General features: G+C 39.2%; 2 protein-coding genes and 1 long non-coding RNA gene across 3 annotated transcripts; all 3 read right to left on the bottom strand.

The window, feature by feature from the left end:
* Nucleotides 1–73,310: 73,310 nt before the first annotated feature.
* On the bottom strand, nt 73,311–110,154 carry LOC117278530 (large ribosomal subunit protein uL13c). The gene is made up of 6 exons (XM_070180180.1): nt 110,128–110,154; nt 109,765–109,934; nt 96,545–96,560; nt 80,108–80,278; nt 79,337–79,382; nt 73,311–73,394 (listed from the first exon to the last, which is right to left on the bottom strand). The coding sequence occupies exons 1-6, from the start codon at nt 110,152–110,154 to the stop codon at nt 73,324–73,326; spliced, it is 501 nt and encodes a 166-aa protein (XP_070036281.1). The 3' UTR covers nt 73,311–73,323.
* Nucleotides 110,155–121,923: 11,769 nt separating this feature from the next.
* LOC104093110 (uncharacterized) lies at nt 121,924–126,867 on the bottom strand. The gene is made up of 3 exons (XR_011409634.1): nt 126,731–126,867; nt 123,446–125,185; nt 121,924–122,158 (listed from the first exon to the last, which is right to left on the bottom strand). It is a non-coding gene; the product is annotated as an uncharacterized lncRNA (long non-coding RNA).
* A 7,598-nt stretch (nt 126,868–134,465) lies between these two features.
* On the bottom strand, nt 134,466–135,847 carry LOC138895490 (mRNA 3'-end-processing protein RNA14-like). Its single transcript, XM_070180179.1, has 2 exons — nt 135,118–135,847; nt 134,466–134,599 (listed from the first exon to the last, which is right to left on the bottom strand). The coding sequence occupies exons 1-2, from the start codon at nt 135,845–135,847 to the stop codon at nt 134,466–134,468; spliced, it is 864 nt and encodes a 287-aa protein (XP_070036280.1).
* Nucleotides 135,848–144,179: the final 8,332 nt, after the last annotated feature.

Raw genomic sequence — 144,179 nt, 5'->3', positions numbered from 1 at the left:
AAATGTTATATAAATTATCAATACATGTTCAAAAGTTCATATTTCAACTATTAGAGTGATTACCCAACCCCAATTGAAGGATCCTAAAATTTACCCCCCGGCCCACGTGCCCGGATTTCGCAAATTTTCGAAGAAAGTTGTTACCAATAACCTCACGAACTCAAATATATGATTTTCACTCAATTCCTAACCATTTTCGTGGTTAAATCCCATTTTCGTCAAAACATAGGATTTTCATCTAAACCCATAATTTCCACAAATTTACATATTAAAATCTACCCATAATCTCTGTATTTAACTTACATTAAATAGAATTTACTTACATCCTAGTTGCTAGGTGAATACCCCTCTCAAGAAGCTCCAAAATTGTCCAAAAGTGAGAGAAATGGGTTTTAAAAGGCTTAAGTCCCGTAATAAATGAAGTTCATTGCCTCCGGGACTTCCGCTTCTGCGGCTCCTTGGTCGCATCTGTGGACAGGGCCTCGCAGATGCTGTCCTCCCCTAAGCTAGCTTCCTCGCTTCTGCGACCAGCGGCTCGCTTCTGCGAGACTGCTTCTGCGGTGAGCATGCCGCACCTGCGCCTGCCCCCTTCTGCAATTCCCAGGCATCCTTTGCTGGGCCGCTTCTGCGGTTGCTGGCTCGCACCTGCGGCTGGCCTTCTGCAAGTGCGATTGCACGAGAAGCTGGATGCTTCATCTATTTCCTCTAAGTCTAAAACTTGGTCCGCGCCTCGTCCGATTAACACCTGAGGCCCCCGGGGCTCCGCCCAAATATACCAATAAGTTTGAAATCATAAAACGGACTCGCTCGCACCCTCGGAACACAGAAAACAATATCAAAACTAAGAATTACACCCAAACTAAATTGAATCAACTTATGAACTTCAAGTTCTTCCAACTTACTTCGAACGCGCCGAAGCACACTTAAACTATTTGAAATGACACTAAATTTTGCGTGCATGTCTTAAATCACCATAGAGAACTATTCCCCTTATTGGAATCACAAACAGACCTCGATAACACCAAAACCTACTCCAAACAAAATTTAAAGAATTTTTAAAACTTCAATAAGCAAACTTTCAACCTTAAGCGCCGAAACACTCCAGGATCATCCAAAAGGCGATCCAAATATACGCCCAAGTCCAAAATCATCATACGAATCTATTGGGACCGTCAAATCCCGGTTCCGAGGTCATTTACATAAAATGTTGGCCAAAGTCAAACTTAGCCTTTTGAAGGCCAACTAAGGAACTAAGCGTTCCGATTTCAACCCGAACTCATCCAAATCCCGAACTAACCATCCTTTCTAGTCATAAAACAATAAAAGCACATACGTGAAGTCTTATATAGGGGGAACGAGGATATAGAAAGCAAAATGACCGGTCGAGTCGTTAAATTCTCCACCTCTTAAACAAACATTCGTCCTCGAACGGGTCTAGAATCATACCTGGAGTTCTAAATAAGTGTGGATATCTGCTCTACATGCCCTCCTCGGTCTCCCAAGTTTCCTCCTCGACTGGTTGACCCCTCTACTGAACCTTTACTACAGAAATCTTCTTGGACCTCAACTGACGAACCTGTCTGTCAATAATGGCAATTGGCTCCTCCTCATAACCCAGGCTCTCATCTAGCTGAACCGTGTTGTAGTCCAACACATGCGACCTATCGGCATGATACCTTCAGAGCATAGACACGTGGAAAACTGGATGAACTCTCGATAGACGGGGAGGCAAACCAAGCTCATAAGCAACCTCCCCAACTCGTCTCAACACCTCAAACAGACCTATAAACCTTGGGCTGAACTTTCCCTTCTTTCCGAACCTCATGATCCCCTTCATCGACGAGACCTTCAAGAGAACTTTCTCGCCTACCATAAAAGATAAATCACGCACCTTCTGATCCGTGTAACTCTTCTGTCTGGACTGTGCTGCGCAAAGTCGCTCCTGAATCAACTTTACCTTTTTCAAGGAATCCTTCACCAAATCAGTACCATATAACCTAGCCTCGCTGGCCTCAAACCACCCGATGGGAGAACGATTTCATCGACCATATAAAGCCTCAAATGGAGCCATCTCGATACTGGACTGTTAATTGTTATTGTAAGCAAACTCGGCCAAAGTCAAGAATCGATCCCACTACCCTCCAAAGTAAATCACACATACTCTCAGCATATCCTCCAAGATCTGAATTATCCGCTCCGAATGCCCGTCGGTCTGCAGATGAAAGGTTGTGCTGAGCTCTACAAGGGTCCCCAACTCACTCTATACTACTCCCCATAAATGCAAAGTAAACTGAGCATCTCTATCTGATATAATGGAAACAGGTACACCATGCAACCGAACAATCTCCTGAATATAAATCTAGGCCAATCTCTTTGAATAGTACATGGTCACAACCGGAATGAAGTGTGCTGACTTGGTCAACCTGTGGACAATGACCCAAATTGTATCAAACTTCCGCAAAGTCCGCGGCAACCCAACTACGAAGTCCATAGTAATGCGCTCACATTTCCACTCAGGTATAGTCATCTGCTGAAGTAAGCCACCTGGCCTCTGATGCTTATACTTGACCTGCTGGCAATTTAGGCACCGTCACATACATAACTATGTCCTTCTTCATCCACTGCCACCAATAATACTGTCTCAGGTCGCGATACATCTTCGTAGAACCTAGATGAATAGAATACTGAGAATTGTGTGCCTCCTCTAGGATCTTCTCTTTCAAGCCATCAACATTAGGAACACATAGCGACCCTGGAGTCGCAAAACACCATCCTCACCGATAGTAACCTCCTTGGCACCACCCTGTAGTACCATCTCTCTGAGAACTAACAAGTGCAGATCATCAAACTGGCGAGCCTTGATCTGCTCGAATAGTGAAGACTGAGCAATGACTCATATAAGAACTCGTCTGGGCTCTGAAATAGCCAACTTCACAAGTCTGTTATCCAAGGACTGAATGTCCTAAGCTAATGGCCTCTCCTATTTTGAAATGAAGGCCAAACTACTCATACTCTCCGCCTTTCTGATCAAGGCATCCGCAACTACATTCGCCTTGCTCGGATGCTAAATAATGATGATATGCCTCTGCTTGAACAAGTGCTGCAAGCTGCAATGATCGGTGTAAACCTCACAGGACACCTTATAAAGATAATGCCTCCAGATCTTAAGAGCATGAACAATCGCGGCCAACTCCAAATCATGTACATGGTAATTCTTCTCATGGGGATTCAAGTGACGTGAAGCATATGCAATAACTCGCCCCTCCTGCATCAACATATAACCTAAACCAACATGTGAAGCGTCACAATACACAGTGTACATCCCTGAACCGAAAGGCAGCACTAACACCGGTGCTGAAGTCAATGCAGTCTTGAGCTTCTGAAAGCTCGCCTCGCAATCATCAGACCATCGAAACGGATCACCCTTCTGGGTCAATCTAGTCAAAGGTGCTTCAATAGATGAGAAGCCCTCCACATACCGATGATAATAACATGCTAACCCCAAGAAGCTCCTGATTTTAGTCGACGTGGTAGGACGAGGACAACTCTGAACTGCCTCGATCAACTTGGGGTCTACCTTAATACCCTCGCCTGATACAACATGCCCTAAGAATGCCACAAAATCCAACCAGAACTCACACTTGGAGAACTTAGCATATAGCTTCTGTTCCCGCAAGGTCTAAAGCACCACTCTCAAATGCTGCTCATGCTCATCCATGCTACATGAGTAGATTAAAATGTCATCAATGAAGACAACGACAAATGAATCAATATAAGGCCTGAACACCCGGTTCATCAAATCCATAAACGCCACCGGGGCGTTAGTCAAGCCAAAAAACATCACTAGAAACTCATAATGGTCATATCTAGTCCGGAAAGAAATCTTCGGAACATTCGAATCCCGAATCTTTAACTGATGGTACCCCGATCTCAAGTCGATTTTAGAGAACACCCTGGCACCCTGCAACTGGTCAAACAAATCATCAATACATGATAACAGGTACTTGTTCTTGATGGTAACCTTGTTTAACTGGCAGTAATCAATGCACATCTACATAGTCCCATATTTCTTCTTCACAAATAACACCGGTGCACCCTAAGGCGATACACTCGGTCTGACAAAACCCTTTGTTAGAAACTTCACAAGTTGTTCCTTTAACTCTTTCGACTCTTTCGGCGCTATACGGTATGGTGCGATAGAGATAGGCTGGGTACCTGGAGCCAAATCAATGCAAAAGTCGATATCAAGATCTGGTGGTATGCTTGGTAGGTCAAAAGGAAACACATCGGAGAACTCCCGGACCACGGGCACTAAATCAATAACCGGTGTTTCTATGGTAGTATCTCGAACATAAGCTAGATAAGCCAAATAACCCATTTCGACCATGTGTCGAGCCTTCAGAAAAGAGATAACCCGGATAGATGCACTGACAGACGAACCCTTCCACTCCAACCTAGGCAACTCTAGCATCGCCAAGGTAATAGTCTTGGCATGGCAATCAAGGGTGGCGTGATATAGAGATAACCAGTCCATGCCTAGAATGACCTCAAAGTCGGTCATATCGAGCAACAGAAGATCCGCTCTAGTCTCATAACCACATAAGGTAACAATACAGGACCGGTAGATACGATCCACAACAATAGAATTGCCCACTGGAGTGGACACATAAACATGAGTACCCAAGGACTCACGAGGAACACCCAGGAAATGAGCAAACAGAGATGAAACATATGAATATGTAGATCCTAGGACAAATAGTACTGAAGCATCCCTACCGCAGACCGAAATAATACTTGTGATCATGACATCTTAGGCCACTACATCTGATCTAGCCGGAAAAAACATAGAACCTAGCTGGAGCGCCACCTAACTGGCTCTACCTCTAGGACGACCCCTACCCACCTGCCCTCCGCCTCTGGGTGGTCGGATGGCTGGTGGGATAGCTGGTGCTATAATCATAAGTTGTTTACCCCCCTTCATTGCCTTGCCCCGAAGCCTGGGGTAGAACCTCTGCACATGACTAAGATCCCCACACTCGAAACAACCTCTCAATACGCTGGACTGCTGACCTGAAGTCTAACCCTGATGGCCTGCATACCCACTGGAGGATCCCTGAATAGTTGACGGGCAATAAGAACTCTCTGGCATGGCACTGAAATAAGGTCTCATTGGAGCACCTCGAGGAGGCGGCACTGGATATGTGGGCTTACTAGACTGACCTATCACAAACTGGCCTCTGCCCTCAGCGGGGGTACCTCTGAACTCTCCATAATACCGAAACTACTTATCCCTCGTAGTCTGCTCCCGGCTACGCTGACGTACACCCTTGATCCTCCGAGCTATCTCTACAACTAGCTCATAAGAAGTCCCCATCTCAAACTCTCGGGCCATGGTGTCCTGAATGCCAGTGTGCAAACCTGCAACGAACCTCCTCACTCTCTCTGTATCGGTGGGAATGATCATAAGTGCATGGCGAGATAACTCAGAGAACCTCGCCTCATAGTCGGTCACTGACATCTAACCCTACTGAAGCTGCTCGAACTAAAATCGTAACTCTTCCCTTTGAGATGGCGGGATATACCAATCCAGGAAAATACGGGTGAACCAGTCCCAAGTCATGGGAGGTGAATCTGCTGGTCTGCCGAGGAGATATGACTACCACTTCCTACGGACCCTGCCCTTTAGCTGGAAATAGAATAATCCACCCTATGGTACTCGAATATTCTCATGTTGTGCAGTTTGTCCCTGTACCGATCAATAAAGTCCTGGGGTCCTCATGTCGCTCACCTCCAAAGACAGAACGATAAAGCCTGGTCCATCTGTCCAATAGCTTCTGTGGATCACCGACCGCAATTGGTTTGCGCCCAGTTATAGTTGCTGCAACTGGCTGAGCTCCGCCTACGGGTAGTATGCCCGAGGTATTATATACAGCAGTTGCATGCCCTGGAGCCTGAGCGGTAGGGGTTTGTGCTCCCCCTCCCGCCTGAGATGTGGCTAGGTCTGCTGGAAATAGACCTACCTGAGTCATAGAATCCATGAACCGCAACATATGGCCCATGACCTCTTGGAATCCCGGTGCGGATATGAAATCCACCAGGGCTGGCTCTGCTGCAGGCATCTCGCCCTGCTGCTCAATAATAAGATCCTGTACTGGATCCACAAGTGGCATAACTGAAGTAACTCTGGGACGTCCTCGTCCCCTACCACGGGCTGGAGCCCTCCCTCTGCCTCTAGAAACAGGGGGAGCAGCTCCTCCGTGGTCTGGAACATCCGCTGCGCGCGTTCTCACTATCTTTGAGAGAATAAGAGAAATATACTTAGTACCACATCAACAACACAATAGGAGATGAAGAAATAGTAGTTTTCTAACACCCTATAGCCTCTTGAAGATATGTACCAACGTCTCTGCACCAATCCGCAAGACTCTATTAGGCCTGCTCATAACTTGCTAGACTTACGATAACCTAGTGCTGTGATGCCATGTTATCATGACCCAATTTCCTTTATAGGCCGTGATGGCACCCAATATCGCCGCTACGCAAGCCAACAGTTAACTAAATAATGTTATTTCTCTTTTAATAAGTTTTTAAAGTAATTAAATTCTATTCAATAATAAATTAAGGAGGGGGAAATTTAATAGCTGAAATGAATACAACTGAATGGCAATCATGACGATATAAGTACTCCAAAACCATAAAGTCTACGTGTATGTGTGCCAAGACCTGGAGTCACAAGTGTATGAGCAACTAGTATAATATACAAAACTCTAACTACTGTCTGAAATAAAGTACACAGAATATAAATACAAAAGAGAGACTCTAGGGGCTACAGAACGGTCAGGAAGCAGCTCACCACTAGGCCTCGGGATATCTGGGATGCACATTGGTAGGACCGCCAGTTGCACCTGCCTCAGATTCTGCATGGTTAGTGCAGAAGTGTAGCGTGAATACATAAACAACATGTACCAAGTAAGTATCTTGTCTAATCTCGAAGAAGTAGTGACGAGGAGTCGACTTCGACACTTAGTAAGGGCTAACAATATGAATACAGAAATTCTAAATAAGCATGAGTTATGTAAATATTTATAGTAACTCATTAACAAGCAGGAGCAAATAATTCTTTCACATTTTAATAAATTTCAAATAAATTCCCCTCATTTAATAAGTGTAACCTCATAAACCACAAAATAATATCAAATATGATTAGGCTCCGAGTATTATTAAGCAAGATTTATGCTGAGGTTGTACGACCCGATCCAGAATAACGTGTACACTGCCGAGGAACGTGCGACACGATCCATAGATGCATCTATCTACTACCGAGGCGTTCGACCCGCTCCACAAGAAGAGAGGATACTTTATAAGCATTTGACTTAAACATTATAACAAGGCTAATACATAATATTATAAATGTTCCATTAACGGTCAAGTAATCCGCTAAAAATTAAAGTGAAATTTGGTCTTTTACAATTCCTTTAACATGTTCTAATGTAATTTAGGCACTTAAATTAACAAGTAGGGTGCAACATTACAAGTAATCCATGATTTGGGTCCTAAACTACCCGGACATAAGCATAAATAGTAGCTACACACGGACTCTCATAACCTCGTGCGTACGTAGGACCCACAATTAGAAGCAAATATTAATTTAAATCACCTATGGGGAAAGTTCCCTCTTACAAGGTTAGAGAAGACACTTACCTCGTCTCAAGGCTCACTTTCAGGTCACAATTTTATTTTAAAGCCTCAACTCGGTGCCGAACAATCTAAAACTAGTCAAATGTTATATAAATTGTCAATATGTTCAAAAGTTTATGTTTCAACTATTAGACTGATTACCCAACCCCAATTGAAGGATTTCTAAAATTATCCCCTAGGCCCACATGCCCGTATTTCGCAAATTTTTGAAGAAAGTTGTTACCCATAACCTCACGAACTCAAATATATGGTTTTCACTCAATTCCATAACCATTTTCGTGGTTTAATCCTATTTTTATCAAAACCTAGGTTTTTCATCTAAACCCATAATTTTCACAAATTTACATGTTAAAATCAATCCATAATCTATGCATTTAACTTACATTAAATAGTATTTACTTACCTCCAAGTTGCTAGGTGAATACCCCTCTCACGATGCTCTAAAATCGCCCAAAAGTGAGAGAAATGGGTTAGAAATGGCTTAAGTCCCGTAATAAATGAAGCTCACTGCCTCCAGGACTTCCGCCTTTGCGTCTCCGCATCTGCGGATAGGGCCTTGCAGATGCGGTCCTCCCCTCAGCTGACTTCCTCGCTTCTGTGACCAGCGGCGCGCTTCTGCAGTGAGCACATCTCACTTATGCCTTCCCCCGCTTCTGCAATTCCTGGGCAGCCTTTGCTGAGCCGCTTCTGCGAGCTCGCACCTGTGGCTTGCCTTCCACAGGTGCAATTCCACCAGAAGTTGGATGCTTTAGCCATTATCTTTAAGTCCAAAACTTGGTCCGCACCTCGTTCGATTAACACCCGAGTCCCCGCCCAAACATACCAACAAGTTTGAAATCATAAAACGGACTCGCTCGCACCCTCGGAATGCAGAAAACAACATCAAAACTAAGAATCATATCCCAAACCAAATTGAATCAACTTATGAACTTTAAGTTCTTCCAACTTACTTCAAATGCGCCGAAGCACACTTAAACTACTCAGAATGACACCAAATTTTGCGTGCAGGTCTTAAATCACGATACGAAACTATTCTCCAGCTCGGAATCCCAAACGGACCTCGATAACACCAAAACCTACTCCAAACCTAATTTCAAGAACTTTTAAACCTTCAATAAGCAAACTTTCAACCTTAAGCACCGAAACGCTCCCGGTTCATCCACAACCCGATCCGAACATACTCTCTCATCCACAACCCGATCCGAATATATGCCCAAGTACAAAATCATCATACGAACCTGTTGGGACCATCAAATCCTGGTTCCAATGTCGTTTACTCAAAATATTGACCAAAGTCAAATTTAGCCTTTTAAAGGCCAACTAAGGAACTAAGCGTTCCGATTTCAAATCGAACTCTTCCAAATCCTGAATTAACCATCCCCGCTAGTCATAAAATAGTAAAAGAACATACGAGGAGTCTTATTTAGGGGGAACAGGGATCTAGAAAGCAAAACGACCGGTCGGGTCATTAAACCATCTTCATAGTAACTCATTCCTCACAGTCACTCCCATCCTCACAGTCACTCAATCCTCCCAATCGCTCAGCACTCACACTCACACTAAGTAGGTACATGCGTTCACTGTGGGTGTGCATACTCCGGAGGGGTAGTTCCAGCCCAAGCGCTAAAATAAGCCAATCATGGCATGAATCAATAAAACGTGATTTGACGTGCAGTCTAATCCCATAAATATCCTCACAATCAGGCCCTCGGCCTCACTCAGTCATCAATCTCGCTAATCTCTCAGGCTCACAAAAATCATGATAATCAACCCAAACAATGATGATATGATGTATCAATAAATGGCAGCAAAGACTGAGATATGGTATGCAAAATAGTAACTGTGGCTTAGTACATAAATGCAAATTAAGTAAATAATTCAACATGTAGCACGACCTCTGTGGGTCCTAATAGTACCAACATGTAGCCTAAGCATGATTTCTAACATGACTTGCCACTCAATTTCTCTAACACATGGAGCATATACGGATAATGAGAAGATTATTCAACTATACAGTTCCACGAAATCGACCAAGTCATAATTCCTATGGTGCACGCACACACGCCCGTCACATAGCATGTGCGTCACCTCAACATCAATCACATAACACGTAATTCGAGGTTGCATACCCTCAGAACTAAGTTTAGAAGTGTTACTTACCTCAAATCGTTCAAATCTCTACTCCAACAACCCCTTGCCTAGCGAATCGGCCTCCGAATGCCTCGAATCTAGCCATAAATAATTCAATACAATCAACACGAGCTAAAGGATCAATTCCATAAGAAAATACTAAGTTCATAATCAAAAGTTAAAAAGTCAACTCAAAAGTCGACCCCCGGGCCCACGTCTCAGAATCCGTTAAAAGTTACATAATCCGAAAGCCCCTTTAACCACAAGTCCAACCATCCAAAATTTACCAAATCTCGACCCCATATCTTCACTCAAATCCCCAAATTTGACTCTCCAAATCCCTAGCCTCAAACTCCCAAAATTCCACCTCAAAAACACACAAACTAGGTGGGAAATTCAATGGGGAAACAATATTATTGAATAAAAATGATCACAAGTCACTTACCTCAAGAAACCCCTCAAAATGCCTCTGAAAAATCGCCTCAATCCGAGCTTGTAAAGTCCAAAAATGATTAAAACCCCGGAACCCTTCGAATTTAAACATTGCCCAGAGATTCCGCTTCTGCGGTCCAAAACTTCATTTCTATGGTACCGCTTTGGCGGTCAAAACTCCGCTTCTGCGGAAAACACTCAACTCACATCCTCGCGCACTTGCATCTAATCTTCCATATCTGCGGGTGCGCTTCTGCGAGATATCGACCGCTTCTGCGGACCTAGCCTTGCCTCCAATAATCCGCATCTGCGGAGACCCTGCCGCATCTGCGGGCTCGCATATGCGGAATATCCTTCGTACCTGTGACCACTGGCCAACCTCTTTAGGACCACACCTGCGATTTCCTTCTTGCTTCTGCGAGCTCGCTGTCACGACCCAAAATTCAACTAGTCATGATGACACCTAACCCAACCCGCTAGGTAAGCCAATTAACTACTAACCAATTCCAATAACAATCAATAAAGCAATTAGGTAAAGAAATTAACTGAGTCTGATACATTTCCCAGGAACTGGTAGTACAAATCATGAGATTCTAAGAATAGAGGTTACAAAGCGGAAATAAAAATAAATACATCGTCTGTTTGAAAAGTACATAAACAGAGTTTTATAGATCTAAGGCTACCACGAACAAGAGGCAGCTACAACCGGGATGCAGGCACATCTTCAAATCCAGCTCCCATCGAACACAACATCAGCAGCCAACATCTGCACGCAAGGTGCAGAAGTGTAGTATGAGTACAACCGACCCCATGTACTCAATAAGTAACAAACCTAACCTTAGGTTGAAAGTAGTGACGAGCTAACAAAAAGGTCGGGTCCAACACCAATATTCCATAACAGTTCATAACAGCATAGTACAAGTAACAAAAGAGTATCTCAGAAATAAAAGGCTCAGTTTGTTCACAGTTCCAGAAAAGTAGGCATTTTTTTTCAAGTATCTCAGTGAAAACCCAAATCTTTTACCGAAAAAGCCAAAATACGAGTAAGTTTGAAAACTGTGATTTTTCCCAAAATCCTTTCAACAATAAGTAAGATGTTTCATTTTCTGATAGCATGAGAAAATTACTTCTCTATGACTACATGTCAAGATACAGGTAAAATCATAAATGTCCCTATAACTGGGTAGCAGAAAGAAATGCACCTTTATGCATATATCACAAGTACGCATGTCAAATGCAATGCATCTCGATGATGAGCTCATGTACTCACACTCTCAGAGTACTCAATCTCACTTTCTCGTATTCTCTCTCACTATGCCCAACACACTCAATCGCTCAGTGTTGTACAATATTCGTTGTGACGTGAAGCCTGATCCATATTTATAGTCGATTGCGCTCACTGGGAGTGTGCAGACTCCGGGGGGGGCTCCTTCAGCCCAAGCGCTATATCACTGCGGCGTGCATCCCGATCCCATAATATATAAATAGCCATAAGGCTCATTACGGCGTGCAACCCAATCCATATACATATACAGTCCTAAGGCTCGTTGCGGCGTGCAACCCGATCCCATAAATGTAATCAATATATCATTGCGGCATACAGCCCGATCCCATAAAATGTAATCAATATAACATGTTGCGGCGTGCATCCCGATCCCAAAATATCACTCTCACTCAGGCCCTCGGCCTCACTCAGTCATTAATCTCTCCAGTCTCACTCACGGGCTCACAATGTCATGAAACTAGCCCGACAACAATGACATGATGTATCAATAAATAACCACAAAGATTGAGATATGATATGCGCATGAATGCATATGACTGAGTATGTAATGTAATGAAAGTAGATTACTCAACAATGGAAATGACCTCAGTGGGTCCCAACAGGATAAGCCCGTATCCTAGACATGGTTTCTAACGTGAATCAAGCTCAATAGCTATAGTATGTAAATTTCATGGTTACAGATATTATCAGGTAGCTACACAGTATCACAGAAATAACGGAATTACCACTTACATGGTGCACGCCCACACGCCCGTCACCTAACATATGCGTCACCTCAATACTAATCACATAACACATATTTCAGGGTTTCATACCCTCACCTCCAAGATTAGAAGAGTTACCTCGAACAAGCCAATTCCAACACCGAGCAAGCCAAGCGATGCTCCACAATGCCATCCCATGCGTTCTGACTTCCGAACGGGTTGAAACTAACCAAAAACAACTCAAATACATCAAATAATGCTAAAGGAACCAATCCCGATCGAAAAAGATCAAATCTTGAACCAAAGCCCAAAATTGTCCAAAAGCCCAACCTAGGCCCGCACCTCGGAACACGACAAAATTTAAGAAATTCAACAACTCATTCAATTACGAGTCCAACCATACTAGTTTCACTTAAGGCTATCCAATGGGATGGGCCGTCCCGTCCCGTCCTGGTCCCATCCCGCGTTCCGTCCCGGTCCCGTCCCACGTCCCGTCCCGTCCCACTTAATTCTAAACGGGACACGGGATGGGACGGGATGGCCATTTCGTCCCGTTTGTTCTGCCTCGTCTCGCCTGTCCCGCGTCCTTTTTTTTTTGAATTCTAGCCGTTGGGCAACGGCCAAAAACGGCTATAATTGTATAACCCCCAAACTTTTAATATAACCCCTAAGTTTATTAAATTATACTTTAGCCCTATTTTCTACTATAAATACCCCCCATCCTTCTTAATTTTTTCTCACAAAAATCAATCATTCTCTCTCAAATCTCTTATATTCTATCTATATTATTCTCTCAATTTTCTCACTATCAAGTGTTAAGTTTCAAGTATTTGGGCAAATATTTGGAGCAACTTTCAAGTTTCAAATTAATTCGTCAAGTATTTGGAGCAATATTTTGGGCAATTTCTTCAAGTTTCAATATTTAATCACGGTGCACTCATTCCATCTCCTAATTTATTATATAATTTTTGCGTATCATTTTAGTCATTAATTTTTGTGTTTATTTTACGTGTTCTATTCTCGTATTTCATTTGTGTGTTTAATTTTTGTGTTAACTTTTTAAATTTAATTTCATATTTAAATTATGGCACCTAAAAATGTATTTGGCTTTAAAATAACTAGTAAAAAAAGTAGTAAAGGTGAAAGTAGTAGTAGTAGTAGTAGTAGTAGTAGTAGTAGTAGTAGTAGTAGTAGTAAACCTAATCCTAGTCCTAATCCTAACCCTTCTCCTAGAATTAAAAAACATATAGATGAAATGACTCATATTGATGAAACTTTATTTTTCCAACCCCCCCGCATGTTATAATATTAATTTCGGAGAACAACTAGATCATGAAACTTTACAAAGATAATTTGACAATGATATTTTTATTGAGGACGGAGAAAATGAGGAAGAATATTTAGATGAAACACTCACTAGTCCCGCAACACAAGCTCCAACTCAGACTGAATCTCGGTCTGGAGCTTTACCCCATGTATCTCCTGTAAGGGGTAAGCCTAAGGGTGAACGTCCCAAAACATCACTTGTATGAAAATATTTTAAACATGATAAAGTCAATCAACGTACTACATGTGGAATATGTAAGCAAAACTTTGCGCACACCAAAAGTGGTGGGACGGGGGGTTTAACTAGGAACTTAGGTGGGGAGCACAAAGCTTTATGGATACAAGCTAAAATAAAAGCTGGACTAATAGCGGATCCTAGCACCGGTACTGGCACTCGTAGTGATCTAGCGGGGGTTCTAATTAATTACAACAACAGCTTAACCATGCTTCTAGTACTATTTTACGCCCCTATAACAAAGATAGAGATCGTGAGAACTTAGCACAAATGGTGGTTGTTTGAGGCTTATCTTTTACTTTTCCTTCTCATCCTGCTTTTGCGCATTATATACAAGAAACTTATAATCCTGCTTTTCAAGGTTTTCCTAAGACCACGGTTAGAAATGATGTTTTTAAATTTTAGACCGAATATCTTCAGTATATTCGTTGTTTATTTTTTCACTTAGATTGTAAAGTATCTATCACATCTGATATAGGTCGTAGTCCTAATGGTTGTGATTATTTAACTATTACATACCATTGGGTTGATCATCACTGGAACATGCAAAAACGTATTATTGGTTATAAATTTGTTGATTCAAAACACACTAGAGCATATATTGCAACTACTGTTCTACATATTGTTGATTTTTATGGACTCATTGATAAAGTTTTAACTATCACCTTAGATAATGCTTCTACTAACACAACTGCAGCAACTAGCTTAAGAACTAGACTTTGTCCAATTAATCCAGTAATTTTTCATGTTAGATGTGCATGCCATATTTTTAACTTGGTTATAAAAGATGGTATTGATTTATTTTCTGATGCTTGTAGTAAAGTACAACATGCTTGCAGCTATATTTTTCGTGCTAATAAAGCGAGTAGAATTCATGAATTTGCTCAACAATGTGCTAGTGCTAACCTTCCATATAGAAAAGTTCCAAAAGATGTTTGTACTAGGTGGAATTTTACTTATGAAATGCTTAAAGTTGCTTATGATTATCGGGTGCCTATACAAAAGGTATTTAATATACATAATGGTATCCCCGCTGATCAAATTGTTGATTCTGATTGGGATCATATCAAAGAGCTTACTAAATTTTTAGAAAACAATTATTATGCTACAAAATAATTTTCTAGTATATATTATCCTACTGTTACACATATCATCAGTAGCATCGGAGAGTGCTTTTAGCGCAACAAGATTTCAAATCAGAGATCATAGACATTCATTAGCGGAGGACAGCCTAGAGATTTCCGTATTATTCAGAGATTGAATTAATTCTGAAAGAAGAAATCTTGGTTTTAAAAAATTAACCACTAGGGAAAAAGAAGAATACAATGAGATACTTAGCACTAGGAGCGATGACGGAATGGAACTCATGGAGTATCAATCAATATTGCCAATTCCAGAACAATGTCCGAGAGAAATTATAGATAAGTTACGACGAAGTTATATAGGAGCATACAAATATTAGTATGATAATTTGTAATTGGCTATTAAGAGGTCTAGTTCAAACAGAACCCTTCCTAGAAGGTGGCTGCGTAGATTAGGTGTTCTTCAAAAGAATTATATTTGTTGTGAGATTTGAAAGTTCTATTAATAAAATAAAAGGCTCTAAGCGTTGGATTCTTTTTATGAATTGTCTTACACTCTTAATTAGTTACTTAATGGCTTGAAATTATACTAAATAAATTATAACTCTATTATAAATTTATAATTACTAGAATATTTCATTACAAGTCTTTTATTTTAATATTTTATAATTCTTTACTTAGTTTCCTAATTTCTGTTTAATTTTTAAGTTTATTAAATAAGTCAAAAAACTAGTTGTTGCAAACTTTAAAAACTTAGTCATTGTCAAAAGAATGGCCGTTGCCAAACTCAATACTTAAATAATTATTTTTTTAAAACGGCACTTAAGGCCCGCGAACCCGTCCCGTCCTGTCCCGTTCCGTCCCATCCCGTTTGTTAGCGAGACGGGATAGACCTACCGTCCGTCCCGTCCCGTTTGTTAGTGGGACGGGATGGGCCTACCATTTCTTCCCATCCCGCCACCGTCCCGGCTAAATGTCATCCCGTTCCATCACGTCCCGTCCCGTTGGACAGCCATAGTTTCACTCAAATCCGACTCCAATTCGATGTTCAAAACTCAAAAATTTATATTATGAAACTTTAGGCCAAAACCCCCAATTTTATCTTTAAAATTCACAATCCAATTACCAAAAACGAAGGTAGATTCATGAAATATAACCAAAACCGAGTAGAGAACATTTATCCCAATCCTTGTGATGAAAATTTCTCCAACAATCGCCTCAATCCGAGTCCCACATCTCAAAATATGAAGAAAGAACCATAAACTCGATTTATAGCTTCTTCCAGCATTTTCGCACCTGCGGCACATTAGCCGCTTCTGCGGCGTTGCTTCTGCGACATAACCTATGCTTCTGCGGAATCAGCTGAGGGCTCGACCCTAGCACCTGTGGACAACATATCCGCTTCTGCGACATCGCAGGTGCGAGCCACTATCCGCACCTGCGAAATATCTCACTCATGCGCTCCATCACCTCGCACCTGCGCATCCGCATATGCGCCCAAATCTCCACTTTTGCGGTCTTCCTCACCTAGCACTATTTCCGCTCCTATAACCCCTTCGTCGCTTCTGCGACTATTGCACCTGCGCAAACCAGCCGCAGGTGCGGTCATACCAGAACCAGCAATAGCAACATGAAGTAAAATGATCTGAACCTCGTCCAAAACTTATCCGAGCCACTCGGGACCCCGTCCGAATAGACCAACAAGTCCAATAACATAACACGTACCTACTCGAGGCCTTAAATCACGCATAACAACATCGAAACGACGAATCGCACCTCAAATCGAAATCTATGAACTTTGAACTTTCAAATTCAATAACTCGTGCCGAAACATAGCAAATCAATCCGGAATGACTTCAAATTTTGCGCACAAGTCCCAAATAACATAACTAAGTTATTCCAATTTCCAGAATCACAATACGAATCCGATATCAAAAGGTCCACTCCCAGTCAAACTTTTTAAAATTTTAACTTTCGCCATTTCGAGCCTAATTCAACCACGAACCTCCAAATCACAATCCGAACGTGCTCCTAAGTCCGAAATTACCCAACTGTGCTAACGGAACCATTAAAATTCCAATTCAAGGTCAAATGCTATAAGTCAAACTTGGTTAACTCTTCCAAATTTAAAGCTCCCTAGTTGAGAATCATTCTTCCAAAGTCCCGAATAACCTGAAAACCAAAACCGATGATTCACACAAGTCAAAATACCTCATACGGAGCTACTCATGCCTGTAAACTACCGAGTGATGTGCAAATGCTCAAAACGACCGGTCGGGTCGTTACAGTCACACCTGCGATCAAAACTTTGCAGGTGCGATCGCACCAGACCTGGTGCTCTTCAGCAATCCTCTTCCAAACTTTGATCTATTAACCATCTGAACTCCACCCGAGGCCCCCGGGACCTCAATCAAACATACTAACAAGTCCTAAAACACGATATGAGCTTACTCGAGGCCTCAAATCACATCAAGAAACATCAAAAACACAAATCACACCTCAATTCAAGCCTAATGAAGACTAGGAAATTCCAACTTCTACAATCAATGCCGAAACCTACCAAATCAAAGCTGATTGACCTCAAATTTTGCACACAAGTCATAAATGATACAACGGACCTACTCCAACTCCGGGAACCAAAATCCGAGCCTGGTAACCACAAAGTCAACTCTCGGTCAAACTTCTCAATTTCCAAAACTTCTAATTTTCCAACTTTCGCCATTTCAAGCCTAAATCAACTATAGACCTCCAAATCACTATCTGGACACACTACTAAGTCCAAAATCACCCAACGGAGCTATTAGAACCATCAAAACTTCATTTCGAAGCTATTTACACATAAGTCAACATCCTGCCAACCTTTTCAACTTAAACTTCCAACCTTGAGACTAAGTATCTCAACTCATTCCGAAATATCCCCGGAACTGAACCAACTACCCCAGCAAGTCTCATAATGACCATTGATCATTAAATAAGCAATAAACAGGGGAACATGGCTACAACACTCAAAACGACCGGCCGAGTCGTTTCAAGTACGGAATCAAAATGTTAGGTTTTTGGACTTAAAGCACCAAAATAGATGAAAAAATAACCGGTGGCCTTTTTATGTATAGCGGATGAAATTCATGCATTGTACCTTAATGGAACGTCTGTCCGTTAGGGTATAGCGTATGTATTATATGTGTTATACATGTTAATTGACTTACCCACAATAATTAGTGGGTATAGCGCATAAATTAAATGCACTGTATATATAGCGCATTTAATAAATGCGCTATACCCACCAATTATTGTACCCCTCGCAAAAATATATACTTATTTAAGGAGATTCATTCCTTCTTTAAAAATTCAGTCCGAAAAATTCAGTCTTCAGCATCCTTTTTATTTTCCTTACTCATTCCGAAATATTTGTTTACTTAACATTTTATGTATTTTGCCATAATATCTGAAGAGAAAATAATTAGGGTTGCATATTGGGAGGGGTGAGGTTGTCGCGGAGAATAACTCACAACTGCCTATAAAGGTAGACTAGAACAGCTCCACCCCAGCTGTATGTAGGTAACTCATCTAGCCACTCCAGATGATGCAAAAATCGCAAGCTAACAAGGTTTCCCGAAGTGTTCAGGAAAAGAATACCACCAAACATCATCAACAACAACAGCCTCGTCTACCGCTCAATAGCCTCTACCAGTGAGTCATCAGTAATCTCCGCGTACAGCGCCACCAGATGCTGCCTAATGGGCGACATCTATAATCTAATAGCACCACTCATAGCAGTCTACTCCGCAAGCTGGAAACCGGTGAGCCTCTGCAACATATGTAGATAGTCCTCTCTCGTATAATCCCTACGAGCCTACGGGTAGCTGATAACCATACCATCAATGGACAACTCGAATAGAACCTCCACATCTTGTAGCGTGATGGTAGCCTCACCGATTGCAGATGAAATGTGTGAGTCTCCGGTCTCCACCCCTCTATCATAGCCGTGATCAGGGGCCAATCGAACTGCAACCGGCCGATCTCTATAATCCGGTAAAACCCCGTTTGCTGAAGGCATATAATTGTACGGGGATGAAGTGGGTGGTCCCTAATAAACTCCCAAAGATCGTCTATATGTCTGGGATGGAAGGTTTGGGACAACAACTGTTCATCCCATATGTGTGAAGACCTATGGCACCCTGGAGCAACAGTAGCGAGGGAATAGCAGGTCCAGGATGCACTGACGGAGGATCCATCGCGATGTTTGTAAATTGAATCATTAATTAAAGTATTTTTATCTTTAATCGTTTAACATCTTTAAATATATTGCGATATTTTTTATATTAATTTTTAATCGATAAATTTTCTATATTATTACTTCGGTTGGTAAATAAAATAGTTATTTATATGTTTGTTTCTTAGATGTTTTGACTAAAACAATACTAAATACTTACTTTCTTTAACTATTTGATGTTATTTTTAAAACTTTACTATTAAGTATTTATTTCATTCATAACGATTTGTTTGTTAACTTTTATATTTTACACAAAAATCTGGAAGTGTCTCTTTTGTACTGCCAACTAATTATTTTATGATTTATATCTAATATTTTATTGTTATCTAATAATACATTTACTATACACTTAATAATTGATTAAAATTTGATCCATAATTGAGTACTCTAACCGGGTTAGTTAATGAGGATACATAGTTTTAATTCTACACTAAAGAATCCTAAAGAGCACTAAAGTCACACTATTCGAAATGGCCATAAACAACATCAACTAATATAAATTAAAATTTATTATCAGTTCAACTATGCTAAAGGGCTCTACATAACACTAAAGAGCACTACACAATACTCAAGGGCACTAAACAACACTAAAGTCACATATTATTGTATGTACAACACTAAAGTCACATATAACACTAATTATTCAACAAATCAACAATATACAGTTTTCATAATTTTTTGCACATAAATAAACTAATACGGATAAAATACATAAAAATAAATATTTCAAAAAATGATCACCAAAAGCATACAATACAGTTAAGATAACTAATTAGTCAATTATATATATATCAGTTATTGTCACGACCCCAAATCTACTAGTCGTGATGGCACCTAACCCAACCCGCTAGGTAAGCCAATTAACCTCTAACCAATTCCAATAACAATTAATAAAGCGATTAAGTAAAGAAATATCCAAATCTTATATATTTTTCAAGAACTGGTAGTACAAATCATGAGCATCTAAGAATAGAGTTTATAAAGCGGAAATGAAATAAATACATAGTCTATATGAATAGTACATAAACAGAGTTTTACAGATCTAAAGCTACTATGAACAAGAGGCAGATACAGCCGGGACACAGGTACATCTTCAATCCAGCACCCATCGAACACAGCAACATCAACAACCAACATCTGCACGCAAGGTGCAGAAGTGTAGTATGAGTACAACCGACCCCATTTACCCAATAAGTAACAAACCTAACCTTAAGTTGAAAGTAGTGACGAACTTGTACCAAGGTCGGGTCCCAACTTCAATAACCAACAATAGTTCATAACAACATAAAAACAAGTAATACCAGAAGTAACTCAACAATCAAATGCTCAACAAAAACATGATTTCTGAAAATAGTTCTGCCTTTCAAGTACTTCAATGAAAACCCAAATCGTTTACCAGAGTTACCAAAAATATGAATAAGTTTGAAAATAATAATTTCCCCAAAATCCTTTCCTAATAAATAAATTATTTCATTTTCATTCCAGATAACTAGTGTAAAACAAATGCATCACTATGCCCATCTATCAACATGTGTGAGAAATCATGAATGATGTGATACCGTACAACATGAGGAAAATATATCCCTATGTCTGTATGTCATGTGTGCATGTCAATGCAATGTATCTTAGAGATGAACTCATGTACTCACACTCTCAGAGTACTCAATTTCACTATCTCGCATTCTCTCTCACTACATTCAAGGCTCAACACACTCAATCACTCAGCGCTGTACAATACATATTGCGGCGTGCATCCCGATCCATATATATATATATAGTCAACTGCGCTCAATGGGGGTGTGCAGACTCCGGAGAGGCTCTTACAGCCCAAGCATTATATTGCTGCGGCGTGCAGCCCGATCCAATATTATTGCGGCGTGCAACCCGATCGAATAATATATATATATATATATATATATATATATATATATATATATATATATAAAAACTGAGACTGAGATATGATATGAATGCATGAATATGACTGAGTACAATATATCAATGAAATCAGTAAGATGACAGCAAGAAACGACCAGTATGGGTCCTAACAATATCAGCATAAAGCCTAAACATGGTATTTAGCATGATTACCAGCTTAACTACTTTATCACATGTTGATAACACATATATCAACAAAATAGGGCCATTATACATTGCCATGGAAACAACGAAATCACAATTCATAAGGTGCACGCCCACACGCCCGTCACCTATCATGTGCGTCACCTCAATACCAATCACATAACACGTATTTCAGGCTTTCATACCCTCAGCGCTAAGATTAGAAGAGTTACTTACCTCGAACAAGCCAATTCCAACATCGAGCAAGCCAAATTATGCTACAAAATGCCATCCCGCGCGTTCCGACCTCGGAACGGCTCAAAAACTAACCAAAAACAACTCAAATACATCAAACAATGCTAAAGGAACCAATCTCGATCGAAAAAGATCAAATCTTGAATCAAAAGCCCAAAATCGGCCAAAATCCCAACCCGGGCCTACAGCTCGAAATCCGACAAAATTTACAAAATTCAATAACCCATTCAAGTACGAGTCCAACCATACTAGTCCAACCTGCGACCTCTGGTGACACCCTCCAACTCCGCACCTGCGCTCGAGCTGCCGCACCTGCGGCCTCGCATATGCGCCCAAATCTCCGCTTCTGCGGTCTTCCTCACCCAGCACTATTCTCGCATCTGTGACGCCTTTCTCACTTCTGCGGCCATCGCACATGCGCAAACCAACCGCAGGCGCGATCATACCAGAACTAGCAGCCTTCGGCTTTGCACATCAAGTGAAAATGATCCGAACCTCGTCCAAAACTCATTCGGGCCACTCCGGACCCCGTCCGAATATACCAACAAGTTCAATAACATAACACAGACAAACTAGAGGCCTCAAATCATTCATAACAATATCGAAATGACGAATCGCACCTCAAATCAAAATCTATGAACTTTGAACTTTCAAATTCAATAACTCGTGCCGAAACATAGCAAATCAATCTGGAATAACTTCAAATTTTGCACACAAGTCCCAAATAAGATAACTAAGCTATTCCAATTTTCGGAATCACAATCTGATTCCGATATCAAAAAGTCCACTCCCGGTCAAACTTTACAAGATTTCAACTTTCACCATTTTAAGCCAAATTCCACTACGGACCTCCAAATCACAATCCGGACGCGCTCATAAGTCCAAAATCACCCAACGGACCTACGGGGACCATCAAATTTCCAATTCAAGGTCAAATGCTAAAAAGTCCAACTTGGTCAACTCTTCCAATTCGATTCTGAATAACTTAAAAATCAAAACCGACGATTCACATAAGTCATTACAACATACAGAGTTACTCATGCCTTCAGACAACCGAGCAAAGTGTAAATGCTCAAAATGACCTCGCGGGTCGTTACATCCCCCCCACTTAAACATACGTTCATCCTCGAACATGTCAAGAGTCATTCTTAAAGCCATCAAACCGCCGTGTAACCTTGCCATGCACATACCCGGAGGTGATCTCACGTCACCCTATCCCATATAGGCCCGACAACACAACATAACTGTAGTTTTTTAATTTAACCTAGCCCATAAACCTTAGAATCCAATTTCCAACATCCACAATTTCTATAAGATCAGAATATCGCATCTACACACTGTATAAGTCTGAACAAGTTGTACCAAGCTGCAACCATAACCCAAGATACAATCGCATGATATATCACATAACTCAAATACTCGAAGTAATAATTTCTAATCACAGCAGCTGCTCAAACAGCCCAGATCCGGTAATGAACCTCATGTCAAATCAAACCTCATCCTAAAACCATCGTACACTGCCGATGATGAAAGAAACACGCGGAAACTCATAACCATTCATCAGACCACAAGTCATGGAGCCCCCTCTCCTTCTACAAGTATTATAGCCAATTTCTAAGCCGACTTCCGATATTATCCTTCCAAATATACCACAATCAAATCCGATAGCATCCATTCTAGGTCCAATGACCTCATCTCATCCAGCACGACCACTCTAGTGACATGACACACCCATACAATCTAAAGCCACAAGCCGCGCAGTCCGTGCACTAATAAGAAACATTCCAAATGTACTCAACCATGGAAAAAAATAACTCAAACGAGAGAACCGTCCCGCAAGCTCATCAAGTACTACCACCACGAAATGCTTAAAACCCATCACACACACCGTAGAACCATAACACACGAATCTTACACAAAGGATCACATTTCCACATAACTCTGCTGCAATGCGCGACCCTATCCAAATACTGGTCCATATGAAATACCTCAATCCACCCTGCTAAAAATCAATAACCATGCGCAATTCGACATCAAGTACTCAAACTGCATTACCATAACCACGGAGAAGCAAATGACACCATGCCCCACAAAACCTGAAAGAACATAAGCAATACGCCATTAACCAAGCAATACCCAATACTCTTCTCGCTCAAATTCCGCTATAAGGCCATAATAGAACCGCACTATGTGTGCATACAGCCAACGAATCACAGCCCTTCGTAGTATAGCAGAGTAACTCACAGAACTTATCAGAACATGAATAAGCTCAACACCAACCGAATGGTACCTCAACAATACCAGTATGGAGCCAACCAATACGGCTCGGTGTAGAATACATATGCTAATTGGGCCTACCAATGGACCCCTAAACCAACTCCGGGCACCCATAATTAGATAAATAAACCTCCGAAAGCCCACAACGACTGAATCATAATACATACAATCATTTGGCTAGCTTCGGCCATGACTTCACAGTCTACAACTATGAAACAATCCGCTCCTGAGAACTCCCAATCACCAAATCAATAGAACACACGAATCACCATATCTTATCCCAACTCCACCGCCAGAATGGGTAACACATTTCTCATACACAATCATCCCACGAGGAATACTTCTAAAATTCTTCGGTGCTACATAGTAAAATTTGAATATCAGCAGTCGATCAATTGGAAGAGTGCCGCAGTACTAGTGAAGTATCCATACATCAAAACACATTGCCCCTTCTGAAATGTATACTCTCATCAGGCCATACCGATTAGTAATATCATTTACCTAGTTATCAGAATCTGTCCATGCTGCCTACGAATTTATGTCCTTCCCTTCAAAATTGAACTGTGACCTTGTACATGTAAATCTCAATCCCACACAATACACCGCGTCTACCATGCCATCCTGTGAAAAGTACCAGAATCTCATAATCAATGAGGATGAAGAAAATGAGGAAGAAGATTTAGATGAAACACCCACTAGTCCCGCAACACAAGCTCCAACTCAGACTGAATCTCGGTCTGGAGTTTTACCCCCTGTACGTCCTGTAAGGGGTAAGTCTAAGGGTGAACGTCCCAAAACATCATTTGTATGGAAAGTTTTTAAACATGATAAAGTCAATCAATGTACTACATGTGGAATATGTAAGCAAAACTTTGCGCACACCAAAAGTGGTAGGACGGGGGGGTTAACTAGGCACTTAGGTAGGGAGCACAAAGCTTTATGGATACAAGCTAAAATAAAAGCCGGACTAATAGCGGATCCTAGCACCGGTACTGACACTCCTAGTGGATCTGGCGGGGGTTCTAATTATTTATAACAACAGCTTGACCATGCCTCTAGTACTATTTTATGCCCCTATAACAAAGATAGAGATCGTTAGAACTTAGCAAAAATGGTGGCTGTTTGTGGCTTACCTTTTACTTTTCCTTCTCACCCTGCTTTTGTGCATTATATATAAGAAACTTATAATCCTGTTTTTCAAGATTTTCCTAAGACCACAGTTAGAAATGATGTTTTTAAATTTCAAACCGAATATTTTCAGTATATTCATTGTGTATTTTTTCACTTAGATTTTAAAGTGTCTATCACATCTGATATAGGTCGTAGTCCTAGTGGTTGTGATTATTTAACTGTTACATATCATTGGGTTGATCATCACTGGAACATGCAAAAACGTATTATTGGTTATAAATTTGTTGATTCAAAATACACTGGAGCATATATTGCAACTAATGTTCTACAAATTGTTGATTTTTATGGACTCATTGATAAAGTTTTAACTATCACCTTAGATAATATTTCTGCTAACACAACTGCAGCAACTAGCTTAAGAACTAGACTTTGTCTAATTAATCTAGTAATTTTTCATGTTAGATGTGCATGCCATATTTTTAACTTGGTTGTAAAAGATGGTATTGATTTATTTTCTGATGCTTGTAGTAAAGTACAACATGCTTGCAGCTATATTTTTCGTGCTAATAAAGCGAGTAGAATTCATGAATTTGCTCAACAATGTGCTAGTGCTAACCTTCCATATAGAAAAGTTCCAAAAGATGTTTGTACTAGGTGGAATTTTACTTATGAAATGCTTAAAGTTGCTTATGATTATCGGGTGCCTATACAAAAGGTATTTAATATACATAATGGTATCCCCGCGAGACTCTACTAGATACTTGCTCATGACTTGTAGAACCTATGAACCTAGAGCTCTGATACCACCTTGTCACGACCCCAAATCCACTAGTCGTGATGGCTCCTAATCCAACCAGCTAGGTTAGCCAATTAACCTCTAGCCAATTTCAATAACAATTAATAAAGCGATTAAGTAAAGAAATATCCGAATCTTAAACATTTTTCAAGAACTGGTAGTATAAATCATGAGCTTCTAAGAATAGAGTTTACAAAGCGTAAATGAAATAAATACCTAGTATGTTTGAATAGTACATAAACAGAGTTTTACAGATCTAAAGCTACCACGAACAAGAGGCACCTACAGCCGGGGCGCAGGTATATCTTCAATCCAACTCCCATCGAACACAACAACATCAGTAACCAACTTCTGCACGCAAGGTGTAGAAGTGTAGTATGATTACAACCGAGCCCATGTACTCAATATGTAACAAACATAACCTTAGGTTGAAAGTAGTGACGAGCTTGTACCAAGGTCGGGTCCCAACTTCAATAACCAACAATAGTTCATAACAATATAAAAACAAGTAATACCAGAAGTAACTCAACAATCAAATGCTCAACAAGAACATGATTTCTGAAAATAGTTCTGCCTTTCAAGTACTTCAATGAAAACCCAAATTGTTTACCAGAGTTACCAAAAATATGAATAAGTTTGAAAATAATAATTTTCCCAAAATACTTTCCATAATAAATAAGACGTTTCATTTTTTTATCAGATAACCAGTGTAAAACAAATTCATCACTATGCCCATCTGTCAATATGTGTGAAAAATCATGAATGATGTGATACCGTACAACATGAGAAAAATACATATCTATGCATGTATGTCATATGTGCATGTCAATGCAATGTATCTCAGAGATAAACTCATGTACTCACACTCTCAGAGTACTCAATCTCATTGTCTCGCATTCTCTCTAACTATGCTCAAGGCTCAGTACACTCAATCACTTAGCGCTGTACAATATCTGCTGCGGCGTGCAGCCCGATCCATATATATATATATATAGTCGACTGCGCTCACTGGGGGTGTGCAGACTCCGGAGGGGCTCCTTCCGCCCAAGCGTTATATTGTTGCGGCGTGCAACCCGATCCAATATTGTTGTGGAGTGCAACCCGATCCAATATTATTGCGGCGTGTAACTCGATCCAATAATATATATATATATATATATATATATATATATATAGCCCGAAGGCTTTTTGCGGCATGCAACCCGATCCATATAAATTCTATTAATATTTACTATTAACAAATAAATTTGGTCCAAAAAATTAATCAATCAATCGATCATTTGACCAAATCCAAATCCGAATCTGAAGCCGTAGCCGAAGTCGAAGCCGAGCGAGCGATGACGATGACGGCGCGAGGCTTGCCTTATTCTTAACTCTTTAAGAGATATAAGAAGTGCAATTGTATATATACCCATCAAAATCTTTTCCTCTTCCAATATGGGACAATATCCTTTTGTCAAGGAGGGAAAATCAAATATTTTCAATTTCCCTCCCTCTCCCATTCACCCTCTTTTAAGCTACATTTAAGCTTAAAAACCCAACAACTCCATCTCCTCGGCTTTGCATTTTTAAAAATCAAACTACTTACGATTCTAGTAAAACTACCCAAGTACTTCTGGATCTCCGGTGATGAATTCAATTTGCAGGTGTGCGCCAGAGAGAGCGAGAGAGAGGAAGAAATTGTCGAAGGATCGAGATAGAAAATGGTGTGACGAAGACGTGACTTTTCAGTATGGGAAGCGACTGTTCAATAGGGAAAAAAACTTTTGATTATTTTTTAAACTACTATACTAAATCTAAATTTTTAAAGGCAAATAAATGAGAAAATAGATAAATAGTCATTCCTGTCTAATAGAATGCCACATCACCTCTCTTATGTCCCTCAATTATATATACATATAGATTCATTATCTTCGTTACAGGGAATAATGCGTAGAGATTTATCTTGTTTCCCATTTTCAAGTCCTCAACAGCAGTGGCGGAGGCAGGATCTCCGCGAAAGTAGCTAGAGATTTTGAACCCCCTTGACCACTAAGCTACACTTTTGGGCTGTGTCAAGTGAGTTCAAAACTTAATATATAGAGGTGAAACACAAATTTTGCCTTACATATATATACAGTGTAATTTTTCGGTGAAGGGGGTTCGGGTGAGCCCCCTTCTGCCCCCTAAATCCGCCCCTGCTCAACAATATTATTTAATAAACAGTAATTAATAGTGTTAGGATTGGGTTACTGGGTAGTGCAAAATTTAGCCAAATAACGTTATAATGACAATAACAAAGACAATGCAAGTTGATAATAACGGCAATTAAAGAAGATAAAGAAGATACAAATTTAACGTGGTTCGGTCAAGGTGACCTACGTCCACAAGCGGAGACGAGCAATTTTAATATACCAACAAGAGTACAAAAAAGAGTACAAAATTAGAGTAAATACTCTAATTAGTAAATACCCCAAGAGAATAACCTCACAAGATTACTCCAAAGAAAGGGTTCACACAAGTGTTTCCTAACACTCACTCTCTTACAAAATACTCTACAATGAAATAAAGGAGGAGAAAGAAAGACAACAGTGAAAAGCTCTTGAATTGGTGTGTTTTTAAATGAGAAGAAGCTCCTCTATTTATAGCAAGAAATCCTTGGCCTAATAGTAGATATTATGTCATGGCAAATGTCATGATCCACAAATTTTGTTATAATGGATATTATGTCATGGCAAATGTCATGAAAATTTGGTCATATTACAAATCTCCACCTTGGCCTAATTTCGGCTTATATATATTAAATTTGCTCCACCTTCTCCGCAAAAACCCCTAATGGGCAAAATCGTTCTTCATAAATGACAATCAAGTTCAGGCAAAGCTTGAACTTGGACACAGGAAGAGGTTTTGTGAACATGTCAGCAAGATTGTCTCTAGTATTGATCTTCTAAACATAGACTTTTCCTTCAGTAATGGTTTCTTGGATGAAATGATAATTTATGTCAATATGCTTCATCCTCTTATGATACATCTGATCTTTAGTTAAGTGAATGGCACTTTGACTATCACATAAAATGGTAAGACCACCTTGGTGTGAACTAAGTTTCGCAAATAGACCCTTCAACCATAAAACTTCTTTGATTGCCTCGGTCACTGCCATATATTCTGCTTCGGTAGTAGATAAAGCTACTACATGTTGTAATGTAGCTTTCCAACTAATAGCGCAACCACTAATGCAAAATACATAGCCTGTCAGTGATTTTCTTTTGTCAAGATCACCTGCATAATCTGAGTTTACAAAACCAACCAAAGTGTTAGTATTTTTCCCAAACTCCAAACGTTTGTTTGAAGTACCTCGCAAGTATCTGAGAATCCATTTCACAGCCTGCCAATGTGCTTTGCCAGGGCAAGCCATATACCGACTTACCATGCTCACTGCTTGTGAAATGTCTGGACGTGTACAAACCATTGCATACATAATACCGCCGACTGCATTGGAATAAGGAACATGTTCCATGTACCTCTCTTCTTCCTCTGACTGCGGGGACTGAGCAGCTGATAACTTAAAATGAGCAGCAAGAGGCGTACTAACTGGATTAGCATCTTTCATGGCAAACCTCTCCAAAACTTTCTCCAAGTACTTCTTCTAGGTCAGGAATAGCCGGTTGGCTTTTCGATCTCTTTTGATCTTCATGCCAAGGATTTTCTTAGCTTCTCCCAAATCTTTCATCTCAAATTCACTTTTCAGCTGACTTTTCAAATTGTGAATTTCAGTTAAATCCTTAGCAGCAATGAGCATGCCATCAACATAAAGTAATAAGTACACAAATGCACCATCATTTAACTTCCGGAAGTAAACACAACTATCACACATGCGAATAACCATGACCCAACATAAAGGAATCAAACCTTTTGTACCATTGTCTTGGAGACTGCTTTAATCCGTACAAGGATTTCTTCAACAAGCAAACATGATCTTCTTTTCCCTCAACTTCAAATACTTCAGGTTGATGCATGTATATTTGTTCCTCAAGTTCTACATGTAAGAAAGTTGTCTTAACATCAAGTTGTTCTAATTCCAAATCATACATGGCAACGAAGGCAAGCAGACACGAATAGAGCTATGTTTAACAACAGGTGAGAAAATATCATTAAAATCAACTCCTTGTACCTGACTATAGCCCTTTGCAACTAATCATGCCTTATACCTCGCATCTTCAACCCCTGGAATGTCATCCTTTTTCTTGAAGACCCATTTGCAACCAACAATTCTTTTTCCTGATGGCGGCTTCACAAGAGATCAAGTACCATTCTTGTGGAGAGACTCAATTTCTTCATTCATTGTAATCAGCCACTTGGCTGAGTCAGCACCAAAAACTGCTTCTGAATATTTTGATGGTTCTCCAATTTCTTCGATTTCCTGTGCAACTGAAAAAGCAAATGCAACATAATCTCCAAACCTTAATGATTGTTTACCTTCTCTTCTTGGTCTATGTTTGGCTATAGAATAATCCTCTTCTTCTGGTTCAACTTCAGGAGTCTCAACTTCAGGAATTTCAGCTTCTGTCTCAACTTCAGGAGTTTTAACTGTATTTTGCTCCAGAGTTGATGAGCTTGGCTCAGAAGGAATGCCAATCTCAATCTCTACCTGGTTCTGTGTACTCTTTCCTTTATTTGTATTACAAGAACTAGAAGACCCTTTTCTAGAATGTAACATAGAGGATTCATCAAAGGTTACATCTCTGCTAATTATAAATTTTGGTGTCATGGGATCAAGATACCATAGTCGGTATCCTTTCACCCCAGATGCATAACCAAGGAAAATGCACTTTTTAGCCCTTGGCTCTAATTTTCCATCATTTACATGCATGTATGCAGGGCAACGAAATAACTTTAAATTAGAATAATTAGCAGGAGTACCTGACAACATTTCCTCTGGAGTCTTAAAGTTCAAAGGTGCGGAAGGAGCTCGGTTGACAATATAACAAGTTGTAGAGATAGCTTCTGCCCAAAAGGCGTTTGTCAACCCAGCATTTGAAATCATGCAACGAGCCCTTTCTAAAAGAGTTCTATTCATCCTTTCTGCCATACCATTTTGCTAAGGTGTCATTCTCATAGTACGATGTCGAGCAATTCCTTCATTCTTGCAAAATTCGTTGAATTCATCATTACAAAATTCCAAGCCATTATCTGTTCTAAGCCGCTTAACATGTTTTCATGTTTGCTTCTCAATGAAAACTTTCCATTGTTTGCAATTTAAGAAAACATCACTTTTATTTTTTAGGAAATAAACCCAAACTTTCCTTGAATAATCATCAATGAAAGTTAACATACACCTGGCACTACCTTTTGATGAGGTACGTGAAGGACCCCAGAGATCTGAATGAATGTAATCTAAAGTACCTTTTGTTCTATAAATCGCTGGAGATTTGATGTCACGACCCAAAATCTAACCATGGTCATGATGGCACGTATCGTGTTACAAGGCAAGCCTACTTCCCAAAATATTACGACTAAACTGATTATAAGAATTTAATTAAACATTTCCAACATTTGAATTTTTCATTAACTAAATCAACTCTAAATATAATTATAGAAATACGGAAACGAGCCCCAAACATCGGGGTGTCACTAAGTCATGAGCGTCTAAAATTATAAACTAAAATATATAAACTGTCTAACTGTCCAAAAGAAGAAATGACAAAAGGAGTAACAAGGTCCTGCAGACGCTAGCAGCTACCTTGCAATCTCCACAGATAGCCAGCCTGAACTCAACGATCGCCGCGCTGTAACTCACCTGGATCTGTACATAAAGTGCAGGGTGTAGTATGAGTACAACTACCTCAGCAAGTAACAGAAATAACTAAGGAACTGAGCAATAGTGACGAGCTAAGTAAAACAGTCAAATTATTCCTTTTCACAATTTAAAAATAAACAGAAATAAACAGGTAAATTCCATAGCTTAGTAAATGCCACAAAGAAGTTTAATAGATAAATGCAGCAACAACACAAATAAATACAACCTCACAGCAATGTCACTCCATCACTCATCACTCTCACTCAACACTCAACACTCTGCGCTTACTGGGGGTGTGTACAGACTCTGGAGAGGCTCCCAAAGCCCAAGCGCTAAGAACAGACAACTCATGTGCCATCATATCAATACCTGGATCCGCACGGTCAACTCATATGCTACGCGGATAACTCACGCGCTATGGTATCAATACCTGGACCCGCACGGTCAACTCACGTGCTACGTGGGCAACTCACGTGCTATGGTATTAATATCGTCACAACCAGGCCCTCGGCCTCACTCAATCATGTACCTCACTAGCCTCACCATCATCAACAATAAGGGAACACAACCCACATCAAGTATTACAGCATATTAGCAAATAATAGAGACCGAGGTAAATATGTACAATAATTTCTATGACTGAGTACAAATAATGTGAGCATGAATAAAGCCTAAGAATGATCTCTAACATGAAGGCAAACAAGTTCAACAACAAATAAGCACATAACCACAAATAATAGCCATTAGGCCTTACAGCCTCACGGGACGGACCAAGTCTCAATCCCTCACGGTGCACACCCACACGCTCGTCACCTAGCGTGGGTATCACTTCCAAACAATCACGTGATGTCAAATCTCCGGGTTTATACCCTCAAAGCCAGAGTTAAAACTGTTACTTACCTTAGTAGCGTAAAACTCCTACTCCGGGATGCCCTCATCTCTGGATTCGGTCTCTAAATGCTCCGAATCTATTTACAATCAGTACAATACCATCAATACGCGCTAATGGAATGCATTTCACAAGAAAAGCTACAAAATTAGACCAAAACCCGAAATTGGCTCAAACCCGGCCCCCGGGCCCACGTCTCAAAATTCAACAAAATTTACAAAACTAGAAAGCCCATTCACTCACGAGTCTAACCATACCAAATTCATCAAAATACGACATCGTTTAGTCCTTCAAATCCTTAAATTACTTCTCCAAAAATCCCAAGCCCTAACCCCTCATTTTCACTAATTACAATGACTAAACAACAAAAAATCACCACATATACAAGTATTAGGGCTCAAGCAACTTACCTCACTGATAGCCCTTGAATCACCCTTCAAATATCACTCCAAAAGATTCACAAACCGACTTGAAAATGGTGGAAATGAACCAAATTCACTAAGGGTTCTATTTATGGTTTCTGCCCAGATTTTCCGCGCCTGCGGAACCGCACCTGCGGTTAAGGCGCCGCATCCGCGAACTCCACTTAATTCTCCAGCTTCCGCACCTGCGCTCCAGGCCTCGCACATGCGGGCTCGCAGGTGTGTGGCCAAATCCTTCATGCCTGCGCTCCAGCCTGGCCTCACATTTTTCCGCATCTGCGCAGAAAATTCTCGCGCCTGCAAAGGTGCACCTGCGCTTTTCCTCCGTTTCTGTGAAGTCTGCCTAGCATCTCCCTTTTTGCATCTGCGCCCCAGGTTGCGCACCTGTGGGCTCGCAGATGCGACCTCCAACTCGCACCTGTGCAACCATCCTAGCCCAGCATTGCTCGCACCTGCGAACTCCCCACGCGCACCAGCGGCCTCGCACCTGCGACTCTTTCTTCCGCAGGTGCGAAAATAGTAGTAGCAGCACCTTCAGCTGTAATTTCCAACTTCGACAAATCCGTTAACCACCCAGAATCACCCCGAGGCCCTCAGGGCCTCAACCAAAAATATGAACAAGTCATATATCAACATACCAACTTTGTCGAACCTTCGAATCACTCAAAACAACATCAAACCATCAAATTACCCTCAGATTCAAGCCTAAGAACTTCTAAATTTTCAAATTCGGCAATCGATGTTGAAACCAACCAAACCACGTCCGAATGACCTCAAATTATGCACACACATCACAAATGACACTGCGAACCTACTCCATCTTCCGAAATTCCATTCCGACCCCGATATCAAATTGTTTCCACTGACGACCGAAATCGCCAAGTTTTCAATTTCGCCAATTCAAGCCTAATTCTACCACGGACCTCCAAATCACATTCCGGACACACTCCTAATTCCAAAATCACCTAACGAAACTAACGGAACCATCAGAATTTAAATCTGAGATTTTTTAAACCTAGGTCAACATCCGGTTGACTTTTCTAACTTAAGTTTCTACTTAAGAGACTAAGTGTTTCAATTCACTCTGAAACCACTCCGGTCCCGAACCAACTAGCCCGATATAACATAATATAGTTGAATAACATAAAAAGAAGTCAAAATGGGAAAAATGGGGCTATAACTCTCGAAACGACCGGCCGGGTCGTTACATCCTCCCCCTCTTAAACATACATTCGTCCGCGAATGAGTCTAACAGAAGACATACCTGAAATCACAGCATCTGAAGTAATAGCATCTGGCCTGGCTGGGAGGGCATAGAAATGGGCCTGACCACCCCCTGATCTACCTTCCCCTCTCTGGCGACCCATAGCTGACTGGGCTCCGCCCCTAGCTGGCTGAACTCCACCCCTAGCTGGATGGGCGGGTGGTGGAGGAACTGGTACTGGTGCCGTTGGCCGAGTACTCCGCTGTGGAGTCACCACCCAACAGCCTAGGGCAATATCTCGCAATGTGAGCAAAATCCCCGCACTCGAAACAACCCCTCATCTGACGAAACTGCTGCTCCGGATGCCCAAAAGAATTCCCGGATGACACCTGAGCGGGCGGGGCATAATGAGAACCCTGCGCTGGCAATGCACTAAATGATGACTGACTCTGCTAAAACTGATCCTGCTGAAACTGTCCTTCTTTAGGAGCACCACTGAAACCACCCTGACCACGAGGCCTCTTAGCCGCCCTCTCAGCCCTCTCCTAACCTCGAACCATCTTAATCTGTCGAGCAATGTCGACAACCTCATCAAAGGTAACCCCAAATACTCTCTCCCTGGTCATAAGCAATCGAAGCTGAAAACCGAGGCCATCTATAAACCTCCTGATCCTCTCTCGGTCTGTGGGAACCAACCATACCGCATAACGAGCTAACTCGGAGAATCGTATCTCATACTATGTAATAGACATCTCACCCTGGCGAAGCTGCTCAAGCTGCCTATGTAGCTCCTCTCTGCGAGACTCAGGTACAAACTACTCTAGAAAGAGAACGGAGAACTGCTGCCAAGTAAGGGGTGCTGCGCCAACAGGCCTACGCCTCTCGTAAGTCTCCCACCATCTGAGTGCGGCCCCATAAAACTGAAAGGTAGTGAATGAGACCCCACAAGTCTCCAGAATACCAGCAGTACGGAGTATCCTCTGACACCTATCCAAGAAGTCCTGAGCGTCCTCTCCCTCTGTGCCACTGAAAGGTGGCGGCTGGAGTCTCCCAAACCTCTCCAACCTACGCTGATCATCCTCAGGCATAACAGGAACCACATAATCATGTCCAGCTGCAACCGGTTGGGCTGGTAGTGCCTCCGGTGTTTGAAATCCCTGAACAACCTGCTCGGGTGTGCGAGCGACGGGAATCTGAGTGCCTCCCCCAGCCTGAGAAGTGGCTGCGGCCGTCGAGATAGAGACTTCCTAAGCAAGCCCGGTACATAATGTCAGATTCTGAGCTAGGGCCTCCTGAAGGCCTGAAATGACAATAGGCATAGGTGGTGCCTGAGCTGGTGCATCAAAAACTGGAACTTGGTCATGATCTGGGACAACTGGTTGATCTGCAGGTACCGCCCCAGCTGTTGTACGGGCTGCACCTCTTCCCCTACCACGGCCTCTACCGCGGCCTCGGTCTCTCGCGACCCGAACTGGTGGTTGTCTCTCTTGACCGGTAGCACGAGTCCTCACTATCTGTGAGAGACTGAAATACAGATGTTTAGTTACTAGAATACACAGAACGCACGATAAGAATCCAAGAATATGAAATTTTCCTAAAGGTTCTACAGCCTCTCGAAGATAAGTACAGACGTCTCCTTACTGATCCGCAAGACTCTACTAAACCCGCTCATGACTCGTGAGACCTATGTAACCTAGGCTCTGATACCAACTTGTCACGACCCAAAATCTAACCATGGTCGTGAAGCTGTATATCGTGTTACAAGGGAAGCCTACTTCCCAAAATATTACTACTAAACCAATTATAAGAATTTAATAAAATATTTTCAACATTTGAATTTTTCATAAACTAAATCAACTCTAAATATTATTATAGAAATACGGAAACGTGCCCCAAACATCAGGGTGTCACTAAGTCATGAGCGTCTAAAATTATAAACTAAGATATATAAACTGTCTAACTGTCCAAAAGAAGAAATGACAAAAGGAGTAACAAGGTCCTGCGGATGCTCGCAGCTACCTTGCAATCTCCACAGATAGTCGGCCTGAACTCAACAATCGACACGCTGTAAATCACTTGGATCTGCACATAAAGTGCAGGGTGTAGTATGAGTACAACTACCTCAGCAAATAACAGAAATAACTAAGGAACTGAGCAATAGTGACGAGCTAAATAAAACAGTCCAATTATTCCTTTTCACAATTTAAAAATAAACAGAAATAAACAGGTAAATTTCATAACTCAGTAAATGCCACAAAGAAGTTTAACAGATAAATGCAGCAACAACACAAATAAATACAACCTCACAGCAGTGTCACTCCATCACTCATCACTCGCGCTCAACACTCAACACTCCAAACACTTAACACTCTACGCTTACTGGTGGTGTGTACAGACTCCGGAGAGGCTCCCAAAGCCCAAGCGCTAAGAACGGACAACTCACGTTCCATCATATTAATACCTGGATCCGCACGGTCAACTCACGTGCTACGCGGACAACTTACGCGCTATGGTATCAATACCTGGACCCGCACGGTCAACTCACGTGCTACGCTGACAACTCACGCGCTATGGTATTAATATCCTCACAACCAGGCCCTCGGCCTCATTCAATCATGTACCTCACTAGCCTCACCATCATCAACAATAAGGGAGCACAACCCACATCAAGTATCACAACATATTAGCAAATAATAGAGACCGAGGTAGACATGTACAATAATTTCTATGACTGAGTACAAATAATGTGAGCATGAATAAAGCCTAAGCATGATCTCTAACATGAAGGCAAACAAGTTCAACAACAAATAAACACATAACCACAGATAATAGCCATTAGGCCTCACGGGACGGATCAAGTCTCAATCCCTCGCGGTGCACACCCACACGCTTGTCACCTAGCATGGGTATCACTTCTAAACAATCACGTGATGTCAAATCTCGGGGTTTATACCCTCAAAGCCAGAGTTAAAACTGTTACTTACCTTAGTAGTGTACAAATCCTACTCCGGGATGCCCTCGTCTCTGGACTCGGCCTCTGCTCCGAATCTATTCACAATCAGTACTATACCATCAATACGCGCTAATGCAATGAATTTCACAAGAAAATCTACAAAATTAGACCAAAACTCGAAATTGGCTCAAATCCGTCCCCTGGGCCCATGTCTCGAAATTCGACAAAATTTACAAAACTAGAAAGCTCATTCACTCACGAGTCTAACCATACCAAATTCATCAAAATCCGACATCGTTTGGTCCTTCAAATCCTTAAACTACTTCTCCAAAACTCCCAAAGCCCTAACCCCTCATTTTCACTAATTACAATGACTAAACAATGGAAAATCACCACATATACAAGTATTAGGGCTCAAGCAACTTACCTCACTGATAGTCCTTGAATCACCCTTCAAAAATCACTCCAAAAGCTCCACAAACCGACTTGAAAATGGTGGAAATGAACCAAATTCGCGAAGGGTTCTATTTATTGTTTCTGACCAGATTTTCCGCATCTGCGGGCTCTTTTTCCGCACATGCGGGACTACACCTACGGTCAAGGCGCTGCATCCGCGAACTCCACTTAATTCTCCAGCTTTCGCACCTGCGCTCCAGGCCTCGCACATGCGGGCTTGCAGGTGCGGACAAATCCTTCGCGCCTGCGCTCCAGCCTGGCCTCACATTTTTCCGCATCTGCGCAGAAAATTCTCGCGCCTGCGAAGGCGCACCTGCGCTTTTCCTCTGCTTCTGTGAATTCTGCCCAACATCTCCCTTTCCGCATCTGTGCCCCAGGTTTCGCACCTGCGGGCTCACAGATGCGACCTCCAACTCGCACCTGCGCAACCTGCCTAGCCCAGCATTGCCTGCCTAGCCCAGCATTGCCTGCACCTGCGAACTCCCCACGCACACCAGCGGCCTCGCACCTGCAACTCTTTCTTCCGCAGGTGCGAAAATAGTAGTAGCAACACCTTCAGCTGCATTTTCCAACTTCGACAAATCCGTTAACCACCTGGAATCACCCCAAAGCCCTCGGGGCCTCAACCAAAAATACCAACAAGTCACATATCAACATACCAACTTAGTCAAACCTTCGAATCACTCAAAACAACATCAAACTATCAAAATACCCTCGGATTCAAGCCTAAGAACTTCTAAATTTCCAAATTCGGCAACCGATGCCGAAACCAACCAAACCACGTCCGAATGACCTCAAATTTTGCACACACATCACAAATGACACTACGAACCTACTCCAACTTCCGAGATTTCATTCCAACCCCGATATAAAATTGTTTCCAGTGCCGACTGAAATCGCCAAATTTTCAATTTCGCTAATTCAAGCCTAATTCTACCACGGACCTCCAAATCACATTCCGGACGCACTCCTAAGTCCAAAATCACCTAACGGAGCTAAGGGAATCATCAGAATTCAAATTCGAGATCGTTTACACATAGGTCAAGATCCGGTTGACTTTTCCAACTTAAGTTTATACTTAAGAGACTAAGTATCTCAATTCACTCTGAAACTACTCCGGTCCTGAACCAACTAACCCGATATAACATAATATAGCTGAATAACATAAAAAAAGTAGAAATAGAGAAAACAGGGCTATAACTCTCGAAACGACCGGCCGGAACGTTACATTTGAAGCTGACTCTTTTCTGCTTCCCGAACACACAATGTTCACAGAACTCTATATTTCCGGTACTTTGGCCACATAAGAGACCTCTTTTGTTGAGGATGGAAAGACCTTTTTCACTCATATGCCCCAATCACATATGCCACAATTTGGTGATGTCAAAATTTGATTTATCTGATATTGTAACTGCAGCAGCACCTGTAGCAGTAGACTTGCTTTCATGATCACAAGAGCACCATGAGAAATTTTCAGAACTCCACCTTCACATGTGTACTTGCACCCAAGAGATTCTAGAGTGCCCAAAGAGATGAGATTTTTCTTCAAGTCAGGAACATGTCTAACATCGGTGAGAGTTCTCACCACACCATCGTGCATTTTGATTCGGACTGTACCTTTTCCAATAACTTTGCAAGCAGCATTGTTGCCCATCAAGACAACTCAACCTCCAATAGATTCATATGTGGTAAATAAATCCCGACTGGGACACATATGATAAGAAAAACCCGAATCTAAAATCTACTCATTATTAGATTTGAAACTATTATTAGTTGCTAAAAAAATAGTTCCCTCAGTCTCATCAGCAGCTACACTTCCTTCGGTAGTGTCAGTATTTTTGTGCTCATTTTTCTTTTCTATATGCTTTTCTTTGTTTTTCAATTTAACGCATTCAGAAATAATGTGACCTTTCTTATGACAATATTTGCACATGACATTTCTGTATCTGGATTTTGACCTTGATTTAGGTTTCTCACTACTTGAATCTTTCTTATTGGATCTACCTCTTATGAATAAGCCTTCCCTTTGGTTCCCACTAGTTTTTCCAGTAATATCTCTATCTATTTGTTCTTTTGATTTCAAAATAGATTTGATATCTTTATAAGAGATATTATCCTTTTCATAAAGTATAGTATCTCTTATATGTTTAAACGACTGGGGTAAGGAAACAAGCAATAACACAGCTTGATCCTCATCTTTAATTTCAGCATCTATGTTACTTAAATTCATAAGAAGAGAATCAAAAGTATCAAGATGTGTAAGTATAGAGGTACCTTCAGCCATACGAAAAGTGTAGAGTTTTTGTTTTAGGTAAAGCCTGTTTTCTACTATTCTTTTCATATATAGGGTTTTAAACTTTTTCCATATGCCTTTGGCTGAGCTTTCTGCTGCAACTTTACGCAAAACCTTATTTAAAAGATTTAAAATAATACCCCTTTGATTTTTGTCTATGACGGCAAACTCCTCGTCCGTCATTTTATCCGACATCTTCTCTTTTCCTTGCAGTGCCAAATCTAAGCCATCCTGAATTAGGATAGCTTCCATATTTAATTGCCACATTCTGAAGTTTGCACTTCGGTCAAATTTCTCAATATAAGACTTTGTTAGAGTCATTTTGGCTATTTAAACTAACCCGGTTAGATCTGGCTCTGATATCAATTTGTTAGGATCGGGTTACCGGGTAGTGCGAAATTTAGCTAAACAACGTTATAATGGCAATAACAAAGACAATGCAAGTTGATAATAACGGCAATTAAAGAAGATAAAGAAGACACAAATTTAGCGTGGTTCGGTCAAGGTAATCTACGTCCACAAGCGGAGAGGAGAGATTTTACTATACCAACAAAAGTACAAAATTAGAGTAAATACTCTAATTAGTCCCAAATACCCCAAGAGAATAACCTCACAAGATCACTCCAAAGAAAGGGTTCATACAAGTATTTTCCAACACTCACTCTCTTACAAATTACTCTATAATAAAATAAAGGAGGAGAAAGAAAGACAAGAGTGAGAAGCTCTTGAATTGGTGTATTTTCAAATGAGGAGAAGCTCCTCTATTTATAGCAAGAAATCCTTGGCCTAATAGTGGATATTATGTCATGACAAATATCATGATCCACAAATTTTGTTATAATGGATATTATGTCATGGCAAATGTCATGAAAATTTGATCATATTACAAATAGTTTAAGATGCGTAAACTATTAGTCCCCATATATCTCGAATAAGGTTAAAGAAGACAAGAAAGAGAGATTAAGATAAGTTATTCTTCTGAGATGAATCCGAAATGTTGAAGACTCTTTTGACATGAGATAATTCAGAGATCTTCCTTCAGATTTGTGTTTGGTAACACTAATTTTGTGGTTTAGAATATTACACTTCCTCCCTTAGTTCTATTTCTTTGGCACAAGAAGATCCATGTCACCCTTTTCTCGAGAAATACTCTACTTTGATCCTTGAATGGGAGAAAATAACTTAGAGACAATAATCGTGTAGGTGCATGTACAAGCAAATTTATTAAATGTAATCGTACAATATTGATTAAGTGAAGTGTTTCTTTTTTAAAATTTCAATTACTCTTTCGTATTTATTTTTCTACTAGCACATGTATAGGAAAGTAAATTGTTTTGTAATACAAGCATAGACCTATATTTTCCTCTCTAAATATAACCAAAAGTTAATACTTAGGCCATAAAGATAAAAATTTCTGGCTAGACTTGGAGGGTCGATAAGTGGTGGTGGCGGTGTTGCTTGAAGCTTGTAGATTATGATTGTTGTTCTCAAACGCACATGCAAGTATACATGGTCGTACAAGTAATATAGGATAAGTTCAAATATCATACCCACAGGGACTTATGATTTACTAAGTTAAACTAAGACAATTAATCTATTCAAGTAATTTTCTAAAGTCTGAATATTTAAATAAAACTAATCTAGAGTAGCAAACTAAGCGATTACGGGAAAACAAGTCGGGAATCTTAAAGACGAATTCAATGGGAGAAACTATTCCAGAGCTATGGGTTAGCTAACAATCTCATTGAGTCTTTCACTTAAATTGTCTAATTAATTTATCTGGTTTATTGATTGACATGGTTAATATTACTCGTAGTATTCTCCCGAAATATTACTCGCCTATTTAAGCTAATCTAGCACCTATATTCCTATGGAATTAGGATCAACAAGAACGCATTAGTAATTTTCCAAGTAAGAGATAGAATCTCACTAATTGGGCGTAGGCCTTTTGGGCCGCTGTGTATCGCGAAAGCGGCAGGCCCTTCGCGAACGCGAAGAAGACCTGATGCCCAGACCTTAAATATTTCCAAACACGGGATTTTACCTATTTTTAACCATCTTTTCATTGGTGCTCGGCCTAGAGGTGATTTGGAAGAGAAAATTCATCATCTTTTCATAGGTTATTTTCTTAACTTATTTTCTTCCATTTCCATCATCACCCACTAATTTCTAGCCTTAATCTCTGTTCTTTCATGATAGAAAATTAGGGATTTGGGAATAATTGGGGATTTTTGTAAATTTCAGATTTAGAACTCAAATTGGGGTCGGATTTTGAAACTAATTATAATCAGGCTCGGTGATGAATGAGTGATTGGGGTTTGGTCCGAATCTCAGGTTTTGACCAAGCGAGTCCGGGGTTGATTTTTGTTGACTTTTTGGGAAAGGTGTAAAGATCTTAACTTTATTTATTGTAATTTAATTTTCTAGCATTATTTGATGTTATTGAGTCTATTTTGGTTAGATTCGATTGGTTTGGAGGCAGATTTTAGAGGAAAGGCCCCGATAGAGCTTTTATTTGCTTGCGGAGCGAGGTAAGTATTGGGTTTAACCTTGATTTGAGGGAATTAGGAACCCTTGAGTTATATGCTATATGAAATTCATGTATAGCAGCGTATATGCGAGGTGACGAGTGTATATACGCCGTCAATATACTTGTTTTCCTGCTTTCCCATATTTCATTAATTATTTCATTCAATGTCTTTAACTGTTACATGCTTAAAATGCTTCCCATGCCTTTATTTGCTACTTGTCATTTATTATTCTCGTATTAAAAATGTTAGATTCTCTCATGCTTCCATGATTAACCGCTACTTGCCTTAATTGACTTACTCATACCCTTCAGTTGTCATTTATTTGACTTGTCTTACTGCTTAGTATTAATTATAGCGAATTCTTAATTTTGGGACGAGATTTCCTTTCTGATTCTGCTTCATATTCATTAATCGTAGAGATTCTTGTGATTTGAGTTGTTAAATTGATTGCACTTATTGATTTATTTATACTGTACGGTGGGATCGGGTTGCACGCTGCAACAGGTGAAATAAGGGAGAATTTATATTGATACAATGGGATCGGGTTACGCGCCGCAAAAAGTAAAATTAGGGTGGATTGATATGGTGAAATAAGGGTGAATTATGATATTGACTCTGATTATATGGTGAGATCGGGTTGCGCGCCGCAACATATATTTACTTATTATTATTGATATTTATATGGTGGAATAAGGAAGGATAGTGTTGTATGGTGGGATCGGATTGTGTGCCGCAATAGTTTATGTGTTTCTCTATTCCTTATTGTATTGTTGGCTTCGGTAGTTTCGTACGAGACTCTAAGGATTGGTATTTCTGGCATTTACTGGTTTTCTTTGTGGATTGAGTTATTTTCATGAGTTAACTGCCTTATTTCGTTTCCGTATTTTTCTTTCCTGTCATTATTTTATATTGCGTACAGGTTATTATAAGTGACATGTCTTAACCTCGTCACTACTTCGTCGAGGTTAGGCTCGGCACTTACAGAGTACATGGGGTCGGTTGTACTCATACTGCACTTCTTGTGCATATTTTGGAATCGGTCCCAGCGGCGATCAGTAGACTTTTATTCAGACCTTTAACTATATTATTCTAGTAGCTCATGAACTTGTGACACCGAATTCAGGGTTGTATTAGATATTTCAGTTGTTATAGTTTTCCGCACTTTACTTCAGATTTATTTCAGCTATTTCGGTTTCTTTATTATTATTTAATCTGAACTATTAAAAAAAGGATAAATTATTCTAACGCTGGCTTGCCTAACAAGTGAAATGTTAGGCGCTATCACGATCACGATGATGGAATTTCCGGGTCGTGACATAGAAACTAACAAAATTATGATACTGTTTCCTGCTAAATGATTTCAAGTGATAAAAGATTAGCTCTAGGATCCTTTGGAGAGGACTTTAATTAAGTATTTTTCATAACAAAAAAAATACTCAAATGTTTAGCTCTCAGACGCGAGCCAGAATTTGAAGTTTATAAATTTTAGGTTCTAATCTTTTTAATTTACAATCTAAATTAATAATTTATACACATCTAACCCTATTTCTGAGCATACTGTTATTGAGTCCGTGCGCTACACGGGTTATCCTTAGTAGTAGTTAGCTAAATAAGATCATTTTTAAAATTTTGCACTTTTTCCAATATTGTTTATTTTACAACTAATAGCATTTTTAAATAATATTTATTAATACTTTATAAATTTATAATAATTAGTATGAGATAGGAATTAGTAATTTCTTAAGATGCGTCATAGGATTAGTAAGGGGGGTTGGAGGGTGTATCAACCATCTTCCGCGCTTTAAAAACTAAATAAATAAAAAACGAGGGGTTGGACAACATTTATTTACGAAAAAACACTTGCACGTGTTTCAATAATTGCATTCTGTTCTTTTATCAACTGTAAATATATTACGTACTCGTAGGTACCCTCCCCCACCGTTGTACTTGACAATAAATGCACCTCAATTTATCCTGACGGGACAAAAAAATTCTGTCATCCTGTGATTGGTACAGACTATAAAGCTTTTCAACACTTCGGTATTGAAAAATTTGCTAAAAGATTGTCGATGTGAAAGCACTTAAGTTGCATCAAATTCAAATAAGGTCAGGTGGAATAGCTTAAAACCTAGTTGTTGTTATAAAAATAATTATAATGTAATTGTCCATTTATTATTTCATTATAGATAATTTTTCTGAAGAAGATTATTTGTTTGGTACTCTATTAAAGTTTATCTACAAGCAACTGATGCAGGCAGATTGCAAGCAACTCAATGAAATGATTTGCAGCAGCTTCTTATTAAACATGCAGGTTGCAAGCAGCTCATGCAGATATCTTACAAGCAGCTCAAGAAAAGCCTCGCAGCTGCTTCATTTCTTCTATAAATAGAGGAGTTTTCAGTTCATTATGTATATCAGTTTGAAATTGAATAAAAATATCAATCTCCCTCTATACTTGTCTTCGATTTATTTACTTTATAGTTTTTATTTTATAACACGTTATCAGCACGAGACTCTGCCAAAAATATTTACTTTCAAAAAAAAAAAAGGATCTAAAGATATGGGGAAAGAAGAAAAAATCCTACTTATCCTCCTTACAAGACATCGGTTCTCACGGTAAGTAGTACTAAGTTATTGCATATATGAAATTTTCACCATTTTTACTGTGGCCGGAAGGAGTGGTATTCCTTTGGTATCAATGCTTCCTTTTCACATCATCAAAGTAAGATGATTTCATGATTGGCTGAAACTAAGCAAAGGAATCGTGAATTCTCAATTTCCTTTTGCACTTTCATCTCTTTGCTAACACTAATTATTTGTTTATTTTGAGTAAACAAAAATTTATAACTACTAATCAGATTATAATGCATCATTAAGAGTCTACACTAAAGTTTAGTATTTTCTTTCTTCATTTTGTCATTTGCTACTAGCTTGATTGACTTCGTTGGGTTTATTTGATCTGAGGAATCTAATTTGTTCATTTGACAATTCATGCTTAGAATTTGTTCCTGAAGAACAAAATTATGAAGAGGCATCAAACTTGCTCCTGCAGAGCATCGCTTGAACTCCAGCAGAATTCATAAGAAACATACAACCGTTAAAAGTGGTTGAATATTTCATATCTCGTTATAACTAAATTTTGTTAACCATCAGAAGTGGTATATACCTATGACCACCAGAAGTGATTATTTAGGCTTTCGATGGTTACAATTAAAGGTAAGCTAAAGAAATATTCTCTATATTACATTCACGCCTCGATTTGCTCCTGAAGTAGTAAATATTTTAAAAGAGATTGAAGCATAAAAATTTATGTGATTAATGCGCGTTCAGATAATTATGTTCGATTTCCTGAAGGATGAGAATTTTTGATAAATATTAACCCATTCCCTGAATTGAATGTGACAATATTAATAAAGCTCGTAAATATGAACGCGCACTTGATGTAAATATATTACAATTGACCTCCAGAAGAGGTGGTAGGATTGAGAGAATATATACTCAATATTTTGTATTTTAAATTTGCTCCTGAGTAGTAAAACAATTGAATTTTTCTCGTGAAGTAGGAAAATATTATGAAACTGTATCTTTCTGTGCTTAAACAAAATAATGAGCTATTCAAAGTTATTTTTGTAGTACATTTTCATTCCCTGGAGTGAATGAAGAAATACCACAACTCGCCTTCTGAAGAGTTAGAATAACAGAAGATATAAATATTATTTTTGTGGCATAAAGATCATTGTCGCACGTACCTGTTGTACGTAAAACATCTTGGATAATTTTATTAATTATCATTCTAAGGCAAAAGTTTTGCATCCTTGTAGAATGCTTTCTACTACAACCACATTAATATATTATGGTTAATTATTGAGTTACCCGTAGGAAATAACAACTCGTGTATCTTTTCTTAAAGGATGCAATGACTATGTGGTTGCCGCATTGATACAAAATATTCAGATGTTAATAGTATTTCTCCTTGAAGGAGACATTTGTCACAAAATTAGTGGTAGGAATATTAAAATTCTTAATTTTCGTCATTTATAAATTTAGAATTGACATTATATTGTTTATTTGATTATGATTTTCTCTCATGACACCAGAAGTGACTGAGCAATATTTGGTAGTACAAAATTTATCAAAAGCTCCCGAAGAGCTAACTGTTTGTCTAAAAGACACATGACACAAATAGTGTCTCAATAATATTTGATTGTGGACAATAAATTGAAGGCTCCCGGAGAGCTTGTTTGTCATTATTGTGGCCAAAACATATGTTATGATAAACCCGAAGTAGATAAATACAAATGACAATCATACTAAGACTACAAATGATTGAAAGATTGAAAATATTCATGTTTCCACAATCATAGGGGGTAAATATGTATGTGAAAAGTTACCCGCCTTATTCTTCAATTTGTACTACATCACGTAGCAGTCACAGTAAACCAGAAATTTTTACTAGACAAAAGTAGCTACAGTAAATCAGAAATTTACTGATACAAAGTAGTCGCAGTAAATAAGAAGTTTACTGATATAAAAGTTTATGCCATAGTAAACCAGAAGTTTATTAAAAGATAGCACATACCATAATAAATTGGAAGTTTTTATTTGCGATCTAGTTTAAATATGATGAGCTAATTTAGAATTCTGATAAGCATATATTGAAGAAATAGAAGATTCTTCAAGAATTCTCTTGTGTTGCTTGTTCTCATAATAATATGATTATACTAGCTAAATTTGGGACTAAGACCCCTAATTCTGAAATATATAAAAGGTGAATATGGGTTCATTCACCTATCATGTGAACCACTTATAGATGCATATATGAGATGGCTACATGTGATATTATTGTCAACCCGCAGTTTGACATTTGAAATTGATTTTCTCAATTAAAAGCATAATTTTCAGATTATGAAATCAAGACAGTTCATCTTGATAACAGTGGTTTATATTAAAGTTGGTTTAGCATCGAATACTTCATATTAATGGCTAAACTATTGCTTATGAGAACAAAGCTTCATGTGTTGGTCTAAGATTTTCTAAATTGCATACAACGGGACTTGTATGTATCAGACCAACAATATAATAAGTCCTCCCCTCAATTGATTTAGGATCAGAAACCAAATATTTTTACTATCTAATAATTTTTGATGTGTGGTATATGATTAATTTCTCTACCACAATGCACAAAGATAGATTTTCCAAAGAAGATTAGGGATATGAGTTAGTTTTTCTAACATTTGGGAGATGAAATAAACAGCTGAAAATATGCTATATGAATCGAATTATCATTAATATGATCCTTACTTAGAATATAATTCAAGTCGATTTCCAAAAGCATTTGCTGATCCAAAATTAAATATCATATTTCAGCTGCGAATGCTCCTATTAAAATTAAAGTCCCTAAAGGATAAAGTTTACTGCACGCATGAAGCGTAGTAAATCAATCGGTTCCAAAGATAACAATCCTTGAAAAGGATAGGAGCATATGATCAAAATGATCATAATGAGGAGGAAATGAGCTCTACAAAATCCCACAGCATAACATTTCATGAAACTCCAGAATAAGTTCAGGTAACTGAGAATAAAAAAAGTGATGAGATATGAACAAGTTATGTCACTTGAGAACCGATACAAAATGATCGTCGACGATATATTTGATACAATAGAGTGCACAATATTGTAAAAGATTGTGAGGATCAGACCTGTAGTCCAGACACCTGAAGATGTCATGCCATTTAGATGCAAGTCATAACCTATATGACTCATTTGATCAAATTTATATAAAGATCCCTAAAAGATTTAAAATGCTTGAAGCATATAATTCAAAGTCTCGAGAAATATACTCAATCAGATTACAAAAATCTTTATATGATTTAAAACAATCAGGGCACATGTGGTATAAATACCTTACTGAATTGATGAATGAATGTTATATAAATGATGGTATTTGTCCATGTATTTTTATAAAGAAAATAGCATCATAGTTTGTTATACTTGTTGTTTATGTTAATGACATAAATCTCATAAAAACTCTAGAAGAGCTCCAAAGGGAAAAACTTTGTCTTAGTCTGCAAATTGAATATTTAGCAGACGAGATCTTTATCCATCAATTCGTCTATACAGAAAATGTCTTAAAACGCTTTTATATGGACAAAGCGCACCTATTAAGTACACCAAATGGGTGTTTGATCACTTGAAGTGAATAAGGATCCGTTCTGACTTTCAGAAGAGGATGAGGAACTCCTTGGTCCTGAAATAGTCTATCTCATTGCAATTGGTATACTTATGTATCTTGCTAATGCTAACAAATGTAGTACATATCATATTGGTTATGCAGATGTAGGTTATTTATCCGATCCCCATTAAGTTCGATCTCAAATCGGGTATGTGTTTACATGTGGAGGTATTGTCATATCATGGCACTTCACAAAGCAATCTATTACTTCTACTTCTTCGAATCATGCTGAGATAAATAGTTATTCATGAAGCAAGTAGGGAATGTGTATGGTTGAGATCAGTGATTCATTTTATTCGAGAAAAATGTGGGTTGGAATGTGATAAAAAAAACCACAATATTATACTAAGACAATGCTGCATGCATAGCCCAATCAAAGGGAGGATTTATAAAAGGAGATAGAACGAAGCACATTTTACCAAACTTATTCTACACACATGATCTTCAGAAAAATGGTGACATCGATGTACAATAAATCTGTTGGAGTGACAATCCAGTAGATTTGTCCACTAAATAATTGCCAACTTCAACTTTTGAGAAGATGTTATACAAGAATGGTATGCGAAGACTCAAATATTTGGAATAAGGTTTTCATCAGGGGGAGTGAAATATGCGTTGTACTCTTTTTTCCTTACTAAGATTTTTTCTATGGGGTTTTTCTTGTTAGATTTTTAATGAGGCGGCTAGAATTGCGTATTACTAAATATGTGTACTATTTTTCCTTCACTAGGATTTTTCTCACTGGGTTTTTCCTAGGAAGGTTTTAATGAGGTACAATATCTTTTAATGAACATCCAAGGGGGAGTGTTATGAAAATAATTATAATATGGATGTCCATTTATTACTCCGCTAATCTTCCTAAAGAAGATTATCCGTTTGATACTCTATTAAAGTTTATCTACAAGCAGCTGATGCAGGCAGGTTGCAAGCAACTCAATTAAATGATTTGCAGTAGCTTCTTATTAAACAGGCAGGTTGCAAGCAGCTCATGCAGACAGCTCAAGAAAAGCCTCGCAGTTGTTTCATTTCTTCTGTAAATAGAGGAGTTTTCAGTTTATTATGTACATGTAACGACCCGGACGGTCGTTTCGAGAGTTATAGCCTCGTTTTCCCAATTTCTACTTCTTTTTATGTTATTCAGCTATATTATGCTATGTCGGGTTAGTTGGTTCGTGACCGGAGTGGTTTCAGAGTGAATTGAGACACTTAGTCTCTTAAGTAGAAACTTAAGTTGGAAATGTCAACCTGATGTTGACCTATGTGTAAACGATCTCGGATTTGAATTCTGATGGTTCTGTTAGCTCTGTTAGGTGATTTTGGACTTAGGAGTGCGTCCGGAATGTGATTTGAAGGTTCGTCATAGAATTAGGCTTAAATTGGCGAAATTGGAAATTTGGCGATTTCGGTAGGCAGTGAAAAATTTGATATCAGGGTTGGAATGGAATTCCAGAAGTTTGGAGTAGGTTCGTAGTGTCATTTGTGATGTGTGTGTAAAATTTGAGGTCATTCGGACGTGGTTTGGTTGGTTTCGGCATCGGTTGCCGAATTTGAAAATTTAGAAGTTCTTAGGCTTGAATCCGAGGGTGGTTTGATGATTGGATGTTGTTTTGAGTTATTCGAAGGTTTGACTAAGTTTGTATGTTGATATATGACTTGTTGGTATTTTTGGTTGAGGTCCCGAGGGCCTCGGGGTGGTTAACAGATTTGTCGAAGTTGGAATTTGCAGTTGGAGCTGCTGCTACTGCTATTTTCACACCTGCAGAAGAAAGCCTCGCAGGTGCGAGGCCGCTGGTGCGCGTGGGGAGTGCGCAGGTACGGGCAACGCTGGGCCAAGGCTGGGAACACAGGTGCGAAGAATTGGCCGCATCTGCGAGCCCGCAGGTGTGAGGCCTTGAGCGCAGATGCGGAGATGAGAATTTTTGGGCTGGTTTCGCAGATGCGCACCAGGGACCGCAGGTGCGAGAAAGGTGTCTGCAGGTGCGGAAGCTGGGGGATTAAGTGAGCTGCACAGGTGCGGATCCTTGGACCGCAGGTGCGGTCGCGCGGGTGCAAGAAAATGGCCGCAATTGCGAAAAACCTGGGCAGAAACCATAAATAGAACCCTTCGCGATTTTGGTGCATTCTTCACTTTTCTATTCGGTCTTTGGAGCTTTTGGGAGATATTTGAAGAGGGAATCAAGGGGGTTTCGTTGAGGTAAGTTACTTAAGCCCTAATACTTGTATATATGGTGATTTTCCGTTATTTAATCATGATAATTAGTGAAAATGAGGGGTTAGGGCTTGGAATATTTGAAAGGTAATTTAAGGATTTGAAGGACCAAACGATGTCGTATTTTGATGAATTTGGTATGGTTAGACTCGTAAGTGAATGAGCTTTCTAGTTTTGTAAATTTTGTCGGATTTCGAGACGTGGACCCGGGGCCGGGTTTGAGCCAATTTCGGATTTTGGTCTAATTTTGAAACTTTTCTTGTGGAATTCACTCCATTAGCATATATTGATGGTATTGTACTGATTGTGAATAGATTTGGAGCATATGGAAGCCAAGTTCAGAGGCAAGAGCATTTCGGGGTAGAGATTTGACCGGTTTGAGGTAAGTAACGATTGTAAATCTAGTCTTGAGGGTATGAAACCCCGGATTTTGTATCATTCTACTATTTTTAGTGACGCACATGCTAGGTGACGGGCGTGTGGGCATGCACTGTTAGGGATTTGTGACTTGGTCCGTCCCGTAGCAACTGTAAAGTTGCATACTTTGTTGAAATCATATGATACTTATATGTTTTAGAAATAATTTTTGTAAATTGGGTTGAATGCCATGTTTGGGCCTTGCGCCAATGCTGTTTGGACCCTTAGGGGCTGTTTCTTACCATCCTCTCATTGTTTTCGATTGAAAATCTATACTAAGGCATGTTTATACTTGTTTACCGCATAACTCAGTTTTATGACTCTATTTTGATGTATATAAATGTTTTGGCATGAATGCCCTGTTTTACTGAAATGCCCGAGTGTCTTGAGAGGTTTATGACTGAGTGAGGCTGAGGGCCTGATTTGTGAGGATGAGTGTGGATCGGGGCTGCCTGCTTGCAGCATACTTTATTATTATGGCATGTGAGTTGTCCGTGCAGATTATAGCACTTGGGCTGAAGGAGCCCCTCTGGAGTCTATACACACCCCCAGTGAGCGCAGGTACCTACTGAGTGCGAGTGCCGAGTGCCGAGTGCTGAGTGACTGGGAGGCATGAGTGATTATGAGGTATGCCCGAGTGGCAAGAGTGATTGTGAGGTATGCCCGAGTGGCACGAGTGACTGTGAGGTTTGCCCGAGAGGTTGTTTATGAGTGATATTTTGCCCGAGGGGCTGTTAATGATTTCATCATTTTTGCTCACCTTTGCATTTTTCCTCTGTCTGAAAACTGTTGAAAAATATCTATAAATGATTTTTACTGGAACTGGGTTAAACGAGATATTTTGATTCAAATCCTGATTTTTAAAAGCATGTGGTATTTTACTGAGATTTTCCGGTATGAATTTTATATGCTTTATTACTCATCACTACTGCTCAGTCTTTATTTATTGTTACGTACTGAATTGGCGTACTCACGTTAATCCTTGCACCTTGTGTGCAGATTCAGGTGTAGCTGGTCACGGTAACGGTTATTGAGTGTTCTGGTTGCAGATTTTCTTGGAGATAGCAAGGTAGCTGTTTGGCGATCGCAGCCCCTGTTCTTCTCCCTCTTATCTTCCTCTACTTGTATTAAGCTATTTTCTAGGTTGAGTTAGCCTTGATATTGTTTGATAGATTGTAGTAGATACTCATGACTAGTGACACTCCGATGTCGGGCTTTTTCTTCCGCACTTTTATTTTAATTGGAACTCCTTTACGAAGGTTTTTATGTTAAATAACCTTGAAATTATCTTTAAAATGAAAATATCGGTTTGTTTTGGAAATGAGTCGGCTTGCCTAGTTCCACGATAGGCGCCATCACGACAGGGGTTAGTTTTGGGTCGTGACAGTACATCAGTTTGAAGTTGAATAAAAATATCAATCTCCCTCTATACTTGTCTTCGATTTATTTACCTTACAGTCTTTATTTTATAACAGTTGTATCTTTTTCATACCGAACACATGATAAACAAATAAAGAGTCTGAAACCTAACTGTGGTATTTTTGGACTCGAGCGACCAAAATAGGTTAAAAAAAGACTGGGCACCATTATATATATAGCGCGGTTATTCACCGCGCTATATCTTAACGGCACATTTGTCCGTTAAGGTATAGCGCGGTGAATAGCTGCGCTATAGGTATAGCGCGCATATATACCACGCTATACATAAATGTTGGGCCCACCAATAATTCTTCTGCACTTAACTGACACACCAATAATTCATAGGGGTATAGTGCTCATATTTAAGGCGCTATACATCAAATAATTGTACCCCCGGACTGATTTTTTCCTTATTTAAGGAGTTTCGGGTTTTTGTAAAAATCCATTAAGGATCCTTCAAGTCTTCCAAAATATTTGTTCGTTAAATATTTGTTCGTTAAATTATTTTGCATTTTGTCATAATGTACGAAGAGCGAAAAATTAGGGTTTCATTATATTGGGAGGTAAAGTTGTGGTGGAAAATAACTCAGTACGATATAGTTGTTCTCCACAATGTCATATTATGTTGCCACTTACAATGGAGTACGATACATTGGTATCGTTGTTATGTAAAAAAAAATGAGTGTGAGCAAACGTTCATTGAATATTAAAGTAACCGGAAGATATCTGTATTCCATTACTCTGCAAGGGATTACTTGCTATACTGAGTTTAACATGAAAGACTATGAAACTATGAAAGATTTATTGAGGACTCCGGATGAACATCGAGAAATTCTTGTGATAAAAATGTTTGAAATGCACGTCAAGGCTGAAAACGTTCGCAATAATGAGGTTTCGCAAAGTAGGGATATCCCTCAATCATCAGGTGGTTATTTTGGAGCAGTTTTAGCCGAACAGTTTCCGAGTGAAAGAGTTTGGCCTGATCTAAACTTATCTTCACGGGTGAATGAGGAGCGAGGAAAACATTTCTCCCTTAGTTTACATAATCCACAAGCTGAATGGTAAACTTTAATTTTTCTTTGTGTTACGATGTTTATTTTTATGTATTGAATTTATATTAACACTCATATATTCCACAGGGGGTACCGGCCAGATATGTATTTTACAAGTTATAAACCAACGACCAGTTGGAATATGCCTAGTTTTGGTGTGTTGGATCATGGTGGTCCATTCGGGAGTCATCATCAACGGGATAATGTGCATCATGGGATATCAACACATTATGATTTATAAGTGAAGTGATAAAGTGTATATGTAAAGTTTGGATGAATTTGAGAAACTCATTATTTTATTAGTTGTGCAGCGAAAACGAGCAACTTGAAGGTCATGTCCTTAGTCAATTGCCCGAAGACGACATATTTAATCGGGATCTGGCAGTTGCGCAGAGTTAGAAAGAGAATAGTGATTATGACAACAATGCTGATGAGTCTGTGGATGATACACCCTTCCTTGATGAGGGTGATGATGATGAGGACGAGAATGTTGAAATTGATTTGATGAGGGAACATGCTCCACCTCCCATTAGACCAAGAGTGTACTAGTCCCATGTGTCGTTTCATTCAAGGGAGATGAATCTAGAGTGAGATGAATCTTGACGAAATTCGAACAGTAATGTGAGATGAATCTAGAGCAACAGTGCTGTCAAAGGGAATGTTTTTTGCTGATAAAGCGCGCCTAAGCAGGGCGGTGCGAATGTACAGCATAAAAAGAGTGTCGTGAGATCGTGGTTCATGAGTCATCTCCGGAATTATACAAGGTTATTTGTCGTAGATGGTTTCAAGGTTATAATTAGATGCTGCATGCGAGGAAGCTAAAAACAAATATGTGGGTTGTGGGTAAATACATTGGCACCCACAATTGTGAAATAGACACATTCAGTGGGAATCGTTTTAACTTGAATATTGACTTGATTTATCTAGTCTTGATTTCACACATTAAAGCATCCATAAGGTATAAGATCAAAGAGTGTATAACATCTGTCCACCAGGTATATGGATGTACCATTACCAAAAGAAAGGCATTTCTCGGGCGCAAACGTGCGTTTGAAATTGTTTATGGTCACTGGGATAAGTCCTTTGCCCCTCTACCCTGGTACATGGCCGCATTGAAATACTTTAACCCCGGGACTGTTATTGAATGGAAGCTTGAGCACAGTCTGAAAATACCATAACACATATTCATATATGTGTTCTAGGCATTTAAACCAGCCATTGATGGTTTTGTGCATTGTCGGCCGGTAATATCCATTTACGATACTCATATCTATGGAAAGTATGATATTAAGTTGTTGATCGTCATTGCAGTAGATGCTAATGGAAGTATATTTCCCCTAGCATTTGCTATTTGTTCCAATGAAAGCCAAGAGACGTGGATATATTTTTGAACCACTTGAAGGAGCACGTTGTTAGACAACGTTCAGGTATTTGTCTAATATCTGATTGGCATGGTGGTATTTTAAGTTCTGTACAGAATTTGCGTGCATGGCAGGAACTATATGCCTACCACCATTACCGTGTGAGGAACCTGAAGGCCAACTTCCAGAGGGCTTATCCGAACAAAGACTTATATGATTTAATGTGGATGGCTGTAATAGATCACCAAAAGTGTAAATTCAGGAGGCGAATGGAATTGATCAGGAAGGAAAACCAAGGAGCCTATAGTTGGTTGATGCGACATGAGCTTGACAAGTAGACTTTGCACGTGGATGGTGGCAGAAGATAGGGAATTCTCACTACAAATATGTCAGAGTCTTTCAACGGGTTATTGAAGTTTGCACGTGGATTGCCTGTCACTTCCATAGTGCATATGTCATTCAAGCAGATGGCGGAGAGGTTTGTTGAAAGATCTAGAGATGCATCATTATTGATGGAAAAGGGTGTTGAATTTATGCCAATACCAATGAAAAGATTTGAGAAATACAGGAAGCGGGCACAATGGCATTCATTTTTGTAGTACCGACCACCAGCGCGATGAACGGGATTCCCGACATGAAGTCGGGTAACACTGCGATACCAGCCCATATACTCGTGCTCGCCATCCGTACGCTCAGGTGTAGGGGGTGGAGGAATCAGGTCATACTTTTGGTCCCAAACCTCAATTTGGGCCTCTAGCCAGTCCAAGTATGTCTGGTCAACCCTGGAACGATCATCCCGCTGGCAATGTGTCCTAAACCAAGCGGGCGGAATAGGTACAAGCTGCGGTCCACCAAACTGGTGAAGGACTCGCTCGGTGGCATGATGCTCGACAATATCGAGACATATCAGTGGGACAGAAGAGCTCCACATAGCTCGACCGCGGGAGCAATAATTGGGCAAACCAGCTATGAGCTCATCGTTGTATGGCCTCCATAAGAACTATTAATCAAACACAGGAATCGTGAGTAAACACAACACATATAAAGACATGCCAAGTAAACTTAAGAATACATGTACCTACGCGCCTTCAAGCTAATCCAACAAATCCCTGTAATAGGGGAGATGATGTCGAGCCTCGACCTCGCGTCCGTATCCTCGCCTATCAATCCACCTCCAAGCTAAAGGGAGAAATGGTGGAGGTGGTGCATCCGGAGCGATGGGTGGTAGAGGTGGCTAGAATTGCAGGAACCGCTCCCAGGACCAAACCTAATATATATTGTGGACGTAAAATTTAAGGTATTCTCACCCTATGTATGTTAAAATCATGAAAAGAATTGACTATGTTCTTACCTGCATCATCGGTAAAAATCCGGCAACGTCTCTCTGGGTGCCCATGGACGCCCGACACATCTTCCTATACAGGTAACCTAGAACAGCTGCACCCCAGCTGTAACAAGGTAAAGTATCTAACCACTCAAGATGATGTAGAAATCTTAAGCTGACTAGGTTTCCTGAAGTGTTCGGGAACAGTACACCACCAAACATCAGCAGAAGCACCAATCTCGTGTGCCGATCGATAACCTCCCGGCGGTGAATCATCCGTAATCTCCGCATCCATCGCCTCCAGATGCTGTCGGACGGGCATCAGCTGCAAGCGAGTGGCTCCACTCAATGTCGTCTCCTCCGCTGGCTGGAATCCGGTAAGCCGCTGCAACATATGCAAGTAATGCAATCCCCTATAGTCTCTGAGAGCACGCGGGTAAGCTACAGGCAACCCATCAACTGGCAGCCCAAAAAGAACCTCCACGTCCTCAAGCGTGATGGTCACCTCGACGATGGGCAGATGAAACATGTGCATCTCCGGTCACCACCGCTCTATCATAGCCGTGATCAACGCCCAGTCGAACTTCAACCGGCCGATCTCTATGATCATGTAGAAACTCGTATCCTGAAAGCGTCTAACTATACGGGGATGGAGTGGGTGAGCCCTAATGAACTCCCACATGTCGTCTATACGTCTGGCGTAGAATGTCTGGGACAAACACTGCCCATCCCATATGTATGAAGACCTATGCTTGGCCTGTAGAAATAGTAGCTCTAGCAATGCAGGTCCGGGATGCACATGCGGAACCTCCATGACGATGACTGTAAATTGAACAATATTAATTAAAATATTTTTCTTTTGCTTAACATCTTTAAATTTATTGCAATATCTTTAATATTAAAATTTATTCGATATTTTTACTATATTGTTACTTAGGTTGATACATTTTCTATATTATAATTTTATATGTTAATTTATTATTTTATATGCTGGTTTATCATTTTATATGTTAGTTTATTATTTTATATGTTACTTTATTATTTTATATGTTTGTTTATTATTTTATATGTTAGTTTCTTATTTTATATTTTTTTTTTCTTATTTTATATGTTAGTTTATTATTATATATGCTTGTTTTCTTAGTCACTTATTTTTTAGTATAATAGAATTAAATAAATAATTTTCATAACTATACATGCTTTAATTATTAAATATTCATATAAAAATACTTAGTTTGGCAAATATTGTTATTTGTTAATGTTATTTTTTAACGTTTGTTGACTAGAATTCGAGAGAGTTTGTGTTTGAACTATCATCTTTTTCAGATATTTTTATGGCTAACAAATAATTAAATAATTAATTTCAATAACTACAAAGATACTATGCAAAAGGGCACTACATTACAGTTACGAGCACTACATTAAAATTACGGGCACAACATAACACTACAGGGAACTAAACAATATTAAAGTCACAAATTAATATATATGTACAATAATAACATCTAAATAAGATTAATTATTCCTAAAATAATAATTTATCTATTTTACTAATCGTTTAACACATAAATAATCTAATTCGGATAAAAAATTTGATTTAATCACAAAACAATCACGAAAATACATATACCACAGTAAAAAATAACTAATTACTATTTTTTATAACAACTAAAAATATTAATTATTCATAAAATAACAATTTCTCTATTTTACTAATTTTTTTAGCACACTAATAATATAATCTGAATAAAAAATAACAAATTGATTAAATCGCAAAACAATCATGAAATAACATAGAACACAGTAAAAAATAACTAATAGGCATTTTTTATACATGAGTTTTAACAAAAAATAAGTCGGAATATCTCGATTTTAATTTTTTTAAAAGTTGAAGATTTGATGATTTGGAGCCGAAACGAGCAACCCACTACGCGATAACGCCTTAGATACGATGTTAGCTTGCTACAATACCGAGAATCTATATTTTTTGTGGGACCGGTGGGCTCCAACTGAGCTTTTTTCGTTAAAAATGGGGAGGGGGGAGGGGGGAGGGGGCTGGAGATAGAAAATTAAGGGGGGGGGGGGGGGGAGCGTCTATGGGGAAGGAAGGAGAAGGCACGCTTTTTTATAAGGTATAGCGTGCATATGTACCGCGCTATAATATATAATGGTGCCCAATCTTTATTTTTACCTATTATGGTCACTTGAGTCCAAAAATACTACAACTATAGTAGAAGTTAGAACCGTGCGGGATGTATGAAATTCTTTTTATTTTCAACCAAATTCGAATTCGAGCTTTGAAAATAGAGTAACATGAAAACATTCCATATAAGTTCTCATTCAATCAAAAGGATATAATAGACACGAAACCTTAGCTTCGGTAACTTTATGCGTCTAACTTTTGCCACGACATTAGTGACTTAGCTCTCTGCGCTTCCGGTAGGCTTGTTTATATAGAGAGAGAAAGAGTAAGGGGCGTGATGCGGAAGATTGGTCCGTTCCTAAAAACCGAGTTTTTCGGTTCGCCCCTATGTAGTCGGCCTTGTTGCCAATATTCTGTGCTTCTTTTTTCTTGATGGAATATATCAATACCCGAACTCCAACTTTGATTATGTTCTTTCACAAACTCTTGATAGAAAGCATTTACACTTTAATGAGCTTTGCACATGGCAGTTCTAATTAGTCGGGCAATTATGTTTGTAATCGTTAAATCTGAAAAAAAGAAAAAGAGGAGCAATAGTAATTTCGATTAACAGAAAGCTTATTACGTTCTTCTTCTTGCTTTCTCCCTTAGGGATGGATCTATGTTTTGAGCAGCAAATACAGGCGAATCTATTGTATATCCATATGGTTATGAATTAAATCAGGCATGGTTACAAATAAGTACTGGATGATTAAATAATATTCCACGTCCGCGACCAATTTGGCATTGAATAACATCATTGTCCCGCCCGTATAAAGTAGTGGTATGCTCGTTCTTTGTGTTTTTTCTTTTTCGCTATTTCGATCTTTCGATCCTATTAAATTCGTAAGCTTCGTTACAGGGAAGAATGCGTAGAGATTTATCTTGTTTTCCATTTTCAAGTCCTCAATTCAAGAAAAAAAAGATCGTAGTTAGTGGAATTGAACCCATGACCTTTCAAAAATTTTGAATCCCCTTGACCACTAAGCTACACTTTTGGGTTGTGTCAAGGGAGTTCAAAACTTCATATATAGAGGTGAAAAAAAAAAATTGCCTTATATATACAGTGTAATTTTTCGGCGAAGGGGGTTCGGGTGAGCCCCCTTCCGCCCCCTAAATCCGCCCCTACTCAACAATATTATTTAATAAACAATAATTAATAGTGTTAGGATCGGATTACCGGGTAGTGTACTATTTAGCCAAACAACGTTATAATGACAATAACAAAGACAATGCAAGTTGATAATAACGGCAATTAAAGAAGATAAAGAAGACACAAATTTAACGTGGTTCGGTCAAGGTGACCTACGTCCACAAGTGAAGACGAACAATTTTAATATACCAACAAGAGTACAAAATTAGAGTAAATACTCTAATTAGTCTTCTAATTACTCTAATTAGTCCCAAATACCCCAAGAGAATAACCTCACAAGATCACTCCAAAGAAAGGGTTCACACAAGTGTTTCCCAACACTCACTCTCTTACAAAATACTCTATAATGAAATAAAGGAGGAGAAAGAAAGACAACAGTAAAAAGCTCTTGAATTGGTGTGTTTTCAAATGAGGAGAAGCTCCTATATTTATAGTAAGAAATCCTTGGCCTAATAGTAGATATTATGTCATGGCAAATGTCATGATCCACAAATTTTATTATAATAGATATTAAATGTTATGATCCATAAATTTTGTTATAATAGATATTATGTCATGGTAAATGTCATGAAAATTTGGCCATATTACAAATCTCCACCTTGGCCTAATTTCGGCTTATATATAGTAAATTTGCTCCACCTTCTCCGCAAAAACCCCCAATGGGCAAAATCATTCTTCATAAATGCCAATCAAGTTCAGGCAAAGCTTGAACTTGGACACTGAAAGAGGTTTTGTGAACATGTCAGCAGGATTGTCTCTAGTGTTGATATTCTAAACAGAGACTTTTCCTTCAGCAATGATTTCTCGGATGAAATGATACTTTATATCTATGTGCTTCGTCCTCTCATGATACATCTAATCTTTAGTCAAGTGAATGGCACTTTGACTATCACAGAAAATAGTAAAACCACCTTGGTGTGAACTGAGTTTCGCAAATAGACCCTTCAACCATAAAGCTTCTTTGATTGCCTCGGTCACTACCATATATTTTGCTTCGGTAGTAGATAAAGCTACTACATGTTGTAATGTAGCTTTCCAACTAATAGCGCAACCACTAATGCAAAATATACATAGCCTGTCAGTGATTTTCTTTTGTCAAGATCACCTGCATAATCTGAGTTTACAAAATCAACCAAAGTGTTAGTATTTTTTCCAAACTCCAAACGTGTGTTTGAAGTACCTCGCAAGTATCTGAGAATCCATTTTACAGCCTGCCAATGTGCTTTGCCAGGGCAAGCCATATACTGACTTACCATGCTCACTGCTTGTGAAATATCTGGACGTGTACAAACCATTACATACATAATACCGCCGACTGCACTGGAATAAGGAACATGTTCCATGTACCTCTCTTCTTCCTCTGACTGCGGGGACTGAGCAGCTGATAACTTAAAATAAGCAGCAAGAGGCGTACTAACTGGTTTAGCATCTTTCATACCAAACCTCTCCAAAACTTTCTCCAAGTACTTCTTCTAGGTCAGGAATAGCCGGTTGGCTTTTCGATCTCTTTTGATCTCCATGCCAAGGATTTTCTTAGCTTCTCCCAAATCTTTCATCTCAAATTCACTTTTCAGCTGACTTTTCAAATTGTGAATTTCAGTTAAATCCTTAGCAGCAATGAGCATGCCATCAACATAAAGTAATAAGTACACAAATGCACCATCATTTAACTTTCGGAAGTAAACACAACTATCATACATGCTCCTCGAATAACCATGACCCAACATAAAGGAATCAAATCTTTTGTACCATTGTTTTGGAGACTGCTTTAATCCGTACAAGGATTTTTTCAACAAGCAAACATGATCTTTTTTTCCTTCAACTTCAAATCCTTCGAGTTGATGCATGTATATTTGTTTCTCAAGTTCGCCATGTAAGAAAGTTGTCTTAATATCAAGTTGTTCTAATTCCAAATCATACATGGCAACGAAGGCAAGCAAGACACGAATAGAGCTATGTTTAACAACAGGTGAGAAAATATCATTAAAATCAACTCCTTGTACCTGATTATAGCCCTTTGCAACTAATCGTGCCTTATACCTCGCATCTTCAACCCCTGGAATGCCATCTCTTTTTCTTGAAGACCTATTTGCAACCAACAATTTTTTTTCCTGATGGCGGCTTCACAAGAGACCAAGTACCATTCTTGTGGAGAGACTTAATTTCTTCATTCATTACAATCAGCCACTTGGCTGAGTCAGCACCAGAAACTGCTTCTAAATATTTGATGGTTCTCCAATTTCTTCGATTTCCTGTGCAACTGAAAAAGCAAATGCAACATAATATCCAAACCTTAATGGTTGTTTACCTTCTCTTCTTAGTCTATGTTTGGCTATAGAATAATCCTCTTCTTCTGGTTCAACTTCAAGAGGCTCAACTTCAAGAAGTTCAGCTTCTGTCTCAACTTCAGGAGTTTCAACTATATTTTGCTCCAAAGTTGATGAGCTTGACTCAGAAGGAATGTCAATCTCAATCTCTATCTGGTTCTGTGTACTCTTTCCTTTATCTGTATTACAAGAACTAGAAGACTGTTTTCTAGAATGTAACATAGAGGATTCATCAAAGGTTATATCTCTGCTAATTATAAATTTTGGTATCGTGGGATCAGGATACCATAGTCAGTATCCTTTCACCCCAGATGCATATCCGAGGAAAATGTACCTTTTAGCCCTTGGCTCTAATTTTCCATCATTTACATGCATGTATGCAGGGCAACCAAATATCTTTAAATCGGAATAATTAGCAGGAGTACCTGACCACATTTCCTCTAGAGTCTTAAAGTTTAAAAGTGTAGAAGGAGATCGGTTGACAATATAACAAGCTGTAGAGATAGCTTCTGCCCAAATGGCGTTTGTCAACCCAGCATTTGAAATCATGCAACGAGCCCTTTCTAAAAGAGTTCTATTCATCCTTTCTGCCATACCATTTTGCTAAGGTATCATTCTCATAGTACGATGTCGAGCAATTCCTTCATTCTTGCAAAATTCATTGAATTCATCATTACAAAATTCCAAACCATTATCTGTTCTAAGCCGCTTAACATGTTTTCATGTTTTCTTCTCAATCAAAACTTTCCATTATTTGCAATTTAAGAAAATATCACTTTTATTTTTCAGGAAATAAACCCAAACTTTCCTTGAATAATCATCAATGAAAGTTAACATATACCTGGCACCACCTTTTGATGGGGTACGTGAAGGGCCACAAAGATCTGAATGAATGTAATTCAAAGTAACTTTTGTTCTATGAATCGCTGGAGATTTGAAACTGACTCTTTTCTGCTTCCTGAACACACAATGTTCACAGAACTCCATATTTCCGGTACTTTGGCCACATAAGAGACCTCTTTTGCTGAGGATGGAAAGATCTTTTTCACTCATATGCCCCAATCGCATATGCCACAATTTGGTGATGTCAGAATCTGATTTATCTGATATTGAAACTGCAAGAGCACCTGTAACAGTAGATCCCAAAAGAGTATACAACATACCAGATCTGCGTGCTTTTATGATCACAATAGCACCATGAGAAATTTTCAGAACTCCACCTTCACTTGTGTACTTGTACCCAAGAGATTCTAGAGTGCACAAAGAGATGAGATTTTTTTTCAAGTCGGGTACATGTCTAACATCAGTGAGAGTTCTCACCATACTATCGTACATTATGATTCGTATTGTACCTTTTTCAATAAATTTGCAGGCAGCATTGTTGCCCATCAAGACAACTCCACCTCCAATAAATTCATATGTGGTAAATAAATTCCGACTGGGACACATATGATAAGAACAACCCGAATCTAAAATTCACTCATTGTTAGATTTGAAACTATTATTAGTTGCTAAAAAAATAGTTCCCTCAGTCTCATCAGCAGCTACACTTGCTTTGGCAGTGTCAGTATTTTTGTGCTCATTTTTATTTTTGTATGTTTTTCTTTATTTTTCAATTTAAAGCATTGAGAAATAATGTGACCTTTCTTATGATAATATTTGTACATGACATTTATGTATCTGGATTTTGACCTTGATTTAGGTTTCTCACTACTTGAATCTTTCTTATTGGATCTACTTTTTATGAATAAGCCTTCCCCTTGGTTCCCACTAGCTTCCCCAGTAATATCTTTATCTATTTGTTCTTTTAATTTCAAAATAGATTTGATATCTTTATAAGAGATATTATCATTTCCATAAAGCATAGTATCTCTTATATGTTTAAACGACTAGGGTAAGGAAACAAGCAATAACACAGCTTGATCCTCATCTTTGATTTTAGTATCTATGTTACTTAAATTCATAAGAAGAGAATCAAAAATATCAAGATGTGTAAGTATAGAGGTACCTTCAGCCATACGAAAAGTGTAGAGTTTTTGCTTTAGGAAAAGCCTCTTTTCTACTGTTCATTTCATATATAGGGTTTTAAGCTTTTCCCATATGCCTTTGGCTGAGCTTTCTGCTACAACTTCACGCAAAACCTCATTTGAAAGATTTAAAATAATACCCTTTTGCCTTTTTGTCTATGACGGCAAACTCCATGTCCGTCATTTTATCCGGCATCTTCTCTTTTTCTTGCAGTGCCAAGTCTAAGTCATCCTGAATTAGGATAACTTTCATCTTTAATTGCCACATTCCGAAGTTTGCACTTCGGTCAAATTTCTCAACATAAGACTTTGTTAGAATCATTTTGGCTATTTAAACTAACCCGGTTAGATCTGGATCTGATATCAATTGTTAGGATCGGGTTACCGGATAGTGCAAAATTTAGCCAAACAACATTATAATGAAAATAATAAAGACAATGCAAGTTGATAACAACGGCAATTAAAAAAGATAAAGAAGACACAAATTTAACGTGGTTCGGTCAAGGTAACCTATGTCCACAAGCGGAGAGGTGCAATTTTACTATACCAACAAGGGTATAAAAGAGAGTACAAAATTAGAGTAAATACTCTAATTAGTCCCAAATACCCCAAGAGAATAACCTCACAAGATAACTCCAAAGAAAGGGTTCACACAAGTGTTTTCCAACACTCACTCTCTTACAAAATACTCTATAATAAAATAAAGGAGGAGAAAGAAAGACAAGAATGAAAAGCTCTTGAATTGGTATGTTTTCAAATGAGGAGAAGCTCCTCTATTTATAGCAAGAAATCCTTGGCCTAATAGTGGATATTATGTCATGGCAAATATCATGATCCACAAATTTTGTTATAACAGATATTATGGCATGGCAAATGTCATGAAAATTTGGCCATATTACAAATAGTTTAAGATGTGTAAACTATTAGTCCCCATATATCTCGAATAAGGATAAAGAAGACAAGAAAGAGAGATTAAGATAAGTTATTCTTCTGAGATGAATCCGAAATGTTGAACACTCTTTTGACATGAGATAATTCAGAGATCTTCCTTCAGATTTGTGTTTGGTAACACTAATTTTGTGGTTTAGAATATTACACTTGCTGACTTGCACCCTTAGTTCTATGTTTTTGGCACAAGAAGATCCATGTCACCCTTTTCTCGAGAAATACTCTACTTTGATCCTTGAATGGAAGAAAATAACTTAGAGACAATAATCGTGTAGGTGCATGTACAAGCAAATTTATTAAATGTAATCGTGCAATATTGATTAAGTGAAGTGTTTCTTTTTTATAATTTCAATTACTCTTTCGTATTTATTTTCTACTAGCACATGTATAGGAAAGTAAATTATTTTGTAATACAAGATAGACCTATATTTTCCTCTCTAAATATAACCAAAAGTTAATACTTAGGCCATAAAGATAAAATTTCTGGCTAGACTTGGAGGGTCGACAAGTGGTGGTGGCGGTGTTGCTTGAAGCTTGTAGATGATGATTGTTGCTCTCAAACGCACACGCAAGTATACTTGATTGTACAAGTAATATAGGATAAGTTCAGATATCATACCCACGGGGACTTGTGATTTACTAAGTTAAACTAAGACAATTAATCTATTCAAGCAATTTTTTAAAATCTAAATATTTAAATAAAACTAATCTAGAATAGCAAACTAAGCGATTACAGAAAACAAGTCGGGAATCTTAAAGACGAATTCAATGGGAGAAAATATTTCAGAGTTATGGGTTAGCTAATAATCCTATTGAGACTTCCACTTAAATTGTCTAATTAATTTATCTGGTTTATTGATTGACAGGGTTAATATTACTCGTAGTATTCTCCCGAAATATTACTCGCCTACTTAAGCTAACCTAGCACCTATATTCCTATGGAATTAGGATTAACAAGAACACATTAGTAATTCCCGTATAGTAACCAAGCAAGGCGATTAGGTATATCCTTGTCCCAATCACAAAATCGTTCCCGATACTCATGTTCAAGATCTCGCTCTACTCAATCTTATATGTAATCTAAAATTTCCTCTCTCATGTTCAATTCTAGATTCGTAGATAGTATTCAATTGGTGATCAAGCAATCAAATAGTTAAGTGTAAGATTGAATAAATAAACCAATATGATAAAATAATAAGAACAATTCAAACTTCAAACTACAATGTTCATGTAGCACCCATAATTCTAGAACTAATAAATTATGAGATTACAAGAAGAAAAGAGAAGAAAAACTAGTTGAAATCCTCCTCCAAGCGTGGTTTGTGTTCTCCCCTCCAAAGTGGCGTGTTCACCTCCCAAAATATGTTCGATCTCCTCTAAGTTAGGTTTAGGACCCTTTTTATACAAGTTCGGGGTGTCTAGGATCAAAAAAGATCTTCTCCTAGTTGAAATAGGATAATTTTCGAGATTGGGTGTCCTGGGATACTGAAAATTTTGAGCTTCTTGATTCTAGCGCCACAGGTAGCGCATAGCTCCAACTCATGTGCATTCAATTCAATTTACTTCAAATTCATTCCTACACATATAAACACTAAAAGTTAGCTCAACTCATTACAACTACACATTAGAACCAACAAGAATAGAGCAAAATGTCAGGCGATTCATATATAAAAATAGATGCTTTTGGCCGAACATCAATAATGCTCACCACTTGCGCCACCACTGCTTCTCCGTACAGAAAGCTTGCATCAGGTAATTGTGTCAGAGATAACTCCTGATAGGAAATAATTTTGGGGTGTCAAAAGTGTGGGTTGGGTCGATTTTAGGCGAGTCAAAATGGGCCGAGTCAATAAATGGATGGGTCAATGATCCACCCAAAAATTACTTAGGCTGATTTGGGTTGGGTCAAGATGGGCTAACATTTGGGTCATAGCCTAATCCGCCCGACTCTTACCAAGCTTAATTAGTATGTGTTGTTTTCTTATGGATTGTATAATTATTAAATGAATTTATTTTCTTTTGTTATAATCATATATAGCATAAAAAAAGTTATTTCTAAGATATTTTAGAAAGTTACTCATGGATCAATTTGGACTAAAATTAATTCAACTTTAGATGGGTTGAGATTGGTTGGGTCAAAATTGGTTGGGTTCAATAAATGGGCAGGTCAATAACCAGTCCAACCATGGACGGGTTGTGCGAGTCATTTGGGCTTGGATTAAATTTGATAGCCCTAGAGAATATTAATGGAAATTTTACATGCGATAGTTAAATAATGCACCCTATTTATTATAAACCAAAATATTTTAATAATATTACTATTATTTATAGCCGTTTTTTTATTTTGTAGCATAGTACAAACATATACAATTGATCTTTTAATTTTTCCCTTAACGATCTCTCTCAACTCTCTCTCCTTTCTCCCTCTCTCTTTGCCCTCGGCAAGGCCGTCGTCCAGCCGGTCATCTTCTCCGGTGGAGCTCCACCAGAGCCCAAACAAACAACCGTCTTTCTCTCTGTCTCTCTCTCTTTCTTCCCTTCTCTCTTCTATACCATCAGATCCAGCCATCTCTCCCTCTCTCTATCTCTCTCTCTCTCTCTCTCTCTCTCTCTCTCTCTCTCTCTCTCTCTCTCTCTCTCTCTTCCCTTCTCTCATCTCCACTATCAGATCCAGATCTGAAAATCACGAAGTCGCAATGGGTCCATTACCGGCAGCGAAAATAATGAAGGAGGAAGATCAGAGGCGTCACCAGATCCGGATCTAACAGAGATGCCGGAGTCCATGGCTTCTTCTCCTTCTTTGTATCTCACATCTAAGATTATTCATCTGACCGGATTTTGGTAGATACAATGTGATAGTGTATTCTCATATCTGGCCAGATTTTTGTTCGTCTCTATTTTGTAGTTTTAATATAATATATATATAGTGTTTTGCTTGGCCGGAAGACGCCATCTCCGACGAACTTTCTTATCTTCTTTGCTATTGAGTCACATACAATGATATAAATACATTGTATTATGCACAAATACACTCAAATTTGACTGTATTCTGTATTTTTCAATAAAATATATTCCGAAGGTTATTTTTTGCGGCAGATCGATGTATTTTTTGAATTTTTGTTGTTTGAATACCGTCAAATTAAATACAGTAAATTAAATACAATGTAAAAATAGCTACGAATGAATACAATAAATTGAATACAACCGAATATAACTGTTTTGTGATTTTTTGTTGTTTAAATATAGTCGAATTGAATACAGTGAAATTGAATACAATATAAAATAGTTAAGAATGAATATAGCCGAATTGAATACAGTATATACAGCCGAATTAAATAGAGCGGTATACACCATATTTCTTGATTTTGTTTTTTGAATACAACTGAATTCAATACAGTAAAATTGAATACAATGTAAAATATATAAGAACGAATACATTCGAATTGAATACAGTGTATACATATTGAATACAGCGACATACATCACATGGCAAGCAATTAGTAGCTACGAAATTTAATTAGCTAAATTATAGCTACGTAATAGTCATTTCTTCTGAAAGTTCCCCAATATTAATTTACTCTTATTGGCTTGCAATTCTATGGCATCAATGCACGTTCATGTTTGAAAATGAGTCAATGTAATATAAAGTATCTAACTTAGATCGGAAGATATTATTCTTTGGAGACTTGTCAAAATGAATTATTCCATGTACCTGCTTGAAAATTTCTAAGATTAAGGGTGTATTGGGAAATGTTTTCTATTTTTTCCACATGTATGGTTGTCAAAATGTTTTAGAACACATTTCCTCTAAGCAATAACCAACGGAAGCCACTGCACACATGCTTCAAGCAGCAGTCCCAAATTCTCCTTACGCCTAAGACAGAAGAGGGAAATGATCGTTCCATTCCATTTTTCTTCTTTTTTATAATTGCGGTGTCCGGACCAACTTGTGCGCACTTTTCTTAATTTCATGGGGTACTGCTATCTCGCACTAGTACATGTATCAGATAACTTTATCCACTAAGGCTTGGACATTTGAAGAAATCACCTACTAGTACTTTTGCTTCTGCTGGAATCTAAACTTGAGACCTCATTTTTTCTCAACGTAACCGACTTCATTGACCATTAGACCACACTCTTGAGTGTCCATTCCATTCTCAAATTCCTTAACCTGGAAAAGCCACCTGCTACATTCTTGTGTCAAGAGGATAGCTCGGGCCTTCAGCAGGAGAAAAAAAAAAGGACAGATCGGGAAGAAAAAGGTGTTAAGGTTGTCCCTTTATATGTTGAAAATCTAAACCCAAATGTTGAAAAATATTAATTAGCAAAAAGAAGAAAATTTAACCATGTTTGGCCATGTGTAATAACAACAGTAAATGAGCTTCAACTATGCTGAGAGGTTAGCTGATGTTATCCTTCTAAAGTTCAACCTGATACTATTGGTGTATTCAAGTACACGTTCTATCTTCAGCTTACTAATGAAGTACAAGATAGTCTCCTTCAGTTGAACTCTGAAGTTATTCAAACATGTGGTATTGTTCTTCATGTGTGAAGAGTGTCCTAACGAGCACAAAAGGCCTGTCTATTTGCTTGATATTAACATTGCTCACTCAACTTATAAAGAAAAGATATCCATCCTAATATGTCTAAGGTGGTGTTGAAACCAACTACCATACGCATCTTTGCTCGATTAAACGGGCTACTGTGCCTGAGCCATGTTGCATGCACCTCCACCAATGCACAAGGTACATGCTACGTCCCACTAGTACAAATACCTGATAACTCTTCCACCAAAGCTTAGCTAGATAAAAAGATCACCTAGTGTTTGTTGGTGTTCTTTTCTTTGAATATATCTTTGTTCCCTCCGGAGCACATAGATTATTGAACCTGACAACAAGGTCGCTAACCCCCGGAGAGTATATTTTAGTATGTTTTTCATGAGCTGAGATTTAGTAATGTCATGACATAATCCAACATAGCACTACTAACATGAAATGCCAAGCAAAGTAAAGGATACATGGGGACTACAATTTATTTATTTTTAAAAAAAAGAAAAGAAAAAGGCAGTGTAGAATTTAGAACCCAAACCTAAAAGACGAATGCTCATTTGCTTAACAAACCTACACAGACAAGAGCTCTGGAGGTAAACAAATTTGTACTGGAAAGCCTCCAGAGTAGAATTAAAAGTGAATGGCGTGTTACAGGTGCAGCAATGGTGTACTATGTTAAACAGAGAAGTTATGCCTGTTAAATAAAAACAGCTGGAAAGGGGAAATGAGAAACTGCTGGGGTGATCTCTGTTATGAATCAACCCAGCCCAATAAAGATACCCACACACAGATAGCTATTGGGCTTAGAAGAGCTATTGGGCTGAGAACAAGCAACGGGGTCAGGCTAATTTGAAATCCGGGTTGAGTAGTGAGCCCAAGAACTATTCTATTAAAAGAGTAGTGGTGATGATTTTTGGGATTATGGGCATTGTTGAGAATTATGTTCGCCTCTCGTCTCCTTCTTCTGGCTTCTTCCTCGAGACTCTCTCTTTCTGTTCTCCCTCGGCTCTCTCTATCCTTCTTCTCCGAATCTCCTTCTTAGTTCTAATTTATGTTATTGTAATGATTGATTCTTTGAGTTTATGAATTAAACCTATCATTTCCCTCGTTTACTTTGTGTTGTGAATTCAGGTACATAACATTGGTGCTTTTATCGATTCGGACTCCAATGACAGCGGTGATACTGGATAAATTCAACAATGGCAACCCAGAGGGATGGGTTTATCAGGCAGAGCGTTACTTCAAATTCCTTGGTTTTTTCGAGGAAGACTGGTTACCTCTTCCATATTTTTACCTTGAAGGTGATGCTCTCGCTTGGTTCGATTGGCTCTTTCGCAACAAACAATTCTATGATTGGAACCATTTCAAGGAGAAAATATTTTTGCGATTTCGGAAACGACCTGCCATAGATTCAAAGAGGAGGCTGGCCGATTCATCCCTGGCTTATCATTGCTACATTAGTCACTCTACTCTGGATTCGTCTGAGGCTCGGGTATATCTTTTGGCTGATTTGCGCCATAATTCCAACTTCTATGAGTTAGAATCTGCATTCAAAGTTGGTAACTCAGAGGCCAAGCATGTGTTCGATGAAATGTCTCCTGGAATTTTCACCAGAACAGTAGAGGAATATTCTTCTGTTTCAACAGCGTGCCAAAGCACAAATACAAATGCTTATGTCTCTCACTTTGTAGCTGATTTGGATGATATTCAGAAACCTAAGGTGTTCGACGCAATGTTACATAGCTGCTGCCCCAATGTATTTGTCGACGCACAATCAGATGCTCCAATCGGCATGCCTGATTTAGAAGCTACAGGTCCTGCAAGTAGCGAAGTCCAACTGTTTGATAAAAGTACTCATCGAGATATGTCAGAGAGGTATGTTACTGTAACTTCTCTTGATCGTGGCACTAGTGAGCAACACATTGAATTTGAGACCTCGGATGACCTATATCTTGCTGACTGTTTCATCGAGCCTGAGACTATTGTGAATCTATCTCTTGATAAATATTTTATAGAGAATGAGGATGGGATTTCACCAGGTGAAATTCCTTCAAATGAAACGATACCTGATGTTGAGCAGGGAAAAGATGAAGGTATTCTAATGGTGGTGAGGGTACCACATATTGCTTTCTCAATGAAATTCGACAACGCTTGTAAAGATTATTCGACCATAGTTGTGGTCGATTTCAAGAAAATCCCTGGGAAATCAGCTTGTGGTACTGATAACACTTTTATTGATCAATGTCTTTTGAATCAATTTTCATTTAATCCTGGCGTAAATCTCCTTATTGTCACTATTCGTGCGACTGCATTGGATATTTGTGCGGGGGATCCAGGAATAAGATTTAAGTCCAAGTCTCGAACGGGTTATATAGTGAATATGGAGCCACTACTATTGATGGGATCTACTCTCATATTTTTCTTCTTTGCATATGCTAACTCTATGACTCAGGTGTAGGATCCCGGATGGCAATGGTTGCATCATCATTATTGCACTTGCTATTTTACTAGGCCAACCACTGACTTCAATGCTGATGCATTAGCCATTGCTCCATATCTTGGTGTTGTTCTCGATGTTGCTGGCAAAATTCACAAAGAAGGAATTGCACAAGTCCTTCAAGGTATCATAGCTGGGCAAACGGGGGTAAGTCTAAAGAACCCCAGTTACTTTTGAAATGCTTGTAGTCTTCGATCCGGGAGGAGGCCCTTTTGATGTACTAATTCTTGAAGATAGAGATGGTGTCCTTGAAGGAACCTTGACTTCCATAGCTACTCTGTTTATATGCAATGCACCTCTCTCTGTTGACAACCTTGATCTTCAAGATCAGAAAGAAACTATTGCTGAATTTACCAAGTTAGAATATGGCTTGTCATGTTTTGGTTTATATTTCCTTATTGAATCACATTCTACATGTAGCATTAGAGTTAATGGTACACTAGGTGAGTTGCGGAGAAAAATAAAAGGGAATAGCAATATTGACTCCACTGCTTGTTTGGGAGCTTCACCCTAAAGTTAATGGCGTCGTTGAGTTTATAGCGGGGCGTTTCAGCACTTTGAGTAGGAGAACAAATGAACAACTAATCACAATGGATCTATGGGTTGAAATACTGGAGAAAAAAGGCTGCCAAGCAAAACTGCCAAGCATTTATTGCTTTGCTACGGGTGCTAGAGGCATAACTTGCCCTTGTTATAGAGGGAGTTCTTGTTCTCCTTTCTATATGTGATAGAGATGAGCTCGCCACAGAAATATGCACACCAAGGTTCTTGTTAGTTATTGATATCGCTTCAGTAAATATCATTTCCCGCACTTGTGTTGCCGGCACACATGGGGTTGTTGGTTACTTTTTGATATGCAAGTGGACTTTCCAACTAGGCCTTATACCTGTGAATGTTTATCTAGCTACACCTAGTTTACCTTTGTCTTTCATTGAAGGATTTCTTGTTTCGAACCTTGAGGACAAGGTTCTTATTGAGGACGGGGGTATTGTAATGAATCAACCCCAGCCTAATAAAAATATCCACACACAGATAGCTATTGGGCTTAGAAGATCTATTGGGCTGAGAACAAGCAACGGGGTCAGGCTAATTTGGGATCCGTGTTGAGTAGTGAGCCCAAGAACTATTCTATTAAAAGAGTAGTGGTCGATGATTTTTGGGATTATGGGCATTATTGAGAATTTTGTTCGCCTCTCGTCTCCTTCTTCTGGCTTCTTCCTCGGGACTCTCTCTTTCTGTTCTCCCTCGGCTCTCTCTATCCTTCTTCTCTGAATCTCCTTCTTAGTTCTAATTTCTGTTATTGTAATGATTGACTCTTTGAGTTTATGAATTAAACCTATCATTTCCCTCGTTTACTTTGTGTTGTGAATTTGAGTACATAACAATCTCTCAATAACTTTTCATGGAAATTTGTAACTACCGCTGCTTCTGTATCCTCTCGTCTCTTATAGGTATCTCGGTTGGTTTCTGTGCGTCGTGAGGATGGTATTAGAGTACAAACAAAACAAAGCTGAAATGGCCTTATTTATTTATATCGGGTATTTGGCCCAATTTTACTTTCTTTGTCTTTTACAATTTTATCCTTGTATATAAAGACAATGCAAAGATTATTTTGGGGTCAGTGAGCATTTTTCCAGTTGCTTCTCTATACGCTCTTCCTTCTCTCTATTATTTTTATTTTCTCTCTCTAGTTTTCGCCGATTCCGCCATAGATTTTGATGAGTTGCTCCAAATTCATCATGGTATCAGAGCGGTGACACTTACACACTGCTTGTTTTTCGTTATTTCTCTTTTCAATCATGTGATTCTGCTCGTTCTTCATAGTCGGAAAAAAAACTAATTTCGTATTTTTGGATTTGTTTCGATTCTCGTCTCAATTATTTCAGAAGTTCCTGAATTTTCTCGTGTGAAAGTATTATTCAGTCAAAAAATCGTTTCAATTTTGTCGAAACACGCAGAGTCGAATTCTTCTTAACAACTTGCAGATCGGGAGAGTTCGTTGTAGAATTGGTGTTCTTCCTTTGGCGTTTTATGGTGCATCTGAAGGTTTAGTTATCAGTTATATTGCTGCTTTGTGGCTCTCTTACAGTCACCACTGGTATTTCCTTCCAATTTCATCTTTTATTTTCTGATAGCAGCGCGTGTTCTCTTGGTGTTGCTGTTGAACTGCGTCATGACTAACGACAATATCATAAATCCTAACTCTAATCCATCACATGAATATTACCTTCATCCTTCTGACAATCCTGGTTCATCTCCGGTAAGTAAACAATTCTCTGGCATTGGTTTTGGGAGTTGAAGTTATGTTGTTGTAATTGCATTAGGAGCTAAGAACAAATTAGGTTTTATCGATGGAACCTGTGCAAAACCTTCGAATGACTCTCCTCTTCTTAAATATTGGGAGCGTTGTAACAACATGGTTACTACTTACTAGTTGGTTGTTGAATTCTCTGAATCCAAAAATTTTCGATAGTGTGATTTATGTTAAATATGCTGACAAAATATGGAATGAGTTGAATGAACGATATGGTCAGTCTAACGGGGCACGCTGGTATCAAGTTAATAAGGACTTGAGCTCCGTTTCTCAAGGGTCTTCTGATATTCAAACATATTATACAAGAGTTAAGAAACTTTGGGATGAGTTAGATTCCCTTAGCTCCCCGGGTTGTACTTGTAATTGTAACTGTGGAGGATTCCCATCACATGAATATTACCTTCATCCTTCTGACAATCCTGGTTCATCTCCGGTAAGTAAACAATTCTCTGGCACTGATTTTGGGAGTTGAAGTTGTGATGTTGTAATTGCATTAGGAGCTAAGAACAAATTAGGTTTTATCGATGGAACCTGTGCAAAACCTTCAAATGACTCTCCTCTTCTTAAATATTGGGAGCGTTGTAACAACATGGTTACTAGTTGGTTGTTGAATTCTCTGAATCCAGAAATTTTCGATAGTGTGATTTATGTTAAATATGCTGACAAAATATGGAATGAGTTGAATGAACGATATGGTCAGCCCAACGGGGCACGCTGGTATCAAGTTAATAAAGACTTGAGCTCCGTTTCTCAAGGGTCTTCTGATATTCAAACATATTATACAAGAGTTAAGAAACTTTGGGATGAGTTAGATTCCCTTAGCTCCCCGGGTTGTACTTGTAATTTTAACTTTGGAGGAAAACTCCAGACATAAAAGGATAAAGAAATTCAGAAACTGATGCAATTGTTAATGGGGTTAAATGAAAGTTATAGTGGTGCGAAAAGAAATATAACTATGATGAAGCCAATTCCAAACATAGAGCAAGCCTATTCTCTGTTGCTTCAAGATGAGAAGCAGAGTGAAATCCACATTCCTTCTCACTTTATTCCAGAATCAGCTTCTATGTCTGCTTCTTCATCAAGCACATAGAGATTTGGTCAAAGATTCACTCCTAAATATGATGACAAGAAAGTCTCTTGCAAATACTATAAAAAGTCAGGCCACACAATTGAAAAATGCTACAAACTTCACGGATTTCCGCCTGATTTCAAGTTCACCTAAAATAAAAGAGTGGCGGCCATTGTGCATTCTACTTATCATCCTAATTCATCTACTGAAGGAAATGGTCAAGTACAACCCTCCAATCCTTTCTTCACTCAACAACACTATCAACAGTTGCAAGAGCTGGTTTCACTCCTCCATAACACTCATCTAAATCTGAGAAACAGTCGGATGCCCTTAACAGATCTGCACACTTTACAGGTAAGTTGGCATGTTCAAATTTTGGCTCTAGTTCTCGTGTGTGTTTTCACTTTAAATTTCATGCTGAGTATTGGATTATAGATTCGGGTGCAAGTGACCACATGACTTATAACAAATCTTTGCTTAAAAATATTTGTGACCTTCTTGTTCCTTATCTTATTACTCTTCCAAATGAATACAAAGCTAAAGTGACTTCTGTGGGATCTTTAGCTTTGTCTTCTGTTATTACTCTATCAAACGTTCACTTTGTTCCTAGTTTTAAATACAATCTACTTTCTGTTCACAAACTCATTTGTCAATTAGATTGTGATGTCCTATTCACTAAAACTTATTGTATAATGCAGGGCCCTTCTCTGAAGAGGCAGCTGGCTCTTTGTAACATGATTGATGGTTTGTACTTTCTGGATAATTCACTCTCTCCTTCTACAAAACTCCTCGATTGTTTGTCTAGTTTCACTTGGTTAAATTCTGCAAGTAGTGTGAATAAAGTGAGCAAGTCTACTTCTTCTGTAAGCACAATGAATAGCATGAATATTACTGCTTGTAATACAGATTGCTCCATGAATAAAACTATAGCACTTTGGCATTCCAGACTTGGTCACATACCTTTCTCTAAAATGCTGAAACTTTCTGGTATTTCTTTGCTTTCTTCTAATAAACAACCTTTTATTTGTCATGTTTGTCCAATGGCTAGACAACAAAGACTATCTTTTCCACATAGTAAAATCTCATCCACCCAAGTATTTTAACTCATTCACATTGATTTCTGGGGTCCTTACCATACATCTACTTATTCTGGTCATAGATACTTTCTTACAGTGGTTGATGATTATAGTAGGGTTACTTGGACACACCTATTAAGCTGCAAAAGCAATGCCTTTTTTCATATTGAAAGTATTTATTTCTATGGTGGAGACTCAATTTCAAGCCAAAGTCAAAATTGTTAGGTCTGATAATGTACTGGAACTAGGTTCTAGCGTTGAAACATCTTCTTTTCTTGCTTCCCAAGGTATTATTCATCAGACATCTTATCCATATATTTCCCAAAAAAATGGAGTTATGGAAAGGAAGCACAAGCACCTTCTAGAGACGGCAAGAGCTCTTCTATTTCAATCTGGTCTCCCTGTATTTTATTGGGGTAATTGTGTTCTTTCAGCCACCTATTTGATTAATAGATTTCCTAGCTCTGTTTTGTCTGGGAAATCTCCTCATGAAGTTCTTTTTAAATCTCCTCCATCATATACACACTTAAGAGCTTTTTGTTGCCTTTGCTATATTACCACACCCAAGCCTCTTAGAGACAAATTTAAACCCAGAGCTGCTGCCAATGTTTTCCTTGGATATCCCTTTGGTAAAAAGAGTTATAAAGTCCTTAACCTTGAAACCAAAAAGATTAATACATCTAGAGATGTTGTTTTCCATGAATCTGTCTTCCCTGACAAATCTAAAGGTTCTTCCATTTTTGATTTCTTCCCAGTTTCAGATAATTCTATTTTTCCTCCTAGTCTAGTGCATGTTAATATTGAAGACTTAACTAGTGGATCTACCATACCAATTGGTGATGCAACCTTGCGTCCTATAGAAATTTCTGACACTACTACTACTCCTTCTATATCTACTTCTTCTCCTTCTTTTACATCTGTTTCTTCGCCCTCTTCTCCTCATACTTCCTCTAAATCTACTTCTTCTCCCTCTTTTGTTCCTTCTGTTACTCCTATTAGAAAATCTTCTCGTCTTCATGTTACTTCTCTGTATTTGCAGGATTTCGTTTGTTACTGTGCTCATACTTCCCCTTTCTTTACTCTCACAAACTGCTTTTCTTTTCCAAGTCACTTGTGTCTTAGTAGTCTATCTCCTAATAATCAGCATTTAGTGAAGAGTGTTAGCACTATACAGGAACCTGTAACTTTTCAGCAGGCTATGCTGAATCCTGCCTGGCAGGAAGCTATGAATATGGAGTTTGAAGCATTAGAGGCAAATCAGACATGGTCTATTATCCCTTTGCCTCCTGAAAAAAAAAACCTATTGGTAACAAATGGGTCTATAAAATCAAACATCGAGCAGATGGAACTATTGAACGATTTAAAGCTAGACTAGTTGTTAGAGGTAATACACAACAAGAAAGAGTTGATTACACTGATACTTTTTCTCCTGTTGTTAAAATGACCACTATCAGAAGTGTTATTGTCGTTGTAGTTAAAAAGGCCTGGGATATCTTCCAATTAGATGTTAATAATATTTTTTTGCATGGTGACCTTGAGGAAGAAGTTTATATGAAGATACCTCAAGGCATGACTGTTTCTGCTCCTAATTTGGTGTGTAAATTACAAAAATCGTTGTATGGCCTCAAACAGGCTTCTCGGCAATGGTACTCTAAGCTAAGTGATGTTTTATGTTCTAGGGGATATGTGGCTTCCAAAAATAATTACTCACTATTTCTGAAAACTTCTCCTCATTCCACTGTTATAGTAGCCGTTTATGTGGATGATTGGTTCTCGTCACTGGTGATGAATCTTCAGAAATCACCTCCGTGAAGCGTTTTTTAGATTCTCAGTTTCGTATCAAAGATTTGGGTCATTTACATTACTTTTTAGGCTTGCAAGTTATTCGTGAGCCCAATAGTGTGATAATTACCCAGAGAAAATTTGCCCTTGATATGCTAAATGATTTTGGTTGTGATGATCTATCTCCTGCTTCTGCTCCCCTTCCTGCTGCCATAAAGCTGAATACTACTGATGGTGCCCTATTGACTGATCCTCTGATGTATCGCCGACTTGTGGTAAAGCTCAATTTTCTCACTAACACTCGTCCTGATATTTCTTTTGCTGTACAGCTACTAAGCCAGTTTATACATGCTCCCAGATCCTCTCACTATACAGCGGCAGTCCATGTGTTGCGGTATATCAAAGGGAATCTTGGCCAAGGTTTGTTTATGTCAAATTCACCCTCTTTTGAATTGCAGGCCTTCTGCGATTCCGACTGGGCTGCATGCCCTGATTCACGCAGATCTGTAAGTGGCTTTATTGTCATGTTGGGGTCGAGTTTGCTGAGTTGGAGGTCTAAAAAGTAACCTACTTTCTCCCTATCTAGTGCCGAAGCAGAGTATAGATCAATGAGACGTGTGGTTGCAGAGTTAGCTTGGCTTTCCCGACTATTAACTGAGCTCACTGTGCATTCTCTTATCCCTATTCCAGTTTATTGTGATAGTCAGTCCGCCATTTACATCGCAAAGAACCCCGTCTTCCACGAGCGTACCAAACATATTGACTTGGACTGTCGTTTCGTTCGTGAGAAGCTGCAAGAGGGCCTCATTTCTTTGTCCTTTGTCCCCACTAAGCTGCTAACATGCTAACAAAACCTCTTTCTGGTGGTCATTATAAAGATATTTTAAGCAAGTTGGGTGTCGGAAATCTCCCTCCAACTTGAGGGGGGTATTAGAGTACAAACAAAACAAAGCTGAAATAGCCTTATTTATTTGTATCGGGTATTTGGCTCAATTTTACTTTCTTTGTCTTTTATAATTTTATCCTTGTATATAAAGACAATGTACAGATTATTTTGGGGTCAATGAACATTTTTCCAGTTGCTTCTCTATACGCTCTTCCTTCTCTCTATTGTTTTCATTTTCTCTCTCTAGTTTTCGCCGATTCCGCAATAGATTCGGGTGAGTTGCTCCAAATTCATCAGATGGTCTGGACCCTCATAAACCTTAAGATGGTTAAATAATTGTTTACCAAGCTGCACAAGAAGAAAAGTGCAACAATTTAGAAGTGATATACAGGAAAAAGAAAAGAACACGTTTATCCTTCGTTGGAAAGAGGGAGAGGAAAATGAGAAAGAGTGTTTCTGTTTTCTCTTGTTTGGAGTTCGTCAAAAAATGAAGGTGGAAAGTTCAGTTCCCTTATCCTCCCAAAAGCAAGAGAAAAATTAGTAAGCCCAAAAGAACATTCCTCTTCATCATTTTTGTTCCTCATCTCTCCTGTTAAACCATACAAGGACCTTTTCTTCCCTTCTTTTCCTACCCCTCGAACAAATGGTTGCTGTTTGTTATCTCATGGGCCTAGGGATGTTAAGGGTAATACAAGGAGGGCAAGAGGGGATCACTACTGATACGAAGATCCAATAAAGAAACTCATTCACTTTCTTGATGCATAAGAACACAAGTTTGCAAGATTCCTGTCTTCCTCGACATACAAGAAAACCAGAGATATGCAGAATTGGCAAGGGTAAGACATCTATTTACTCATTCTGTACTACCAGCTAGCCTGTGTTTATAGGCTCATTACTCTTTTATGGGCCTAAATTATTGGTTGATAAAATGCTAGAGGAGATGGACTTTAGTACTGGATCCAATAATCCTAGTTCAACATGATATGCATACTGCCTAATATTTCCTTGGTTTAACAAGGGAATCTCAATACAGGTCACACTGTATGAATGGACAAACAGTAATGAAAACTTACCCTCCCTTTTGGGAGCATGCCACGGACAGCATGCTCAATAATTCTTTCTGGAATTCTCTGTTGAAGTTGATCAAAAGTCTCTACTTTCATCCCACCAGGTCTCCCTGAGTGCCTCCTGTAAAGTTTTTGGGTCCTCTTCTTTCCAGATACAGCAACCTTCTCAGCATTAACCTTTTTGATGTCCAATTACAAAAGAAAATTCCTCATATATCAAACCAACTGTGTAATAGCAGATACTTCACATTTGAAGGGACCGTTCAGAGTGAAATTATCAGCTCAATGATGAAAATGCATTTATCATGCACGAAAAGGCAGAAACTAACATTTAGTGCTTAGGTGACTTTAAGAAAGAGATCACAAAAATGCCCTCACTCAAATTTTATCCCAGCAAAGGATAATAGAAGGAATGGTGCGGAAATTAGCATCACCAAGGTTTTTATGTACAAAGATATCTCAACGTTGAATGTAAAATATGCATAATGAAAATCCATATTACTTATCAACACGATTCAGATAGGCAGAATAGAGAAATGATCGGGAGAAGCAGTGGACCTTTAAATAGAAACCACATTACATTCTTAAAAACTTTATAAGTGAAGCTGCATACTTACAACAACTACTACACCTCAATTACGAGAAGGGGATATACATGCTTATGTTAAAATAATTTGGTGGGGTATTGTCACTCCCAAACGCATACACAAGTATACGTGGTCGTACATGTAATAAAATGATAAGTCGAGTGTCGAACCCACATAGACTTGTATCAACTACCCACTAAATTCACCAAGATTGTTATTCAGTCAAGCCAAATTCGAGTTCAAGAATGTGATTATACTAAACTATAATTCTAAGTAGTAACTAAATTATCAAGTAGCAAAATAATTGTGGTGTATTCAGTAGAGACAAATATTTCAGGGTTGTGATCGATTCACCAATTCTATTGTGTTCTAGTTAACTGTCCCTTTCATACAATTCACTCATGGTTGCTAATTAATCGATAATTGCTCTCATAACCTTCTCCCGAAGTACTATTCGCCTATTCCAAATAGATTAATGCATATATTCCTATGGAATCAATCTATTAAGAACGCATTAAGATTATGATATTTAATTAAGCACGGTGACTAGGTATATTCCTATCCTAACCATAAATCCCCCCCTCTCCTCCCCCCCTCCCCCCCCCCCCCCCCAAGAGTTGAGATCATACTCTCTTAAATTCTTCTCTAATCTAAACATGGTTTTCCCAATCATAGCATAGATAGTAAATAGAACCTAACTGCTGGTCAGATAATTAAGCAATTAATCACAGAATAGAAGAAACAACCATATATTAGTGAATTGTAATCAAGGTTAAGTCAACGTTAAACAACAATATTCATGGCTAAATCACAACCCCAGAACTATGGATTTTAGCCACTCATGATAATAGCAAACAATTTCATAAGTATTGGATAATTAAAAATACTAAGAAAAGATGAAAAAAATTGAGATCCCTTCTCTCCCGAATGTTTCTCGTGTGTCTTCTCCCTTCAAAGTGGTGTTTCCCTCTAAAAATAAGCTTAGTCTTGTTTTTATACGGGTTGGGTAGGTTTAGGGCCGAAATAACCTTGTCCCGGGCAAAGTTGGACAGAAATCCCGTCACCAGCGTCCAGCCCAGCACTAGGCGCCGTCTCTGGCGCTGGTAAATTTCACGTTCTGTTTGGGGCACCACAGGTAGCGTGGGGCGCTGTCTGTGGCACTGGAAATGCCCTTTTCCCTTTTTTCGTCTGTTTTGGCTCTAATCTCGCACCTTTCGCCCCCAATTGCTCCCGGATCATTCCTACACATAAAAACACCTCGAATTAATATAAATCAACACATTTTACATCCTAAATCCATGAAATAAGAGTAAACCATGAGGTGATATACATAAAAATTTATATACTTTAAGCTAAACATTAACACCCCACACTTAGACTCCTGCTCGTCTTCGAGCAATGGGACTATCAAATATACCCCCAACTACGTACAAATCTCAACTATAGAGGAGCACTTTAACTTATAACCATACACTCAACCCTTGACTATGATCAATACTGGCAATTAAGCCTGAACATACAAAATATCACATTCTTCTCGTTTTAATCATGCCCAAAGTATAACATTTCAATTCAATCAATTCCAACAACTGTCACGACCCCAAATTCCCTATGTAGGATATCGTGATGGCACCTGGTCTCTAAGACTAAGTAAGCCTATCAATGCGGAATAATAATAAAAATCTGAAATAAATAATCTTCAAATTCACATAATTACAACTCCCAAAATCCGATAGAAATAAGTCACAAGTTTCTAAGAATTTATCCTCAATGTATCAATATATATCAGGGTCTAAGAAAAATAAGGAAGCAACATAATAATGAGAGAAGGGGACTCCGGAGTCTGCGGACGCTGGCAGATATACCTCGATGTCTCCTTACACAGGTAGCTCACTGATGTCTAGACTGGTAGGATGTACCTGGATCTGCACAAAATGATGTGCAGAAGCGTAGTATGAGCACACCACAGCGGTACCCAGTAAGTGACAAGCCTAACCTCGGTAAAGTAGTGACGAGGTCAGGTCAGGCCCTACTAGAATAATAAAAGACAAAGTCAAATGTTTAATAATATAATAAAAATAAAATAACAATGGAAATGAATCAAGTAAGTAGTATGTCACCAATTAACTACGCAAAATAATGGCAAATAATACCTCGTGAAAACAAAACAGAATTCTTTTCAACTTTAAAAAAATCACAATAATAATCAAAGGCAACTGCGGTCATAAATCAATATCAACAAGGGCACTCTTGAGGTACCTCCTCGTAGTCCCAAATCATAAATAAATTCACAATATCTCATTTTCTTATATCACCGCAGGAGCCTTCACATTTAATTTTAAAGAAAAATATTTTTTCTAAAATAGCATCCCTCGTTTTAACCACCCATATCACACCGCATGGCTTCTAGTAGTTCCCCTACTAGCCACGCGTATCAATCCACCCTTATCTCACCGCATGCGTTTCAACACCCAGACCTTATACCACCGCATGCATATCAATATCACAATATATCACAATTTGTACCTCAAGTGCCAAATAATTTAATTTGCCAAAATAAACAAAATCAACAATACTTTCCACAACAGGGAGCTCACGGCTCAATCACAATGAGTACAAAATCTCATAAAATATTCGGGAATAAATAACTCAGCAAAATAATATTTAAAATATTTTAATACATTGCCTAAGTTCCAAATTTAAAATATCAGATACTTCATATTAATAATATTTAAATTAAAGAAATTTCACCTTCAAATAATGCACAGAATAAAAAAAAACCAAGTTTCAGCTAAACAGGTAAAAATAATTAGCAGGAGAGCTTCAAGCAAATTTAAAGTATATAAATCAGATCAATGATGAAGAATATAACAAGATAAAATAATTTAATTAATATGTCACAGTGATCTACACAATTTAAAAATATAATTCTTCATATTTAGCCCGTGTACACACTCGTCACCTCGTGTACACGACTTTCATCATATTACAATTATCACATCAATACCAATACTAGGAAAACTTTCCCCCACACAAGGTTAGATAAGTCACTTAACTCGACTTGCTCTAATTTAATCCACTAGTATGCCTTTTCCTCGATTATCCAACTCTGAATGGCTCAAATCTAGCCAAAATAATTCGATACAGTCAATAAAAATTATAGGAATCAATTTCATAAGAAAATACTATATTTTTCAATAAAATCTTAAATTAGCTCAAAAATCGCTCGTGGGGCCTACATCTCGGAATCCGACGAAACTCACAAAATCCGACAACCCATTCAATTACGAGTCCAACCATACCAGTTTCACTCAAATCCGACTCCGAATCGATACCGAAATCTTAAAAATTCGTTTCTATGAGATTTCTAAATTTTCCCAAATTTTTATCTCAATACACTAATTAAATGGTAAAAATAATGATATGTTCGTGTATATTGACCAAATCTGAGTTAGAATCACTTACTCAAATGTTTTCCCTTGAAAATCTGTCAAAAATCGCTTCTGCTCAAGCTCAAATTCGTCAAAAATGGTAAATGGGACGAAATCCTCAGTCTTATAAAACTGTCGAGGCAGCCATCGATCATGGGCATTGATCCTGGCTTCGATATTTATGGACTTCGATCCTAGCCTCAGTCATAGCCCTCGATCCTGGGCCTCGATCATGGGCCTTCGATCACTGGCCTCGGTCATAGCCCTTGATCCTGGGCCTCGAGCTTGCCTTCAATCATTGCCCTTGAGCCTGCCTTCGAACATGGCCCTCGAGCCTTGCCTTCGATCATGGCCATCGAGCCTGCCTTCGATCATGGACCTCGAGCCTGCCTTCGATTGGCCCTCGAGCCTGGCCTTCGATCCTCGGCTCGATTTCTGGCAGAAGAAGATTTGCAGCAGCTGTTTAAGTCTAACTTTTGATCCGTTAACCATCCGAAAGTCACCCGAGGCCCTCGGGACCTCAACCAAATATATCAACAAGTCCTAATATATTATACAAACTTAGTCGAGTCTTCAAATCACATCCAACAACACTAAAAACATGAATCACACATAGATTCAAGCCTAATGAACTTTGAAACTTTCAATTCCTACAAACGACGTCGGAACCTATCAAATCAAGTCCGATTGACCTCAATTTTTGCCCGCAAGTCATAAACGACATAACAGAGTTATGAAAATTTTCAGAACTGGATTCCAACCCCGATATCAAAAAGTCAACTCCCCGGTCAAACTTTCAAATTTAAATTCCTATTTTAGCCATTTCAAGCCTAATTTAACTACGGACTTCCAAATAAAATTTTGGACACGCTCCTTAGTCCAAAATCACCATACGGAGCTATTGGAATCATCCAAATTTATTCTGGGGTCGTTTACATATAGGTCGGCATCCAGCCTACTTTTTCAACTTAAGTTTTAAACTTTGGAACTAAGTGTTCCAATTCATGCTAAAATCTTTCCGGACCCGAACCAACTACCCGGGAAAGTTACATAGTAGTTTTAAAGTACAGAATGAGCAGTAAATAGGGGAATAGGGCTACAACTTTTAAAACGACTGGCCGGGTCGTTACGTCCTCCCCTCTTAAACAAATGTTCTTCCTCGAACGGGTTTAGAATTATACCTGGAGTGGTGAAAAGATGAGGATAACAGTTGCGCATATCCTGCTAGGTCTCCCAAGTCGCCTCCTCGACCGGATGACCCCTCCATTGAACCTTCACGGAAGCAATGTTCTTTGACCTCAGCTTTCGAACCTGCCTATTCAAAATGGCCACTGGTTTCTCAACATAAGATAGATCCATGTCCAACTTAACCGAACTGAAATCTAACATATGAGACGGATCGCCGTGATACTTCCGTAGCATAGAAACATGGAATACCGGATGAACTGCATAGAGACTAGGTGGTAGTGCAAGTCTGTAAGACACCTCTCCAACTCTCTCAAGAATCTCAAAAGGCCTTATATACCTAGGGCTGAACTTGCCCTTCTTCCCAAACCTCATCACACCCTTCATAGGTGAAACCCGGAGCAAGACCCGCTCACCAACCATGAATGCAACATCACGAACCTTCCGATTCGCATAACTTTTCTGTCTAGATTGGGCTGTACGAAGTCGATCCTGAATCAATTTAACCTTTTTCCAGGCATCCTAAACCAAGTCTATACCTAATAGCCTAGCCTCGCCCGGTTCAAACCAACCCATTGGAGACCGGCACCGCCTACCATATAAGGCCTCATACGGAGCCATTTGAATGCTCGATTGGTAACTGTTGCTGTAAGAAAACTCCGCAAGTGGTAAGAACTGATCCCAAGCACCCCCAAAATCTATCACACACGCACGAAGCATATCCTCTGATATCTGAATAGTGCGTTCGGACTGCCCGTCTATCTGAGGGTGAAATGTTGTACTCAACTTCACACGAGTACCCAACTCTCGCTGTACAGCCCTCCAAAATCGTGAGGTAAACTGCGTACCCCGGTCAGAGATGACAGATACCGGTACGCCATGAAGTCTGACAACCTCGCGAATATAGACTTGAGCCAACTGCTCGGAAGAATAGGTAGTCAGCATAGGAACGAAATGAGCTTACTTGATCAGCCTATCCACAATCACCCAAACTGCATCAAACTTCCGCTGAGTCCATGGAAGCCCAACAACGAAATCCATAGTGATCAGCTCCCATTTCCACTCCGAAATTTCTAATTTCTGAAGCAATCCACTTGGCCACTGATGCTCATATTTTACTTGCTGATAATTAAGATAGTGGGCTGCATACTCCACTATGTCTTTCTTCATCCGCCTCTACCAATAGTGTTGTCTCGGGTCTTGATACATCTTTGTAGCACCCGGATGAATGGAGTACCGCGAACTGTGAGCATCTTGGAGAATCAACTCACACAAACCATCTATATTAGGCACACATAGCCTGCCCTGCATCCGTAATACACCGTCATCTCCAATAGTGACTTCCTTGGCATCACCGTGCTGAACTGTATCCTTAAGGACAAGTAAATGGGGGTCATCATACTGATGCTCCCTGATACGATCATAAATAGAAGACTGAGAAACCATACCAGCCAAAACTCGGCTCGGCTCAGAAATATCCAATCTAATAAACTGGTTGGCCAAGGCCTGAACATCCAAGGCTAAAGGCCTCTCTGGTACCAGTAAATATGCTAAGCTGCCCAAACTCTCCGCCTTATGACTCAAGGCATCGGCCACTACATTGGCCTTCCCGGGATGATAGAGAATGGTGATATCATAATCCTTAAGCAACTCCAACCATCTCCGCTGCTGCAAATTAAGATCCTTCTATTTAAATAGATGTTGTAGACTCTGGTGATCGGTGTAGACCTCACAATGGAAACCGTACAAATAATGCCGCCAAATCTTCAAGGCATGAACAATAGCTGCTAACTCAAGATCATGGACAGGATAATTCTTCTCATGTACCTTTAATTGTATGGACGCATAGGCAATCACCCTACCGTCTTGCATCAATATTGCGCCGAGACCAATACGTGACGCATCACAATACATAGTATAAGACCCTAAACCTGTAGGTAATACCAATACTAGAGTTGTAGTCAAAGTTGTCTTGAGCTTTTGGAAGCCTCCTCACATTCCTCAGTCCACCTGAACGGAGTACCCTTCTGGGTCAATTTGGTCATAGGTGCAGCAATAGAAGAGAAACCCTCTACAAATCGGTGATAATACCCTGCCAAATCAAGGAAACTCCGGATCTCTGTAGCTAAGGACTGTCTGGACCAACTCTGCACTGCCCCAATCTTCTTTGGATCTACCTTGATTCCCTCACACGAAACTATATGGCCCAAAAATCCCACTAAATTAAGCTATAATTCACACTTTGAAAATTTTGCATATAACTTCTTTTCTCTCAAAGTCTGAAGCACAGTTCTCAAGTGCTGCTCATGATCCTCCTAACTCCGGGAATACACCAGAATGTCGTCAATAAATACAATGATGAAGGAGTCAAGGTAGGGCTAAAATACACTGTTCATTAAGTGCATAAATGCTGTTGGGGCATTGGTTAGCCCAAATGACATTACAAGGAACTCATAATGACCATACCGAGTCCTAAAGCAGTCTTCGGGATATCTGGTTCCCGAATCTTCAACTGATGATAGCCTGAACACAAGTCAATTTTAGAGAATACCCTGGCACCCTGAAGCTGATCAAATAGGTCATCAATACGTGGCAATGGATACATGTTCTTCACTGTAACCTTATTTAGTTGGCAGTAATCAATACACATCTGCATATAACCATCCTTCTTCTTCACAAATAAGACAGGAGCACCCCAAGGCGATACACTGGGCCGAATGAAGCCATTATCAAGCAACTCCTGTAACTGTTCTTTTAATTCTTTCAACTCTGATGGGGCCATACGATATGGTGGAATAGAAATGGGCTGAGTGCCCGGTAACAAATCAATGCCAAAGTCAATATCCCTGTCGGGTGGCATACCCGGAAGATCCGCTGGAAATACATCAGGATAATCCCTTACTATAGGAACTGACTACGCGGTAGGAGTATCAATACTAACATCTCTCACATAGGCTAGATACGCATCACACCCCTTCTCAACCATTTGTTGATCTTTAAGAAATGAAACAACCCTGCTAGGAACATGATCCGAGGTACCTCTCCACTCTAGCCGCGATATACCTAGCATAGCCAATGTCACCATCTTGGCATAACAATCAAGAATAGCGTGATAGGGCAATAACCAGTCCATGCCCAAAATAATATCAAAATCCACCATACTGAGCAATAATAAATCAGCTCTGGTCTCAAAACCACTAATAACAATTAAACACGACTGATACACGCGGTCAACAATAATAGATTCACCCACAGGTGTAGATACATAAATAGAAGAACTCAAGGATTCACGGGATACGCCCAAATACGGGGAAAAATAAGATGACACATAAGAATAAGTGGAGCCTGGATCAAATAAGACTGATGCATCTCTATGATAGACCAGAATAATACCTGTGATAACAGAATCGGATGCAACGGCCTCTGTCCTAGCATGAAGGGCATAATATCTGGCCTGGCCTCCCCCTCTAGGGAGACGTCTACCTGTCCGACCTCCACCTTTAGCTGGTTATGCAGGTGGAGTAGCAACTGGTGCAGTAATCATGGCCTGAGAAGCCTGAGGGCCCTGTGGAATAGGTGGGGCTTGAGAAACCTGTGAAGGTGCACCCCTCCTAAGTCTGGGGCAATCCCTCAGGATGTGACGAGTGTCACCACACTCAAAATAATCCCTCGGAGGACGTGGCTGCTGGGACTGGCTCGGGCCTGTTCGACTAGACTGCCCGCTGAAGGCACCCCGTACAAGAGGTACAGAAGACACTAGCGGTGCATAATATGGAATCTGAGGTCTGGGAATAGCCGGAATACCACTGGAAGCTGGAAGTGATGAATGAATAGGACGGCTCACATAAACTCTACCATGACGGGCTACAGCTGGGGCACGAGAATTATTATATGTGCCAGAATCTCGGGGTCTCTTAGCTTCCCTCTCTTCCCTATCCCGGATCCGCATACCTTCCAATGTCCTAGCAATTGACACCACATGTTGGTATGTGATGTCCATATCTAGCTCTCGAGTCATACTAAATTTGATACTAGGGTGGAGACCCTCAATAAATCTGCGAACCCGCTCTCGAACAGTAGCAACTAAGGCTGGTGCATGCCTAGCCAAATCACTGAATCGAACTGCATATTCCGACACGGTCATAGAACCCTGGTGCAGTTGCTCAAACTCTACGCACCATGCATCTCTAAGACTCTGAGGAACATACTTCATTAAGAACATATCTAAAAATTGAGTCCAAGTAAGTGAAGCTACCACAGCCGGACTATCCAACTCATATGCCCGCCACCACTGGTAGGCTGCTCCTCTAAGCTAAAATGCCGTGAAAGAAACCCCACTGGAATCCATAATACCCATAGTACGGAGGATACGATGACATTCCTCCAGAAAACCCTAAGCATCCTCTGAAGCTAAACAGCTGAAAGTGGGAGGATGGTACTTTTTGTACCTCTCAAGCCTGAGCTGCTCCCCCTCTGAAACTTCTGCCCTAACCCCAGGCCGTATTGGGACAACTGGTTGCACTGGTATAAACTCTGGGGCATGGTCAACTTGGGCCCGTGGCTCTGGGGTATGGGTGGCGGGAGTTTGTGCTCCTCCCCCGGCCTGAGATGTGCCAGGAGCAAGTGGAATCAACCTTACTTGAGCTAGAGTGCCAAACATGCTCAAACCCTGGGCAAGGGTCTCCTGAAGTGCAGTAGTAGTAACAGGCGTCTCAGGTGCTTGTTCTCCAACTGGAGCTACTGGTGGCTCTGCTGCAGCAGCTTGTGCAGGTGCTCTGGCTACACCACGTGGTCTTCCTCGGCCTCTGGCTCGGCCTCTGCCCTGACCCCGGCCTCTTGTGGCTCCAACAGGGGGCACGGGCGTCTGATCATTGGATCCAATTGTGCGTGTCCTCACCATCTGTGAGAGAATAGAAAGACAATGGCTTAGAACGTTGAAGTCAACAGTGCGCACGATAAGGAATCAAAGAAGCGAATATTTTCCTAACAGTTCCATAGCCTCCCGAAGATAAGTACAGACGTCTCCATACCGATCCGCAAGACTCTACTAAACCTGTTTGTGACTTATAATACCTATGAACCTAGAGCTCTGATACCAACTTGTTACGACCCCAAATTCCCTCTGTAGGATATCGTGATGTCACTTAGTCTCTAAGACTAGGTAATCCTATCAATGCGAAATAACAATAGAAATCTGAAATAAATAATCTTCAAATTCACATAATTACAACTCCCAAAACCTGGTAGAAATAAGTCACAAGCTTCTAAGAATTTATCCTCAATGTATCTATATATATATCGGGGTCTAAGTAAAATAAGGAAGCAACATAATAATGATAGAAGGGGACTCCGAAGTCTGCGGACGCTGGCAGATATACCTCGAAGACTCTGTACACAGGTAGCTCACTGATGTCTGTACTGGTAGGATGTACCTGGATCTGCACAAAAAGATGTGCAGAAGCGTAGTATGAGTACACCACAGCGGTACCCAGTAAGTGCCAAGCCTAACCTCGGTAGAGTAGTGACGAGGTCAGGTCAGGCCCTACTGGAATAATAAAAGACAAGGTGAAATGTTTAACAATATAATAAAAATGAAATGACAATGGAAATGAATCAAGTAAGTAGTATGTCACTAATTAACTACGCAAAATAATGGCAAATAATACCTCGTGGAAACAAAACAGAATTTTTTTTAACTTTAAGAAAATCACAACAATAATCAAAGGCAATTGCGGCCATAAATCAATATCAACAAGGGCACTCCCGAGGTACCGGCTCGTAGTCCCAAATCATAAATAAATTCAAAATATCTCATTTCCTTATATCACCGCGGGAGCCTTCATATTTAATTTTAAAGAAAAATACTTTTCCCAAAATAGCATCATGCGTTTTAACCACCCTTATCATACCGCATGACTTCTAGTAGTTCCCCTACTAGCCACGCGTATCAAGCCACCCTTATCTCACCGCATGCGTTTCAACACCCGGACCTTATACCACCGCATGCGTATCAATATCACAATATATCATAATTTGCACCTCAGGTGTCAAATAATTCAATTTGCCAAAATAAATAACATCAACAATACTTTTCACAACATGGAGCTCACAGATCAATCATAATGAGTACAAAATCTCACAAAATATTCGGGAATAAATAACTCAGCAAAATAATATTTAAAAAAATTTAATGCGTTGCCTCATATCCAAATTTAAAATATCAGATACTTCATATTAATAATATTTAAATTAAAGAAATTCCACCTTCAAATAATGCACAGAATAAAAGAAACCAAGTTTTAGCTAAACAGGTAAAAACAATTAGCAGGAGAGCTTCAAGCAAATTTAAAGTATATAAATCAGATCAATGATGAAGAATATAACAAGATAAAATAATTTAATTAATATGTAACAGTGATCTACACAATTTAAAAATATAATCCTTCACATTTAGCCCGTGTACACATTCGTCACCTCGTGTACATGACTTTCATCACATTACAATTATCACATCAATACCAATACTAGGAAAACTTTCCCCCACATAAGGTTGGACAAGTCACTTACCTCGACTTGCTCCAATTTAATCCACTAGTATGCCTTTTCCTCGATTATCCAACTCTGAATGGCTCGAATCTAGCCAAAATAATTCGATACAGTCAACAAAAATTATAGGAATCAATTTCATAAGAAAATACTATATTTTTCAATAAAATCCGAAATTAGCTCAAAAATCGCTTGTGGGGCCCACATCTCGGAATCCTGCAAAACTCACAAAATCCGAAAACCCATTCAATTGCGATAACAACCATACCAGTTTCACTCAAATCCGACTCCGAATCGACACCAAAATCTCAAAAATTCGTTTCTATGAGATTTCTAAAAGTTTTCCAAATTTTCATCTCAATACACTAATTGAATGGTGAAAACAATGATAACTTCGTGTATATTGACCAAATCCGAGTTAGAATCACTTATCCAAATATTTTCCCCTAAAAATATGTCAAATATCGCTTCTGCTCAAGCTCAAATTCGTCAAAAATGGCAAATGGGACGAAATCCTCAGTCTTATAAAACTGCTGAGGCAGCCATCGATCTAGGGCATCGATCATGGCTTCGATCTTTATAGCCCTCGATCCTATCCTCAGTCATAGCCCTCGATCCTGGGCCTTCGATCAGCGGCCTCGGTCATAGACCTCGATCCTTGGCCTTGATCCTGGGCCTCGAGCCTGCCTTCAATCATTACCCTCGAGCCTGCCTTCGATCATGGCCCTCGAGCCTTGCCTTCGATCATGGCCCTCGAGCCTGCCTTCGATTGGCCCTCGTGCCTGGCCTTCGATCCTCGGCTCGATTTCTGGCAGAAGAAGATTTGCAGCAGCTTTTTGCAGCAGTTGTTTAAGTCCAACTTTTGATCCGTTAACCATCCGAAACTCATCCGAGGCCCTCGGGACCTCAACCAAATATACTAACAAGTCCTAATACATCATATGAACTTAGTCGAGTCTTCAAATCACATTCAACAACACTAAAATTACAAATCACACATAGATTCAAGCCTAATGAACTTTAAAACTTTCAATTCCTACAAGCAACGCCGCAACCTATCAAATCAAGTCTGATTGACCTCAATTTTTGCACACAAGTCATAAATGACATAACGGGGCTATGAAAATTTTCAGAACTGGATTCCGACCCTGATATCAAAAAGTCAACTCCCCGGTCAAACTTCCAAACTTAAATTCCTATTTTAGTCATTTCAAGCCTAATTTAACTACGGACTTCCAAATAAAATTTCGGACACGCTCCTAAGTCCAAATCACCATACATAGCTACTGGAATCATTAAAAACAATTTTCGGGGTCGTTTACACATAGGTTGACATCCAGCCTACCTTTTCAACTTAAGTTTTAAACTTTGGAACTAAGTATTCCAATTCATTCTAAAATCTTTTCTGACCCGAACCGACTACCCGGCAAGTTACATAACAGTTTTAAAGTACAGAATGAGCAGTAAATAGGGGAATGGGGCTACAACTTTTAAAACGACTGGCCGAGTCGTTACAACAACCTATTTGTAACCAACCAACCTCAAAAATGGACTTGTTACCACTAAGCACCCTCAACTCGCGTACTCGCTCAACAAGAAAGTTTACAACATTACCAATCATTCATGAGATCATGTGCCCTCACCAACAACAAAAGAGTGAATATAGACTAGTCCACACATTCAAATATACTTTTGAATATAAAATAAAGACATCACACAATTGAACAAAATTCGTTCACTCTCACAAAGAATTCATATGCATCCCGTAGTTGTACCATAAGTTTTCCCGTAGTGTACATCTCTACTTATCTAAGCTAGCCAAATCTAGGATCAATTAGGACTTTAAGGTTGTAATGTAGGCTAAGGGACGGGAATGATATATTTAAAAATAGTGACTAACCCTCCTAAGCACTTTAATACACTACACTCACAATTCGAGCCCATATTCTTCTCAATCAATTCACTTGCCACAACCCATACACAACATAGCCCTTACTTTCATTAAGCACCTCTATACTCCCACTAGCACAAATTAATAAGATTTGGAGGTGTATATTTATCTACATACTTTGACTATCATTTTTTATTTTATTTTCTTGCAATTTTTCTTTTTCTTCACACACTCCATACATTAAAGTTCATCGGCTACTAACTTTTGATGTCAACTTTAGTGCACCAAAGAGCCTTTCCATGGTTCCACTAGCAAGCTACTCCCCAAATCTCTCACTTTACTTCTTTTAGCGACTAAGTGCCTTAGGAGGTAAAGGTTCAACAATCTTAAATTAAGAGAAAAATAGGGGTACGGCTTGTAATGTGGGTGCCAAAAGAAAGGTCTATAAGCTCAAGGGGGCTAGCAACGGAATTTTTTTATATTTTTTTATGTGACAAGCACGTCTATGATCAAGCAAAAAACGCCTACGTCATCTCCTAGATTAGCACAACTTAATAATTTTGCTTCGATTAACACACGGGGCAAGTTCTAGACTATACAGGATAGCACAGAAGATCACATCTCCTCACACACACATTGCACATGACTCAATCAAGACAGTTCTATTCAACTCTCAAGTCACGCAAGCACACATAATTGAGAAAATTTAAGCAATAATGCATAATGTGACATACAGGTCAAACAACTGAGAAAAAGCGTCACAAAATAGGCTATTTACTTTATTTAGGCGTCACAATTCAAACCAAATATACGGGAAGATAGAATGTATGTCATAGCCTAATGTTCCAGCACCAACATGTCACTAAGTAGCTCAGAGCAACTCAGTTTCTTCCTAACCTACTCCAAAAAAAAGTACTCGGTTCGAGCTACACCCTTGGAAAAGAACCGGCGCCCAAAGAAAAACCAAGGGATACTACCTAACTCTCCTAAAAAAAATCTTTTTGGCGTTTTTAATCGAACTCTATCCCTTAAGAAAATTGTCCAAAAGATCCATCGTCGGGAAAAGTTTGAGTTTATTCTAATTTTTGATTTTTTAAAACAAACTAGGCTAAAACTAGACTAAGTAAAACTAGTAAAAGAAACAAAGTGATACAATTTATACAAGTACATCACAAGCAGTATTCCTCCCACCCTACACTTATATTATGCAAAGTCCATGATGCATATAAAAATATAAAACATAGTAGGGTGAAAAGAAAACTCCCTGTCAGTCGGAGTCCTCCTCCTCAGTATGCCCTCCATCCGCAGCTCCGGGCACATCATCATCAGGTCCTAGAGGCACCAAAGCCAGGGGCCCTATAACATCATCACCCACCTCGTCCTCTGTGTCTGAGCCATTGATAGTGTTTGCGTCCTCCGACGAGTGAACTAGGCTTCCAGGTGCAATCCCCAACATATCCTTAGACGAGCTCGACAAGTCATAGCGTAAATGCATACACTCCTCGTCTGAAATACCAGTCCTGCTCATGAGTAAATTTAAAGAGTTATAGAGGTACCTGTTGAAGTTCTCGTCTCGTTCATTCCGTGCTGCCTGAGTGATCTTAGACGACGTCTTCTACAAGGATGTGATGTCCAATAGTCCTATAGGCGCCTCAACCACCTCATCATACCCTGGGTACTCCGGCACCCCTCGGGAAAGCATATATTGCGTGAGCAAGTTGCCGAAGAAGAACCTCCTAATCTTCCACCCAAATCACGTGCGGGCCATCTCATCGAGCATGATATCACCCACATTAATGGGTCTGCCAGTCATCAAAAAGAATATGACACACACTCAAGCTCGAGTGAAATCGCAGTTGTACTCCATGAGCATAAGTCTGGCTTTCACAAAATTCTACCATACTTTGGCAGTTTTATTGAAATCATAGCGAACCATATGAAGGTGAATATAGCCTTGCTTTCTTGTCCACTTGGCATTTGAATCGACGTCACAAAGAGTGTGATGTATCTTTGTGTAGTTTGGGCTTCTGACAAATTTCTGGAGCCTCATCGGGTCAGCATTCTCAACCCCTAAAAATGTACATAAGGACCGCCTAAACAGTGGCACGTCCTTCCCACGTACATGTGACCTGAACAAGTTTGTATCCCAGTTGGCGTACAGTTCCCGAACCATGCTCAAATTTGCATGCCCGGGGCATTCTATGAGTTTGTCCATGTTCAGTGCACGCAACCAGCCAAGTACATCTGGGAAGTTTCCCTCTAACGTTTGTACATTAAACCCCATTTCTGAAACGTACTGCCTAGAGGGTATGAAATCCCTATGCCATGCAATTGCCTCATCAGTACTTAAAATCAAGCGAGGTCGAGGTCGCAATGGTGCTTGCTGTGATCCCTCGGCTACTTGTTTTCCTTTAGCTTGCCTCGAGGATCCTTTTCCTTGCTTCCACTTTTTGGGCGCAGGGGCAGTGGTGGAGAACTTTCCAATTCCCTTGCCCTTGCTTGCCATAGCAACCTACAACACATATAAGCCTAAATGTGAGAACGAATCAACAAATCTGCCTAAGGTTGTCGCGCGCGGCAAAAATGACCCCATACTTAAAACTGAAAGCTCAATGTACAATACTTCACAATTGTTTATCTAAAATGCACAAGTGTTGCACTCTAAAGCCATGGGTACTCAAGACTTACCCATGCCACACAATAGATAAAAGGCACTAATGATGCCACAAAAATAAGTGAGTGATCATGGATAAGTGAATTCACCTTAATGCAAGCTAGTGGCATATGGTATTTTAATGTCCACAACTATTACAACTACACTAATTTAGCTTACTCTACAACGTTCTACAACATACATCATATAGGATACATGGTGTGGGCAATACGTATGCATTGTAACCAAACTCCCAAGCATGTAAAATCATCCCCACACACCCCACACTTAGCCCAATATCATATACAAATACACTTGGTTACTCAGACTTCACCGGTGCACAAAATACTTATTCAAACATTTTAACAAATACCTTGCGGGCATGAAGTGTGTGCATTCTAGTTGAACAATGGTAGAACATGGTGTCCCTCCCAAATTTCAATGCAGTAGAGGAAATTCTAGTTTACTACTCCGTATACAAAATAACCACACAATATTCGACCAATCTGGACCGCCCACCTTAAAAAATTCTTAAGAAACTACATAGGGGAAAATTTAGGGATTAGGGCAATTGGGAAGATGAGAAATTCATGGTTATTGACCTATTAGAATACAAGAAGAAGAAGAAGAAGAAGAAGAAGAAGAAGAAGAAGAAGAAGAAGAAGAAGAAGAAGAAGAAGAAGGAGAAGGAGAAGAAGGAGGAGGAGGAGGAGATAAAGAAGAACATACCTGTAGAGTTTAGAAGGAGAGCAAGAGAAGAAATTGAGAAATTTTTGAGAGAGGGATGAAGAAGCTTGGCAGAAGCAGAAGCTAGAGAGAGAGATGCGTTTTAGTTTTTGGGTGGGGAGTGTTTTAGTTATGTTTTTAATTTGTTATGGGTGGGTATGGGTTATAAGATGGGTTTAATGTGAGAGTATATGGGTAGATAGGTTGGGTTAGTGGGTATGAGAATTAAGTTAATAATTAAAATTGAAAAAGAAAAGAAAAACATTACTTGGCTAATAATCGGCTTAATGTATGCATATTTTGATATATACCGCCTCACATTTTACTCATGTCTCGATGATTTGAGATGTTTAATATGATTATTTGTGCCAAGATTTGGTATTTCTATGTGTAGGGATTATTCGGATGTAATTTTGGGACGAAAGGGCGCGAATTGGAGTGAAATCGGGACAAAAAGGCAAAAAGTGAAATTTGAGGGCCACAACGAGCATGGGGCGCTGGCTGTGGCGCAATTTACAACAGCTAAAATATTTGAGCTCCAGGGCTAGCGCCCCACGCTGCCCTGGACGCTCAAGACGGGAAAGTGTCCTTTTTCGACTAGGACTCGGTTATTTCGACCCCTAGACGCCCCCAACTCATATAAAAGCCAACATAAACATATTTTAAAAGAGGGAGGATGTTTTGAGAGAACAAACACAAGCACAAAGCCGCCGTGGAGGCCGAAATGCATCAAGTTCCATCTTTCTCTCACCAAACTTAGTAATTTTTATGTTTCTTTGTATGATTTGTTGTTTGGCTACCATGTCTATGTGGAGCTAAACTTTACGTTCTAGGGTTGTGGTTCTTTCATGACTATTGTTATTCTGATATTGATTTTGCCTTCTTGATTTATCATATTGGTTTATTTATTCAATCTTGCGCTTAATTATTTAATTGCTTGATCACCAATTGAATACTATCTACGAATCTAGAATTGAACTCGAAAGTGGGAATTCTAGATTGCATATAGGATTGAGTAGAGCAAGTTCTTGAACTCGGGCATCGGGGAACGGATTCGTGGTTAGGATAGACATATACCTAATTGCCTTGCTTGGTTGATTTACAGGAATTATAAATGCGTTCTTGTTGATTCTAACTCCATAGACATATAGGCGTTAGGTTAGCTTGAATAGGCGAGTAAGAACTCGACAGATTCTTATAAGCAATATTAACCCTGTCAACCAATAAGCTAGATAAATTAGTCGGTCAATTCAATTGAAGAATATAATAGGATTGTTAGATAGCCCATAACCCTAGATCGTTTTCATTACATTGATATCATAAAAATCTGCTCTTTCTCTGTTCAAAGTTCATTATTTATATTTTTTTATTTAATTAGTTTAGAATCAAATATTTTTAGGTTTAATTCTTGTTTAGATAATTAGGATAGTCTAATTTAGTTAATAGTTAATCACAAGTCCTCGTGGGTTTGACATCCGACTTTTAGTCACTTTATTACTTGACGACCGCGTATACTTGCGTGTGTGTTTGGCTGCAACAAGTTTTTGGCGCCATTGCCGGGGACTTAGAAATTAACTATTTTTCTACATTAGGCTTTTACTTTTATCTTTACAAGTTTTTTTTTTCCTTCTCTTTTTGTAAATATTTTATTTTTATAACTATTTGATTTTTCTCTTAGTGTGTTTCTAGTTCTTTCACCATGACATTTGGGGATAAAATATATGGAGGTAAGGTTATTGATGAAGACTCTTGGTTGACGGAAGACTTATATGGCCCGTCATTTTGGGCTTGTCATGACCTGAACTTTTGGAAATCTAAATTTGAATATGGGAGTAAGGGTTGGTATTGGGACGAATATTCTCGATTAAGGAAATATGCGGAATGACGTTGTCTTCTGACAACGTTGGTGAATGATTGGTCTAAGGAGAGAGATGATCTTGCACATAAAATTGATAATTTTGGCTTGGCTGTGCAAAACTTGGATGCAAATTTGAATGAAAAGGTTGATACGTGTAATGGCCAACAATTTAATGATGAGTTGTGTGAAGCTGAAAAAAATCTTCTAGACCAAATTGAGGAGCTAAAACGAGAATACCAATCATTAGACCATGTTTTTTTTAGGATGCCAATGTTGAGAAGAATGCTCTAGAGTCATATGAGGGAATAGATAACATTACTTTGGGAGATTTGAGTGTGTGTATATATGGGGATGTAAATAGTAGTACAATTCATGAGTTAGGGCGCATTAGACCTCATTCCAATCATTTTTTCACATTGTGTTTAGATAGTAAGATAGTAATCGAGCCATCTGAGCCAATGAGGGGGTCAAAGGGTGAGGATGAGAGTGCCTATATTCTTGAATTTGTTGTGCCAAAAAGCAAAAATTACATTCCTCATCTAAAGGCCGAGAAGTGTAAAGTGAAAAATTTATTACTTGGCCTGGTTATCGTTGTAGCCCCACCACTAGAGCATAGCCGCAGACTGGATGCCATGTTAGGGGCTCAATTCATAAGTTCGAGGTGGAGGCAAAAAGTGGTTCACATCGTGCCACTACATTAAATTAGGCACTTGTTGGGAGGCAACCCAACTTTACTGCTTTATTTATTTTTGTTTATTTTATTATTTTTGTAGTGTTGTTTTGTTTTGTAGGATTATGAGCATAGGAAGAAAAGTCACTGGAAGCATGCAAAAGCGAGCCAGATGGTTGGAACTAGTGTGAGGTACCCGCACAAAGGACCATCCATGGGAGAAGTCTGAGTATCCCGTGAGCTGCTATTGCTTCGACCTTTGGTCTTTCAGGGAGTTTCTTGTCCACCCTTGTTATTTTTACTTTATTTGTGTATTGAGGACACTGCACTCTTTTAAGTGTGGGGTGGAAGATTCTCTATTCTTTCTATAGTATTATATTAGTATATTGTTAGTTTCTTATCTTTTTATTGTTAGCTAGCTTTTTATTTTTAATAGCATAGTTAGTAGAATTAATGGTATAGTATAGTAGTAGTAGTAATTAAAAAAAGATTTTTAAAAAAAATAGAAAAAAATTGAGAAAAAATTGAAATTTTGTTTTTGGACTTTTCCCGACGATGGATCTGTTGGACAATTTTCTTGAGGGATTAAAGTCCGATTAAAAATACAAAAAAGATTTTTTTTATTTTATTTTATATAGTTATGTAGTATCCCTTGGTTTTTATTTGGACGCCGGTTCTTTTTCAAGGGTGTAGCTCGAACCGGATATTTTTTTTTTTTTTTTTGAGTAGGATAAGGGAGAAAATTGAGGTGCTCGGAGATACCTTTTGATATGTTTGGTGTTGGCAAGTTAAGTTAGAGCATGCGCTCTGTCTTCCTGCATATATGATTTGAATTGTAATGCCCAAGTAGATTAAGTAACCTACTCTTTGACGCCTTTTTCTCAGTTGATTGACTTGTATGCCACTTAGTGCAGTGTTCCTTAAAAGAATTCTCAACTTGATATGCTTGCTTGACTTGAGAGTCACACAGAACCGTCTTGAGTGAGTCAAGTGCCATGTGTGTGTAAGGATTGTTTTTATTCTGTGCTATCTTGTGTAGTCTAGAACTTGCCCTATGTGTTAATCAATGCGAAATCATTAAGTTGTGCTAGTCTAGGAGATGACATAGGCGTTTCTTGCTTGACCATAAAGGTGATTGTCACTGACAAATAAAATTTTCCCATTGCTATCCCCTTTGAGCCTATAGACCGTTTTCTTGGCACCCACATTACAAGCTGTACTCCTACTTTGTTCTTAATGTGAGATTGTTGAACCTTTACCTCCTAAGGCACTTAGTCGCTAAAATAAGTAAGGTGAGAGATTGGGAAGTGGCTTTCGAGTGGAACCATGGAAGGGCTCTTAAGGTGTACTAAAATTGTGAATAAAGGTCACTAGCTTATGAACTTTAATGTATGAAGTGTGTAAAAAAAAGAAAAAAAAAGAGGATTTTTTTTCCAAGAAAGAGCAAACAAAAGTTCAAATAATGTAGAAAGACACACCTCCTAATCTTTCTCACTCGTGCTAGTGAAACCATAGAGGTGCTTGATGGAAAAGAAGGCTATATTAGTTATGGTGTATGACAAGTGAATGGGTTGCGAATCAATTGTACTTGAATTGTGAGTGTAGTGTATTAAAGTGCTTAGGAGGATTAGTCACTATTCCTAAATGTATCCTACCCGTCCCTTAGCCTACATTACAATCTTAAAGTCCTAATTGATCCTAGATTTAGCTAGCTTATATTAGTAGAGATGTACACTACGGGCAAGCTTATGGTACGACCACGGGATGCACATGAATTCTTTGTGAGAGTGAGTGAATGTTGTTCAATTGTGTGATGTCCTTAATTTATGTTCAATGACATATTTAAATTTGTGGACTACTTTGATATTCACTATTTTGCTTGTGGTGAGGGCACTTGATCTCATGACGGATTGGTGATATTGTACACTTTCTTGTGTTGGGTGAGTGCGTGAATTGAGGATGCTTAGTGGTAACGATTCGTCTCTTGAGGTAAGGTGGTTGTGGAGAGGTTGCTTGAGTTGATTGAGTTGGTTGAAAAACATTGAGTATACTTGGGCTATTTAAAAACGGGAAGAATGTGAAATTTGTGTGTTCATGCTTAATTGCCGACATCGATCATAGTCAAAAGGTAGGGTGTTTGATTGAGTTAATTGTGAGGTCCTCTTTCATAATGCTAAGTACGTTTTGGGGGTGCTAATATAATTCCATTGCTCGAGGACGAGCAAGAGTCTAAGTGTGGGGTGTTGATAATCGGCTTAATGTATGCATATTTTGATATATACCGCCTCATATTTTGCTTATGTCTCGATGATTTGAGATATTTAATATGATTATTTGTGCTAAATTTTGGTATTTCTATGTGTAGGTATCATTCGGATGCAATTTGGGACGAAAGGGCGCGAATTGGAGCGAAATCGGGACAAAAAGGCAAAAAGTGAAATTTGAGGGCCACAGCGAGCGTGGGGCGCTGGCTGTGGCGCAATTTACAGCAGCTAAAATATTTGAGCGCCAGGGCTAGCGCCTCACGCTGCCCTGGATGCTCAAGACGGGAAAGTGTCTTTTTTCGATTAGGACTCGGTTATTTCGACCCCTAGACGCCCCCAACTCATATAAAAGCCAACATAAACCTATATTAAAAGAGGGAGGATGTTTTGAGAGAACAAACACAAGCACAAAGCCACCGTGGAGGCCGAAATTTATCAAGTTCCATCTTTCTCTCACCAAACTTAGTAATTTTTATGTTTTTTTGTATGATTTGTTGTTTGGCTACCATGTCTATGTGGAGCTAAACTTCACGTTCTAGGGTTGTGGTTCTTTCATGACTATTGTTATTTTGATATTGATTTTGCCTTCTTGATTTAAATAAATAAAAAAAAAACCAGCGCTCCGCGCTATGCCTGGTGCTGGGAATTTGGAACATTCTGACTTTAGCGCCCCACGTAGCGTGAGGCGCTAACCTGGGCGTTGTTTCGACGATTATTTCTATTTTTTTTATATATATAACTTCCCGATCCCCTGATCCTTTTTATATATCCAATTTATATATCCCACACCATTCTACCTATAATTTCTATACCTACAAAGAAAATGCAAACTTTAGTCTACTCTAACTAAAATAATTAGAAAGCTAAGCTATGAAAGCAATAAAAATTGGGTTGCCTCCCAACAAGCGCCTGATTTAACGTCGCGGCATGACACAGAGTCTCGATTACTCATCAGTGAGTACAACCTTGGCCTTCTCACGGTCAATTATTCCTCCCCAATAATTCTTGACTTTGTGTCCATTCACCAAAAATTTTCTTTCACCATTTAAAGCTCGCAGCTCAATTGCACCATAAGTAGTGACTCTCATCACCTCAAAAGGTCCTGACCATCTCGATTTTAACTTTCCAGGAAATAGCCTTAGCCTAGAATTAAACAATAATACATGTTGGCCTGGCTCGAAGTGACGCGGCTTAATATGCTTGGCATGCCATCGTTTTGTCTTCTCTTTCTAAAGCTTAGCATTTTCATAAGAGTGCAGCCTGAACTCATCTAATTCATTCAACTGCAAGAGTCTTTTCTCGCCCGCGACTTCAAGGTCCATATTCAACTTTTTAATGGCCCAATACTCTTTGTGTTCAAGTTCAGCAGGCAAGTGACATGCCTTCCCATAATCAAGCTTATAAGGCAACGCCCCAATTGGCATTTTGTATGCAGTTCTATATGCCCACAAGCTATCATCTAACTTTGCAGCCTAATCCTTCCTATTCACACTCACCGTCTTCTCTAAGATTTACTTTATTTCTCTGTTCGACACCTCAGCTTGTCCACTTGTTTGAGGATGATAAGCCGTCGCAACTCTATGGCGGACTCCATATTTTGCTAGAAGGTTATTCAACAACCGATTGCAAAAGTGTGTCCCTTCATCACTTATCAAAGCACGTGGAGTCCCAAACCTTGAAAATATGTTTTTTTTCACAAACGCAACTACCACCATGGCATCATTTGTTGGCAATGCGATCACCTTTACCTATTTTGACACATTGTCAATAACTAGCAAAATGTATTTGTTTCCTATGGACAATGGGAATGGTCCATAAAAACTATCCCCCATACATCAAAAATCTTGACCTCCAGGATGTTATTCAAAGGCATCTCATGCCTTTTTGTGATTGTTCCTATTCTCTGACACTGGTCACACTTCTTAACAAATACATGGGCATCCTTGAATAATGTTGGCCTAACTAAACTGGATTGTAATACCTTTGTAGCTGTTCTATCGCTTCCATGATGGCCTTCATATGGTGATGTGTGACAATCATACAACACTAGTTCGACCTCCTTTTCTGGTATGAATCTCCTCATCATTTGATCAGCACACTGCTTGTACAAATATGGCTCATCCCAATAGTAGAAGTTCACATCATGTAAAAACCTCTTTCTAGCTTCAGATTCAATTTTAGGAGGAAGTACCCCGCTCACCAGATAATTCACATAGTCTGCGTACCATGGGGGAAGGTCTTGGGTGATAGCAAAAAGTTGCTTATCAGGAAATACTTCTTTAATCTGGCCACCCTCCTCCACGTGATCGTGATTTTCCAGCCTTGATAGATGGTCAGCTACTTGGTTCTCTGTGCCCTTTCGATCTCATATTTCCACATCAAATTCATGCAACAATAAAACCCTGTGCATCAATCTAGCCTTAGATTCTTTTTTTGTAAATAGATACCTGATTGATGCATGATCGGTATGGACTATAACTTTTGTTCCCACCAAGTATGCCCGAAATTTCTCAAAGGCTCACACCACACCTAACAACTCCTTTTCAGTGGTGGTGTAATTTAGCTGCGCATCATCAAGAGTCTTACTCGCATAGTAGATGGAATAAAACATTTTGTCCTTCCTATGGCCTAGCACTGCCCCAATAGCATGGTCACTTGCATCACACATAAGCTCAAATGGTAAGGACCAATCAGTTGCCGCAATAATGGGGGCAACCATCAACTTCTTTTTGAGCTCTTCAAATGCTTTCAGGCAGGCGTCATCAAAATTGAAAGTTACATCTTTTTCAAGCAACATACACAAAGGAGTAGCAATTTTAGAAAAATCTTTAATAAAGCGCTGATGGAATCCCGCGTGTCCCAAGAAACTCCGGACACCCTTCACAAAAATGGGTAGAGGTAATTTTTCAATCACCTCCACCTTCGCTTTATCAACTTCAATGCCGCTCCTAGACACTCTGTGACCCAATACGATGCCTTCCTGCACCATAAAATGACACTTTTCCCAATTCAATACCAGATTTTGTTTCTTCACAATGGGCCAACACCTTACTCAAATTCTTCAAGCAATCATCATAAGAAGACCCAAAGACTGAAAAATCATCCATAAAAACTTCCACAAATTTTCTACCATATCAGTAAAAATAGCCATTATGCATCTCTGGAAAGTGGTTGGTGCATTACAAAGACCAAACGACATTCGCTTGAAGGCGAAAGTACCATAAGGACAAGTAAAAGTGGCCTTCTCCTGATCCTCTGTGCATATGACAATCTAATTGTATCCCGAATAACCATCAAGAAAGCAATAATATTCATGCCCTACTAATCTGTCCAACATTTGGTCAATGAATAGAAGTGGGAAGTGGTCCTTGAGGGTTGCTTTGTTGAGCTTTCTGTAATCAATGCAAACTCTCCACCCCGTCACAGTGCGAGTAGGTATAGCTTATTTTTTTCATTCTCAACAATAGTCATCCCTCCCTTTTTAGGCACACATTGCACTGGGCTTACCCAGTTGCTGTCAGAGATAGGAAAGATGATACCTGCATCGAGCCACTTAATTACTTCCTTCTTTACGACTTCTTTCATGATAGGATTCAATCTCCTTTGTTGCTCAACACTGGGGGGGTGTCCATCTTCCAGAGAACTTTTATGCATGCAAAATGATGGACTGATTCCTTTGATGTCAGCAATTGTCCACCCTATAGCCTTTTTATGTTCGCGAAGTACTCTGAGTAATTTTTCTTCTTGTACATTAGTCAGGTTGGACGAGATAACTATTGGAAATGTTTTCGAGTTCCCCAAATAAGCATAGAGCAGATGTGCTGGAAGAGGCTTTAATTCTAGCTTTAGAGCTTAATCAATAGATGGCTTAGGAAAGGTCGGAGTAACAGGCTTGCCCAACTCCTCAAACTTCCTAAAACCATGGACATAGTAGCATGACGTGTCAAGTACTCACTCAATTTTGCCCATTATCTTATCTTCCGTGTCTTATTCATTCCCAATCAAAGCTTGTTCAAGAGGATCTATGGGGCTCATATAAGGCACTAATGACGTAGCATTGCTTTCCACTACAGAAATCATGGATAGCTCTTCATAGTGGGCTGGCAATCTGAGTCCTTTGTACACATTAAATACCTCCACTTGATCACCTACTCTCATCGTCATCTTTCCTTCGCATACATCAATAATAGCTCGGCCCGTGGCTAAGAATGGATGCCCCAAAATAAATGGGACTTCCTGATCAGGCTCGTAGTCCAAGATAATAAAATTAGCAGGGAATATGAAAGAACCCAGTTGAACTAACACATCTTCAATTACTCCTTCTGGATGAGCAGGGGAGCGATCAGTCAACTGTATGATTACCGTTGTTGGGCGCGGCTCACCCAAACCCAACTGTCTGAACACAGAGAGCGGCATCAGATTGATGCTCGCTCCAAGATCACACAAAGCTCGCCCGACTGCATGCTTACCAATCGAGATTTGGATAGTGAAACTACCTGGATCCTTCAATTTTTGAGGTAGCTTGTTTTGGATTCTCGAGCTACATTCCTCAGTGAGCGCCACAGTCTCGAATTTAGTCAGCCTCCTTTTATTTGCCATTATGTCCTTGATGTATTTTGCATATTTGGGCACTTCTTGCAAGATGTCTACCAATGGAATATTTATTTGCCCCTTCTTTAAAATATCAAGAAACGTTTTATACGCGGCATTATCCTTCACTTTCTGCAATCTTTGAGGGAACGGAGGTGGTGGCCTCGAAACTAATGGTGGGGGTTGCTCAGCCACCGCCTCTTCAGCTGGCTTCTCTTATTCCTTTGATTTTCTGATTTTGATTCTATATTGGCTGGCCTCTCATTAAAAGTCACATGTTTTCTATTTTTCGACTGGACTTCTTCTAATTATCTCACATTCCTCAATGACACGGCATTAATGGATGCCTTAGGATTAGCTTCAGTGTCACTTGAAAGAGCTCCAACTGGTCGAGTATTTTGGGCACTGGCAAGTTGTCCCACTTGGCACTCCAAATTTCTCATTGTTGCGGCTTAGGCCTACTGGTCAGCTATCAATTTCTTCATCATTTCCTCAATGTGACTTGTTGAGTTTGCATGTTGTTCAGCCTGAGGTGGCCTATATTGTTGTTGAGGTACTTGTGGTCGGTATTGATTTTGAGCACCTTGATTTCCACCCCAAGAAAGGTTTGGGTGGTTCCTCCAGTTGGGATTGTAAGTGTCTCATACTGATTTGCCTGGCCCCTATTTGCATTACCCACAAAGCAGACAGACTCTAGATTAACTGGGCATAAATCGCTCGTATGACCCTCTCCACATACTTCACAAAATAATTGAACATATTGCACTGGTTGAGCTTGTTGCTTGTTAATAACCAAGGTCATCTGATTGACTTGGTTGGTCAGTGTAGAAATCTACGCCGATAATGCCGAGACGACATCTAACTCAAGAACCCCTGCAGCTTTTTGCACCGTGTGTCTGCCCGTTTCTCCTTGCCAATCCGGATTGCTTTTGGAGAATTTGTTCAATAATACATATATCTCGTCAAAACTTTTCTCCAACACTTGACCTCCAGCTGCAGCATCTACCACAATTTTCGTTTCAGGATGTAGCCCTTCTATGAAAGTGTGAGCTAACACTTTGTTTGTCTGATTGTGATGAGGACAGTCTCTGAGTAGCCCCTTGAACCTCTCCCAAGCTGAGTATAAAGACTCCCCCAATTTTTGTTTGAAGGCGACTATATCACTTCTGATCTTTGTAGTTTTGCCTGAAGGGAAGAACCTTGCCAAATATTTTCTTGCTAGATCATTCCATGATTTAATAGAATTAGCCAGTTCTGCCTTCAACCATCGCTTTGCTTCCCCCAACAGAGAGAATGGGAAAAGTGTGAGCCTCACGAAGTCTGGAGTGACTCCGTTAGTGATATAAGTATCACTAATCTCTAATAAATTCAGGATATGCTGTTGTGGATCCTCGTGTGGAAGACCCATAAACTGTCCATTCGCATGAAATAGCTAGATCATGCTCTGTTTTAGCTCAAAATGCCCAGTGATCTTGGGCTTCACAATGTTGGAAGTTACATTAGAAATGTTGGGCATTGCCACCTCCTGAACAATCATATGTTGCTCCTTTGCCATGTTCACAGAAAATTGAACAAGTGCCTGAAGATTATTTGTATCCTTTGCTTCCCTCAACCTCCTATGAAATGTTCTCTCAGGTTCGGGGTCAAAGCCTTGAAATCTGTCCTGGCTTCTGACCCTGCGCGTTCAATTAAAGTTCCCGAGATCAGAGAAACAATCAAGTGACATTAGACTCGATGAAATAAACAATGAAAGAAAAAACTAGAAAATAGTCAATATTCAAGTCCCCGGCAACGGTGCCAAAAACTTATCGCTCCCAAACGCACACGCATATATACGTGATCGTACAAGTAATAAAATGATAAGTCGAGTATCGAACCCACAAAGACTTGTATCAACTACCAATTAAATTCACCAAGATTGTTATTCAGTCAAGCCAAATTCGAGTTCAAGAATGTGATTATACTAAACTATAATTCTAAATAGTAACTAAATTATCAAGTAGTAAAATAATTGTGGTGTATTCAGTAGAGACAAATATTCCAGGGTTGTGATCGATTCACCAATTTTATTGTGTTTTAGTTAACTCTCCCTTTTATACAATTCACTCATGGTTGCTAATTAATCGATAATTGCTCTCATAACCTTCTCTCGAAGTACTACTCGCCTATTCAAAATAGATTAACGCCTATATTCCTATGGAATCAATCTATTAAGAATGCATTAAGATTACGATATTTAATTAAGCACGGTGACTAGGTATATTCCTATCCTAACCACAAATTCCCCTCCCCCCTAAGAGTTAAGATCATGCTCTCTTCAATTCTTCTCTAATCTAAACATGGCTTTCCCAAGCATAGCATAGATAGTAAATAGAACCTAACTGTTGGCCAGACAATTAAGCAATTAATCACAGAACTGAAGAAACAACCATATATTAGTGAATTGTAATCAAGGTTAAGTCAACGTTAAACAACAATATTCATGGCTAAATCACAACCCCAGAACTATGATTTTTAGCCACTCATGATAATAGCAAACAACTTCATAAATGTTGGATAATTGAAAATACTAAGAAAAGATGAAGAAAATTGAGATCTCTTCGCTCCCGAATATTTCTCGTGTGTCTTCTCCTTCAAAGTGGTGTCTCCCTCTAAAAATAAGCTTAGTCTTGTTTTTATATGTGTTGGGTAGGTTTAGGGCCGAAACAACCTTGTCCCGGGCAAAGTTGGATAGAAATTCCGTCACCAGCGTCCAGCCCAGCGCTAGGCGCCGTCCCTGGCGCTGGTAAATTTCACATTCTGTCTGGGGCGCCACATATAGTGTGGGGCGCTGCCTGTGGTGCTGGAAATGTCCCTTTCCCTTTTTCGTCTATTTTAGCTCTAATCTCGCACCTTTCGCCCCCAATTGCTCCCGGATCATTCCTACACATAAAAACACCTCAAATTAATATAAATCAATACATTACATCCTAAATCCACGAAACAAGAGTAAAACATGAAGCGATATACATAAAAATATATATATACTTTAAGCTAAACATCAGGCATATGAAAATCACTGATATAGTGATTGACCTGTTTGGAAATCTTAAGTTTAGCTTACAAGAAATTTAAAAAGAGAAAGAAAAAAAAAAGGTAGCTTCAGATTCTCGTCTTCCTAATCACAATGCAGAGAAAGTAGCATGGTTTTAACACAAAAACACACCACTATTGCAAATGCAGAGAAAGTAGCATGGTTTTAGCATGGTTTTAGCATGGTAGCTTCATGTCCACATTGGGAGTGTATGTTGCGAGATTCTTCCCTCCGATATATATTGCTATAGTTGATGCCAATCTTCCAAGAATTTTGTTAGTGGCATCCACAATATACCAAGATTTGCCTGTGTTCACATGGTCTGCAACCTTGGGATACCATGTTTCATTCCAAATGTCCTGGAGGCAGCAAAAAGAATAAATTATTTGCAATACCTTAATTATGCAATTACATGTAAATGCATTCTTAGTCTTGCTTCAGCAACTCAAGGAGATTCCTTAGATAAAAAAAATCATTTATGCGTATTCCTTAGAATTTTCATTTTTTTTAGAATTTCCTGATTTTCTGAAAGATTTATGTTAGATTTCTCACCAACTTCTTCTTCTTCTTGGATTTCATTATCGTCTAGCTCAATTTTGTTAGTGATTTGTTCATCTACCATAAATTCTTCTATATTTTCTGATTTAAAATTTTTATAGTTCGCTAAAAATTTATCAATAAGTCCTTTTTTGGAAAATATTAAAGTTTTAACTCTTCTCTTTTTTGGTGTTTTAAATATGTGAATTCATATTTTCTTGTTGATATATGTATGTGTGTGTGTGTGTATATATATATATATATATATATATATATATATATATATAAAGACAATATATAATTAAGAACAAAAGATGTAACGTGGGGAAAGCTTGAAAGAAAAAAAAGCGTTGGCAATTGCTTTCTGCTATCTTATTTGAGAGAATGATTTACGAGACAATGAACTTGTGAGTGTAGAGAGGCCAAAAGGAATATAAAAGATTGAAGTAAAATATAGTTTGAAGAGAGAGTAACAAAGTGGTGAAATTAATGTAGGCCATGTGATAATGATGATGGTGTATAAATGAGGTAAGAATGTAAAGTTTATGCTGGAACTTTTCGTGTTGCAGCAAAATAGTGACTATTTTTGAATGATTTTGCAAACGTTGGCTATTTTTCTATTATTAGTTTGAAAACTGGCTAGCTCGTGCTATTTTCACCCCAATATCTCTAGCGGTCCCAAATTATTATTTTTCATGAAAAAATATACTTTTTCTTTGATAAACTAAATATTTTTAAAAGAAAAATTATCACATACAACTATTTAATATTAAAAATTTTGGGGGGCCCACGTATGTGGGGCCTCAAGCAATTGCTTGACTTGCTTTACCATTGGGCCGGCCCTGCTAACACTATGTTTGGATCATTGTTACCCATTATTTTATAATGTATTGTACTATACTGTATTGTATTGTACTGTAGTCTTTTATGGATACAATGTTTGGATAGATTGTATTGTTTGTTGTTGTTAAATAATATTTTATTTATTTTGTTTGATTGTATCGTACTGTAACTGTAAGTGATAAGTTTATTAAAATACCCTCAACTGTTTTAAATAAATATTTATCAAGAATTACGTACAAAAATAATTTAAGAAACCTCTTTCTACTAATTTATCACCAATTATGTAGCTCGGAAACTTGAAGAAAAAAGTTAACTATCATTAGCAAAAAATAATACCTAATACGATGGAAAGAGATAAAAAAAAAATAGAGATTTGGATGAAAAGAACGACATGAACCAACTCTGGAAAAGATGGACGTAGATAAAGTAGGTCAATAAGTTTGATATTTGAAGTTAAAATAAAAAAAGATAACGGATAAAATAGAATTATGGAGTAATAAGTAAAGAAATAATTGGAATAGAAAATACGAAACAATCCCATCACACCAAATCGGTTGTTTCAAAAAATGGGGCTTTTGGTTGTTCAGGAACAATAAATTTAATAATACGATACAATCAATTTTAAATAAACAATCAAAACAAACATTGTTTGGGATAACAATAAGATATGATACAATAGGTTGTATCATCCGAACAAGCCGTAAAAGAAAATGAGCTACTACTGACGAAAAGTGGGCATGGGGGTTTGGTTCAGAGGGTGGATTAAAATGTCTTTTAGGTCTTACGTCGGCGGATCAAAACTGTAGTTAATGTTATGAAAATAATTATAATATGGATGTCCATTTATTACTCCACTGTAGATAATTTTTCTGAAGAAAATTATCCGTTTGGTACTCTATTGAATTATATCTACAAGTTGCTGATACAGGCAGGTTGCAAGCAACCCAATGAAATAATTTGCAGCAGCTTCTTATTAAACATGCAGGTTGCAAGCAGCTCATGCAGACAGCTTACAAGCAGCTCAAGAAAAGTCTCGCAGCTTCTTCCTTTCTTCTATAAATAGAGGAGTTTTCAGTTCATTATGTACAATAGTTTGAAGTTGAATAATATATCAATCTCTCTCTATACTTATCTTCGGTTTCTTTACTTTACAGTCTTTATTTTATAACACGTTATCAGCATGAGACTCTGACATTTTGAGCACTTACTTCGAATTTAATTTTTATTTCGTGTTCATCTCCGATGTAAGGCGACGCTCTTACGTCCGCGGTTAGATCTTGTTCATTCCTAGCATCATAAGGCAGATTATATCCTTGAGGTGGTGAGTTTTTCTTCTTGGCAGTAGTGATGTAGATATCACTTACATCTGGAGTGGCCAAATTTACGTAATTTAATTTGAGCCTTTTGCTTATATTTTAATATCTTTATCATCGCTTGCTTGGTTATATGTTACGTATACAATACATATTTTGGTATTTGTTTTCATCCTTATTATCTTAATAAAGGAATACAAAGTGGATAACATTGTTAGATCCACTTAAACTCCAACAGAGTTTGCAAGAAATATACAACCACCAGAAGCGGTTATATTTCGTATATCTCATTGTAACTAAATTTTGTTAACCACCAAAATTGGTATATGCCTATGATCACCAGAAGTGATAATTTAGGCTTTCTATGGTTACAATTAAAGATAAGCTAGAGAAATATTCTCAATATTACATGCACGCCTCGATTTGCTCCTGAAGTAGTAAATATTTTAAAAGAGGTTGAAGCATCACAATTTGATGTGATTAATGCGTGTTCAATAATTATGTTCGATTTCCTGAATGATGAGAATTTTTGATAAATATTAATCTATTTCCTGAAGTGAATGTGATAATATTAATAAAGTCGTAAATATGAACGTTCTCTTGTTGTAAATGTATTACAATTTGCCTCCAGAAGAGGTATTATGATTGAGAGAATATATACTCAATATTTTATATTTTATATTTGCTCCTGAAAAAGTAACACAATTGAAATCTTCTCCTAAAGTAGGAAAATATTTTGAAGCAGTATCTTTCTGTGCTTAAACAAAATAATGAGCTATTCAAAGTTATTTCTGAAGCACATTTTCATTCCCTAGAGTGAATGAAGAAATACCACAACTCACCTCCTGAAGAGATAGAATAATAGAGGATATAAATATTATTTTTATAGCATAAAGATCATTGCCACACGTACTTGTTGTACGTAAAACATATTGGATAATTTTATTAAGTATCATTCTAAGGCAAAAGCATTCTTATAGAATACTTTCTACTACAGCCGCATTGATATATTATGGTTAGTTATTATTAACTACCCCGAAGAAAATAACAACTCATGTATATTTCCTTGAAGGATGTAATGACTATGTGGTTGCCGCTTTGATATAAAATATTCAAATGTTAATGGCGTTTCTCCCTGAAGGAGATATTTGTCACAAAGTTGGTGGTAAAAATATTGAAATTCTTGATTTATGACATTTATAAATTTAGAATTGTCTTTATATTTTTTATTTGATTATGATTTTCTCTCGTTATACCAGAAGTATCTGAGCTATATTTGATAGTACAAAATATATCAAAAACTCCCGAAGAACTAATTGTTTGTCTAGAAGATACGTGACACCATCTACAAAAAAAAGACTCATTTTGTGGGGGTTATTTTGTTGATCAGTGACGGTTTTCGACCCCCACAAAATAAATTGTGGCGGTTTTAAAAAACGCCATAGTTACGTTCGCCACAAGCTTTTTGCGGCAGTTTTATACAACCTCCACGGCGACCGCCACAAAATAAATTTTTAATTTGTGGCGATTTATAAAACTAATTAGCGGCAATTTATAACCTCCATAATATGATTTCAAAATTTTAAAAAAATAATTTGTGGGAATTTATAACCCTCACAACTTCATCTCAATCTAATTAAAAAAAAATTAAAAGTGGCAATTTGTAACTACCACAATATCTATCTGAAAGTTTATATTCGAGGATTCAATAAATAATTTTACTAAATAACTCTCACAACAGAAATAAAATTCCATTAAAAATATCAATACTAACAAACATCACAATTTTAAATTCACATCAAACTAAAATTATACAAATAAATGTATGATAACTTGAACATTATACAATAAAGAGTAGATCCTCATCCTCAATAAATAAATATACAATGTGCAATTTACTTGCTTGGTGATTTGCATTGTTATAGCTTGATGCTACTCTTACATCTATGAGGGGAAGTAAGCTCGCTCTCCACATCACTAAGCTGAAATAATGAAATAAAAATATTTGATGAAAAACTTATAATTGACTAGCATTTTGACAAACCAAAAGCACAAATCCAGTTACATAAATAGATGAAAGCTCTAATTGTTTTAACAAATTAATCTGTCACTTGGTCTAATCAAGGCATTGAACAGAAGTTGCTGGATATTATCACATGAATAAGAGCTAAAGTACAAAGTTAATTCCTCGTATATCATCACAAATCTTACCTCAACGAACTACTCTACTTGGCAACATAAATTCTGGCCATATTCATCAAATAAAAAAACCACCTATGTAACTATTAAAGTATAAGTCAACCTATATAGTTTTTCTAACATTAGAATTCAATAAATAAAGTATAAGTTATAATCTAACCGAATGATTAACGGAAGATGAAAAGTTGAACGCTAACAGCACCGGAAAACTCAAGTAGAAGAAATGAACGGATAAAATAGGAGCCATAAACTAATTGTTATGACGCAAAATCCAACTAGTCGTGATGGCACCTAACCCAACCTGTTAGGTAAGCCAATTATCAACTATCCAATTTCAATAATAATTATTAAAACAATTTAAGTGAATAAAGGTCTTAATCTTGTACAATCCCCAAGACTTGGTAGTATAAATCATAAGCTTCTAAGAATAGAGTATACAAAACGAAAATAAAATAAATACATAGTCTGTTTGAATAATACATAAACATAACTTTTATAAATCTAAGGCTACCCTGAACAAGGGGCAGCTACAACAGGAACGCAGGTACATCTTCAAGTCCCGCAACCATCGAGCACAGCAACAACAGCAGCCAACATCTGCACACAATGTGCAGAAGTGTAGCATCAGTACAACCGACCCCATGTACTGAGTAAGTAACAAACCTAGCCGTAGGTTGAAAGTAGTGACGAGCTTCTACCAAGGTCGGGTCCACAACCAATAGTCCACAACAACATAAAACAAATAATACCAGAAGTAACTCATAGATAAAATGCTCAGCCAAATCATGATTTCAAAAATAATAGTTCTTTCTTTCAAATATATTAGTGAAAACCCAAATCGTTTGACGGAGTTACCAAAACTATGAGTAGTTTGAAAGCAATAAATTTCTCCCAAAAATCTTTTCAATAATAAATAAGATATTTTATTTTCCTTCCGGATAACCCGTGTAAAACAAATGCATCACTATGCCCATCTGTCAAAATATGTGAAAAATTATGAATGATGTGATGCAGTACAGCATGAGAAAATACCTCTTTATGCCTGTATGTCATGTGTGCATGCCAATGCGATGCAACTCAGTGATAAAATCATAAACAGCCCCTCGGGCAAACCTCACAGTCACTCGTGCCACTCGGGCATACCTCACAATCACTCATGCCTCCCAGTCAATCAGCACTCGGCACTCGGCACTCGCACTCAATAGGTACCTGCGCTCACTGGAGGTGTGTACAGACTCCGGAGGGGCTCCTAAAACCCAAGCGCTATAATCTACACGGACAACTCACGTGCTGCATGGTGGGCAGCCCCGATCCACGCTCATCCTCACAATCAGGCCCTCGACCGATATTAAACATGCCGCGGCGTGCAGCCCGATCCCATAAATATGCAACATGCTGCGCCGTGCAGTCCGATCCTATAAATATCCTCACAAATCAGGCCCTCGACCGATATCAAACATGTTGCAACGTGCAACCCGATCCCATAAATATGCAACATGCTGCAGCGTGCAGCCCGATCCCATAAATATCCTCACAAATCAGGCCCTCGGCCTCACTCAGTCATCAATCTCTCTTGTCTCTCGGGCTCACAATGTCATGAAAAATAGCCCAAAAATGATAATATGATGTATCAATAAATAACAATAGAGACTGAGATATGATATGCAATGAAATGAATATGACTGAGTATGAATTTCAATTTAACACAATAATTTACAGCAATATGGCCTCTGTGGGTCCCAATAATACTGGTACATAGCATCAACATGATTTTTAATATGCTTTTCAGCTCAATTTCTTTAACACATAAAACCGCATGGAAAATGTCAAGATTATTTAACTATAAAATTTCACAGAAACAATTACGTCACAATTTTTATAGTGCACGCCCACACACCCGTCACCTAGCATGTGCGATACCTCCCAACAATTCATAAAAATACATATATTCAGGGTTCATACCCTCAACTCCAAGATTAGAAGAGTTACTTACCTCGAACAAGCCGAATCCAAAATCGAGCAAGCTAAGCAATGCTCCAGAAATTTCATTCTGCGTGTATCAACTTCCAAACGGCTCGAATCTAGTAACAATTAATTTGATTCAGTCCACACAATTTATAGGAATTAATTCCATATCAAAATGCTAATATTTTCCACTAAATCCGAAATTACGCCCCAAAAATCACCAGTGAGGCCCACATCTCGAAATCCAATAAAACACACAAAATACGATAACACATCCAATTACAAGTTCAACCATACTAATTTCACTCAAATCCGACTCCAAATCGGTATTCAAACTTGAAAAATTCATTTTGTGACATTATAGAAACTTCCTTCTATTTCTCTTGAAGATTCAATAATCTTACACCAAATATGAAGATTAATTCATGGAATATAATCACAAGGGAGTTAAGAACACTTACCCCAAGTTGTGTGGAAAATTTCCTCTCCAAAATCGCCCAAACCGAGCTCCAAAATGTCCAAAATGAGAAAAAATCTCGGAACCCTCGTTTTTAACACTACCCAGGCATTTCCACACTTGCGGTGCGTGGGCTCGCACCTGCGCATCCGCATTTGTGGAACAAATTGTGCGCCTGCGGACAATGCCAACCTTTCAAAACCCCGCATATGCGGCGCCCTTCTCGCATCTGCGGCTCGCAGATGCGCAAACCCTTCGCACCTGCGTTCGCCCCAGGCCAACCCCAGTCCGCATCTGCGCCAACACCTTCGCACCTGCGGTCTCGCAGATGCGGCAAATTTCTCGCACCTGCGAGCACTGCCCAGTCCCACTCTTGGCCGCTTCTGCGGCTTATTTTATGCACATGCGGCTTCGCACTTGTGATAAAAAGCTTCGCAGGTGCGATCACACCAGTAGGCAGTAGTTCCAGCATTTCCTTAAGTCCAAATTTGATCCGTTAACCGTCTGAAACTCACCCGAGGCCCCCAGGACCACAACCAATTGTATCAACAAGTCCCATAACATAACACGGACCTACTCGTGGCCTCAAATCACACCTAACAACGTCAAAACGACAAATTACACCTCAATTCGAAATCATTGAACCTTGAAACTTCAAATTCTATAACTTGCGCCGAAACACATCAAATCACGTCCGATTGACCTCAACTTTTGCACACAAGTCACATTTCACATTACGGACCTATTTTAATTTCCAGAATCGGATTCCGACCCCGATATCAAAAAGTCAACCCCTCGGTCAAACTTCCCAAAAATTCAACTTTCGGCAATTCAAGCCAAATTTTACTACGGAGCTCCAAATAATTTTCCGGACACGCTCCTAAGTCCAAAATTACCATACGGAACTAGTGGAAATGAAACTCCATTCCGAGGTCGTTTACACATAAGTCGACATTCGGTCACTATTTTAACTTAAGCTTTAAATCTTGAAACTAAGTGTTCCAATTCATTCCAAAACCTCACCGGACCCGAACCATTTACCCCGGCAATTCACACAACAACTATAAAGTATAATTTGAGCAGTAAAGGGGGAAGCAAGGTTGTAATACTCAAAATGACCGGTCGGGTCGTTACATTCTCCCCCACTTAAACATACATTCGTTCTCGAATGTGCCAAGAGTTGTTTTCAAGCCATCAAATCACCGTTCCATCTTACCACACACGTACCCGGGGGTGAACCCGCGTCACCCTATCCCAGATAAGGCTTGGTTACACAATGCAACTGAAAATCATTAATTTAACCTTAGCCCATAAATATTGGAGTTTAATTTTCAACCTTTAAAATTTCTTTCAAGGCACAAATCTTACATTTACACATCGTATAAGTCCGAACAAGTTGCATCGAGCTATAACTATAACCACAGATATAATCAACCAACATATTACACAACATGCATGCTCATAGCACCATTCCTGATCGCAGTGACTACTCCAAAACCAACAGCATACTAGTATTAAACCCATATCGAACCAAACCTCATCCCAAAAACTTCGTACACTGTTGATAATAAAAGAAACACGCTAAATTTCATGACCACTTACCAGATCAACAAGTCACGGAGCCCTCTCGCCCCAACCAGAACCATAATCCCTTTCTGAGCCGACTTTCAATATTATACTCTCGAATATACCGAAATCAAACCTGATAGTACCCATTCTAGGTCCAATGACCTTATATTACTAAACTCAACTGTTCCATAGACATACCTTACCAATATAACTCAGAGCCATAACTTGTGCCATCCGTGCACTAATACGCAACAATTCAAATGTACCCAGTCATGAAAAAATGACTCAAATGAGAGAACTGCCCCGCCAGATTAACAAGTACCTCCATAACGAAACATTAAAAATTCATCATACACAGTAGAACCATCACCCGATTCTAACATGAGGTTCATGTTATATACTCCGAGCCACCCTGCTCCAAATTAATAACGACAGAGAGGCAAATGACAAAAATACCACACAAAACCTGAAAGGACATAACCATTACGCTATCGATCATGTAATACCCAAATACTCATCACACTCAAATTCCGCTATAAAGCTCAAATAGAACCGCACCATCTGTGCACATAACCAATGAATCACAACTCCTCGTAGAATAAAGGAGTAACTCACAGATCATCTCAGGACACGAATAAGCTCAACATCAATCGAATGACACATCCCTCAATAATAGCAGTATGGAGCCAACCATTCCGGCTCGGTGTAGAATACACATCTTAATTGGGCCTACCTACGGACCGCCAAATCAACTCGAGTTACCCACAAATAGATAAAAATTCTTCCGAAAATCCAAAATGACTTAATCATAACACATTCTATCATCTGGCTAGCTCCGGCCACAACTTCACATTCTACAACCATGAAACAATCTGCTCCTGAGAACTCCCAATCTCCAAATCCATAAAACACGTGAATCACCATATTTGATTCCATCTCCACCGCCCGAATGCCTAACACCTCTCTCATACACGATCCTCTCTCATACACGATCATCCCACGAGAAATACTTTAAAAGTTCTTCCATGCCACTTGACAAAATTGGAATATCAGCAATCTATCAACCATGTGAGTACCGCAATACTAATTTATACATCCGTAAGTCAAAATACAATGCGCCTTCTGAAGTCTGCCCCTTTTTCATACAACATCAAGTAGTAATAGTATTCATCTAGTTATTTGAAACTGTTCAAGTTGTCCAACATTTGTTACCTTCTCTTCAAGACTGTACTGCCACCTTGTACATGAAAAATCTAGCTTTCATACAATACATAACATCTATCTTGCCATTATGTGAAAAGCACAAGAATTTTATTATCAACTTTGAGTCACCAATAATTTACATACTCTTTAGTTAGAAACCTTTCTCTTACTTCTTTCCAGGAGGAAATCACAATTCACAATATGTTCTCCACACCGGTAGAAACCATCAAGAATACTTTGGAATCCATTTGCACATAATCAAGCCCTTGAAACTAAATTCCTCTAACTCAACCAAGCCACGCATGTTGCCAAGTCCAGGTGTATTGCCACAAAGCACCTATAGAAAACCCTCACATCATAAGCACCCAAGAACCGATCATATCCATTACCATACTGATCCAACCTACTACCCAACTGTCTTATTTTCTCCGAGTCCCTTCCGAATTTATCTTCAGATTGATACTTCTTTTTGCTAAAATACCACGATCTTTAACCACAACTCACCCTACAAACCTTAGCATAGAACCACAACGCCCTACGGCCCATAAGCAATTGTATTCTTCTTAAGTACCTTCAAAAATACCACAACTATAACACTCACTCTGAGAATACCTTATATGAATTTTGAAATTGTTCTTCTTACCTTCCTTATACAAAAATGTAGAATCCATAGTCATATAGAATTTGCGCAAGTCCAGGCACCATCAAACGCAAATCTCGGATTTTTTCCATACACAAGGCTGGAAGCATTCTCAATTGCTATATATAATTCTCAAACCCACTGAATTTTTTCTCGGGAGTCACCCAATTTGCTCAAATCTAATTGCACCGCCCAAATGGGCCAAAAGACACGTGCCCCATTAGTACCACAACACTCAAAGAATTAACTCTACTTTAACACCGCATATCAAATTCATACTCCGTGCGCACTACATTCACCAATAACAACTCACGCATCCCGCGAATTTCATTTACTCATACGTGCAATATAATCCTTAACCAAGAATTTTCTTATTCGAGTCATCCTCGATCTCAACTTTTGCAAGTCATAGCTAACCCACAAGTATGCCTCCAACCAAAATTAAAATTTAACACCTAACCATGAAATCAAATTGTCAATAGCAGACTCCCTCACTTGGCTCAAAGCCATAGATTAAAACATTCCATAACTCACAATACTAATACTCTCTTACTGCCATAATGCCACAGTCAGTCCAACAAAACTTCTTCCCAAGTTCATACAACGCCAACCATAAAAATACCTCAATCATCCGCTAAGCTCGTATTCATCCTCTTAACACACAAGTCAACTTTCTCAATCAGATTTAGATTCAAATCTCCACCCATACACCCCGTTGACAGAAAATAAACTCTCTACTCACATCATAAGGAATACTCCAACGTAGATTATTCTGCAGGGGATAATCCACCTGCTTAGCCTCAATCTGGTATCTTGTTATACCCTTTCGCATTCATAATTACTATGCAATCACTTAGTCTATCTGAGTCCAAACTCATTAACCAGGCGTGACAATTTAGTTTACCCAAAATTTAACAATGTGAAAGATCCTTCAAAACATTCATACTGGAGACTGTACGCCACATCAAACCAAAAATCAAGAACCTAATGGCCTTTTCCTTTACATTTCAAGGAAACACTTCTCGTTATATTCCAATTGTCTTAACACATCCCGTGGTTACATCATACCCATCACACCGCATTCCACCGCTCATCGAGCCACAAATTCCACTGCATGGATATTACCGGACATATGAGTCCAAATGTACAGGTTACAACTGAAGCTACCGAGCCTAAGATGCGGTCTAAACCTGGCCTCAAGTCCTCCAGACTTGCCCATCACCAAAACACAAAATACACATCTTGAACCTCGTTCATAAAATCACAAGCCGGCAATGCACAGCTGATACCGAGCGCTCATGTACGCATACGAATACGTGGAAGGAATTCAAAGAGTTATGTCTCAAGCTAAATCAATCTCGAACGATAAGGAAAGAAAGATGGGAAATATATATCCTAAATTCCCTGTAGCCTCTCGAAGATAAGTATGGACGTCATCATACCGATCCGCAAGACTCTACTAGACACTTGCTCATAACTTGTAGAACCTATGAACCTAGAGCTCTGATACCACCTTGTCACGACTCAAAATCCAACTAGTCGTGATGGCACCTAACCCAACCCGTTAAGTAAGCCAATTACCAACTATCCAATTTTAATAATAATTATTAAAGCAATTTAAGTGAATAAAGGTCTTAATCTTGTACAATCCCCAAAAATCAGTAGTACAAATCATAAGCTTCTAAGAATAGAGTATACAAAACGAAAATAAAATAAATACATAGTTTGTTTGAATAATACATAAACATAAATTTTATAAATCTAAGGCTACCCTAAACAAGGGGCAGCTACAACAGGAATGCATGTACATCTTCAAGTCCCGCAACCATCGAGCACAGCAACAACAGCAGCCAATATCTGCACGCAATGTGCAGAAGTGTAGCATCAGTACAACCGACCACATGTACTTAGTAAGTAACAAACCTAACCGTAGGTTGAAACTAGTGACGAGCTTCTACCAAGGTCGGGTCCACAACCAATAGTCCACAACAACATAAAGCAAATAATACCAGAAGTAACTCATAGATAAAATACTCAGCCAAATCATGATTTCAAAAATAATAGTTCTTTCTTTCAAATACATTAGTGAAAACCCAAATCGTTTGACGGAGTTGCCAAAAATATGAGTAGTTTGAAAGCAATAAATTTCTCCCAAAAATCTTTTCAATAATAAATAAGATGTTTCATTTTTCTTTCGGATAACCATGTAAAACAAATGCATCACTATGCCCATCTGTCAAAATATGTGAAAAATCATGAATGATGTGATGCAGTACAGCATGAGGAAATACCTCTATGCCTATATATCATGTGTGCATGCCAATACGATGCAACTCAGTGATAAAATCATAAACAGCCCCTCGGGCAAACCCCAGTCACTCGTGCCACTCGGACATACCTCACAATCACTCTTGTCACTCGGACATACCTCACAATCACTCATGCCTCCCAGTCATTCAGCACTCGGCACTCGCACTCAGTAGGTACTTGCGCTCACTGGGGTGTGTACAGACTCCGGAGGTGCTCCTACAACCCAAGCGCTATAATCTGCACGGACAACTCACGTGCTATAATAATAAAGTATGTTGCAGGCGAGCAGCCCCGATCCACACTCATCCTCACAATCAAGCCCTCGGCCGATGTCAAACATGTTGCGGCGTGCAGCCCGATCCCATAAATATCCTCACAAATCAGGCCCTCGGCCTCACTCAGTCATCAATCTCTCTTGTCTCTCGGGCTCACAATGTCATGAAAAATAGCCCAAAATGATGATATGATGTATCAATAAATAACAATAGAGACTGAGATATGATATGCAATGAAATGAATATGACTGAGTATGAATTTCAATTTAACACAATAATTTACAGCAATATGGCCTCTGTGGGTCCCAATAATACTGGTACATAGCCTCAACATGATTTTTAATATGCTTTTCAGCTCAATTTCTTTAACACATAAAACCGCATGAAAAATGTCAAGATTATTTAACTATAAAATTCCACAGAAATAATTACGTCACATTTTTTATAGTGCACGCCCACACGCCCGTCACCTAGCATGTGCGTCACCTCCCAACAATTCACAAAAATATATATATTCAGGGTTCATACCCTCAACTCCAAGATTAGAAGAGTTACTTACCTCGAACAAGCCGAATCCAAAGTCGAACAAGCTAAGCAATGCTCCAAAAATTCCATTCTGCGCGTATCAACTTCCAAACGGCTCGAATATCGTAACAATTAATTTGATTCAGTCCACACAATTTATAGGAGTTAATTACATATCAAAATGTTAATATTTTACACAAAATCCGAAATTACGCCCCAAAAATCACCAGTGAGGCCCACATCTCAAAATCTGACGACATCCAATTGAAAGTTCAACCATACTAATTTTACTCAAATCCGACTCCAAATCGGTATTCAAACTTGAAAAAAAAAATTTGTGACATTATAGAAATTTCCTTCTATTTCTCTTGAAGATTCAATAATCTTACACCAAAAATGAAGATTAATTCATGGAATATAATTACAAAGGAGTTAAGAACAGTTACCCCAAGTTGTGTGAAAAACTTTCTCTCCAAAATCGCCCAAACCGAGCTCCAAAATGTTCAAAATGAGAAAAAATCTCGGAACCCTCATTTTAAACACTGCCCAGGCATTTCCGCACTTGCGGTGCCTAGGCTCGCACCTGCGCATCCGTATTTGCGGAACAAATTGCACGCCTGCGGACAATGCCAACCTTTCAAAACCCCGCATATGCGGCACCCTTCTCGCATCTGTGGCTCGCAGATGCGCAAACCCTTCGCACCTACGTTCGCCCCTGGCCAACCCCAGTCCGCATCTGCGCCAACACCTTCGCACATGCGGTCTCGCAGATGCGGCAAATTTCTCGCACCTGCGAGCACTGCCTAGTCCCACTCTTAGCCGCTTCTGCGGCTTATTTCACACACATGCGGCTTCGCACCTGCTATCAAAAGCTTCGCAGGTGCGATCACACCAGTAAGCAGTAGTTCCAGCATTTCCTTAAGTCCAAATTTGAACCGTTAACCGTCCGAAACTCACCCGAGACCCCCGGGACCTCAACCAATTATATCAACAAGTCCCATAACATAACACGGACCTACTCAAGGCCTCGAATCACACCTAACAACGTCGAAATGATGAATTACACCTCAATTCGAAATCATTGAATCTTGAAACTTCAAATTCTATAACTTGCGCTGAAACATATCAAATCACTTCCGATTGACCTCAAATTTTGCACACAAGTCACATTTCACATTATGGACCTATTCCAATTTTCAGATTCAGATTCCGACTCCGATATCAAAAAGTCATCCCCGGTCAAACTTTTCAAAAATTCAACTTTCGGCAATTCAAGCCAAATTCCACTACGAAGCTCCATATAATTTTCCGGATATGCTCCTAAGTTCAAAATTACCATACAGAGCTATTGAAATCATCAAAATTTCATTCTGGGGTCGTTTACACATAAGTCGACATCCGGTCACTATTTTAACTTAAGCTTTAAACCTTGGAACTAAGTGTTCTAATTCATTTCAAAATCTCACCGGACCCAAACCATTTACCCCAGCAATTTACACAACAACTGTAAAGTACAATTTGAGCAGTAAAGGGGTAAGTAAGGTTGTAATACTCAAAATGAACGGTCGGGTCGTTTAATAATTAGTTAAACAAACCAAGCTAGTGTCAGAATCTTTTGGAGCTAACTTCAAACAAAAGAAGCAACAAAAAAGTGCCAAACTTGAACACAAAAAATAGAATTTATATACTACCAACTTACTTCAACGTCTAATTTGTTAAGGGGCTTAATCAAATTTCACAGACATGAATTCCATTTGTAGCTGTATCAGTAACACTGCAAGAGAATACGAAAAAAATTACTCTTAATAACATACAGTAACCAAGGAAAAAGAAGTGAAAGGATTGAAAATGTAGGAGATAACTTGGTGGCATCTCAACAATCGAATTTGGAATTCTTATTTGATTAGTTTCTTTTAGTAGTTTTCTTTTCATCAGTTAACCATATCAGTATCCTTCAAAATTATAAGAAAGCAATATCATTATGCTAATTAAATAATTAGAACATGCCCTTCATATAATTGGAGTTGACAAAATAGATAGCAGAACCAACGATCACATAAGAGTGTCAGGGACCTTTGTTATTTCTTAAAATTGTTGTATATTTCAGTAACCAGTAGTCTTAGGGATAAGAAAAATCCAAATGCAATCAATTTAATAGAAAACCACCATTTATTTATGTGTGTTGTGAGTTTAGACTAGTACATCAAGTTTACATCCACCTTTAGCCACGTATGTAGAAAGATGTCAATGAGCCAAATGTGTTACTTGTTCCCGAGGCTACCATTTTCTGTTTCACTTAAATTAGTGTTCAATGCTGCAAATGTTCTTCTAATTATTCTAGCTTTCTATAAGTCGTGAAGTTTGTTATACAAAAAACAAGCTTTCTCTAAAACGAACACCTGGCCAAGAAATGAGTTAAGAAGCATAACTTACAACAATACTGAAACCTTTGCCCACATATTCACCAGCGAAAGAAATTTTATTCACCATGCTTGTTTGCACCCAAATAACACATCCATCATGAAAAGGGAAACAGGAAGGAGTATAACAGAGATAGTTCTGACTAATCATTGAAATTTTCTGTATAATCATTTCTAGATGCTTCAGATAAGAGGCGAGAGCCGATAGTCTAGACCATCTACCAAATTCCTCATGTTGGTCTGTGATTATGGCAGTTCGTGAATAGTAAACAATGCTAACTAATATCAGAAAATCACACTAGTATCCCATAAAGCAGCCTTGATTAAACATTAATTAGAGTACTACATTATGAAGAGGCTGGAAATCAAAATTCTACTTAATTGTAACAAGAAGGAAAATAAAAAATCAATTCCTAGACCATTAGACCATCAATCCCCAAGATCGACCAACTTACAAACAATTCAAAAATCAAACCCAAAACTTAGTAGTGCTCAAAGTCGCTGGACAAAGAAAGAGTGCATTGCGTTGTTCCCCGTACTTCAAAATTCTAAATACATAATCCATACAATAGCCAAAATAGGGAAAACTTCAATCAACCGTAAAAGACCAAAGATCTCCCAAATACCACCTAATACAAATATACAGTCTCTCACTAGAGAGCCTCCATTTAAACGCGCACAGGATTCCCCCACAACAATTCTTAAAAGGGTAAATCTACAATTAGACCTCAAGCGAAGGAACCCACACAAAATTGAACCAAAATATAACACAATACTAGTAATAATACATAAATCCGCAAGCATATCTTAAATAATTTTGAGTATGAACTCTTTAACGAATAGTAAATAAAGGATATATAGAGCAACTGAAAATAAAAAGAATATGACGAAGTACGAACCTTTGTTGTTCTGATTGCGCCGACTTTCTCTCAGTAGAGAAGGTGATGAAGAGAGGAAATTTGGGCCTGAAGGATTTTGTGAGTTGGGGAGAGGGAATTGTATCCTGAAAAGGGGAGGGTGGGAGTGTAACACCCTGAAAATTTTTGAAGTACTTAAGTGTTAAGCCCGATAAACTTTGCAAAGAAAATAATGTTTCATGGTGTCGGATTAGGCTTACGTGTTTTGGGTTGAACAATGCAACGGAAAGTAAAGAAAATATTTTGGTGGAACAGTGCAATTCTGCGGTCCATTATGCGACCGCAGAATCACTCTGCGGACCGCATAATGGTCGCAGAGTGAGGCAGTTAATTGGGTCAGTTGGAAGTAACTATGTGGTCGACTATGCGACCGCATAACTGTTATGCGGTGCATTATTCGACGGCATAACAGTTATGCGGACCGCATAGTGACCGCATACACAGACAGTTCTTTTGGATATTTTGTAACCAATTATGGTCCGCATATCGGTTATGCGATCGCATACCTTGTTCCGTAGCTTCATTTTTGGGTTTTTAAAATCCGACCCTATTTCGTTAAATACAATCTTTGGGTCATTTTTGAGCTATTATCTGACATTTTAGAGTGAGAGAGGGTGCCCTAGAGTGAGAAGGTTTTCTCCAATATTTGTCCTTCAATTCTTGCCCAAGTTTTGGAAGATTAAGAAGGGAAACTCACTAGGTCTTCATCCTAGATGTAAAATTCTACATCCTAACCCTCAATTTCAAATTTTGTGCAGAAATGGATAATAAGCAAGATAATTTCTGGGCAAGAGGATTGGTTATCTTACATACATGTGTTATCAAAGGATGTAGAAAGATTGTTGAGATAAAAATGGTAAAGATTGGGTTGTAGGATGATGGAATCCTCCATAAAAAGGGCCTTGAAACCTTAATGCACACCTAGTGTTTGATAAAATGCTCAAATGAGCTAGAACCATAATCATCTTCCTAATTGTGGTTTAATTTGTAATATTTTTAAAATAGATTGAAGTTTCTAAGAATTCCGGAACGTGTTAGAGTTTAAGGAAGCTCAATTGAGGTATGTTGGCTAAACTCTTTTTTAAGAGTTGGAATTCTCATTATCCTTGTAAGTTCCGAGATGTTGATTATAAATCGAGTATTCCGAAAAGTTTTGTGATGAAGATATATGTTCAATTCGTATTTCAATTACTCTTATCATATTGCATTATAAATTGAGGATGTGTCCCAAACTATGGATTACGTATCCATATGTTATAATTTCTAGTCGTGATTTATGTGAAAGTTATTATGCCAATTTGTGTAGAGATTGTGATTATGATACACCTCCACCCGCATACATTGGGGTGAGGCGGTATGACTGCTTTGTGTAGGGATTATGATATTGTGGGACTGCACCTCCACCCGCTTACATTGGGGTGAGGCGATACGACCGCTTTGTGTATGGTTTTGGTATTATTGTGGCACTACCACCCGCATACATTGGGGTGAGGCGGCATAGCCGCTTTGTATAGGTATTGGTATCGTTGATGCATTTTTACCCGGATACAGTGAGGTGAGGCGGCAAGGCCACACCCACATACATTGATGCATTTCCACCCACATACATTGGGGTAATGCGGGGCCGCTTTGTGTGAAGATGGTTATAAAGGATATCATCTTAAATTCTATAAATGTTGTTGATAACTTTTAATAAGCTTGCTATGGTTGAGACAATTATCTATATTATTCTATTGTCGCATTGGTTCATCATAATTATCATGTATTTCTAAATTCTTAAATTGGTGTTTAGTTTTCATACTAGTACTATTCGACGGTACTAACGTCCCTTTTGCCGGGGGCGCTGCATCTTTAAATGGATGCAGGTGGTTCCACAGCATGAGACATTGATCAGTAATAGCAGTACACCTCCTTCCCACCTGACTTGGTGAGCCCCACTTCATTCCGGGGTCATGTATCTTTTGTTCTATATGTATTATGGTTGAGGTATAGCCGGGGCCTTGCTGCCGGCATTATCATTGTACTCTTCTTTATCTATAGAGGCTCCGTAGACATAGTGTGGGTTGTATATTGGTACTGGGAAAGGTAAACTATGCTATGTTGTAGTTGTATTACTTGTCTATTTGAGACTTTAAAAATGGTGAAACTTATGGTAAGAAATTGATAATTGCAGACACGGCCACTTTATTGTTTAATTAAGGAAAACATATATTCTCTTTATTCATGAATGAGTTTGGCTAGAAGAAATCTAACAGGCTTGCTCGGTCGGGTTCACTCGGTTGAGCGCCGGTCGCGCTCCACGGTTTCGGGGCGTGACAGGGAGGGTGAGGGAAGGGAGGAAATTTTGCCCGCGAGATTCTGAAATTTTTCAGTCTAATCTCCAAATTACCCCATAAGGTGCCGATTAAAACCTATGAAGATAGTGTCCAGTATTGTCTTTTAGCATCTTTCTTTGCTTCTAGTTTTCTCTTTTATTTCTTTTTTATTATTTTAAAAAAAGAAACTTTGACAAATAAAATTAACCAACTAATACAACATACTTAAAATCTAATTGATATATACTACTATACAAAAAAAAAAAAGCAACGAAAAACAAAGATCCAAACAAATAATAAATTAAATATAATACAAACTTACTAAAACTCATTAAAATAATTCATTTAAAATTCAAATTTCTAAATATCCTTGATTACATAAAATGTGACAAAATTATAAAAGTGCTAATATTTTTGCCTTAATTCACAACTAATATTATGAAAATAAAAGACACTCATGTGCAGATATTTTATATTTTTTTGTCACGTCCCAAATTTCCAACCAAGGGGTCGTGATGGCAATCAACATCGCTTGATAGGCAAACCAATACTTAACAAGACTAAATCTAACAACCATCTAAAATCTTCCCAGAACTAGTATCACCGAGTACATGAGCTTCTACAAAACTACTAAATACAATGTCTGAAATGACAAATACATTGTTTGATACGAATAAACAGTATAAAGTTTAGAAGATGGATGACATTAAGACCTGTGGACGAGAATGCAACACTACCTCGAGTCTCCACAATCAAGCAAGCTAGTTCGTCCTTTGAGTACCACTACGTTTGATGCCAAAGTATACACAAGAAGTGCAGAAGTGTAGTATGAGTAAAACCGACCCAATGTACTCCAGTCACGACTCAATGTAACCCTCAGTGCGGTGTCGTGATGGCACCTAGTCTTTACGACTAGGTAAGCCTAACATTACAAAAAATATAAAGAAAACACAACATCTTAAAGATAAACAGCTTATTATGAATAGCCAAGAGTAGTACCACTCGACATATATAAAATAATTTTCCCAAGACCGGGAATATCACTAAGTCACAAGCTGTTATAATCTATGTATCTCTATACAAAAGTCTGAAGATAATAAAGAAAGTCTATAGGCGAGGGAGTAGAAGGGGACTCCGAAGATCTGCGGACGCAAGTAGAAATACCTTAAAGTCTCCTAGAATCAGCAGCACGCACTAACCCCAAGGCTGATAGCTCGTACCTAGATCTGCACACGAAAACATGTGCAGGAAAGGGCATGAGTACACCATAATGGTACCCAGTAAGTGCCAAGCCTAACCTCGGTCGAATAGTGACGAGGTCAGGTCAAGGCCCTACCGGAGCAAATATAATAAATTAAACAGTAAAAGATATAAGCAAAATTTACGATAACGCAGTTAAAGAAATTCTCGAAAATTTAATAGTTTAGGGAGCTCTCGGCTCAGAACAAAGTAAACACAATGGGGAATCTCCCGGGATACCGTCCCATAGTTCCGAATGAATATGCAGTACAGGGGGATCTCCTGGAATACGTCTGTAGTCCCAAAGTAAATATACAGTGCTGGGGGATCTCCCGGAATACGTCCGTAGTCCCAAAGTAAATATGCATTGCTGGGATATCTCCCGAAATACGTCTGTAGTCCCAAAGTAAATATGCAGTGGTGGGGGATCTCCAGGAATACGTCTGTAGTCCCAAAGTAAATATGCAAGACAGAGGAATCTCCCGGAATACGTTCGTAGTCCCAAAGAAAATATGCAGTGCTGGGGGATCTCCCGAAATATGTTCGCAGTCCCAAAATAAATATGCAAGACATGGGGATCTCCCAGAATACGTCCGTAGTCCCAATTTAAATATGCAACGCAAGATGAAATGGCAAGTATGGCATCGAGTTATAAAGTTTATACTGAACACAGACAAGAAAAATAGGGATTTAACTAAGCATGGCGCACAAAATGTCAAATAGTCAGTTAAAACACGTAAGCATGCTTTTCTAGTCTAAACTAAACAATTAAGCATATTAGTGCAATTTAATAAGAGGAAGAATTTATGATTAAAAAGGATAAACGGGATTTTTGCAATAACAGTCCGTGTACGTACTCGTCACCTCACGTACACAGCTCTCACACACCAAGTAATATCGAAATATCCTAAGGGGAAAGTCCCCAACACAAGGTTAGGCAAGACACTTACCTCGAACCGCTCAAATCACCTCGATAACACGTTCTTGCCACGAGTATCCGACTCCAAATTGCCCTAATCTATTCAAATAAATTGCATAATGTAAATATAACTACAAGTAACTAATTTAGCTAATGAATTCGAAGCTAAAGCGTGAAATTAGGAAAAACGCCCAAAAGTCACCCCGGGTCCACGCCTCGGAATCGGATAAAAATTACAATTTAAAAATACTCATTCACTCACGAGTTCACTCGAACAAAAATCATCTAAAACCGACGTCAAATTGCCATTCAAATCTAGTTCGAATGACCTTAATTTTTACACACGTGTCACAAATGACATTACAAACCTACAACCACTTTCGGAATTCCATTCCAAGCTCGATATCAAAATTTTCACTATCGGCCGAAATCGCCGAAAAATTAACTTTTGCCAATTCAAACCTAAATCTACTACAGACCTCCAAAACACATTCTGGACGTGCTCCTAACCCCAAAATCACTCAACGGAGCTAACGAAGTTGACGAAATTCCATTCCAAATCCGTCTTCACATAGTTCTAACTACGATCCAAACTCTAAGGCTTAAACTCACAACTAGGGACAAAGTGTCCCAAAACTCTCTGAATTCCATAACCAATCACTCCGGCAAGTGCCAAAAGCAAAAAAAATATGGGGAAAGAAGATATTACTGGCTCCTCAACATAAGATAGATCTTTGTCCAACTGGACTGAGCTGAAATCCAATACATGAGTCGGATCACCGTGATACTTTCGGAGCATAGAAACGTGGAATACCGGATGAACTCCTGCTAGGCTGGGAGGCAAGGCAAGCTCATAGGCAACCTCCCCAATGCGCCGCAATATCTCAAAAGGACCAATGAACCTCAGGCTCAGTTTGCCCTTCTTCCCGAACCTCATGACGCCTTTCATAAGTGATACCCGAAGCAAGACCCACTCACCAACCATAAATTTCAAATCACGAACCTTACGGTCTGCATAACTCTTCTACCTGGACTGGGCTGTGCGAAGTCTCACCTGAATCACCTTCACCTTATCCAAGGCATCCTGGACCAAATCTGTACCCAACAATCGGGCCTCGCCCGGCTCAAACCATCCCACTGGGGACTGGCACCGCCTACCATACAAAGCCTCATACGGTTCCATCTGAATGCTAAACTGGTAACTGTTGTTGTAGGCAAACTTTGCAAGTGGCAAGTATTGGTTATGCTCGGACTGCCCGTCCGTCTGAGGGTGAAAGGTTATGCTCAACTCCACCCTAGTACCCAACTCCTGCTGTACGGCTCTCCAAAATCATGATGTGAACTGTGTACCTCTGTCTGAAATGATGGATACTGGAATACCATGAAGGCGGACAATCTCTCTGATATAAATCTCAGCCAATCTCTCTGAAGAGTAAGTGGTCAATACTGGAATAAAATGAGCTGACTTGGTCAACCGATCCACGATCACCCAAATAGCATCGAACTTTCTCAAAGTCTGAGGAAGTCCAACCACAAAGTCCATGGTGATTCGCTCACACTTCCACTCTGGGATCTCTAACTTCTTAAGTAATCCACCCGATCTCTGATGCTCATATTTAACCTGCTGACAGTTGAGACACTTGGCCACAAACCCAACTATATCCTTCTTCATCCTCCTCCACCAGTAGTGCTGTCTCAAATCCTGATACATCTTCGCGGCACCGGGATGAATGGAGTACCACGAGCGGTGGGCCTCCTCGAGAATCAATTCCCGAAGCCCATCTACATTAGGCACACAGATCCGGCCCTGCATCCTCATCACACCGTCATCACCAATAGTCACATCTCTGGCATCACCTCGCCAAACCCTATCTTGAAGAACTAGAAGATGAGGATCATCATACTGGCGCTCCCTGATACAATCATAAAGAGAAGACCGAGCAACCACACAAGCTAATACCCGGTTAGGCTCTGAAATATCCAATCTCACCACCTGGCTGGCTAAGGCCTAAACATCCAAGGCTATGGGCCTCTCAGCTGCCGAAAGATATGCCAAACTCCCCAAACTCTCTGCCCGGTGACTCAAGGCGTCGGCCACTACATTGGCCTTCCCCGGGTGGTACAATATAGTGATATCATAGTCTTTAAGTAGCTCCAACCACCTTCGCTGACGCAAATTAAGATCCTTCTGCCTGGACAAGTACTGCAAACTCCAGTGATCAGTGTAGATCTCCCAAGGAACACCGTATAAATAATGACGCCAGATCTTCAGGGTGTGAACAATAGCTGCTAACTCGAGATCATGGACCGGATATTTCTTCTCATACACCTTTAACTATCTAGACGTGTAGGCAATCACCCTACCATCTTGCATCAATACCTCTCCAAGGCCAATCCTCGAGGCATCACAATAGACAGTGTAGGACCCCGAACCTGTAAGCAATACTAATATTGGGGTTGTAGTCAAGGCTGTCTTGAGCTTCTGAAAGCTCTCCTCACACTCCTCGGTTCACCTGAACGGAGCACCCTTTTGGGTCAACCTGGTCATAGGTGTTGCAATGGATAAATAAAAAACCACAAAGCAACGATAATACCCCACCAAACCAAGAAAATTGCGGATCCCCATAGCTAATGACGGTCTGGGCCAACTATGCACTGCCTCCACCTTCTTAGGATCTACCTTGATCCCATCACAAGACACAATGTGGCCCAATAATTCCACTGAATCAAACTAGAATTCATACTTAGAAAATTTTGCATACAATTTCTTCTCCCTCAAAGTCTGAAGCACGGTTTTCAGGTGCTGCTCATGATCTTCCCGAGACTGGGAATATACCAGGATGTCATCAATAAACACAATGACAAAGGAATCAAGATAAGGTGGGAACACACTATGTATCAAATGCATGAAGGCTGCTGGGGCATTGATCAGCCTAAATGACATGACAAGAAACTCATAGTGACCATATCTGGTCCTGAAAGCAGTCTTCGGAATGTCCGGCTCCCGAATCTTCAGTTGATGATAGCCAGAACGCAAGTCAATCTTGGAAAACACCCTAGCACCTTGTAGCTGATCAAATAAATCATCGATGTGAGGCAAAGGATACATGTTCTTCACTATAAATTTGTTCAACTGCCGATAATCAATACACATACGCATAGAACCATCCTTCTTCTTCACAAATAAGACCGGAGCACCCTAAGGTGATACACTGGGCCTAATGAAACCATTATCAAGCAACTCCTACAACTGCTCCTTCAACTCTTTCAACTCAGGAGGATCCATACGGTAAGGAGGAATAGATATGGGATGAGTGTCCGGCAACAAAACAATGCCGAAATCAATATCTATGTCGGGCGGCATGCCTGGAAGATAAGCTGGAAACACATCTGGAAAGTCCCTCACTACTGGAACTAACTCAACTGTAGGGGTATCAATACCGGCATCTCTCACATAGGCCAAATACGCATCATACCCCTTCTCAATCATTCGTTGAGCCTTAAGAAATGAAATAACCCTGCAGGGAGTATACTCTAAGGTACCTCTCTACTCTAATCTCGGCAAGCCTGGCATAGCCAGCGTCACGGTCTTAGCGTTACAATCAAGAATAGCATAATGAGGATACAGCCAGTCCATGCCCAAGATAACATCAAAATCTACCATACTGAGTAATAACAAATCGGCTCTGGTCTCAAAACCACTAAGAGCAATCAAACACGATCGATATATGTGGTCCACAACAAGAGAATCTCCCACAGGAGTAGATACATAAATAGGGGAACTCAAAGAATCCCGAGATATCCCCAAATGTGGAGCAAAATTAAAAGACACATATGAGTACGTAGAGGCTGGGTCAAATATACTGATGCATCCCTATGATAAACAGGGACGATACCTGTGATGACTGAATCTGAAACAACGGCCTCTGAATGGGCTGGAAGGGCATAGTACCTGGCCTGGCCTCCCCCTCTAGGGCGACCTCGACCTCTCCGACCTCCACCTCGAGCTGGCTGAGGAGGTGGGGTGGCAGCTGGTGCTGGAAGAATGGCCGAAGGACCCGGTGGAGGCTGATAAGTCTGTGGATATGCGCCCCTCCTAGATCTGGGGCAATCTTTAACCAGGTAACGAGTGTCACCAGATTCAAAACAACCTCTCGGAGGATGCGGCGAATGAGACTGACTCGGACCTGGCCTGCTGGACTGGCCGGTAATAGTACCTCGAGTAAGAGGCATACTGGATACTGGCAGTGCATAATAAGGCTCCTGAGGTCTAGGAGGAGCTGGAACACCACTGGCTGCTGGAAGAGATGAATGAATAGGGCGACTCATAAAACCCCTACCATAGCGCGTTGCTGGTACACGAGCTCCTGAATAATGGCCAGTCTCTCGAGACCTCTTGGCCTCTCTCTCCTCTCTGTCCCGGGCAACCATTCCCTTCATCCTCCTGGCAATGCTCACTGCCTGCTGATAAGTGATGTCCATCTCCAACTCCATGGCCATACTGGTCCGAATACTGGGGTGGAGTCCCTCAATGAAGCGACGAACCCTCTCTCTGACTGTAGCAACCAGAGCCGGTGCATGGCAAGCTAACTTACTGAAACAGACTGCATACTCCAACACAGTCATAGCACCCTAACGCAACTGCTCAAACTCTGCACGCCAAGCATCCCTAAGGCTCTGAGGAACATACTCACGCAAGAACATCTCTGAAAACTGAGTCCAAGTGAGTGAGGCTGCCTCGTCCGGACTTCTCAGCTCATAGGCACGCCACCACTGATATGCCGCTCCCCTTAGCTGGAAAGCGGTGAAAGAAACCCCACTCGTCTCTACAATGCCCATAGTGTGGAGAATACGATGACACTCTTCAAGAAAACCCAGAGCATCATCTGAAGCTAGTCCGCTGAAAGTAGGTGGGTGGTACTTTTTGTACCTCTCAAGTCTGAGCTGCTCTGCCTCAGAAGCAGCTACCCTCATTTCATGTGGAACCGGAGCCACTAGGGGCATAGGAATATACTCTAGGGCCTGATCAACCTGGACCCTCTACTCAGGAGTACGGGCTGCAGGAATCTGTGCCCCTCCCCCTGCCTGAGATGTAGCGGGAGCTATCGAAAATAGTCCAGCCTGAGAGAGAGTGCTGAACATGCTCAAGAACTGAGCTAAAGTCTCATGGAGGGTTGGAGTAGCAATAGGGATCTCTGGTGATGGCCCTCCAGCTGGAGCTGCTGGGGGCTCCTCTGACGCAGCTGGAGCTGCTGGGGGCTCCTCTGACGCAGCTCTCGCAGGTGCTCGGGCTGCACCATGTGGTCGTCCTCTACCCCGACCCCGGCCTCTGGCGGCTCTGACAGGGGGCTCGGGTGCCTGATCGCCAGTCCTCCCAGTACGGGTCCTCACTATCTGTGAGAAAGAATATAATAGAATCTTAGAATTTCTGGTGTCAATAACTCGCATGACAAGTAAATCAAAGAAATATGATTGTTCTTAACAGTTACAGAGCCTCCCAAAGATAAGTACGGACGTCTCTGCACCGATCCGCGAGATTCTAATAAACCGGCTTGTGACTCGCGACTCCTATGAACCTAGTACTCTGATACCAACTTGTCACGACCCAACGTAACCTTCTGTACGGTGTCGTGATGGCACCTAGTCTTTACGACTAGGTAAGCCTAACATTACGAAAAATTTAAAGAAAATACAACATCTTAAAGATAAACAGCATATTATGAATAGCCAAGAGTAGTACCACTCGGCATAGACAAAATAATTTTTCCAAGACCCGAAATATCACTAAGTCACAAGCTATTATAATCTATGTATCTCTATACAAAAGTCTGAAGATAATAAAGAAAGTCTATAGGCGAGGGAGTAGAAGGGGACTCCGAAGATTTGCGGACGCAAGCAGAAGTACCTTGAAGTCTCCTAGAATCAGCAGCACGCACTAACCCCAAGGCTGATAGCTCGTACCTAGATCTGCACACGAAAACATGTGCAAAAAAGGGCATAAGTACACCACAATGGTACCCAGTAAGTGCCAAGCCTAACCTCGGTCGAATAGTGACGAGGTCAGGTCAAGGCCCTACCGGAGCAAATATAATAAATTAAACAGTAAAAGATATAAGCAAAATTTACGGTAATGCAGTTAAAGAAATTCTCGAAAATTTAACAGTTAAGGGATCCCTCGGCTCAGAACAAAGTAAACACAATGGGGAATCTCCCGAGATACCGTCCCATAGTTCCGAATGAATATGCAGTACATGGGGATCTCCCGGAATACGTTTGTAGTCCCAAAGTAAATATGCAGTGCTAGGGGGATCTCCCGGAATATGTCTGTAGTCCCAAAGTAAATATGCAGTGTTGGGGGATCTCCCGGAATACGTCTGTAGTCCCAAAGTAAATATGCAAGACAGGAGAATTTCCCAGAATACGTCCGTAGTCCCAAAGTAAATATGCAGTGCTGGAGGATCTCCAGGAATACGTCTGTAGTCCCAAAGTAAATATGCAAGACAGGGGGGATCTCCTGGAATACGTCCGTACTCCCAATTTAAATATGCAACGCAAGATGAAATGACAAGTATGGCATCGAGTTATACAGTTTATACTTAACACAGACAAGGAAAATAGGGATTTAACTAAGCATGGCGCACAGAAGGTCAAATAGGCAGTTAAAACACGTAAGCATGCTTTTCTAGTCTAAACTAAACAATTAAGCATATTAGTGCAATTTAATAAGAGGAACAATTTATGATTAAAAATGGATAAACGGGATTTTCGCAATAACAACCTGTGTACGTACTCGTCAGCTCACGTACACGGCGCTCACACACCAAGTAATATCAAAATATCCTAAGGGGAAAGTCCCCAACACAAGGTTTGGCAAGTCACTTACCTCGAACCGCTCAAATCACCTCGATAACACGTTCTTGCCACGAGTATCCGACTCCAAATGGCCTGAATCTATTCAAATAAATTGCATAATGTAAATATAACTACAAGTAACTAATTTAGCTAATTAATTCGAAGTTAAAGAGTGAAATTAGAAAAAACGCCCAAAAGTCACCCCGGGCCCACGTCTCAGAATCGGGTAAAAATTACAATTTATAAACACCCATTCACTCACGAGTTCACTCGAACAAAAATCATCTAAAACCGACGTCAAATTCCCATTCAAATCTAGTCTGAATGACCTCAATTTTTACATACAAGTCACAAATGACATTATGAACCTACAGCCACTTTCGGAATTCCATTCCGAGCTCGATATCAAAATTTTCACTTTCGGCCGAAATCGCCGAAAAACTAACTTTTGCCAATTCAAGCCTAAATCTACTACAGACCTCCAAAACACATTCTGTACGTGCTCCTAACCCCAAAATCACTCAACGGAGGGAGTCGACGAAATTCCATTCCGGATCCGTCTTCACACAGTTCCGACTACGGTCCAAACTCTAAGGCTTAAACTCACAACTAGGGACTAAGTGTCCCAAAACTCTCTGAATTCCATAACCAATCGCTCCGGCAAGTCCCAAAAGCAGAAACAAATATGGGGAAAGTAGATATTAGGGAATCGGGGCTCAAATTCTCAAAACGACCGGCCAGATCGTTACAACTCCGTAAGTGTCAAGCCTAACTCCGACGAAAAAGTGACGAGGCTAAGACAAAATACCTACATATAAACATGTGCACTTAAGTAACGAGAAAATAAAGAGAATTATAGCAATTAAGAGAACAAGAAAAAGTAGCAACTAAGATAGCAATTAGGTAACACGTGAGATAACAAGTGTAGTAGCAAAATAAATAATACGAGGAATAATAAGAAGTAACTAAGGAGTATAATGACGTAAACAACACCAAACAAGCCTTTCACCACAATTCAAGTCCAAGTAACTTGACAATGCAACTATGAAACAACATAGCCAAACTCTCAATCTATATGGTAAAAGTAAGGAATAAGAGATATCAATCAAATGGAACATCATCACCCTTCGTGTTTTTACTCTCATCCTCACAAGCACGGAAATATCCCTCGTGCATAACACTCTTCCTCACGAGCACGGAAATACCCTTCGTGCAATTCACTCTTTCCACCATGCATAAACATGTAAACCAATACCAAGAAAGGTGAAAAGAACAAATAATATCAAGAAGAGTGATTGAAAATAACTTGCCATAAGGGAAATAGTCATCACTCATTACCAATAAACATTTCAATAGCCTTACTACGCAATATCACAACAAGCTCAACACGGCTACCAACATGAATAAGAATAGTCAAAGAGTTTCATAATCTAATTAAAGCATAAAAGTCAGTTTTACCTGCATGATTAACCCATAGCAAACACATATACACCCCCCGCCTTCGTATATGCTGCTCTCAACACATATCAATTTGTGATGACCCGAAAGGCCATCTTATATTTTAGAACTCGAATCTACGCTATTAAGCCTTAAAAATCTCATTTTGTTGGTTGGGTGATTGAAAGGTGATTGTTGGATGAAATTTTGTTGGTTGGGTGAGAATGGTTGGTCACACATTACGAGATTGAAAGGTGATTGTTGGATGAAATTTTGTTGGTTGGGTGAGAATGGTTGGTCACACATGTGATGTTAGGATTATAAGTTGTTAAATAATGATAGTGGGATGAATTGTTAGTAAATTATGGTAGTTGGAAGAACTAATTCTATGGTTAAGAAATGTATAAATGTATGCCCACTAGGTGTTTGGTAATTTGTCTAAATGGCTTAAACTATGGCGAGGCTCCAGATTTCCGAGGACATGACACTTGATAGGAATATGTGGAGGTCGAGCATTAGGGTTGTAGGTTAGGAGGTAGTTGGGTCGTGCTTTACTTCGTACCATTGTGAGACTAGCCATGTAGGGTTTTTGTCTAAGATAGCTATTGGCAATGTTGTGGCTTACTATTTCGCTTTGCAGTGCATGTCCTATTTACTAGCTATCGCTTTTGCTTTGCATCTTTCTTCTAAATTTTATGGTGTTCCTATTTTTCTTATGATTGTTGTGGTGATACTAATATTTACTACTATTGTCTCTCTTTGCTTTACATATTTCTTTTGGATTTCATGGTATTCCTATTTATCCTATGATTGTTGTTGTGATACTAATATTGTTTTCTTTTTGTCATTTTGTCTTTTTATTTTTTTTTTAGCCGAGGGTCTTTCGGAAACAGCCTCTCTACTCCTTCGGGTAGGGGTAAGGTCTACATACACACTACCCTCCCCAGACCCCATTAGTGAAATTTTACTGGGTTGTTGTTGTTGGCTTAAACTATGGAATGGGTTACTAATGTTGGTCCAAATGGATGTTGATATTATAGATTGAAGTTGCTTAGTATAGTAGATCATTGTAGTATCATTAAGGGGTGAATTTCAATTTCAGATCGTTGGCATTGCATTGAGGAGACAAGAAGGAATTCAGAGGTGGATACGCACGAAGTGGAATTTCTTGAGTATTGATTAGCTTGCTCGACGTTGGGTTCGTCTTGTTGAGGTAAGTAACACTTCTAAACTTGGTTCTGAGGGTATGAATCCCTGAATTAGTGTTATATAAATTGTTTGGAGGTGACGCACATGATAGTTAACGAGCGCGTGGACGTGCACCATAGAAATTGTGACTTGAATAAATTCTGTGGAGTTGAAAAATTAAAGAATCATGTTATTATCCGTGTATTCTCTACGTGTTAGAGAAATTTAGCTGAGGCTCCTATTAAAGATCATGTTTAGGCTACGTGCCGATATTTTAGGATCCATGGGGTCGAGTTACTGTTGAATTTATTATTTTAAATTGTAATTCTATACTCAGTCATATTCGACCATTGTGAGGATATTTATGGGATCGGGGTTGCCCGCCTGCAGCACGCCTTATAGGCTTTCCTATTTTATGGATCGGGGTTGCCCGCCTGCAGCAGGCCTTATAGTCTTTACTATTTTATGGATCGGGGTTGCCCGCCTACAGCAGGCCTTACAGGCTTTATTATTATACGGATCGGGACTGCCCGCCTGTAGTAGGCCATGTCAGCTTTATATCACGCTTCGGTTGAAGGAGCCCATCTGGAGTCTGTACACACCCCCAGTAAGCGTAGATGATTATATATATTCGGGATGGACTTCCCAGGGCATATACTTTCCTTACTTATGATGATTATATATATATTCGGGATGGATTTTCCCAGGGCATGGACTTGCCTTACTTATTTATATTGTAATGAATTTACTTGGACATGGATCTTGTCCGTATCATTTGTATTTGGGGATAAATTACCCCAGGGTTGGATTGGCCTTATATGGTACTGGGTGACTGACTGTCAGTCAATGTGTATATATATACGGGTTGGAACACCTCTGGGCGGGATTGGCCATAAACTGTACCGAGTGACCGAATAATTTGTGACCAGTATTTACATAAGGTCTTTCTAGTGGGATGTCATATTTCTCATATCATGCAGTATTGATCTATTTCACTTGTACTGAGTTTAATTGTTGAACTTGAAAGCATGCCTACATTTTATACCATTATTTATACTGGATTGTACCTGCGGAGCTCGTCACTCCTTTCAGCCTAGAGGTTAGTCTTGTTACTTATTGAGTTGGTTGTACTCATACTACACTTTGCACCTTGTGTGCAGATCCAGGTACTTCCGGACACGGCGGCGGTTAGACCTCAGTGTGTTACCAGTTGGAGACTATCAGGGTAGCTGCCTGACGTCCGCTGACCTTGTCTCTCTTTCCTTCAGTTATTGTACCGTTCTATACTTTCAGACAATAGTTTTTATCAGTCATACATTGTATTCATATTAGATGCTCATGTACTCAGTGACACCGGGGTTCAGGAGTGTTATATTTGTATTTGTGAGATTTCTTCCGCTGAATTTAATTATTTTATTTTCAAATTTAAAAGATATGGTAGTTTATTAAGATTGTTGGCTTGCCTAATATTAAGATAGGCGCCATCACGACTGGTGAGATTTTGGGTCGTGACATTCAGGTACCTGAAAATAAAGAAAGTGATGAGATCTTAACAAGTTATGTCACTTGCGTACCGATACAAAATGATCGTCGGCGATATATTTGATATAATATAGTGCACAATATTATAAAATATTGTGAGGATCAGACCTGTAGTCCAGACACCTGAAGATGTCATGCCATTTAGATGCAAGTCATAACCTATATGACTCATTTGATCAAATTTATAAAAAAATCCCTGAATGATTTAAAATGCTGGAAGCATATAATTCAAAGTCTCGAGAAATACACTCGATCAAATTACAAAGATATTTGTACAGTTTAAAATAAATTCGGGCGCATGTGATATAATCGTCTCAGTGAATATTTGCTGAAATAAGGTTACATAAATGATGTTATTTATCCATGTATTTTTATAAAAAAAAAATAACATCAGAATTTGTTATACTTGTTGTTTATGTTGATGACATAAATCTTGTTGGAACTCCAGAAGAGCTCCAAAAGGCAATTGAATATCTTAAGAAAGAATTTGAGATTAAAGATCTTGAAAAAATAAAATTTTGTCTTGGTCTGCAAATTGAATATTTAGCAGACTAGATCTTTATCCATCAATCTGCCTATACAAAAAAGGTCTTAAAACGCCTTTACATGGACAAAGCGTACCCATTAAGTACACCAAATGGGTGTTCGATCACTTGAAGTGAATAAGGATCCGTTTTGACCTCCAGAAGAGGATGAGGAACTCCTTGGTCCTGAAATACTCTATCTCAGTCAATTGGTGCACTTATGTACCTTGCTAATGCTAACAAATGTGGTGCAGATCATATTGGTTATGCAGATGCAAGTTATTTATCTGATCCCCATAAAGCTCGATCTCAAATCGGGTATATGTTTATATGTGGAAATACTGTCATATCACGACGCTTCACAAAGTAATCTATTGTTGCTACTTCTTCAAATCATGCTGAGATAATAGTTATTTATGAAGCAAGTGGGGAATGCGTTTGGTTGAGATCAATGATTCATTTTATTCGAGAAAAATGTGGGTTGGAATGTGATAAAAAATCCACAACATTATATGAAGACAATGTTGCATGCATAGCCCAATTAAATGGGGAATTTATAAAAGGAGATAGAACGAAGCACATTTCACCAAAATTATTCTACACACATGATATTCAGAAAAATGGTGACATCGATCTGCAACAAATCCGTTCAAGTGACAATCCAGCAAATTTGTCCACTAAATCTTTGCCAACTTCAACTTTTGAGATGATGGTATACAAGATTGGAATGCGAAGACTCAAATATTTAGAACAAAGTTTTCATCAGGGGGAGTGAAATACGTGTTGTACTTTTTATTTTTCTTACTAAGGTTTTTCCCATGGGGTTTTTCTTGTAAGGTTTTTAATAAAGCAGCTAGAATTGTGTATTACTAAATATGTGTACTCTTTTTCCTTCATTAGGATTTTTTCCACTGGGTTTTTCCTAGTAAGGTTTTAACGAGGCACAATATCTTTTAATGAACATTCAAGAGGGAGTGTTATGAAAATAATTATAATGTGGATGTCCATTTATTACTCCGCTATAGATAATCTTCCTGAAGAAGATTATCCATTTGGTACTCTATTGAAATTTATCTACAAGCAGCTGATGCAGGCAGGTTGCAAGCAACTCAATGAAATGATTTGCAGCAACTTCTTATTAAACAGACAGGTTGCAAGTAGCTCAAGAAAAACCTCGCAGCTACTTTCTGAAAAGACTCGCAACTACTTCCTGAAAAGCCTCACAGCTGCTTCCTTTTTTCTATAAATAGAGGAGTTTTCAGTTCATTATATACAATAGTTTGAAGTTGAATAATATATCAATCTCTCTCTATACTTATTTTCGTTTTTTTTACTTTACAATCTTTATTTTATAATAGTTAAGAACTTATATTGATTTTTACGGCTATGAGAGAATTTGTTTTTACAAGCTTTTT

The sequence above is a fragment of the Nicotiana tomentosiformis genome, chromosome 7, assembly GCF_000390325.3.
Source record: "Nicotiana tomentosiformis chromosome 7, ASM39032v3, whole genome shotgun sequence".
NCBI classification, from domain to species: Eukaryota; Viridiplantae; Streptophyta; class Magnoliopsida; order Solanales; family Solanaceae; genus Nicotiana; species Nicotiana tomentosiformis.
Note: the sequence above shows the minus strand (reverse complement) of the source record. Positions and strands in the feature narration are given on the sequence as shown.

What these genes read in the sequence shown, in the direction of transcription:
- LOC138895490 (XM_070180179.1), bottom strand. Translation starts at nt 135,847, where the DNA reads ATGACTGTGTTGGAGTATGCAGTCTGTTTCAGTAAGTTAGCTTGCCAT. An exon ending in TTCAGATTCAGTCATCACAG is followed by an intron (nt 134,600 to 135,117) that starts GTATCGTCCCTG and finishes ATGTGTTTCCAG; the next exon opens with CTTATCTTCCAGGCATGCCG.
- LOC117278530 (XM_070180180.1), bottom strand. Translation starts at nt 110,154, where the DNA reads ATGAAATCCAAGAAGAAGAAGAAGTTG. An exon ending in GCATGCTCCCAAAAGGGAGG is followed by an intron (nt 79,383 to 80,107) that starts GTAAGTTTTCAT and finishes CTTCTTGTGCAG; the next exon opens with CTTGGTAAACAATTATTTAA. An exon ending in TAAGGTTTATGAGGGTCCAG is followed by an intron (nt 73,395 to 79,336) that starts ACCATCTGATGA and finishes TTGTACTCTAAT; the next exon opens with ACCATCCTCACGACGCACAG.